This window comes from Chenopodium album, chromosome 10 (genome assembly GCF_948465745.1).
Source record: "Chenopodium album chromosome 10, dcCheAlbu1.1, whole genome shotgun sequence".
NCBI lineage: Eukaryota > Viridiplantae > Streptophyta > Magnoliopsida > Caryophyllales > Amaranthaceae > Chenopodium > Chenopodium album.
In genome coordinates, this window is record NC_137843.1 from 61,756,604 (window position 1) to 61,898,348 (window position 141,745).

The 141,745-nt window shown below is 35.1% G+C and overlaps 18 protein-coding genes and 1 pseudogene across 19 annotated transcripts; 11 read left to right on the top strand and 8 right to left on the bottom strand.

Moving 5' to 3' along the window:
• Nucleotides 1-10,206: 10,206 nt before the first annotated feature.
• On the bottom strand, nt 10,207-14,530 carry LOC145565668 (putative disease resistance protein RGA1; annotated as a pseudogene). The gene is made up of 2 exons (XR_014095076.1): nt 11,346-14,530; nt 10,207-10,550 (listed from the first exon to the last, which is right to left on the bottom strand). The product of XR_014095076.1 is annotated as a putative disease resistance protein RGA1 (transcript).
• A 10,534-nt stretch (nt 14,531-25,064) lies between these two features.
• On the bottom strand, nt 25,065-27,272 carry LOC145565669 (uncharacterized). Its single transcript, XM_081625596.1, has one exon. The coding sequence runs from the start codon at nt 27,270-27,272 to the stop codon at nt 25,065-25,067; it is 2,208 nt and encodes a 735-aa protein (XP_081481722.1).
• A 1,492-nt stretch (nt 27,273-28,764) lies between these two features.
• Nucleotides 28,765-30,639, top strand: LOC145565670 (uncharacterized). Its single transcript, XM_081625597.1, has one exon. It carries the CDS (start codon nt 28,765-28,767, stop codon nt 30,637-30,639), a length of 1,875 nt encoding a protein of 624 aa, XP_081481723.1.
• A 489-nt stretch (nt 30,640-31,128) lies between these two features.
• On the bottom strand, nt 31,129-33,875 carry LOC145562837 (uncharacterized). Its single transcript, XM_081623245.1, has 3 exons — nt 31,918-33,875; nt 31,738-31,802; nt 31,129-31,592 (listed from the first exon to the last, which is right to left on the bottom strand). Exon 1 carries the CDS (start codon nt 33,869-33,871, stop codon nt 31,919-31,921), a length of 1,953 nt encoding a protein of 650 aa, XP_081479371.1. The 5' UTR covers nt 33,872-33,875; the 3' UTR covers nt 31,129-31,592; nt 31,738-31,802; nt 31,918.
• LOC145565672 (putative disease resistance protein RGA3) lies at nt 33,873-35,398 on the bottom strand. Its single transcript, XM_081625598.1, has 2 exons — nt 33,987-35,398; nt 33,873-33,879 (listed from the first exon to the last, which is right to left on the bottom strand). Exons 1-2 carry the CDS (start codon nt 35,396-35,398, stop codon nt 33,873-33,875), a joined length of 1,419 nt encoding a protein of 472 aa, XP_081481724.1.
• Nucleotides 35,399-37,822: 2,424 nt separating this feature from the next.
• LOC145562839 (uncharacterized) lies at nt 37,823-39,315 on the top strand. The gene is made up of 2 exons (XM_081623247.1): nt 37,823-38,755; nt 39,036-39,315. Exons 1-2 carry the CDS (start codon nt 37,931-37,933, stop codon nt 39,138-39,140), a joined length of 930 nt encoding a protein of 309 aa, XP_081479373.1. The 5' UTR covers nt 37,823-37,930; the 3' UTR covers nt 39,141-39,315.
• On the bottom strand, nt 38,746-42,792 carry LOC145562838 (putative aminotransferase ACS12). Its single transcript, XM_081623246.1, has 4 exons — nt 42,299-42,792; nt 42,091-42,219; nt 40,431-40,588; nt 38,746-40,273 (listed from the first exon to the last, which is right to left on the bottom strand). Exons 1-4 carry the CDS (start codon nt 42,689-42,691, stop codon nt 39,421-39,423), a joined length of 1,533 nt encoding a protein of 510 aa, XP_081479372.1. The 5' UTR covers nt 42,692-42,792; the 3' UTR covers nt 38,746-39,420.
• A 2,237-nt stretch (nt 42,793-45,029) lies between these two features.
• On the top strand, nt 45,030-49,667 carry LOC145562841 (putative beta-D-xylosidase 7). Its single transcript, XM_081623249.1, has 6 exons — nt 45,030-45,522; nt 46,667-46,966; nt 47,068-47,237; nt 47,374-47,471; nt 47,774-48,541; nt 48,916-49,667. The coding sequence occupies exons 1-6, from the start codon at nt 45,052-45,054 to the stop codon at nt 49,506-49,508; spliced, it is 2,400 nt and encodes a 799-aa protein (XP_081479375.1). The 5' UTR covers nt 45,030-45,051; the 3' UTR covers nt 49,509-49,667.
• A 487-nt stretch (nt 49,668-50,154) lies between these two features.
• Nucleotides 50,155-59,945, bottom strand: LOC145562840 (ATP-dependent Clp protease ATP-binding subunit CLPT1, chloroplastic-like). The gene is made up of 6 exons (XM_081623248.1): nt 59,618-59,945; nt 59,481-59,516; nt 53,052-53,161; nt 51,394-51,573; nt 50,678-50,805; nt 50,155-50,582 (listed from the first exon to the last, which is right to left on the bottom strand). Exons 1-6 carry the CDS (start codon nt 59,839-59,841, stop codon nt 50,547-50,549), a joined length of 714 nt encoding a protein of 237 aa, XP_081479374.1. The 5' UTR covers nt 59,842-59,945; the 3' UTR covers nt 50,155-50,546.
• A 1,149-nt stretch (nt 59,946-61,094) lies between these two features.
• Nucleotides 61,095-62,622, bottom strand: LOC145564508 (pathogenesis-related protein STH-21-like). Its single transcript, XM_081624800.1, has 2 exons — nt 62,331-62,622; nt 61,095-61,525 (listed from the first exon to the last, which is right to left on the bottom strand). Exons 1-2 carry the CDS (start codon nt 62,518-62,520, stop codon nt 61,230-61,232), a joined length of 486 nt encoding a protein of 161 aa, XP_081480926.1. The 5' UTR covers nt 62,521-62,622; the 3' UTR covers nt 61,095-61,229.
• A 3,825-nt stretch (nt 62,623-66,447) lies between these two features.
• LOC145564509 (protein YLS7-like) lies at nt 66,448-70,172 on the top strand. Its single transcript, XM_081624801.1, has 3 exons — nt 66,448-67,391; nt 68,235-68,509; nt 69,050-70,172. The coding sequence occupies exons 1-3, from the start codon at nt 66,683-66,685 to the stop codon at nt 69,860-69,862; spliced, it is 1,797 nt and encodes a 598-aa protein (XP_081480927.1). The 5' UTR covers nt 66,448-66,682; the 3' UTR covers nt 69,863-70,172.
• Nucleotides 70,173-70,203: 31 nt separating this feature from the next.
• LOC145564510 (protein YLS7-like) lies at nt 70,204-72,965 on the top strand. Its single transcript, XM_081624802.1, has 3 exons — nt 70,204-70,772; nt 71,660-71,934; nt 72,027-72,965. Exons 1-3 carry the CDS (start codon nt 70,433-70,435, stop codon nt 72,834-72,836), a joined length of 1,425 nt encoding a protein of 474 aa, XP_081480928.1. The 5' UTR covers nt 70,204-70,432; the 3' UTR covers nt 72,837-72,965.
• Nucleotides 72,966-73,483: 518 nt separating this feature from the next.
• Nucleotides 73,484-80,189, top strand: LOC145564511 (65-kDa microtubule-associated protein 9-like). Its single transcript, XM_081624803.1, has 13 exons — nt 73,484-73,937; nt 74,894-75,000; nt 75,102-75,308; nt 75,654-75,905; nt 76,036-76,245; nt 76,346-76,501; nt 76,615-76,774; nt 77,744-77,895; nt 77,978-78,065; nt 78,523-78,596; nt 78,676-78,750; nt 78,980-79,220; nt 79,669-80,189. Exons 2-13 carry the CDS (start codon nt 74,929-74,931, stop codon nt 80,115-80,117), a joined length of 2,136 nt encoding a protein of 711 aa, XP_081480929.1. The 5' UTR covers nt 73,484-73,937; nt 74,894-74,928; the 3' UTR covers nt 80,118-80,189.
• A 1,613-nt stretch (nt 80,190-81,802) lies between these two features.
• LOC145564513 (AT-hook motif nuclear-localized protein 7-like) lies at nt 81,803-87,001 on the top strand. Its single transcript, XM_081624804.1, has 5 exons — nt 81,803-82,990; nt 84,568-84,635; nt 85,243-85,374; nt 86,055-86,216; nt 86,383-87,001. Exons 1-5 carry the CDS (start codon nt 82,630-82,632, stop codon nt 86,692-86,694), a joined length of 1,035 nt encoding a protein of 344 aa, XP_081480930.1. The 5' UTR covers nt 81,803-82,629; the 3' UTR covers nt 86,695-87,001.
• A 16,334-nt stretch (nt 87,002-103,335) lies between these two features.
• Nucleotides 103,336-108,094, top strand: LOC145564514 (peptidyl-prolyl cis-trans isomerase FKBP53-like). Its single transcript, XM_081624805.1, has 10 exons — nt 103,336-103,459; nt 103,579-103,652; nt 104,506-104,729; nt 104,859-104,995; nt 105,226-105,571; nt 105,729-105,993; nt 107,102-107,189; nt 107,267-107,308; nt 107,391-107,439; nt 107,739-108,094. Exons 1-10 carry the CDS (start codon nt 103,447-103,449, stop codon nt 107,818-107,820), a joined length of 1,320 nt encoding a protein of 439 aa, XP_081480931.1. The 5' UTR covers nt 103,336-103,446; the 3' UTR covers nt 107,821-108,094.
• A 999-nt stretch (nt 108,095-109,093) lies between these two features.
• LOC145564515 (hypersensitive-induced response protein 4-like) lies at nt 109,094-113,030 on the top strand. The gene is made up of 5 exons (XM_081624806.1): nt 109,094-109,424; nt 110,540-110,660; nt 110,837-110,928; nt 111,790-111,886; nt 112,458-113,030. The coding sequence occupies exons 1-5, from the start codon at nt 109,230-109,232 to the stop codon at nt 112,826-112,828; spliced, it is 876 nt and encodes a 291-aa protein (XP_081480932.1). The 5' UTR covers nt 109,094-109,229; the 3' UTR covers nt 112,829-113,030.
• Nucleotides 113,031-116,986: 3,956 nt separating this feature from the next.
• LOC145564516 (uncharacterized) lies at nt 116,987-118,038 on the top strand. The gene is made up of 2 exons (XM_081624807.1): nt 116,987-117,139; nt 117,262-118,038. Exons 1-2 carry the CDS (start codon nt 117,083-117,085, stop codon nt 117,880-117,882), a joined length of 678 nt encoding a protein of 225 aa, XP_081480933.1. The 5' UTR covers nt 116,987-117,082; the 3' UTR covers nt 117,883-118,038.
• Nucleotides 118,039-122,305: 4,267 nt separating this feature from the next.
• LOC145564517 (uncharacterized) lies at nt 122,306-123,447 on the top strand. Its single transcript, XM_081624808.1, has 2 exons — nt 122,306-122,439; nt 122,566-123,447. The coding sequence occupies exons 1-2, from the start codon at nt 122,371-122,373 to the stop codon at nt 123,187-123,189; spliced, it is 693 nt and encodes a 230-aa protein (XP_081480934.1). The 5' UTR covers nt 122,306-122,370; the 3' UTR covers nt 123,190-123,447.
• Nucleotides 123,448-126,976: 3,529 nt separating this feature from the next.
• Nucleotides 126,977-130,441, bottom strand: LOC145564518 (uncharacterized). Its single transcript, XM_081624809.1, has 4 exons — nt 129,726-130,441; nt 128,761-129,021; nt 127,750-128,637; nt 126,977-127,571 (listed from the first exon to the last, which is right to left on the bottom strand). Exons 1-4 carry the CDS (start codon nt 130,147-130,149, stop codon nt 127,081-127,083), a joined length of 2,064 nt encoding a protein of 687 aa, XP_081480935.1. The 5' UTR covers nt 130,150-130,441; the 3' UTR covers nt 126,977-127,080.
• Nucleotides 130,442-141,745: the final 11,304 nt, after the last annotated feature.

The window sequence follows — 141,745 nt, forward strand, 5'->3', positions numbered from 1 at the left end:
ATTTCGTAAACTCAAGACTACCACGGACATTTATGACAACATATAATGATTATATATGGTTTCAAACGGCATTATATGACCCCGAGATGTATCCATTGGGGTCTCAAGGCTTTTCGCCACCAGGCCCCGAAACTCAAAATTTTCTCAAAAAGCGTGTATTATAGCCTTCAATTTTGTAATTTTGGACCTTTTCGCCCGAAAATAAAAATTGCCGAGATGTTTACCATAACCCCTAATACCCTCCAGGAGTCCAATTGGGTCGGTGGAACCACCCAATATGCAATTAAACGGTAATTTTACCCATTCACAACATGTAGTGATTTCGTAAACTAAAGCCTACCACGAACATTTATGACAACATATAATTGGTCATATATGGTTTCAAACGGCATTATATGATCCCGAGATGTATCCCTTAGGGTCTCAAAGCTTTTCGTCACCGAAGATCGAAACCTCAAAATTTACTCAAAAAGCGTGGATTATAACCTTCAATTTTGTAATTTTTTGACCTTTTTTTGCCCGGAAATAAAAATTGCCGAGATGTTTACCATGGTCCTTAACACCCTCCAGGAGTCCAATTGGGTCGGTGGAACCATCCAATATGGATTTAAACGGTCATTTTACCCGTTCACAAGTTGTAGCGATTTCGTTAACTCAAGACTACCACGGACATTGCTTACAACATATAATGATTATATATGGTTTCAAATGACATTATATGACCCCAAGATGTATCCATTGGGGTCTCAAGGCTTTTCGCCACTGGACCCTGAAACCTCAAAATTTTCTCAAAAAGCGTGGATTATAGCCTTTAAATTTGTAATTTTGGACCTATTTTTCCCGAAAATAAAAATTGCCGAGATGTTTACCATAGTCCGTAATACCCTCCATGAGTCCAACTGGGTCGGTAGAACCACCCAATATGAAATTAAACGGTAATTTTACCCGTTCACAACATGTAGTGATTTTGTAAATTAAACGGTAATTATAAAATTGTAATACTATGTACATGTTTAATTGGTTATTTTTATACGAGTAGTAGCAATAACTGCTGAAATGAAATATTCTACGGTCTACACTATTTTATGGTATTACTCGTATATCTCTCCTTACATGGTACTCCGAATTAGTCCTAAGATCCCTAACCCAATCACATTTTCTTAATATTTCTCTTCTCACATCTCTTACTTGTACATAAACTATTTACCCATCATTTTTTTTTTACTCCGTATAATTTTATAACTCTCTAACAAACCTAACTTACACAATATTTTTACAAATTCAACGGTTCGTGCCGGTCAAACTTATATTACAATGCATTAAGTTCACAAAAAATTACCTAGTAACTTTCTAATGCAGAGATTTCCCTTATCTGAAAGTCTGAAACTCAGATTTTAGACAAAAATGTCAAACAACTTGTGCTAGCTGACTAGCTCAAAAGTTTTAGGAACACCATATATCAGTAGGCAACCTACGCCAAGTTCATGTAATTATTACAAGTAACTCATGTAACCAACCTTCCTTGTAAAATGTGATCCACAAACCCATGACAAAAACATAACCAGCTGCAAGGCCCAAATGGATTATATGATTATATCACATGAGATGAATTATTTGCTGGCCCATGATCATACAAAGGAGCCCATAAAGGATCGCCTTTTTCAGTCTAATTTAATCTACCACAGAACATCCTGTAGTATCAGCTAAATGCCTAAAGTACATTTGCACCAACTTATACAGAATTTCTAAAAATTAGAACCATCTGAAGAATCCTTTTACCATTATATTTAGTTATTACCTAGATATATTTAGTAAAGAGATCATACATGTCACGACTCATGAAAGTGAATCTAGCAATTTGTAGTTCACCGGAGATTCAGATTTCAATTCGTCGCCTTATTCAGTTGTTGTGATGCATCAATTTTGTTATGGTCAATTCCATTTGACAGCAATACAGTCAGGTCAGTCCAATTCTTACTCAAATATTTTAAGTTCATCAGCATTCAGAAAATTTCTCCAGAACTTTGAAGATACACAGAATTTGTACTTGGTCATAATAGAAATGGAAAGTAGGATATAACTTGCATCCTCTAAAATCACTTCAATTTTCTTAATTGTTCATACATACAATTACCACCAATACAGTTGGTCCTCCAACAGAATGTCTCAAGCAAAAGTTCATGTATATATATATACAAAAAAATACTTCAAAGACGAAATTGAAGTATATATATAAAAAAAAAAAAAAAAAAAAAAAAGAGCATTTTCTACACAGGTAGGAATTCAATTACACATTTATGCAAGTGTTTGTCAAGAACAGACCATCCTAAGCTGCTTTTCAAAATCAAAATGGAAAAAAAATAAATAAAAAAATGTAGTGTTTACATTGGCATTTGGCCAGAGAGGTTCCACGGTTCCACCATAAGGAAGAGTAGCTCATCTTTCTGTCACTCATTGCTGCCCATTCACAGTTCAGTATTGAGTCTGGACACTTCTCAAGAGGACAATGGCCTGCATCCATTATTTCATGAGCACCATGACTAAGTGCAGGTAATAATCAGAAGTTCATAGTAAATCATTTGAGTGGATTTAGAAAAGATAATTTAATGAATTTTACATGCATTAAGTTCACAAAACTTAACGTACTAAATTTCTAGTGCAGAAATTTACCTTATTTGAAACTGTCAGACAAAAACGTTGCATTAAGAGCAGAAATCAGCTTTGTTTAAAGGCTTTTTCGATTCAAATGCAGTCAGGCAGGTTCCACCAGGAGCCCAAAACTTCGGAGGATTTAACACTTGTAGCTCCTTGCCTTGAAAATTAGGAGGCAGGAATTCCAGCAGTGCTCATTAGAGTAATGGACTTCACAGTAGACGGCAAAAAATCAAAATCAACTAGTGCTACCTCAAAGGTTTTAAAGAACCATATCAGTTATCAGGTCGAGTAGGCATGCAAAATGCACCAAGTTCTGGAATTCTGCATGATAATGAGCAAACAAATTAACATACGAGTTCAAGAGCCTCAAATAAACAGAATCCAAAAGACATAAAAGAGGAAGAATAGAGTACTAATAAATTTATTACAAGACAAAATAGCATGCCCGTATTATATATTGTGTTTAGATGTTTATATTATTGAGAACTTGGATATAATTACCATTAATACAGTAAGTTATTAATTACCATTAAACAGACATCTACCATCTTATTTATCTTGCCTTAACCTACCACACAATATCTTAATTATCTGCTCAAGTACATTTGCACCAGCTGATACAGAAATTCTAAACACTACATAGAACCATCTGCAGACTGCAGGTCAAGTTCGCTTATCAAGTTATCAGTATATCACTACTACTATATTAGTCCCTTAAAATTGCATTTTTATCTCAAGTACTGTTCCAGATGCACATATATTTATACAGCATAGTAGAAGTGCGCACCTGCCTGTTCATCTGAAACTACAAGGCTAGATTCCTGAATGTACAACAATTAATCAGAAACTTGATTGAAAAACAATAATGACTTAAAATTCATAGCTGACAAGCTTAGTTGAGAGGTGAGAACCTTGATTCCTCCAGCTAAGATAATTTGAAGTACATGCTCCTTTTGGATGTATCCAAGGCAAATTATGGTATTGCAGCTGTCATGCATGAACGTGGTTGAGAATTTTAGGACAAGCCGGACAAACAAGTTTGTTCCCTTCTTTTGCAACATTCAAACCCGAAATTCAAACTTCACCCAGAAAATTCCTACAATCATTTCTTATTAACTACATTCTTTGTGAGAGAGTCAGATATTGAGAAAGGAGAATTCAAAATTAGGTTTTTTTGTACGTTTATATATGAAAGGGGAAAGTGGTTGGATAATTTGAAAAAGAAAATGGGCTTAAAGTATTAGGTCGAAATTCGGTTTGTAATTTGGTTATTGGTTTTTTTAAACCCAAAACAGAATCCAATATGTAATCCATATTTTTTAATTTTTCCAATCCGAATTAAAAAAAAAAAAATTGATTCAAAATGAATTACTAATTTGGTTTGGTTTTCGGTTTTAATCCGAATTACTTTCATCCCTACCGTTAGTCATAAAGATTAAATCATGTCACGTGTCATGATATGATTGATTATATTCATTTTAAGCATTTATTTTTATTAATAAAAAAATTTCTCGATTTTTGTGATGAAAATGATCGAGTAATTACGATATAGACATACAAAACGGAGCATTTACGTTATATTTTGGCCAATTTTGAGCTTATTTTGAATCATAAAAAGATCAAATGATCACCAAAACCTTACCCGATTAAAAAATAATAATACGCTAATTGATATATTTTTGGGCACATAAAACAAGGTTAAAGGCCCAATGACACATAGTGTAGGTTTTTATATAATTCACAAGGATTAAGTTATGCAATTAGTCTAAGGTGCACCCTTGTGCATAGAGATGTATGACAATGGATTGGATTTGGATCGGGTGGAGCTTCACCCGCATCCATCCATTATCCTAATTGCTCCATCCACATCCATTCGTCATCCGCTTCACCCATCATCCATATATATCCGTCCGTCCATCATCCGCGGATGAAACGGGTGGAGCGGATAACAAATGGATGAGTATTAGAAGAAAAAAAACTCACCTTTAATTTTCGGTTATTTATATAATATTTTTTTTAATTTATGAATAAAAAAGAAATAATAACAACATATTGTTTGAAAAATTAATTTGCAACAAAAAAAAAGACAAGTAATTTTCTTGCACATTCTATATTTTATTAGTAAAATTCTTTGATAAAAAATTTAATATATGTTAAACGGATGGGTGGATAGTTAGCGGGTGAAAAAAATATCATCCACATCCGATCCGATCCATCATCCGCTTCATCCGTCACCCGCTTCTCATCCATTTAATTCGGGTTTTCGTCCATTTATTTTAAGCGTGGAACGAGTTAGCGGATATCCACTTAATATTGCCATCCCTACTTGTGCACCTTAGATAGGTGTAACAACGCAGCCCAGAAATCTAATTAGACATAACCCTATTAAAAAAAGCCCTAAAACCAAAAAACACGAAAACTGCAATATACCCATCCACACCCAATACACCCACCCATACCCAATAAATGTAACGTCACCTCCAAACTCAAAACTCTTCTTCTTCTATATGATTTTCTCTCTCCTCTTTTTCACTTTCTCTCTCCTCTATTTCATTTTCTCTCACTAAAAAACTGCAAAAACATCAATGGACATTAGAGAAGAGATGCAAAACCAAAAGGATCCTCCCTAAAAAAAGGTAATTTTATGTAAATTTCACTTAATTTTGTTTGAATTTATATGATTATCACTTAATTTTGTTTGAATATTGTTCGATAAACTATTGTTCGAAATTTTTATTGGAATTGTCAAAAAAATTAGTGAAATCAAACGGATACCTTATGTTCACATTCCGAAATGCATATGTTCATATTTTGAATTCTTATGTTCATATTTTGAATCCTTTTGTAAACTTTCCGAAATGCTTATATTCACTTTCTAAATCCATATGTTCATATTTTTGTATGTATATGTTCACCTTCTCAAATGCTTAATTATGTTCATACGCATTCAAAAATGAACCAATGCATGTGTTCATATTTTGAATGCATATGTTCATATTTTTAATACTTATGATGCATATGTTCATATTTTTAATACTTATGATGCATGTGTTTCATAATCATATTATTTTTTATTTCTTCAATTTTTTATGTTCATAATTAAATGTCTTATATTCATAATAATATTTTATATGTTAATAATGTAAATTTTAATAGTAAATATTTGTTGTTCAATTCATAAATATTCTCATTAAGCCTGTTTATGCATATGTTCTTTTTCTTAAATGCATATGTTCATATTTTTTTTACACATATGTTCACCTTTTAAATGGTTATATTCACTTTAAGGAAACCAATGCTTACGTTCATATTTGAATTGTTATGTTTACTTTTTGAAATGCATATGTTCATATGTTTTATGCCTATGTTCAATTTCTGAAAAGCTAATGTTCACATTTAAGGGAACCTATGCATATGTTCATATTTTGCATGATTATGCACAAGTTCCTTGAATTTGATGAAAGTCAAATGCATTCAAACAAACATTTTTAAATTTAATGAAAGTCAAATGTATTTAACAAAGCTAATTGAATCAAATGAATAAATGTCAAACACCTATCAAACAAAGTTATTTTAATCAAATGAAAATGAAATTCATTAAACAAAGCTAATTGAATCAAATGAATTTCAAACACCTATCAAACAAAGGTATTTGAATCAAATGAAAATGAAATTCATTCAACAAAGTTAATTGAATCAAATGAGCTATTGTGCACAAGTTCCTTGAATTTGATGAAAGTAAAATGCATGCAAACATTTAAATTAAATGAAAGTCAAATGTACTCAACATATCTAGTTTAATCAAATGAATGTCAAATGTATTCAACAAAGCTAGTTGAATCAAATGAATGTCAAACACCTATCAAACAAAGCTAGTTGAATCAAATGAATGTCAAACACCTATCAAACAAAGTTATTTGAATTAAATGAAAATGAAATTCATTAAACAAAGCTAATTGAATCAAATGAATGTCAAACACCTATCAAACAAAGTTATTTAAATCAAATGAAAATGAAATTCATTCAACAGAATCAAATGAGCTATTGTGCACAAGTTCCTTGAATTTGATGAAAGTAAAATGCATTCAAACAAACATTTTTAAATTAAATGAAAGTCAAATGTATTCAACAAAGCTAGTTGAATCAAATGAATGTCAGACACCTATCAAACAAAGCTAGTTGAATCAAATGAAAGTGAACACTATCAAATATATTTTTATTTATGAATGTTTTGATACAAAATAATTCTCAAAGTTATTTGGAAAAAATAACATAATGTCATTAGCGAAAGGGGGGGGGGGGGGGGGCTAAGGAGGAATCGAACCCTTGACCATTATGCTTAGAAGTATGTTGAGAGTTGTGAAGTATGTGGATCATTGGGACAGTGCTAGCACCGTGTTATATATAATTGTCCAAAGAAATTTATTTATACTTGTTCCCACATGTATTTGGAAATGGGGACACGTATGTAATATATTTTTAATAAGTACAAGTATCCCTACTTTATAAAAAGTAGAATCTTGCTCTTATAAACAGTGTTGTGACAATAATAACCCCAAAAATGTGTCTTTACGCATTTGCCCCGATTTAATATTACAAGATTTTTTTAATACGATATATCTTCTCTCTCTGTTATTACATACTTTTTCATCCTCCCATTCAATCGGTTGAATTATTGGTTTCAAGTTTCAACCACAAAGTCACTGACAATCTTCAAAGGTATTTTTCAATTTTAATTTCAACTATTTTATAAGGTTTTGATTGATTTTAGATTTTAAGGTATTATCCTTTTTTAATTTTAGGGTATGGGTATTCATCTATTTTCCCTAAATTTGATAGGATTTTGAAAGAAAAACATAGTAGATAATTGAAGTGATTGGAGAACCAGAAACACTATAAGCGAGGGAAATATACCAACTTCCGAGCACTACCCCATGGAAGCCTCTCATGTCTCTTTCTATTCTTTCAATTTGATCATTTTATGAATATTTGTCAGTGACTTTGTGGTTTGTCCAGTTAAGCACTACCACAAATCCGATTAAAAGTTACTTTAATTTTTTCCTTATACGATTTCTTAGGATTTTTATTTATTATGATCTTTAGATTGTACTTTGGTTTTGATTTGGGGATTGTAGAATTTTACAAAGGTCGCTTTCAACATTGCTATTAGATTCGTTGTTATGAGATGCAAAGGACATCTAAATTTCGATTACAATTTTAGGATTAAGAGCGTAAAATGAAAGTCCACAACTTTAAAAGATGCAAATTTTCAAGGTACATGTTTTTTAAAGGGAGTGGAATGCCTTTGTGCTTAGGCTCTAGATGTATATTCTATATTTGAAGGAAAGGAGGTGTGAGTAGTTCTCTTATCAATCCTAATCTACCTTAAAGGCTTATTGTTACTTGTTAGAAGAGAAGATACCACTTTTCTGGTGAGATTCTAATATAATGCATCATAATAATATTATATGCTCTGCATCTAATGAGTATCAGCTTAATGATTTATTGTATTTCTTTGTATTGTTGAGTTGAATTAAGCTGAGCTCAAGCTTGCCTGCATTGGATAACTCAGCTCTTCTTACATTGGTTTTAATTATAGAGTATTAAAAAATAAAGCCCCTGGCCCAATATACAAAGAGGAAAAAAAAAAGAAGCTAGCTACTCCGTATTTTTTTATATTATTTTGGATTTTTACATTGGGTTCAAGCTACCAAACTTTATATTAGATGATCACATTAGACTTAACAGCAATACTAAGTATAAATGTACGTTGCATTGGACTTGAGCAAAATCCAAACTCAAAACTAAAATTTAACACCTAAGAGTCCTAACTACTCATAGGGTACCCAAGAACAAATTGATGCAAAATTTCATTATTCCTCTATTTGTTTCTCTTTGTTTTTCAGCTTGTAATATGTATCAAAATTTTATTCTAAAGAATCATCTGGACTCTATAAGAAAAGCATGTAAATGCTATTATTTAAACTTTAAAATACATAAGAAAAGGTTAAGGATATATGATTTTGAACTTAATAGTCGATTATTACTCTTTCTAAAGGTTCATTGTATTAAATCTTACCAGTTTCAAGGTATTTAAATATTGCATAAGACATTTTACGTGCAAAATGCTTACTAATCATAACTATGTATGTACAAGCTATTGATAACTTCTCCGCATTGGCTAGCCATGTCGTGCGCATTGCGCGCGTTGGCCACCCTAGTATTATCAAAAGTTATTACATATTTTGCACAATTTGCATCAGCAGCTGTCTCGTCTCTCACACGCTTATCTATGGCCTTCACATACTTTTGAGGAAATTCAAATAGTTTGGTTTTTCGACTCATATAACCGTTAAAGAAACTGTTTATACCCTCAACCCGCTGAGTTGTCTTCATCCCAGCCCAAAAATAGTCCTTCATGAATGCCGGAACCCACATATGTCGCTACTATTCAAATATATATTTAAAAAATAAACGACAGAGATATATGCTTCGAATATCTAAACATTTCACTTTTACATTCTATGTAAATGTAGACAAACTCTCTACTTTTGAATTATAAAACACACACACAAAAAAAAAAAAAAAAAAAAAAAAAAAAAAAAAAAAAAAAAAAAAAAAAAAACAATTCTCATCACTTTACTTTAGAAAAATTAATGAGGAAAGATAAAAGGGGGTAAATATAACAGGTTGTATTTTTGAAATTTAGCTGGCAATTGCCAAATTGGACCACACCAACTAAACACGTTTGGCTTCTAAATCATATGGCAAAATTCTCTCATTCATCTTACATCAATAGATTGAATACAAATTTTCCTTTCTGAATTTGTAAACTTTGCTAATTTAATACTCATTATTTGCATGTTTTCACGCTAAAATTTCTTTATACTCCGTATAAGGAGTTTAAATAACCATAAACTTAAATTACAACCAAGATTCAAAGTAATACAAATTAAACCAGATTACAATAAAAGATCAAGCAACAAGAATTTAAGATGCTCAAAACAACCAAGAAAACAGGTCTTAGAATCCAAACAAAGTAGCAAAACATATAAACACAAGAATGATAGAGAAGTAAATGTACAACAATTTACAAAAAATATTCAATAATCTCCTAAATAGCATTAGTATTCAAAATTTTATCTAATATAGCAATATTTACGTAAATCTGACCAAATTAACCTAAAATCAATAACCATAGTTAGCTAAATTTCCCTCCTAAACTGTAAACACAATTTCCCTCCTAATATATTGGGTTATGTGAAGTTTATTGAAAATTCTGTCCAAGATCTATAATTTCCCACATAACTTCACAGGAAAATCTTTTGAAAAGTCATTAAAAAAAATGGGTAGCTAAGCAACGAATAATTACAAAGTTTTCGGAGCTCCATATACACCTGTTATTTAAAGTGAAATTATAAACCTCCGTTGATAGCTATAATTAAAGAAACACAGACACATAATTCATAAGTTAAAAATTGAAGAACAAGACATATCATATAAGCCAGTGTTGAAATTAAGATTACATCCTATTTCACTTTGATTTACATTCTAAAGAGCAGATTTGCACAATAAATCATGATATTAATTGATTAAAAAACAAGTTTAGTATAGGTTTTTTATTCATTGACCATTGCCACACATATTACAAACTTTATCGAACTCAATTTCTCAATATTGTCCATTTTAATTATAATCAAGAAATGTTGCTTGGTTGGGAAGAAAAATGAGTCAAAGAGCTTTATTTCCATGGTCAATATACAATTAATGCATCTAATGACTAAGCAAAAAAATAAAGTGACGGAGCCGTTCATCTAAGTGTCTTCTTCTTCCTGTGACTGGGCTGCTGACTTGACTGCTGACTGGGCTCCCTCAAAGCCAACACGCTGACGTGGCTGCAAAGATTGACAAAAAACGTTAATCATGAAGATTAACTGGGCAGCCCTCTTTTGGATGTATCCAAGGCAAATTATGGTATTGCAGCTGTCATGCATGAACGTGGTTGAGAATTTTAAGATATGTTCTTGATCGATATAAATCAAAAGCAGCTAAAGAGAATCAAATGACAGCAACTTCACTCATTGGATTATCATCAGAGCATTCAATACTACCTAGTCAAGTGTCTATAATCAATCATCCAAAATTCATTACTGAAATTTAATCAGCCTTTAATTGTTGAACAAGAAGAATTACATCAAATCAGAAAAATAAATAGGATTACAGGGAAGAAGGGCACATCTAGATCAAAAAAAAAACAAGGGGGGTACAGCAGTACAGTGAATAAATAATTAAACAAAATCGTTAATTTCTTCAAATCAAGTAATATAATACGGGGTTTTAAAAACTCAGTTAAATTTTAATAACTTCAAAACTAAATTTAAATAATGAAGCAAGATTAAAGATTTACAATTTACAATTTCGAAATTGCAATTTAAACCCATAATTTTTGTAAATAATGAACATTCAGGGTTATATTGCAGTTTCAATGTTGCAATATATTGTTTGAACATAAAAAATAACTAATATAATGTTTTTTTTTTTTTTTTTTGGAACTAATTCAATGTTGCAATTTAATGTTTGAACATAGCCCTCGATTAATTAGATAAATCTGGGAAGGAAAGAAAGAAAGCATTATATTCCATGAATTTGATTAATTTAGTAAAATCACAAAGCGGAAGAGATAGACACACCACGTAATTTAATGTTGGGGATGTGTTGAATGTAGGGCCAGTCCTCTCCAGGTGGATCCTTTTGGCATCTTCTCTTTACGCTTTCTGAACACTTCCAAAGGCGAAGTGATTTGAGTGAAGTGAGTTTGGGCATCCACTTTGGGATTTCTTTGCAGCCGTAAATTGTTAGGCTTTGGAGGGCGGGCAAGAACTGCATCCAATTGGGCATATCCACCTCCTTCTCGACCTTCGATACACCCATGCTAATAACACGATGAAGATACTCTGACGGCAGCGAATTTGGCCATGCGATGTTGTCAATTTCAAGATTTCTTAATTTGTGATTTACAATCTCATAACCGGTTGTAGATGCGGAGGACGATGCTGGAGCAACTTCATCTCTTTTCTTATTCATTATTTGCAGCCCTTTGTTAAAAGATTTTAAAGCTAGTATTGTCAAACCGGGACATGACGGCATACGTGTCAGCTCCGGGCATTTGTATATTCTCAATATACGCAATTGGGAAAGACATGGTAGTAATTGCTGTGATTGTAGGTTGTTGCCACTGTTGCTGTCGTCCACTCGGTCTACTACCCCTCTCATCCATCCTTTCAACTTTGGCAGATCGAATAAAATAACTTTTTCAAGGGAGGGAAAGAATGATAGTTCCTTGTCACAGCTTGGCATCGTGGTACTGGAATTTGCCCATAAAGAGTCATCTACTCCTATGTACTCCAATTTTGTTAAATTACTAAGGTTAATATTTTTCAATTGACGCAAGTGTCCCAGGCATGGCAGGTACTCCAACTCCCCACAATCATAAAGCCCAAGACTAACCATATTTTGAACAAGGGTTAACCAACCTGGCATTTTTACACCATTGTAACCCACCACATTTAAATGCTCTAGATTAGAATGTGGCTGCATATCTTCCATCAAACTTAACTCTTCATCCTTTCCTCCATCATCTCCCTCCTCATGTTCGAAATCAAAGCTTATTCTATTCAGATGTTCTTTATTCCTCATGTATAATCCACCATCTTCCTTGACAATATTCCTATCCTTTTTAGGGCACCTGATGCTAATGTCAAGACTACTTTTGAGCTTATTAAGAGCCTTCAGGTCTTCCAGGCTATCAAACCATTGTTTCCAACTTGAACTACTCCCTCCTCCACCCACCTTAAAATCACTTAGCCAATGAAGGCAACTCAACTTACCTATGCCCTTAGGCATATACCTCAGACTTTTACAATCCTTTACATCCAAGAGCCTGATGTTAACTAGTCTACTCAAATCTTTTGGCAACTTTCTCAAACTCTTACAGCCCCTTAACTTTAAGGTTTGCAGATTATACAGTTTTGTGAATGACTTGGGAAGCATTTGCAAACCTCGATTACATGAGAGATCTAAATACCTCAAATGCAACAATTCACCTATGCTGTCCGGCAAACTTTTGATTCCTAACAAGCTCAAATCTAATGCCCTTAGGAACCTATAATTTGTTACTATTGCATCCACCGGAAACTGGGTATCTTCTTTAATATAAGTATGAATATGAAAATAAGAACGAATACGAGACTTACCAAACAAAGAGTAATTGCCACGTTCCCTCATAGTCCAAATTATCACAACTAATAGATGGCGAACTTTTTTGTCTAGGTTGCCACCAGTGGTATTTGTTGCACAGAAAATCTCCTTCCCCGAGACATCTAGAGCAATATCATGCATGAGATCATGTATCTTACATGAGGTGATCTCACCATAACAATCTTTCTCAATATCCTGGAAAAAGCATCTTCTTAACAAAATCGAAAAATATTCCTCACAAGCATCTTCTATACTTTGACCTTCATCCAATGGAACAACATAGCCTTGTGCCATCCAAAGGCTTTTCAACATCTTTTTGTCCATTTCAAAATCCTTTGGAAACAGTGCGCAATAAGCGAAGCAACTCTTCAATGGAGCTTGAAGATGATGAAAGCTCAACTTCAATATGGGTAGAATGTCATTGTCGCTCTGCCTAATGTTGGCCAATCCCGTGTCTTGAACTAACTCCCACTTGCCCCTGTCTTGACCATACAAGAAACTCCCTACCACTTTTATAGCAAGCGGAACTCCAGCACATTTGTCAACAATCTTTCTGCCAATCTTGACGAGCTCGTCAGGAGGATTTGATGTAAAAGCTGATTGTTGAAACAAGCTCCATGAATTTTCCTCGGATAAGCCTTGTAGCTTATGCACTTCACCACCTACAACTTCTGCAGTTTTATGTGAGCGTGTAGTCACCACGATCCAGCTTCCCTTTTGACCTCCACTCAAGTATGTTACCAATTCACGCCATTGAATTTGCTTCTCAGTCCATACATCATCTAAAACAAGCAAGTATCTCTCGCCTGCTAGTTTCTTTCGAAGTTGGCTTTGCGCCTGCTCCAAGGTGGAACCTTCGCGTTCAAGAATCTTGCAAAGCACTTGTTTTACATCAAACTCTTTCTGATCTTGATCAGCAACACAAGTCCAATTCCTCCATGAAAATGCACTTGTAACCCTTGGATCGTTAAACACAAGTTGAGCAAGAGCGGTTTTTCCCAACCCTCCAAGACCCACAACAGAAAGGAAGGACACGTTGTGACGTTGATCATCAGAAGGTTGAAGCAACATTCCAAGGATCTTCTCCAAGTCATCCTCTCTTCCAACGATATCGACTTGATTCACATAAGAACAGGTATCAGGCCTTCTGTTCCTGATAGGCTGAGAATCATGCTTAAAGCTAATTAAACTGCTTGTTGGTAGCAATAGCATCCAACTTCTTCTTGATCTTCTTAACCTGGTGACTCATTTCCTTTGAAACTATAAGTGGGTTGCTGGAAAGCGAAAAGAAGCTCCGAATTTTTTCAGAGACACTTCCATCATCCTTCAGAAGTTGCTTCTGCTGCGCAAGAGTGACAATCTTATCGAACAGATCATCAGCTTCATAGACAGCATCCTTAATCTTTTCGATTTGATCCTTTTCTTGATGGGTGAAGAGCTCCTCCTTGATCTCAGCAGCATCCCTGAGCACAGACTCGAGGGTTTCGACAGTGCCTTGGAGGTCATCAAGTTGGGATTTGTATTCAACGATTGAGCGGATATTACCGAGTTGCGGACATTGCAGGGCTGCTAAAAGAGTTTGAACAGCAGAGAGAGCTAAACCTGCAACCTCCAGCATTGTTTGGTGTTGTAAATTGTAAGAGATAGAATGAAGGAGAGTGAAAGGAGTAGTAGCAATAGTGTTTGGCAAGTAAAAAAAATGAATGAGCAGCAACCTGGTTTTCTATAAATAAAGTTGTGTGGTTGATGTTTACTGATCCATACACGACAAAACATTCAATAAAATTTATGTAGAGTAGTTAAACGTTATTTTCTTGGAATTTGCTTCTACCTTTCTTAAATCTTGATATTTTTCTCAGCACATGTTAATCATAGCATTTTTATTTTTAACATCACTTCAATTAAAAAGAGTGGGTTTAGCATTTCATGATATACTTACACTACCATTTAAGGGCTAATCTTATGATTAACAAAGGATTGATATAGTTCGTGCATTAGGATTTAAGGTCTAATTAAGTATTAAAAACTTGTTAGAATAGTGGAAGGTAAGTTGTTAGTATCCACGGGAAGAAAGTTATGTAGCTAAGGTAACATTAATAACACAATATCTTGTTTTACGTTTCTAATAATTCAAAAATTTACGTACATAGTACAATAATTTCATTTGTACCGTACCCAAAATTGTGTGGTTGATATATCCAACTTTCTGATGTACTTGTTAAAACCATTAATAATGCAGGTAGAAAACATGCAAAGAATAGTCAAAAGTTATTTTAGTGGAACTTGCTTTTATCTTTCTTGATAATTTCCTCAGCTAGTCAATCATTGCATTGTTTGTTAAGTGATCAAAACATTACTTATAAAGTAGAGTAGATTTAGTCATCATAACATTACTTTTCAAAGATTTAAGCACTAATCTTATGATTAACGAGGGAATAATACAGCACATACATTAAGATTTAAGGACTAATCAACCACCTATTTTATTTTAACTTAGTACTCTGTTCAATTGATTAAGGCAAGTCATTAGTATCAATGGAAAAACATAGCTATTTGCCGGACTTTGATCCACATATATTAGAATGTTGATTAATTAATGAAAGACTAGTACCTCCTTGTCCTCCTACTTCCTAGCTAGGCAAATTCATGTAAATTTTTCATGCTGAAGGTCCATTATTCATAAATCATAACGCGTTTTTGTAGACTTTTAAACTGTACTGTCTTAAAAAAAATATCTCGTGAAATTTTGATAGCTATTATGTGTTTGTCTTCCACCTTTGCTAATGGATTCTTCATGTGCAGTTTGGGCCAGTCAATTATTGTACTCTTATAGTCTTATCAAGTATTTTTGGTTATATCTACTTTACATTGTAACTAAGGCCCTGTTCTCTTCACCTTACAAAAATAATATTAAGTAAAAATAATTTCAGTTCAGTAAAAATAAGTTCAGTTTAGTAAAATTAATTTCAGTTCAGTAAAAATAATTTCAGTTCAGTAAAATTCAGTTTTCTTAAAGAAGAATTATAATAGAAAATCAGTAAAAATAATTTAAGTTCAGTAAAAATAATTCCAGTTCAGTAAAATTAAGTTCAGTTCAGTAAAAATAAGTTCAGTTCAGTAAAAATAATTTAAGTTCAGCAAAATTAAGGTGAATCAAACAGGGCCTAAGAGTATGTAACTATTGTAGCTGCCCTGATTCACAAATGTCATTCAACAAGAGTATTTTTTGGTTTTATCTACTTTACAATTATTTGCAGCAAAAATTTTGGTTAGTTGATTATTAAGTAAATTTGCTAGTTAAGTGTTTAAAACCAACAATGAAATAAGATAATACGAAGTACTAGAAAACTCAATTAAATGAACTTAAGTATTCAAGCAAAATGTGTTTTTGTGATTCAAAGACATTCATATTCAGGCTTATATCATTTCACAATTTCGACATTGCAATTTAAAGCCACAATATTCTTATAATAATTAATCAAATAAGCAAAAAAATCAGGGTTAAATTTCCAATATGATGGAATTACTGATGATGAATAGTGAAAATTAAGGCATAAATGAAGAAACATACAAATGACAAATGGAATTTGCCCGTGAAGGATAATCTACTCCTGTGTACAGTACACCAGCTTTGCTAAATTAAAAAAGATGAATGAATTTCAATTCACGCAAGTTTCCCTGGCATGCCAAGTACTCCAATTCCGAACAACTAATTAGTTTAAGATGTACGATATTTGGGATAAGGGTTAACCAACCAGCCATTTTTACACCATCCTAACTCCTCAAGAATAAATACTTCAGATTAAAATGTGCCCACAAACCACCTTCAATCAAATTTAGGGGTCATTAAGTTGGACCATTTGAAATGGATTTTAAGAATGGATTAAAATGGAGTTAGAATCCATTTCATCAAATTTTTTTATTTGGTTGAGGTTCTAGTAATGAAATCTCGTATCAAGGGATTATAACTTCCCCTCATAGCTCATACCCACCCCTCTCCCTAACGATTCACAATCCATTCTGTTAATGAAGGATAGAATCTACTAATCTAGAGGTGATCAAAAATCAGGCCGGGTCAGACCTTAACACAATTTTTCATGTCCAAACCCGCAAAAACTTAGCGGGCTTGTCGATCCAAAACGGGCTTTTAGGGTTTTTCGGGATGGGTTTGGGCTTTTTAACTAAAAACGCGTTTTAAATTTTTATGTTTGCCCAAACCCGCCCTATTTCGAGCCGGACTAGCGGGCCAAGCCAATAATTATCACCTCTAATAGAATCCATTCCAACTTGTTGAACTAAACACCCCCCTTTTTTTTTTTGAAAAAGAAGAAAGGATTAAGGACCATGGTAAACATGAACTAAACACCCCCAATTGTACTCCCGGAGGGTATTAGGGACCATGGTAAACAATTCGGTAAATTTTATTTCCGGGCGAAAAGAGGTAAAAAGTTTACAAAATTGAAGGCTATAATCCACGCGTTTTGAGGAAATTTTGAGGTTTCGGGGCCCGGTGGCGAAAATCCTTGAAACCCCAATGGATACATCTCGGGGTCATATAATGCCGTTTGAAACCATATATAATCATTATATGTTGTCATAAATGTCCGTGGTAGTCTTGAGTTTACGAAATCACTACAACTTGTGAACTTTAAAGCCATGTTGGATGGTTCCACGACCCAACTGGACTCCTGGAGGGTGTTAGAGACCATGGTAAACATCTCGGCAATTTTTTTTTCAGGCGAAAAAGGTCAAAAAATTACAAAATTGAAGGCTATAATCCACGATTTTTGAGTAAATTTTGAGGTTTCGGGCTCCGGTGACGAAAAGCTTTGAGACCCTAAGCGATACATCTGGGGATCATATAATGCCATTTGAAACCATATATAATCATTATATATTGTCAAAAACGTTCGTGGTAGTCTTCAGTTTACGAAATCGCTACAACTTGTGAACGAATAAAATGACCGTTTAAGGCCATATTGGATGGTTCCACCGACCCAATTGGACTCCTGGAGGGTGTTAGGGACCATGGTAAATATCTCGGCAATTTTTATTTGGGGGCGAAAAAAGGTCAAAAAATTACAAAATTGAAGGCTATAATCCACACTTTTTGAGTAAATTTTGAGATTTCGGGGCCCGATGGCGAAAAGTTTTGAGACACTAGGGGTTATATTACAGGGTCATATATTGCTATTTGAAACCATACATGATCATTAAATGTTGTCATAAATGTCCGTGGTAGGCTTGAATTTACGAAATCACTACATGTTGTGAACGGGTAAAATTATCGTTTAATTTCATATTGGGTGATTCCACCGACCCAATTGAACTCCTGGAGGGTATTAGGGACCATGGTAAACATCTCGGCAATTTTTATTTTCGAGCGAAAAAGGTCCAAAATTACAAAATTTAAGGCTATAATCCACGCTTTTTGAGAATATTTTGAGGTTTCGGGGCCCAGTGGCGAAAAGCCTTGAGACCCCAATGGATACATCTCGGGGTCATATAATGCCGTTTGAAACCGTATATAATCATTATATGTTGTCATAAATGTCCGTGGTAGTCTTGAGTTAACGAAATCGCTACAACTTGTGAACGGGTAAAATGACCGTTTAAGGCCATATTGGATGGTTCCATTGACCCAATTGGACTCCTGGAGGGTTTTAGGGACCATGGTAAACATCTCATAAATTTTTATTTTCGGGCGAAAAATGGTAAAAAAATTACAAAATTGAAGGCTATACTTTACGCCTTTTGAGTAAATTTTGAGGTTTCAGGCCCAGTGACGAAAAGTTTTGAGACCCTAAGTGATACATCTCAGGGTCATATTATGTCGTTTAAAACCATATTTGATCATTATATGTTGTCATAAATGTCCATGGTAGGCATGAGTTTATGAAATCACTACATGTTGTGAACACCTAAAAATACCGTTTAATTGCATATTGGGTGGTTCCTCCGACCCAATTGGACTCCTGGATGGTATTAGAGACCATGGTAAACATCTCAGCAATTTTTATTTTCAAGCTAAAAAAGATCCAAAATTACAAAATTAAAGGTTATAATCCACGCTTTTTGAGAAAATTTTGAGGTTTTGGGGCCCGGTGGCGAAAAGCCTTGAGATCGTAATGGATACATCTTGGGGTCATAAAATGCAATTTGAAACCATATATAATCATTATATGTTGTCATAAACGTCCGTAGTAGTCTTGAGTTTACGAAATCGCTACAACTTGTAAACGGGTAAAATGACCGTTTAAGTCCATATTGGATGGTTCCATTGACCCAATTAGACTCCAGGAGGATGTTAGGGACCATGGTAAACATCTCGGCTATTTTTATTTCTGGGCGAAAAAAGGTCAAAAATTACAAAATTGAAGGCTATAATCCATGCTTTTTGAGTAATTTTTGAAGATTCGGGCCCCGGTGACGAAAAGCTTTGAGACCCAAAAGGATACATCTCGGGGTCATATAATGTCGTTTGAAACCATATATGATCATTATATGTTGCCATAAATGTCCATGGTAGCCTTGAGTTTATGAAATCACTACATGTTGTGAACGGGTAAAATTACCGTTTAATTGCATATTGGGTGGTTCCACCGACCCAATTGGACTCCTGGAGGGTATTAGGGACCATGGTAAACATCTCAGCAATTTTAATTTTTGAGCGAAAAAAGGTTCAAAATTACAAAATTGAAGGCTATAATCCACGCTTTTGTAGAAAATTTTGATGATTCGGGCCCCGTGGCGAAAAGCCTTGAGACCCCAATGGATACATCTCGGGGTCATATAATGCCGTTTGAAACCATATATAATCATTATATATTGTCATAAACGTCCGTAGTAGTCTTGAGTTTACGAAATCGCTACAACTTGGGAACGGGTAAAATGACCGTTCAAGGCCATATTGGATGGTTCCACCGACCCAATTGGACTCCTGGAGGGTGTTAGGGACCATAGTAAACATCTCGACAATTTTTATTTCCGAGCGAAAAAAGGTCAAAAAATTACAAAATTGAAGGCTATAATCCACGCTTTTTGAGTAAATTTTGAGGTTTCGGGCTCCGGTGACGAAAAGCTTTGAGACCCTAAGAAATACATCTCGGGATCATATAATGTCGTTTGAAACCATATATGATCATTATATGTTGTCATAAATGTCCGTGGTAGGCTTGAATTTACGAAATCATTACATGTTGTGAACGGGTAAAATTACCATTTAGTTTTATATTGGGTGATTCCACCGACCCATTTGGACTCCTGGAGGGTATTAGGGATCATGGTAAACATCTCGGAAATTTTTATTTTCGAGCGAAAAAGGTCCAAAATTACAAAATTTAAGGCTATAATCCACGCCTTTTAAGAATATTTTGAGGTTTCGGGGCTCGGTGGCGAAAAGCCTTGTGACCCCAATGGATCTCGGGGTCATATAATGGCGTTTGAAACCATATATAATCATTATATGTTGTCATAAATGTCCGTGGTAGTCTTGAGTTAACGAAATTGCTACACTTTGTGAACGGGTAAAATGACCGTTTAAGGCCATATTGGATGGTTCCACCGACCTAATTGGACTCCTGGAGGGTGTTAGGGACCATGGTAAACATCTCATAAATTTTTATTTCCGGGCGAAAAAAGGTCAAAAAATTACAAAATTGAAGGCTATAATCCACGCTTTTTGAGTAAATTTTGAGGTTTCGGACTCCGTTGACGAAAAGCTTTGAGACCCTAAGGGATACATCTCGGGATCATATAATGTCATTTAAAACCATATATGATCATTATATTTCATCATAAATGTCCGTGGTAGGATTGAATTTACGAAATCACTACATGTTGTGAATGGGTAAAATTACCGTTTAATTTAATATTGGGTGGTTCTAGAGACCCAGTTGGAATCCTGGAGGGTATTACAGACCATGGTAAACATCTCGGCTATTTATATTTTTGGGAGAAAAAGGTCCAAAATTAAAAATTTGAAGGCTATAATCCATGCTTTTTGAGAAAATTTTGAGGTTTCTGGGCCCGGTGGCGAAAAGTCTTGAGACCCCAATGGATACATCTTGGGGTCATATAATGCAAGTTGAAACCATATATAATCATTTTATGTTGTCATAAATGTCAGTGGTAGTCTTGAGTTAACAAAATCGCAACAACTTGTGAACGGGTAAAATGACCGTTCAAGTCCATATTGGATGGTTCCACCGACCGAATTGGACTCCTGGAGGGTGTTAAGGACCATGATAAACATCTCAACAATTTTTTATTTTCGGGCGAAAAAACGTCCAAAATTAAAAAATTGAAGGCCTATAATCCACTCGTTTTGAGGAAATTTTGAGGTTTCGGGACCCGGTGGCAAAAGGCCTTGAAACCCCAATGGATACATCTCGGGGTCATATGATGCTCTTGAAACCATATATAATCATTATATGTTGTCATAAATGTCCGTGGTAGTCTTGAGTTAACGAAGTCGTTAGAACTTGTGAACAGGTAAAATGATCGTTTAAGGCCATATTGGATGGTTCCACCGACCCAATTAGATTCCTGGAGGGTGTTAGAGACCATGGTAAACATCTCGGCAATTTTTATTTCCGGGCGAAAAAAGGTCAAAAAATTACAAAATTGAAGGCTATAATCCACGCTTTTTAAGTAAATTTTGATGTTTTGGGCCCCGATGACGAAAAGCTTTGAGACCCTAATTAAGGGATAAATCTCAGGGTCATATTATGTCGTTTGAAACCATATATGATCATATATGTTGTCATAAATGTCCATGGTAGGTATGAGTTTACGAAATCAATACATGTTGTGAATGGGTAAAAATACCATTTAATTGCATATTGGGTGGTTCCTCCGACCCAATTGGACTCCTGGAGGGTATTAGAGACCATGGTAAACATCTCGGCAATTTTTTTTTCAAGCGAAAAAAGGTCCAAAATTACAAAATTGAAGGTTATAATCAACGCTTTTTGAGAAAATTTTGAGGTTTCGGGGCCCCAGGGCAAAAGGCTTGAGACCCCAATGGATACATATCGAGGTCATATAATGCCTTTTTAAACCATATATAATCATTATATGTTTTCATAAACGTCCGTGGTAGTCTTGAGTTTACTAAATCACTACAACATGTGAATGGGTAAAATGACCGTTTAAGGCCTTATTTGATGGTTCCACCGACCAAATTGGACTCCTGGAGGGTGTTAGGGACCATAGTAAATATCTCGATAATTTTTATTTCCAGGCGAAAAAAGGTCAAAAAATTACAAAATTGAATGCTATAATCCGCGCTTTTTGAGAAATTTTGAGGTTTCGGGCTCCGGTGACGAAAAGCTTTGAGACCCTAAGGGATACATCTCAGGATCATATAATGTTGTTTGAAACCATATATGATCATTATATGTTGTCATAAATGGTCGTGGTAGGCTTGACTTTAAGAAATCACTACATGTTGTGAACGGGTAAAATTGCTGTTTAATTGCATATTGGGTGGTTCCACCGATCCAATTGGAATCCTGGAGGGTATTAGGGACCATGGTAAACATCTCGGCAATTTTTATTTTCGGGCAAAAAAAGGTCCAAAATTTCAAAATTGAAGGCTATAATCCACGCTCTTTGAGAAAATTTTGAGGTTTCGGGGCTCGGTGGCGAAAAGCCTTGAGACCCCAATGGATACATCTCGGGGTCATATAATGGCGTTTGAAACCATATATAATCATTATATGTTGTCATAAATGTCCGTGGTAGTCTTGAGTTTACGAAATTACTACAACTTGTGAACGGGTAAAATGATCGTTTAAGGCCATGTTGGATGGTTCCACCGACCGAATTGGACTCCTGAAGGTTGTTACAGACCATGGTAAACATCTCGGCAATTTTTATTTTTGGGCGAAAAAAGGTCAAAAAATTACAAAATTGAAGGTTATAATGTAACACCCTAGAAATTCCTTTCCTTTAAATACCCGTTCTACTCTTTTAAAAATACGATTTAGGAATAACTAAGACATTACTGCCACCGTGAAAACGGCTAAGGCAATTATCAAAGATACACAGCGGAAGACTCAAAATTAAAAACCGATTAAACAAGTCAACCCAAAGTCAACCAAACGAAAATAAAGTTTAAAACCAAACGAATAAGTCAAATAAAATCAAACTACAACTTGGAACCATTAAAGGCCCTTATTCAAAAACCGTTCCCAAAACCAAACCTTTATGTTAGTCCACACAAAATATATCATAAATAAATAAAGCATAAAACACCTTGTAACCTAATGCAAACTAGTAGGATTCACTCTTCACTCATGCCCCATCATGATCATGCTTCAATACCTGAAAAGTTTATCTCTACTTGTTTCCACTACTCTCCATTAAAAATGGGTCATCATAGGGCCAAGATAAAGACATGGCCAAATACACAAACACACACACAATCAGCAAAGCTGAGTACATAAACGTAAATTAGTCAATATGATAATTATATTTTGTCACAAACGTACGTGGTATGCTTGAGTTTACGAAATCACTGCAAGTTGTGAACGGGTAAAATGACTGTTTAACGGCATATTGGACGGTTCCACCGACCCAATATGACTCCCGGATGATATTAGGAACTATGGTAACATCTCGGCAATTTTTATTTTCGGGCGTAAAAATTAAAGGTCAAAAAATTAAAAAATTGAAGGCTATAATCCACGCTTTTTATGTAATTTTTGAGGTTTCGGAGCCCGGTGGCGAAAAGCCTTGAGACCCTTGGGATACATCTTGGGGTCATATAATGTCGTTTGAAACCATATATGATCAATATATGTTGTCATAAACGTCCGTGGTAGGCTTGAGTTTACGAAATCACTACAAGTTGTGAACGGGTAAAATGACCATTTCAAGGCATATTGGATGGTTCCACCGACTCAATTGGAGTCTCCGAGGGTATTAGGTACCATGGTAAAAAGCTAGGCAATTTTTATTTCCGGGCGAAAAAGGCCAAATAATTACAAAATTGAAGACTATCATTCGCGTTTTTTGAGGAAATTTTGAGGTTTCGGGGCTCGGTGGCGAAAAGTTTTGAGACCCTTGGGGATATATCTCGGGGTTATATGATGCCGTTTGAAACCATATATGATCATTATATGTTGTCATAAACGTACGTGGTAGGCTTGAGTTTACAAAATCACTACAAGTTGTGAACGGGTAAAATGACCATTTAAGGGCATATTGGATGGTTTTACCGACCCAATTGGACTCCCGGAGAGTATTAGGGACCATGATAAACATCTCAGTAATTTTTAGTTCTGGGTGAAAAGAGGTTAAAAAATTACAAAATTGAAGGCTATTATCCATATTTTTTAAGGAAATTTTGAGGTTTAGGGCCAGGTGGAGAAAAGCCTTGAGACCCAATGGGATACATCTGTGGGTTATATAATGTCATTTGAAACCATATTTGATCATTATTTGTCATACACGTCCGTGGCAGGCTTGAGTTTACGAAATCACTACCAGTTGTGAACGGTTTTAAAGAACGTTTAAGGGCATATTAGATGGCTCCATCGACCCAATTGAACTCCCGGAGGGTACAAATAAATTGTGCTAAGATTAGTAGTGAAAGATCGAGTAGCAAAGAGACTGAAATAAATGCAGATTTGTGTGAACTTTCCATGCTGAAGGTCCGTTTATAACGCGTTTTGTAGAATAAATCAAAATGAACTTATCCTAAATTCATGCCCTTGTGGGATTGAAGCTCACTATTTCAATTTTGAACCTTTAGGAACTTTTAACTAAATGAAGGATGATTGAGTTCTAAGATGTTAGTTTTATCAGCAGGTTCATTCCATTTATCATAGAAAAACATAATCAGTAGTCATACTAAAAGTATTTAGGACAATAGAAAAGGTTTCATTATTATATACTCATAAGAGCATGTAACCTTGAGATTACTGAATTCAAATCATATCAGCATATACAATGAGTTATAACTGAGTCATAGTATTCTCGACAGTCGAATACTCAAAATAAAAATCAACAGATGCCATAACATACGGGTTGGCAAGTGTTTAAGTAGCATAGACTAAACTAAAACTAACAAATAAAATGACATTTGAAGCTCTGCATTTCATTCTTGCATAAACAGATCACACAACACAATTAAGCAAACAGTATCATTTGTGAATAATGAGTTTAGTCCATCCAAACCCCTGATTTTGCAGGAAGCGCTCCCCTAAGCCAAGATGAGTCATTAACAGCCACACTAACGTTATGAGCTCTCCACCTTTGCATAGTCGTGCAATATGCGATCTTGGTGAGCAGCGAACAGCAGCATAACACAACAGTTCCACCCAAACCATACTGGTTATCTCCCACTGCTTTTCTCCAAACAATTCCAATTGCTTGGCAAGACGACATGCATCAAAGAGTACTGATTTACTTTTATCACCCTTAGCTTTTATAGGCTGAACATCTGCCCTTACTTCAAGCACCTTCTTACTGAACTCCTTGAAGAATTCTGCTTCTGCTTGTTCTGATGGACTCTTGTCTTCACTTGACGCGAACATGAACCTCTTAACCTTCCACCAGGGATCTGCAAGCCAACTGATGCTGATGCACTTATTATTCATGAACTTCTTAACCTCTGCACAAGTATCTTCAAACCGAGTCTCTGACATACCCACTTGTGCAGACACCATCTTCTGCTGCCTGAGTAAAACATATGCCATGTAATCTGCCAGTGCCTTGCTGAATCTACGATCTTTTGATTCTGAATCAGCACCATTACCATCACTTGTAGTAGTCCAGTAGCAGATATCAGTAGCGAGGTGCCAAATCAACAGACTTTCATCATAATCAACATCTACGGTCCAAGGGCTTAAGCACTCTGAAGCGAGGTAATAATCATTCTGCAGAACCAAATTCCCTCTAGCAGAACATACCTCCTTTGCTACCGCCATCTCATTTGCTTTTTTAGCTTTGGACTGCAGCCCTTCGATTACAGACTTGATGTACTGCTCCTCAAACTTCTCCCCTTCGACATAGAGGAACCCAACTAAAACATCCCTGATTTCCTTTATTTTAAACAAGTACAGTAGGTTGAAAAATGCAGGGGGTTTTCTGAAGCAACGTTTTAGTAAATTGTATTTTGAGATGGAACTAGACCATCTTTTATGATTGCGTGGTCTAGCCCATTTTGACCATCTAAGGATCATCAACATGAACGATTGTAGGCAGTTTTTGCTCGCATAATCTTTATAGCATAAAATAACCCACCAATCTGACAACACGAAGATAAGAGCAGTCGATAGATCCAAGGCAATAGCACCACCAAGCAATATGAAAGTTACTACTACATCAACCTTATTATGGTATTTGCTTCTGTCTTCAAAATAGAAAATTAAGAAGGATACAAGAGCCAAATAAAAGCAGAAAACTCGAGCAAATGCTCTTTTATTTTGAAACAGGCACAACTTAGTATAGAAGATATCATAGATAAGGTTGAGCTCAATCTGTATGATCCTAAACACATACTCATAAGGCTTATCTAAGAAATCTTTGCGACTTTCATCGCGATCTTTTAAGCTCAAAAAGCCATCTGTTAAGAGGGGTTTAGACATCTCATAAAACCGGTAAGCTTCTTTGACCATATCAGTTTCTTCCTTCACCTCATCACCTCCTGTTCCTGAATTACCATCCATTGTAGAAGAAGATTGCGAATCTTGACCATCTTTTCGTACCTCTAATAGCTTTGATACCCCTTCTATGTCTTTACCTTCGAATTCAGTGGGAATATGAGCACTCTTAGCTGAAAAATACTCTTCCATAAGCCTAGCATAGTTAGGCCCGGGTTCAGGTTTAGACACAAGGGAGTCTCTAAAACTATCAGAGCTAGCGAAAAATAGAGCACAAGTACGCTCAAAGTACTTGATAAATCCATTAGTGAACATAAGCAACGTTGGCACTAACAGATCATTATGACGAAATGATTGAACAAACACATATACAGTGATGATTACCTGAGTGACCAGCTGAAGAGCATGTCGATGCCACAGCTCGTTGTCCTCAAGAGCTAAGGCGGTGATTGTGTCCGGACCACCAAGATGTAAAAGAAGAAAAGGTGCCCAAAACGCGAGTAGCTCAGGATTATGGGGACCATTGTTGTTGGATATCAACCCAATGATGAGTACAGCAATAGCATCAGCGGATAAATAGAGAATCCAAATAAGAAACATAAGAAAACTGCTCGAACTACGCTTTCGAACAGGTGCTAGTGTTGTGAGTAAAATTTGGATAATGAGACTAATGAGTATCAAGGCACGGATATCCCATGTCTTCCATAAATCTTTCACAATCTTAGCTAATTGTGAACTTTTTTTCATTGAAATTATGTATTATTTCTTTCCAATCAAAGGAATAAAGCTAATTTAATCAGGTTAGTTTTAAGAGTGGATTGTTTTATATGAGTATAATAATATCACGTTTTAACTTGTTTATTGAACAGAATATTCAATCAAGGGATTATATGCTGCAAGGTTCAACAACAATGCAAGGATAAAAACTTTATACTATTAATGATTAATCATTAGTTAATTAGTGCCGACAATATTATGGAGTATAATAAACAAATTAAAAGAGAGTTTGATTTGTGCAAACAGAACCATGCACCTTCATGCTGTGCATGGTAAGACTGAAGCAAATTACATAAACCTTTTAGCTAGTACTCCCTTCGTTTTTTTAAAAGTTCCCATTTTGACTACACTATTCGATCATATTTAACTCTTTGACTAATGTTTAGTTTATAAATAAGATTAAACATATTCATGTGAGCATTTGTTAGAATCATTTCGATACATAGTTTTAAAAAATAATTTAATAATGCAATGTTGTGTGAGTGAGATTGTATGTCGGTTAAAATGAAAAACTTAATACCGTCAAATTTGACACATATGTCAATGAACTAGTTTGACTTTAAATATATATAGTTAAAATCAAAAATATAAAAAGTCGATATTAAGAACTTTACTAGTACCTTCATAAGAAAAATGTATTATGATAAATTTATTTTAATACGATAATTATAATATTTGTGGTTAAAGTTAATACTTGTAAATAAAGAGTGAAATAAAGTGTTTTGGACAGAGGGAGTATTTTGCATTACTCAATTTTTGGGGAGAAAAAAAAGTCCCAAAGTAATTCGCTAAAAAGAGACTCAATGTTTATTTTTGCTTTAATTATTATTTCTTCACTTTAACATGTCTAAATAATCTCTCTCTCTCTCTTTTTTTTTTTTTCTTCTTTTGCTTTGATTGATTTTTACTTTTTCTGCTTTTTACAGTAGATAAAAGTGAAAATGTGGGTATGAGAATAAAATAAAGTAGTGGTTTCAAGACTACGAGTGGGACAAGAGAAGGTGTAAGGAAGAATTTACCAAAAGAGAAATAAAGAAATAACTGAGAATAAACAGTAAAAAGATCCAACTTGTTGACCACAATGTAAGACCACTTTTATTGTATTGTAATTCTTGTGTAAATTACTATTATAATATTCATAAGACCATTTCATGGTCCGATAAGCATATAACTACATAAGATACCTTTGTTTCTTATTATGTGCAACAAAGGAATATTTTATGTCTCACAAATAATACCCCTTTGTTGCACATAATAAGAAACGGAGGTAGTAAGAGTAGTGGACATGGTAGGGACGGTCTTATATTAAAAATTTATAATTCCTTTCAAGCGATTACACTTTGTTTGCTTGATTCTATTGTAGTATTCATTTAGCAGGATTAACTAGTACTGAGTGTAGAATACCAGTTAACCTGAATTAAGAGCATTTGCAACAACAAACCACCATACTACTTTTTCCTCCATGACTTCTCTAATTAATTCCCTCATCAATCATGGTAAAAGTTTAGCTATCCTGCTTGATGAGGCTAAAAACCAATCCAACAAAGAAAACATTCATAAAAATGTAAGAAAAGAGGTTGAAGAATTACTTAAAAAGCTCGAGAATCCTCAACTTCCACCCTCTTTCCCTGAAACTATCATACCCAAAATTATCGAAAAAATCCAAGTTACTGTCCAAAATTTCAACAAGCTTGACAGTGACAATGCCACAAAATACGAAGACCTCGCTAAGAAAATCAATGAATGGAAATCCAAGAAGCAATCTTTTTCAGAAACTAGTCTGCCCGAGCAGCCTTGCGAGTCGCCAACTGGTGATTCAACTCAACATGTAACTTCCACTTTTGATGATCATCAGTTTGAGCGGCTCACTGATAAACAGAAGATGTGTCTAATCTGTTGGAGTTTGTTTTCTGCTGGGATGGAAATAAAGAAAAGAGAGCTGATTTTATGGTGGATTGCGTTGGATTTAATTGATGGTCCACACAAGTGTGATGAAAATCTGGCCGAGTTTGTGGAGAAAGGATTCATCGAGCGTACCATTACTGGAAACAAAAAGCTCTGTAACAGCTACAAGATGAATAATAATGTTCACTCTAAAGTCAGTCAAAAGATTAGCAGCTTTGGGAAAATTGAAACAGATGAGCGTAGCGTTTGGTCTGCAATGAACCTGCAGCCGCAACAGCAACAGCCACACCAACCAGCAAAGCCCAAGAGAGGACTAACAAAATCGATGTCATTGCCTAAGCTGACAAAACTCGATGACACGAATGTGCCATCATCATTGGTGATCAACAAAGAGGAGAACAGCCTCAGTGCACAGACTTTGGAATGGGTAAATAAAAAGAAAAATGTTAAAGTACTACACTTGGGTAGTTGGGATCATAATCCTAAAAGGTATATCCTAGTTGAAGATATTGAAGTTCTAAAGGGTTTGAGAAATATGGGGCATTTAACTTGTTTAAGCTTACAAGGGATATCAGGAATCGTAGAGCTACCGGAATCAGTATACAAGCTCGACAGTCTGAAGATTTTGGATCTGCGAGCATGTCCCAACTTGGAGTCCCTCTCAGAAGGGATCGAGTCATTGAATCAGCTTACGCACTTGGATTTGTCTGAGTGCTACTTACTTGATCACATCCCTCGGGGAATTGCTTCATTGACTAAGCTTCAAGTGCTCAAGGGCTTTGTAATCAATCCAGAAGATCTAAATCAAGTGGGAGTTGATGGAAATGAGAAGAAAAATAAGAAAAACGCGCCTAAAATGGCATTGTTTAGTGACTTATCAAAACTTAAGGAGCTAATGAAGCTGACTATCCGCACTAGAAGAATGAATTTTCCTACTATCCAAGATTTTGAAACTCTGTTTGCAATGGAGAAACTCACAGCTCTACGAATCCTTTGGGTGCGGAGTTCTGCTGCTGTTCCATGTGCAACTGCTGCAACCAGATTTCCAAAGAGTCTCAAGAAATTGCAGCTTCAGGCGGCCCCAAAGAACACATTGCCATTTCTTCTATGGAGCATTAGTAAAGACACAGGGAGTTCCTTGGAGAAACTCTACATCAGAGGAGGCCAACGTTCGGACCTGGACCTGGACCCGGAGCAGCATTATTTTCGCAATGTACATACCGTACGTCTCAGATACTTACCGGAGCTAACCATCCACTGGGATGAATTTAGGAAGTTTTTTCCTAAACTAACTCGATTAGAAATATTGAGTTGTCCTAATCTCATCTTTTTCCCGTGTGACGAGAATGGTTTGTGGGTAAAGACAGACACAGACACAAACACAAACACAGACACAAACACAGACACTACAGTGTATGTTGAATTACATTAAACTAGTATGTTTTTTTTTTTAGCTTGTTGAACCTCTTATTTGTGTTGTTTTTTTTATTATGAAGGATTGATATTATATCAATTGGAGTGTTGTAACTTTATTTTTAATTTTTTTTTTTTAAAGGAGTATTGTAAACCAGGATTTGAATTATTTTCCTGTTTCTCCAGATGAGCATATAAATGAAGCATCCATAATTTCATAACAGTTCACAGGCACTTAAGAAACCCATAACCAATCTTTAAGCTCCAAACATTGCAAATTGCTCCATACAAGACATTATCGGTATATCGTATTCTCTGTATTATAGATCACTAGCTAATTTAACTACCTCTAATAGCAGCATACTAAGCTAGTATGTATGTCATTAGAGGATTGCAATAGTGACTCCTAAGAGATATTGCGGCGAGCCATAATAGTTATATCAAGTAAGACTGTTACACGGCCAACGTTTAATATCATCCTAAACCTTTCAATCAGAAACAAGAGAAATACGCAAAGGCTCAAATTTTTATTTAGCATCCTGCTATAAATATTGAAGTGGGAGGAAACTGAGTAGATAACAGATAAATCACAATTACAGGAAATGTTTGCAATAAGTAAATGAAATAGACAAGCTCTTGCTACTAAAGTGCAGCAGTTTTCTAATTTCTCACAACAGTTAGACCTCACCAGGAGGACCTGGGTATTCATCGGGCTAAAGCCACAAAGACAACTGGACAGTACACTTAAAAATAGTTTAATACCTGGTACAACAAAGGGGGCTCATTCTGACATATTGGTGCTATGCTCTACTCGCCTTCTCTCTTGCTAAGGCACCGACTTTAGCATTGGAGGAGGCTTCCTTGATCAACCCCCAGCCCACAGGATTGGGTAACATGTTTTCTACAGCTCTTAAAAAAGGGACTCACTAATATCTCCATTAGTTTTCACCTTGGAGCAACATCCATATCGAACTGTTCAATCACAAATTATAAATGAATCAAAACAAAATTCTAATTCTAATGTAATGACTGATGAACAGGCAACAAGAAGTAATTACTTGTAGGTAAATACGATAGTAAATGTAAGTGTACATTAAAAAACACAGAGAATGCTTACATAAAAGCAAGGAGAGACACATCTTGAGTAGCCAGGGTAAGTGAATACAGGGAGAGCAGCAAAATCTGCACAATCAACAGTTATGTGTTATTATTAATTATTATATGATTATGAGAGAAAGTTGAAAAACTGGAGTGTGATGTTAGGAAAGGGGATAAATTTATATTTATTCCTGCATACCTTAGTAAAAACATTCTTGAAATTGGATGTTTTTGATGTGTTTAATGTAAGGCCAGTCCTTCCCTGGGGGGTCTCTTTGGCATCCTCTCTCCAGGCTTTTTGAGCACCCAGACACTGTAAGATGAGTGAGAGATTGGAGATTGGGCATCCAATTTGGCATTGACTTGAGTCGATTGCAAAATGAGATTTCAAGAGATTTAAGGGCGGGCAGGAACTGCATCCAGTTGGGTAGATTCACCAGCTGTGGGAGACCATGAAATGTCAATGTGCGGAGGGAATGATGGTGGAAAGGCAACGGCAGGATGTCGTTTATGGCGATGCCAATACACTTCACACCCTCCTCTTCGTGTTCTTCTGATATCCTGAGGTTATCACAATTCCTTATCTCTAGCTTCTCTAAGGCAGTGAGATGCTCCAATCCTCCAGGCACAACACTCCGCAAAGTACAGCAATTGCTAATCATCAAGCATCTCAGGGAAGACGAGCAGCCACGGAAAACATTTTCAGCTTCTCCCAGGCTCCCCAGTTCCTTGTCACCCCATATTTCTAGGCTTTCAACAAACTGAAAAGCCTCTACAGGAACTGAATTAAGCCATGACACATTGGATATAGTCACCTTCTTAATTGCAATCGAATTTTCAGGGTAAGGTAACCACGACGAAGAAGATGCAAAGGGAATGACCACTTCTAAGTTCACATCCCTTTCACAGCATATAATCATTTGCATTCTGCTATTAAAATTAAGTAATGTCAGGTATTCCATCTTGGGACAAGACGGAAAGCAGGTCAGCTCCGGACAGTTCCATATGAACAAAGATTTCAGGTCAGAAAAACATGTTAGCAATAGCAATTCTGCCTTATTGCTGCTGTTGCTGTTGCTACCATCATTGAGGAACTGATGATCATCTTCCACTCCTCTCATCCATCCTTTCAATTTTGGCAGATTGCTCATCTCAAGTGTTTCAAGGGGTGGTAGATATGACATAAATACACTCCAAATACACTCCAAATTAGCCAACATTATAAGTCTGAGAACTTTCAAACAAATCAATTTTCCAAGGCAAGGCAGGTATGTAAGCTCCCTACAATCTGTAAGATGAAGCTCTACAAGATTCGAAAGAAGAGTTACCCAAACAGGCATTCTCAGACCATGGTATTTCTTCACCTCTAAATACTTCAAATTATGATGTGGTTGTAGCTTCTCAATCAATCTGTTTGCGTCCTCAGTACCCACGCTTCCATCAGCCTCGTCATGAATGAAATCAAACAAAATAGCATTGAGATGCTCCGTATTCCCCAAGCATAATCCATCCCGTTCACTGTCTTCCTTAACATCATATTTGACATTTTTGGGCCACCTGATGTGGATGTTAAGACAGCCTCTAAGGTTGTGAAGAGGCTTTAGGTCATCCAACCCATCAAACAACTGATTCCAATGTTCACCGCCCACTATGTAATCACTTAGATTGTGAAGGTAAGTCAGCGCACCCATGCCCCTAGGCATGCAAGTCAAACTGAAGCAATACCCGATATCCAACAACCTGAGATTATCCAACCTGCTCAGTTCTGCTGGCAACTCTCTCAGTGTGTGGCACCGCCTTAGGATTAAGGTTTGTAGATTACGTAGTTCGGTAATTGACTTTGGGAGAAATTTCATCTCTGTATTCCCAGAGATATTTAAATACCGTAACTGTATCAATCTACAAACCGAGTCTGGCAAGCTTTCAAAAATTAACCCACTCAGGTCTAATGCCTTCAGGTTCAGGCAATTTGCTACCAAGGACTCCAGGTATGACTTGTTCACCTTGCAAACTTGAATACCATCATAATCTAAATGAAGATATGAATGAATATGTGTTTTACCCAAAGTGTATTCATCAAAATTCTCCTTGATAACTGATAGATGGCGCACATCTTTATCAAGCCTGCCAGAAATGGTATTTCTTACACACATTTCATTCCCTGCGACATGTTGAGAAATATCATACATGATTTCATCGATCTTACAGGACACGATCTGACCATATCTATCATATTTTATGTCTTGGAAAATTAATCTGTTCAATAACATCGAAAAATATTCCTCACATGCATCTTCTATACTTTGATCTTCATGTAGTGGAACTATATAGCCTTGTGCCATCCAAAGGCTTTTCAACTTCTCTTTCTCTATCTCAAAATCCTTGGGAAACAAGTAACAATAACTGAAGCAACTCTTTAATGGAGATTCAAGATGACGATAATGGTCCACGGCCATGATGACATCCATGCTCTCCTTGATAGCGGCTGATCCAATTTCCTCTACTGATTGCAGCTTACTCTTGTCTTGATCACCCAAAAGACCTGCTACTACGCTTATTGCAAGAGGGAGTCCAGCGCAGTTATTAACAATCTTTTGTCGAACCCCAACCAAATTATCGGGAGTGTTGATCTCACTTCCAAAGGCTAACGTTTTTAACAAGCGCCATGAATCTTCTTCTGACAACCTTTGCAGCATATGCGTATGATCAGCCTCTATAATTTCTGCAGTTTGTTTTGAACGTGTAGTCACCAAGACACAACTTCCCCTTTGACCTCCACCCAAGTGTTTTACCAAATCACACCATTGATCACGATTCTCAATCCATACGTAATCTAAAATAAGCAAGTACCTGTGGCGGGCTAGCTGTGCTCGAAGTTGGCTTTTCACCTGATCCATGGTGGAACCCTCGTGATTTTGGCGAGTGGCACCCTCGTGATTTTGGCGAGTGGCTGATGCCAGAATCTTTTGCAGAATCCCATCAATGTCCAACTGTTTCTGATCTTTAGTAGTGAAACAAATCCACATCTTCAATGAAAATACATCGGTGACCCTAGGATTGTTGTACACAAGTCGGGCAAGAATAGTTTTGCCCAAGCCTCCAATACCCACAATAGAAACGAAAGATACATCACGTTGATCATTGGAAGGATCAAGCAGCATACCAACAACTTCCTCCTCATCTTTCTCTCTTCCAATGTGATAGGAGTCCTCACACGTGTATGAACACATCTGAGGCTCTCTTATCGGCTTATTAGGAGCAATACCACAAGTATTAGTGAGAATACGATCAAACTTGTACCTGAGTTTCCGAACCTCACGAGAAATGGAGTAAGCAACGCAGTGAGGATTGAGACGGGCGTAGAGGAGACGCACCTTTTTTGAGAGACCGCCTCCAACCATCCCAGGTTGAATCCTATCAGCACGACTGACAACATTATCGAGCAGCCTATTTGCATCAGAGACAGCATCCTCGAGCTTCTTGATGCATGAACGTTGTGATTCAGAGAGCTCCTGTGCATCAGCAACTCGGAGGAACACATCTTTCACATTGGAAACAGCAGCTAATAGTCTATCAATCTGGGATTTGCATTCATGCAAGGATAGAAACTCTTTGCCCAGTAGATGATTCAGTTTTGCACTCAGAGAATCAACACTAGATACAGCTGTTCCTATCTCCATTTTCTGAAATATTGATTACTTGATTTTAGAGAAAATTTTATTAACCAAGTTGATTTTCCTTAGTCGATAAAACTATATGATTGGTCCTTTGTTTATGAAAGGATTTACGAGTATCCAAAATAATGAATGAATTATTCTTAGGGAAAATTTGTCTAAATTAAATTTCCATGATGAAGGTCCCATTTGTATTCCTTGATTTCCTTGCAAGATAAAAAAATAAAAGTTCCCATATCATATGTAACGTGTTTTTGTGGGCTTTCATTTATGCAAAGTGTATTTTGGGTAGTGTATTTTGGGCAAAATGGTAGTTATATCAGTTATTCAGTTGGTAGTTTATGACAGAATATCCAATTACAAAATCATAAGAGAATCCTCAACCCAAATTACCTCTAGTGGGGTTTGATCCGACAACCTTTTGATTGTGAGATGACAAACCTTGCTTGGTATATTCTATATTATATTAGTATTAGCATTATATTAATAGTATGAATATTATTCATAATGTTTTTTTTTAATCTAATACATTGTTTAATATCATCCTTTTTGGACAATTACCATAATAGAAGATGTGAAACAACATTTACTAGATGAATGTATATGAATGAAACACAATAAATAATTAGGTGTACTGATATGCATCAAAAAATAAAAAAATAATAAAAATAAAAAATAAAAAAGATGTACTTATATAAGATGAGTAAATTTAGTATTATTCTAAGGTCCCATTCCACTCTTTTGTATTACTTGATTTCCTTCCAAGAAATAAAAAAAGTAATGTGATTTTGTAGGCTTTATTTATGCCAAGATGCTAAGTGTATTGTTCATTTGTCCTTAAAAAGACCTCGTGGAATCTTTGTCCAGCTTCATAAATCTTTAATCTTATAACAGTGCTAGAGAGCTTCATAGATAATACTTTCTCCGTTTCTATTTAGTTCTCGCGTTTGATTTAGGCACATATATTAAGGAGAGAAGATAGAGTGAGAGAGAATGAAAAAGCAAGTGGAGTAGGTTGTAATTGCAAAGTAAAAAAGTTACCCCAAAAGAAAATGTGTCAACTAAAAAAAAAACTTTCTAAAAAGGAATATGTGTCAACTAAAAAGAATCGGAGGTAGTATTTGATGGGGAAGTTGAGACTTGAGAAACAATCAAGGGAATTCACTTGAACAAGTGGACCAATCTTTTGTAAATCAAAAGCAGAGGAAGGCATGGGTTTTTGCATTACATTTTCAACAAAATTCATTTAAGAATTTTTTTTTTATTATTTTTTTTTTTTTTTTAATATCTGGATAAGTCGGATTGGATTTGGATTAGCATTTTTACCAAACCAGTTTGTGCTATTAACAACGATAAAAAAACACACACACATAATCATCACCCTCTAGATATATTGACTATTGTAGACACTATACAATTTTATTCAATTAAGATAATTTATTTTTCAAAAAACAATAAATAGGTAATTTAAATTATTAAGTAATGGGAGTAGATCATAATACCTAAATGAGATGAAAAGAATAAAAAATATAACAACCTCACCATTGACTTTCTTAGGTCAAAATTAATTTATGATACTTTTAATTTGTAGGTAAGGTAAGCCTTTGGTTCTTCTGGTTAGGTTTTTGTAGGGTAAACTACTGAAGCAGTGGTCTTTGGGGTCAAATGAAATTCTATAATAATCCAAAAGTAAAATAAATCATTTAATTAAGTCACAATAAAATCCTCTTAATAGGTACCTAATACAACCTGCCCCTCAAATTAAGGGTCTAAATTCATATTGAAATTCCCTTCATTGCTCTTCCATCAAACACACCACTGTTGGACCATAAATCAATGTAAGGTTCTTTGAATATCTTTTTGATTTTAATCCCTTTTTTTTCTTGTTACGCCCTTCATTCAAAATTATGCTTAGCTCTTGGAGTTAAAATGTGTAAATTCCTGACATAAAATCTTTATATTTATAATAAAAACAATGAATGATCAAATATAAAATTGCATATCCAAGAAAACATTTTTCTTTAAAAAGGAACGGAGTAAGAAAGATCCTAATCAGACCTCAAGACCAAAGCACCCTTACTTTGTAAGATTTTAACCTCGACCCTCTAAAATATGGAGTGTAGGAGAAGAGTCTTACCAAGCAAGTCCATACCTTAACGATACAATTGCATAAAATTTTGTAACTTATAATTCCCATTATCAAGAGAGAAGCTATTAGCATGATTGAAGACTGGAAGTGCACCAACCTTTTTATCCAAGTGTCAAAGACTTCTGAAAGAGAAGATTTGGGAAGTAAGATAGCATTAACTAAGTGGAGGGCAGAATTCAGTAGACCAAACCCAATTTGGCAAAATCCCAACCAAGAGAAATTTAAGTTGATGGTACAGTTAATCAAAAAGATTATTTTAACTTTGAATTCCCCACTAATTTCTAACCCACTAACTATATTTCAACTTCACTATAAAAAGAAACTCAACATACCACGATAACACCAGGCACTAGATTCATCCATTCATACTCTTATTTTCCCTTCCTACAATGGAAGATAAGGAAAACCATGAGCAAAATGAGTGCGGAAAGAAAATCAAGCAACAAATTACGGTACCCTTTATTTGGGAAGATAAACCGGGAGCACCCAAAAAGGATTGGATGCCAAAGCGCGAGCTTACTACTCCTATTCCCCTCCCAGTGAAGTATGTTGCTTCAATCCCCTTCAAATGGGAGGAGAAACCAGGGACTCCACTTCGGAGTTTTGCTCAGGAATCAACAGAACAAAAGAATCAAGAAACAATACCGGAAAATAGGAGCTTACCCTTACCTCCTGCATACTTTACTAAGTATGAGGATGAGACCGATGAAGAAGATAGCTCCTATGGTGATGATTATGAAGACCGAGATTGGATGTCAGAGTTGGATTTTGAGGCAATGAGTGTCCAATCAGAAGATTCCTTTTGCTCTGCTCCATCTCTCCTAGCAAATCGCCTCACACCCCTCCGAAACCCTTATATAGAACATCAGGGTAACGGGTGTATGGAAGCTCCTTTTTCACCAGAAAGCAGCAGTATTCCAAATAGTTGTACAACTAGAGATATAAGCTTGAGGGGTTCTGCTTTCTTGGCACACTTCTTTCCTTTATATCCACCCAAATCTGGATTTCTAGAAAAAAGAAAGACCCCTGAAGAGAAAATTAGGCTTCCTGAGAAGAAACCTCCTACTTTGGTAGCACATAAAAAACTCGGTGGTGATGGCAGACAAAGTGGCGTGATTAGAAGGCCATGCACCCTGGGAGAGCTGATAATGCAGAGTCGTAGAAGAAGTTGTCGCCGAAAGGCAGTTAATATGAAGAAACAATATCAGCAAAAGGTAATCTAATCCATAATATTACAGAAATTTGCATAAAACTATGCATGTCAAAAACAGTACAATTGCAATCTACTAGGGAATAACCTTCTAGATTGATCAAAACAAATGGCTATTTAGCAACCAATGCTTTTTAAAAACTGAGAAAGGAAAAAAAAAAATCCCAAGTTATATACTTCCTCATATTCTACAGATGGACAAAATTGGCCAAATGGTCTTTAATATTTCCTCCATATATACAAAAACTATTCGCTAATTTACTTGCCTGGTGGGAAAATGGCAGGACTTCACAAAGAAGAAACCTCAAGGATGCTTCAACATTGTGGCCAGTGGAGGAGGACTAGTGAAAATGCTGAGGGAGGACTTCCTGGCATTAAGAATTTCTTAGGAAAGCACTTCATGGATATTCTTTTGTGTAGAAACCATTTTCTCATATTTGTAGGAGTGAATTATTCAGTGTCTCCATATATCTTCTCTTCTAGACATGTTTCATATAAAAACTATCAAAGATCTTTCTGTGTTGTATTGGCTAATAATATGATATCTGTACATTTTCTCCATTTATCTCCCTTCTTCAACGACCTTTCCACTAGGTGATGTTTATTTGACGAATTTGCTAGACAATTGATTATTCACAGGAAGTCAAAAATACTGAAACTCACAGCACGTTAGCGGGGTGATTTGCAGCTTTCGCAAACTTTCCTAATCCGTGCCATAATCAAAGGGATTTCTCTGTCAGCTACCGCAGTGAAACAACACCTAAACCACCCAGGTTCAATGCAATGAAAGGATGACCCTGGAGTTAAATTTACTTTGCCTACAGTCAGCAGCTTCTCCCATAAGTCGAGCTCTCCTTTTTCGTTGTAGGGCTTGATTAGCCCACTAAAATTAGCCCAGCAGTATAATCCTCCATCACTCCTTGCACAAGGTATTCCAAGCTGATCTAAACCAGCAACAAAGGAGTCATGCACCCTCTTTAGCCTCTTTTCGTTTATTTCCATATATTCTTCAATGAACCTTTTATCTGACAGCATTGATACTACTAAGCGCTGTGTAGGAGCAGAAATAGAAGAAAACCTGGCAAGCTTTTTTGCAGCAGCTAATACGTTCTCATTAAAGGTATAGATGGCCCCAACTCTAAAACCTGGAAGAGAAAGATCTTTGGACAGTCCATAAATAATATGAACCCTATTCTTCTCAAAGTCTTCTGCTTCAACAATCTTTGCCATGCTCACAAATTCTGTATCCCCATAGGTTGACCCCGCAAATATTTCATCAGATATAATGTGAATGTTTTTGTCCCTGGCAAAGTCTAAAATGGTATATAGTGTATCATTTGAGAGTATATTGCCCACAGGATTGGAAGGGTTTGAGAAGAGTATCCCACGAACTTTTAGCCCTCGTTTTCTAGCATTATTATAAGCTTGGTCGAGGGCAGTACTACTTAATGTGAAGTTGTCAGAACTACGACAATGTATAGGTATTAGTTCCACTCCAGTACGCACCAAGTCCCTGTCAAAACTGTAGACTTCCATGTTAGTCGTTGCCATTTCATCTAATTGTTCGTGTATTTTGATATTTTTTATGTAAATGGACAAGGACAATATAACTGGTTTTGATAAATGTAGGAAAAATAATGTTCTTTAACTCATAAGATAAGACAGGAATAGATAAGTACCCAGCATAATATGGTGCAGGAATCAGAAAGGCATTCCCATGGTCTGCCAGGCAGAAGCATAGTATCTCCACTGCAGGAGTAGCACCAGACGTCAATACTAGTTGTGACGGATCAAAGAAGACATCCCCCATGACCCTAGACATGAAATCTGCCATTGCCTACAATTGAACAAGATACCTATCACTTTCAAAATTTTCAAGAAAATAGAATTGCACACCTGAATTGTGACAAATTGACAATCACATGGAATTAGTCATAAGTTTGTTCATGAATAGAGAGCCAGGTTAAGGAAGGGGAGATGCATAGAGGAGCACATCACTTGAGTAATTAACAATTTAGCATGACTTTGTAATAATTACATGCAATTCAATTTAAGAAGGCCTCTAACAAGGAAATACGGAGCAATAAAAATAAGATAAAATTAAATAAAAATAAAAAAGATGGGACATCTATGTGCATTTAGAAGTGTTTGTTGACCAAAACACACAGCATAAAATGATTTATTGAAAGCCTAAATTCCAGAACATGCAAGAATAGTAGAAAGACAACATGCCAAATGTTCGTAATTCAACTTTTTACAATGCAGCCCTAGTTTTCAGATACAATTTAGCGGAATAAATCAGGCTAATCTTCAATCCTAGTTCCTGGCTCCCTAGGTGATTTAAGAGCAAGATTTAGAAACGATCTCTCTGAGTTTAGAAAGTACAAAAAGAATAATTCCAAAATTTGAACTGTCTTTTCACTTAACTATGAAGAATCCTCTCCACAATAGGACCAATTTCGTTCACTGAATAAACATTTAAAGACTAAATTGATTACAATATGAGAAATTTTGGGGGGAAGAGGTGAGTTACTTGTGCAAAGTAGATTATCATTACAATCATCATTGGTATATGCATCCTTCAAAATTCATGATCCAGCAATTGACTTAGAAAAAAAAGATGTCACGACCTGTTACATCCTAGACAGCTAGCTCAGAAACAAATATAACCTTTAGTGGAGTAAACAGATAGCCTAAATTCAGGAATCGGGTCATTTGCTTTAGTAAATCACCTTGACAAGGAAATTATCCTTGCCAACTCTTCATTCAATATCAATTCCAGTTTCAATATAAGCTAGTTTAGATCAACTTCCCTGTTCTTTCCCTGACTAAGAATATACTCTATTATATCCTAGCATAACTTCTTACAAAACTCTCTCAAGTGCTTGTTGTGTTGATCCATCAAAATATTACATCTTTCTTAAACTATTACTATTAGTCTCTAATGTCACACCAATCTTTTTCAGCTATTGACAATTTCAACTAATCCAAATCATTCTACTACATCAAACCAACCCAATTTGCCAACTTTTGCCCAAATGCAATTGATTCCAATTTCCAAATCATTCAGCACAAAAAGTTCTCAAACAATAGCCCCTAATAGCTAAACTTTCCATTTTTAGTGTAATTATTAATGAACTATGCATCATTAATCACAAAGGCTTACCTACATTGCAAAATAGCAATAATGACTGGGGTTATCTAATACAAAATCATCATCAAAAGCAGCAATTTTTTTTTTTTTTTTTTTTTTTTTTGACAGGAAAAACAACATTCTACTTTAACCAATAATAAATACATAAAAATAACATAAATTCAAAAAAATAAAAAATAATTTACCATTTTCAAGTCCATTAACCCATCAAATGGCTGGTAAGTAGCAATCCCATTAATCCCCAATTCACCACCATTCAACATCGAACCGTCCCAATTCTCTGCTACCCATTTCTCAATCAAATCCAACGACAACTAAAAATCCACAAAAACAAAAAACAATTAACACCCAATCAAAATCAAAAATACCCAACAAGAAATAAAGTAAACCCACCAAATTCTCAGCCAAACCAAGCTGAATAACCCCATTGGGATTATCAATTTCATGATAAGCATCTTTCCTGGCCCTATCAAGGCCCAAATAGTAAGCAGAATCATTGGGCCCGGCAAGCACAGAAGCCCGAGAAGAAAGACGAGCAGGCCCAATAGAACAACGAGAAGAAGATAGACTTGGGCGAGAAGAAGATCGATGAAGCTCGACATTGGAGGAGGTAGGAGAGAGAGTTGGAGGAGATGAAGAAGAAGGAGGAGGTTGATTGTTGTTGTTGTTGCGATTCTTCTTAAGGTAAAGTTGGAAGAAGTAGAAAAGAGCACAAGGGATAATTGAGCCTAAAATAAGGCCACCCCTACCTTGAACAACCCCTTGTAATGGCACAATTAGCCTCATTGCAGGGGGTTTTGGGGTACCTGGGAAATTGGGGTCTTTATTGTTGATGATGTTCTGGGTTTTTTTCTGGGTTTTGGTGTTGGAGGAGAGAGAGTGGAGTGAGGTCATGTAAAGATGGAAGATTTGAGATTGAGGATTTGTGAGGTGGGAGAATAACTTGTCAAGAGATTTTAGGGGGATATTACTTGTATTTGTGTGGAATCTTTTTGAGTTGTTTTTCTAATTTTTGTTTTATGTACTTTTTCATGTTATTTCTAGTTACCTGAACATGTGAGAAGGAGTCGATTTTTTTTTAACGTGTTGATTCTAAAAGAAAAATACTCTGTATATAATCATGTAATTACTTGTTGAAATCATCTCAATAAATAATTTTTGGATTTTATGGAGTAGGTTTTTTTTTTTTTTTTGTTATTTATACTAATTGATAATTTCACATTTTATTGGTTAAAGTTTTATATTGGCATACTTCATAGGTATCCAATTAAAATAGAATACTTAAACAAAAATAAGGGGAGTATTGTATTTTGTTAATACAGGGAATATACTTGCTAAGAAAAAGAATGTTGGAAGTAAATCCTTTTTAAAGTTGAAAATTAATATTGAATTTTGAATTAGGTTTATTGGTTTGAATTTGAAGTGACTCACTTTTTGGTGGGTAGGGTTTTAATTTGAAGGATTTGGAATGGTTTTTTTGTTTTTTTGTGTCTTTATGGGATATATTTGATTATTGAAATTTTGATTTGGTTGAACTACATGGTAATATTGGTGTACATGGATTCTTGATGACATTGGCACTGTTTGTTTATTTTGTAATGTTGATACGAGTATTTTAGTACTCTTTTCGTTTTTAAATACTTGCCACACTTTTCTTTTTTGGCCGTTTTTAAATACTTGTTTCATTTCCTTATTTGGAAATTCTTTACAATACTTAATTCATTTATCTCACTTTATAGACCCAACATAAATCATATTTTTTCTTCTCCAATTCTCTCAACTACTTTTGCTTTTTACAATTTTTTATTCTTCTCCCTAACCCATTACCTCCATACATTAAAACTTTTTCTAAATTCTCCTAAAACCGACACATGGAGAAATTGAAGTATTTTAAAACGGAGGGTGTATAGTGCATTTGTTAGTTGGTTATCTATTATGGTAAATGGGTGGATCGTAGAGAGGAGCAAACAAAAGCGGATCATATTCAATCGGCTTAAGCAAGGCCCATCACCCATACTTTTGTGATCCGAAATACAAGGAAAAGGGTCTTGTCTCCAATTCAAACGTATTATGGTGAACTTGCACAACACTACAACTTCACTTTCTTTTTTCCAGGCTGCATACCACCTTAATGCTCCATCAAACATCGTCATCACTATCTATCTTTATATCTTGAACAACCTTTCTTTAATTTTTATTGTCCTAGTCCTATGTTCCTAACGGTGCTTCCATGCCGATACATGCACAAGGTACCACATACATGTAAAAGTGTGTAATCTTTTTTCCGTATATATAAATTGACATGCGGAAGACAAAAACTACAAATGATATTTTTAAATGAAATTGGAGGCCATGAACTAAAATTTACTTGTAATATGAACACTTGAATAAGAAGAAAATTTTCAATTATGAATACAATAGAATATAGGATTAATTACTAATGATGTAAATAAAGGATTACTTCAATCATAAATTCTTAAATTATCAATTTAAATCCCCCCAAATTATAAAGTACAAGGCCAAGAAGACGGATTAATGGTAAAGAGGACAATTGGTTTTTCAAGTAGTTTAATAAAAATCACTCATTAGGTTACAATATTGACATACATAAGAGGAGATTAAATTAGTTAAAGAATAGTAATGCACCATAATATAGATGTCTTAACACTCTCAACTCCCTTTTAGTTTGTCTCATCTGACTTGTTACAATCACCAAAATCAGTTCAAAACTTAAATATTTTCAAATTCGTTACACTAAAAAAAAAGTATATGATATTATAAAAGTTGACAATTAAAATAAATCCAATACCACACAATACATTAAAACCACATTTACTCAGTAAATATTTATACTCCACAAAGGTCATGCAATGACACAATCAAATAGGTATAGGGGAAAACTAGTATACTCTACAAGTGAAATATGTCAATTCGAGTCACTGAGTCGGGTTCGATTGGGCTCATCGAGACGAATTTAGTTAGAACTTGAGTCATACAAATCATTATACCCATATAAGTCAAAATTTGTTTTAAGTTACTTTCAAATCAAATCAAATCGAATCGAATTAGGTTGGTTCAGATTTTCACACCTCTCTATATAAGTATCTCACTCCTTAGCATCAGTTAGCACCCACTAAGCAACAACCATGAGCGGCCAAAGAAGTGAAGCAACCACTCACCTCCCCACTATCACATACCTTTTCATTATCACAACACTCCTTCAACTCGCCCTAGTCAACTCAGTCCCACCTCCTCCCCTCTTCGCTTGTGACCCATCAAACCCATCAACAAAATCCTACCCATTTTGCAACACCAAATTACCCATCAATCAACGAGTCAAGGACCTTGTGAGTCGACTCAGTTTAGACGAGAAGATAGCCCAACTAACCAACTCGGTCCCACCGATTCCACGACTCGGTATCCCTGTTTACGAGTGGTGGTCCGAGTCACTTCATGGGGTGTCAAGACACGGCCGTGGGTACCGGTTCAATGGTACGTTTGCTAGAAATGGAACTATTTTTAATGGAACTGCTACTATTAAAGCGGCAACTATGTTTCCTCAAATTATTCTTACCGCTTCTTCTTTTGATGCTCAACTTTGGTATCGTATTGCACGGGTGAGTTACGTTATCATCATTTATCTACTACTCCCGTTATGTGCAATGATTTGACATAAAGTAGAGAGTTAAAATGTCTAATCGTTGAACATAACCTGTAACTGAGATAGTATTTTTTTTATAATATTGAATCTTTAATACTTCGTATTAAAGGTAAAAAGGAATGTTTTATTTTTTTACAGACTAGTAATCTAGCTAATGTTATATAGACCTGACTAAACATATCCGACTAACGTTACTTGACCCATATTTGGAATTGGCTTGAATTGGAATTGAAATAGAAAATATCCAAAGGATATCTAATCTAAATCCAAACTAGAAAGATTCCTCTGAATATAACTTGACCCATACAATTGTGCACTTAGAATAATACAATTGTCACCTCTAATATTATGTATGAGAACACAAACTTCTAAAGAAGAAAATTACTCAAATGAGTCAAAGTTTAATGGGTTATAAAAAACTAAATAATAGTCTAATTTATTTTGGGTAAGTGTTCATGATAATATAAATCTATATCATCCATATTTCTTGAGTGGTAATGAGAATAAATGAAATGTTGAAGTTGTAGTTCCATTACTATAGGAAACACATCAAGGTAATTTAGACTATAAACAAAGCCACAAACTCCTTAGCATCAACACAATCTATGACTATTGTGCAAATTGGTGTTATTGTCTACAAGAAAGCTATCTAATGCAGAGTCTTGGGGAGCTATACCAAAATCTAGGTATGAATGTCTGTGTGCTTCCTTATGTATCTAAACAAAAAAAAAAGGGTTGTCAATCATCAGGAACAAGTTCGTCTCTTGTGCCCCGCAATCGAAAAATGTACAATCTGGTTGTTCAAAATTATTTGTCACTAATCTAGTTTAAATTGCACCATCAACATAGTTTAAACATATAGCTAAATTTTCTATTGCCAGTAACTAGAATTCTAAACTATTCCTTCAAGAAAAGGAAATCAAGGTCATACATGATGAACTGTATGCTAAAAGCTGGGTGATCTTAAACAACTCAGAGCTCAACTAACTAACACGTTTATAAATAGGCTTGTTGTTGTGGTCCTATTACGCTTAGTTTAAATGATCATCACACTTCTGTGTAAAATGTAAGTGAATTTTGAAATTTTCGTATGAATGAAGGCAATTGCAACTGAAGCAAGGGCGATGTTCAATGTAGGACAAGGCAAAGGCTTGACATTTTGGGCACCAAACATAAACATATTTAGGGATCCAAGGTGGGGAAGAGGACAGGAAACCCCTGGAGAAGACCCTTTGCTGACTTCTATATATGGAGTGTCCTATGTGAGAGGGCTGCAAGGGTATACCTTCCAAGGGGATAAGATATCAAAGCATCTTCAAGCTTCTGCTTGCTGTAAGCACTTCGCAGCTCATGACTTGGATAATTGGCACGGGATCACTCGATATACCTTCAATGCAGAGGTAAAAAGATACAATCATTGACTCTTGTTTCCTTTATGTATGTTTGTATTACCCTTGGCCAAGTATTTTACTCTTTGTATCTGCCTATGTGGGTTTTGAAGGTGTCTAAGCAAGATTTGGCAGACACATTCCAACCCCCGTTCCAGAGTTGTGTTGAACAAGGTCAAGCCAGCTCGATTATGTGTGCGTATAATCGTGTGAATGGAATCCCTAGTTGTGCTCATCATGATTTCCTAACAGACACAGCTAGAGGACAATGGCATTTTGATGGGTAGCTTGCATGTATATATCATTTATTTTGTATTCTAAATGGCTGTTTTTTTTTTTTTTGTTTTTTTTTTTTTAACTACTCTAAATGGTGGCTCCATCTTTTGACAGTTTTTGGAAATCCTTATATTGATTCTTAGGTACATAGTCTCAGACTGTAATGCAGTTCCAATAATTTTTGAGCAACAGAAATATGCTAAAACACCAGAAGATGCAGTTGCTGCTGTTCTAAGTGCAGGTATATCTAAAGTGATGCTTTGTTTTCGGAGTAAATATAAGTTCAGATAGGAGCTACCTTAGTTCAATATTATCAAAATATTTGAAGATAGTAAGCATTTATACAGTGAAAACAAGCAATTTATTATTATGATTGAAAACAACCAACCAAAAATATGCAGTCTGATAATTCATGTATTCCTCTAATTGTGTTGTGTTTGAGCCTTTCCTTTCATTAATCTACTGAGATTTGAAAGAGAATAGATAACAGCTGAAAAGTAAGAAATATTTACCATTTTCTGCGGTGTGTTGTTGGGATTACAGGGATGGATGTGGAATGTGGATCTTACACATCACGGTATTCCAAATCAGCAATCACTCAGAAAAAAGTTGCAGAAGAAGAAATAGATCAAGCCCTCAACAACCTGTTTTCTGTTCGAATGAGATTAGGCCTTTTCGATGGAGATCCAAGGATAGATGGATCTTTCGGGAAGATTGGTCCAGAACAAGTTTGCTCAGAAGAGCATCAGAATCTTGCACTTGAAGCTGCCCAAAACAGCATAGTACTCCTTAAAAATGACAACAATCTCCTTCCGCTGCCAAAAGCCAAAACCAATTCATTTGCTGTAATAGGCCCCAATGCTAATTCCCCTGAAGTTCTTCTTGGTAACTATGAAGGTTTTCCTTGCAAAACTACAACAATTCTCGAAGCATTGCAAAGTTATGTTGAGAATATAAAGTATCATTCAGGGTGCAATGCAGTTGAATGTTCATCTGCTGAAGTTGAACAAGCAGTGGAGCTAGCTAAAGAGGTTGATTATGTTGTTATGGTGATGGGTTTGGATCAAACACAGGAGAGGGAGAAACTAGATCGTGTTGATCTTGTTCTTCCTGGTAAGCAGCAAAGTCTTATAGCAAGTGTTGCAGAAGCTGCTAAGACACCGATTGTGCTAGTGCTTCTTTGTGGTGGCCCGGTTGATATCTCTCTCACTAGGGATGACACAAAAGTTGGAAGCATTTTATGGGCTGGTTATCCTGGTGAATCCGGGGGACTTGCCCTTGCAGAAATCATCTTTGGTGATCATAATCCAGGTGACTATATAGCTAACCACTTTTTGCTTAGTCTCTTCAATGATTAGGGACCCTGTCACAAAAAATAAAAAATAAAATAAAAATAAGTAAATAAATAAAAACTTCTTAGTTAATTTTTTATTTAAAGGCTTAAATCAAGATTCAGAAATCATTAGTCACATTTATAGTTTTTATTGCCATATCTGAGAGGATAAATGCAATACAATATCAAGTAAGATTTTGAATTATTTGTTTTTATAGTTTAACAGGGTTGAAAAAAAAGGAGTTTGGACTAGCAAATGTATTAAAAAAAAAATAAAAAATAAAAAATAAAAACAAACAAACAAACTTGCAAAACTACCTATGAAGGTCCTTATACTTTTGGTTAATTGCAGGTGGGAGACTTCCAGTGACATGGTATCCACAAGATTTTGTTCAAGTACCAATGACAGATATGAGGATGAGGCCAGACAAATCTTCTGGCTATCCAGGGCGGACATACCGTTTTTACCAAGGCAAGAAGGTTTATGAATTCGGGTATGGGCTGAGCTACTCAAACTATTCTTATGAGTTCACGACAGTTACTCGAGATAAAATTAACTTGAATCAGGAACCACATACTAACCAGTTTCTCAAGAGTTCAAACATCACCTGGCCCATATTGGTTTCACAGCTGGGTGTACAATTCTGTGAGACACTGAAGTTTTCAGCTTTTGTCAGAGTGAAAAATACTGGGAAAATGGCAGGAAGACATCCTGTTTTACTTTTTGTGAGGACAAGTGAACAGAATGATGACAGCCCCATAAAACAATTAACTGGGTTTAAGAGAGTGAACTTGAATGGGGGACAGGAAAGCGAAATAGAGTTTTCTGTGAGTCCGTGCAAGCACCTAAGTAAGGCTAACAAGGAGGGGCAGATGGCAATGGACAAAGGCGTATATTTCCTGGTTGTAGGAGAGGCAACTTACAAGATCACTACCATTGCATGAGCTCATTGAAACACTGCTTGGGAGCTGCAAAGTTAATCAGAGATTTTCCTAGTTTTGACAGTTTGACTGTATTAATTAGTTCAGTGTAATACTACAGATATCAGAACAATAAGCTTTTGTCAAGACTCAAGAGGCTGATATCATGGTTCCATGGGTTTATCTGTCTTCTTCACCCTACATTCCCAAATCTCAATTAAGAACCTCCTTTGAACATAGTTGTGATGGTTTGGGATCATGCCCCATGTATAATTTGTGTCTCACGTCGAGTCTAATTCCCCCCTTTGATACAAGACTATCGATATCATTTTGAGACTAAGGCTGTGTTGTTGTTGAAGACTATCGATATCATTTTGAGACTAAGGCTGTGTTGTTGTTGAAGACTATCGATGAATGCAGATGATGTAACAAAATCATAGACAACCAATGTACTGGCCTACTGGGGATGGCATTGGGCAGGCAGGTGGAGAGGCACAGAAATGACCTCAAGACATAATTGGGTACAAAATGAGACGAGGAATGCCAGCCAAGTTTCATTAATTTGCTAGCTAAATGAGGTGTGCTACTCAGTAGCATTTACTAGTGTTTCAGCTAGTCTGCAGACTAGTGGTAAGGCAAAAGATTTTTATATCAAGCATGAGAAAATCAATTTAATTTTCTACTCCAAAAACCCATATTACTGAATCGAATTGATAAAATACAATGATTCTACCAACCAGTTTGCACCAAACCTCTATTTCCCAGGAACAAACCTATATCTTGATATGGGAATACAATAAAAGGTAAGTATAAATGCGGATGTAAGGAGTAACTAACAAAGCATATTATTGACATTTCTCCATGGAACTCTTCTGTCTACAGCTAACTAATTGCTCAAAGATCTGCAACTTCAGTTTGCTAAAATCCGAATTGATCAAATGGAAAGATGCATTTAGCTTCAAAGCTCCTCTCCAGCATGAGACATGTACTTCCAAAAAGCGTTGCCAAGAGTCAAGAGTTTGCAGGGTAGCAGTAGAGGGTGATCTCAATTTCTGAAACAGCCTAGTTATGATGAGCCAACACAATGTCTTTATCCATCTGTGCAGAGCAATATAATAAAAATACACATAAATAAGATCACTAAGATGTAAAAGAAAAGGGAGTAATAATTCAGAAAACTGTCAAGGACTCACAAATTTCGAAAGCTCTTTTACTTTCTCATCATTGAAACCAAGATCTGCCATTATCTGGTGAGCAGCAGACTCCTTTTGCTCCCAGAGTCCGAGAAGCAAATAAGTCACAGTAACTTCTCCATCTTCACCTGCATTGCCAATGAAGAGATTTAGCCATTTAGGAACTTGATTTTGCTCAGATAGCTAATGCTGATCTGGCTCTGTTGAATACAACTACAGAAGGAATTGCCATAGCACATATTTTCACTGACACACAACCACCATCACCTCCATGACAAAGGAGCAAAACAGAATAAGTACAGGGTTTTACATAGACAGAGCAACGCCAATCAGAAAATTTGAAAGGTTAGAGAAAGCTACGACTATTTTCTGTTAATGGGATGACGTAAGGAGAAGATTCTGTTATCCAAAACAATAAGAACTCTGTTGCAGTAGCATTAGAGAAAGAATAAGCTAATACTACATAGAAGCATAAAGGTAGATAGATACATTTCTGGTTATGTTAGATGTTATAGAAGAGCTAGCTTCGAATGTATGGTATTTGAATAAAGAAAAAGTAATAGCTCTACTTGCTACGGAAAGCCAACAATACCCTGAGCATTGAAAGGCTGTAAGCCTGTAACCTAGATACAGCATCATATCATTCACATGGTCTAATACACATAAATTGGTATTAAATTATAAACACTCGTGATAAATGAAATAAAAGTAACCACCTGACTTTAGTTTCTGATCAACAGCCCAATCGAGAGCCTTCTGAGCTGGTTCAGTCAATGGAGGATGCTCAGGACTGAAGTAGTACATGTCAGATTTTCCAAGCAACTTGACAGTTTCATCTCGCACCTTAAAAAGGGTGATGCCGTTAGCCCTCAAAAATTTTGCAGCATGACTTGTTCCTAGGCACATAAAGTAAGATACTATGTTAGCTGGTGACATAATACAGATCAGCCTTAAAGAGAAAACAAAACCGCAGGTGTTGGGGGTCCAAGTAAACAATCCTTTAAAAACTGTGAACGTAATAGAAATTTTACAAGGTATAAACTAAACTAAGAGGATAACTAGCTGGTGGTCAAGTAAGAGTTTCTTTAAATCAATGCTCCAGGTGAAACTACATCTATGTCGTGGATAGGGGGGGGGGGGGGGGGGTGGAAAGAGTTTCCAATCATGTATGACACATGCCATACATTAAATTGAACACAAACTGGGCATCCACGCCAAAAGTGCATCTATAGTTATTATTTAATCCATCTGCTTGCATAATTAGTCTCGGATTTGGACCTTATTATTGCAATTTGCATGATTGTCCTCTCTAAGAAAATGACACTTACTGTACGTATTCAATGTGGGATACAACATACAAGATACAACTCTCACATGTCTCATCACCCTCCAAGATTACAAATTCTCCTATTGGGTAATATTCGTTCTTAAATGTCTTCCATTGGTTACTTTCCCACACAATCATTGTCAACCCCATCCAACCAAATCCAATTTTTTAATCTATCAAACTAATTTCATCACAAGAGAGCAACAATCATGTTCAAGTACTTCACAAAAAATTGAGGTTTAATTCACCGAGGCTTCAAATGCTTGATAAACCACAATATAATTCTTTTTTCTCTCATTGTATAACGCAAAATCCTAACTAAAATATAATTTCTAAATATATTTACCTTATAAACCAGGCATCATTACAAAAAGTAAAAATTTCCCAGTAAGCCTCTCCACAATGACAAAAGTCAGACATTACTTTCTAACCCTTCTTTTCTAAGAACATAGCTTCAATCCAATAAGGTCCAATGTGAATGACTTGGTTGAACAATTCTTCTCCAAGAATGACAATTTTCTAATTCAATTAAAAAATTAAAAATAAATAAATAAATAAAAACCAGTACATTTAGCACTACCAAATTATACACTTAAATTTCTAAGTCATCTCAATAAACCAAAATGATTGATTTAGCTCAAGGCTGCACTGGAGTCAAAGAACACTAAAAGGTATTTTGGGCAAGTTGATCTGCCTAGTCACCCCCCCCCTGGCATCTTTAAACTTCTTGCCAAAGGCTACCAAGATTATCGCACAAAGCGATGTGATTGAATACCTAAGGATAACCAAATTCTTATACTACCTCCGGTTCGTATTATATGCAACTTTGGAATTTTTTATATCTCACAAATAATACGCCAAAGTTGCATATAATACGAAAGGGAGGTAGTAGTAAACATTATTAAGAAAGACTGATCACTTCATATACAACCCAGCAATTCAACTAATGTCAATTTTAAAGTTCTATCAAATATCATGTGAAGGAAGAATAGTTTTATATATTGAACTAGAAAACATAAAAGAGCAAAATTTCTCAACCATACGAACCCTCAACCAAGATCCCCATCAGAAGCGCTTCAGTCCCTGTGTTTGGATATTTTAGTTTTCTTGCTTCCAGTTCAGCCATAGCGTATGACTTTATAGCCCTTGCAGACCATCTGCTTCAAGCTTGGAAACAAAACAATAATTAAGCAAGCATTTCAAAGTCTATAGACAACAGATGAGCTTACATAACAGGCACGAAAACAACCCTTTCCAAATGCAACATGAAGACATAAAAACTAAATCAGGATGCTCCTTATATACAAAGTAAAAGGGGCATATCAACAAACACAAACCCATATAATACTGAAATAAATATAGATTATCACGGCAACTTCCAAATTTCTTACAAAACCTAAAATGAAAGAAGCCTTCAATCTTTGAACTCAAACAGATATAGCAAAATTCGATGATGTTCATACTATACATAAGCACGATTTAAGGAAATGAATTTGTAAGAAGCACAACATCATACTAGCAATTGGCAATTCCTATCTGTTTGGGCTAAGTCCATTGTCCTAAGCCCATTGACCAGGAATTACGAAAATACCCCTCCATTATCCAGCCCATCATTAGTCAGTACCAAGTACGGATTTACCCCTAATCTATCCAACTAAGTACAACTTCTGCCACCTAAAAGTACATCTATAAATAGCTCTCCAATCATTAGCAATGGTAACTTTTTCTAATTCTCTAATTCTCCCTCTACTTTCTCTCTCTACTTTCTCTCTCTAAAGTACGATCGCTGACTTAAGCATCGGAGGGGCTTTCCCGGGTCACACCCCCGGGGCAGTTAACCTTCTCTCTCTTTTGCAGGCCTAGCTCTCGGACAGCAAGGCATAGAGGAGGGAAATTCGGACACTATTAGGACTTTTGCCTTAAGACATCTTGACATTATTACCGTAACCCCGAGGAATACTCTAAGACTCCCAGGAGCAACTCTGTTTTCCAGAAACAGGTGGCGCCGTCTGTGGGGATAACAAACAAAAAGTCATGGTGAACACTAGGCGTCCCCGCAGCACCTATCAAGATGTTACTAGACAAGCTCCGATTTTCTTGACTAGACATGCTCATGTAGTCGAGGAGATATTACCCCAAGCTCGCAGCGACCCCGCTGGGGAGGTGAACAACCCTCTGGTAGTCACTCGCCGAGACTTGGATAAGCTGGCAGCCTAGATCAACAAAAACATTGAGGAACGCCTAAGGGCACTTGTCAACCCAAGAGGAGAGCCAAGTAGGCTGGGGAACGCTCCACAGCTTAATCCTCAACCTCACTTGTCCCAGCTCCATCAAGCTTCCTCTCGGCCTCAACGCCAAGACTCTCGTCGTTCGCAACCACATCAAACTCCCAACTCCCAGCAAGAGTCAAGAATTCCCCCTCGGCTTGCCAGGATACCCCCTCGACGTGCCTGGTTACCCCTTCGGCCTGCCAGCATACCCCCTCGGCCTGCCAGGATACCCCCTCGGCGTGCCTGGTTACCTCTTCGGCCTGCCAGCATACCCCCTCGGCCTGCCAGGATACCCCCTCGGTCTGCTAGCATATCCCCTCGGCTTGCCTGGGTACCCCCTCAGCATGCTTAGCCGGGGGCTATGCTTCTATCAATCGTCTCGGCATGCCTAGCCAAGGGCTATGCCTCTTATCATCTCCTCGGCATGCCTAGCCGGGGACCAAGCTTCTATCAATACCTCGGCATGCCTAGCCAGGGACTATGCATCTATTAATCGCCTCGGCATGCCTAGCCGGGGGCTATGCCTCCATCAAACCTTTGACATGCCTAGCCAAGGACCATGCTTCTATCAACACCTCAGGCCGAGGACTATGCTTCTATCAACCGTCTCGGCATTCTTAGCCGAGAGCTAAGCCTCTACCATCTCCTCGACATGCGTAGCCGAGGGCTATGTTTCTATCATCTCCTTGACAAGCTTCTATCATATCCTCATCATGCCTAGCCGAGGGATATGCATATAACAACCCCAAATCATGCCTAGTCGAGGGATATGAACCTATCATCTCCTCGGCATGCCTAGCCGAGGGATATGCTTCTACCAATCCCTTGGCGTGCCTAGCTAAGAGCTATGCTAAGATGAAAGCACCCTTTTTCAATATGAACTTTACTAGATCATGGAGGTTATTCACTCGAGGGTCTTCCACTCACAAGTTCCAAATTGCAAGGTCCTAAGCTATCCTTCCCCATCTATCATGAATATCTACAAGGTGGAGTCTGCAACCGATATGCTTGGAATGCGGACTTAAGACGGTGTTGTATCTGAGCAACTTCTCAAATGATAATGATGCCCTAGGGGCAATAAGAACTTATACTAGAAGTTATTTCTTTTAATAGTGCATCATTTTCATTTTTCGGGATGGTTATCTACATAGCTGCCTAAAGCTTTAAAATCTCGGGTTTTTATTATCTTCTCAAAAAGCACCGGTCCTTCTTTCGTACAAGACACCATGGGTCGCTAACTAAGGTTATCAATAACAAGTTTGTTCCAATGTTTGGGGCAAAATGCTAGCCTATACTCAATGTTTGAGATAGTGTCCTGGCGAATCGTTAAAATAACAAAAGGCTCGTTTAGCCCTCGGCCTATCCCAAAAGTTGGGATAGCGTACCCCTCATATATTTATAACTTGGGGCTCGTTTAGCCCTCGGCCTATCCTAAAAGTTGGGATAGCCTACCTCTCATACATATATAACAAGGGGCTCGTTTAGCCCTCAACTTATCTTAAGATTTGAGATAACGTACTTCTCCTCGGCCTATCCTAAAAGTTGGGATAGCCTAGCTCTCATACATATATAATAAGGGGCTCGTTTAGCCCTCAACCTATCTCAAGATTTGGGATAACGTACTTCCCTTCAGCCTATCCCAAAAGTTGGGATGAACTACCTCTCATACATCTATAACAAGGTTCTCGTTTTTCCCCTAGCCTATCTCAAGGTTCGGGAGAGCGTACCTCACTTATAACAATAACATAGGGCTCGTTTAGCCCCCAACCTATCCCTATGATGGGAATAGCATACCTCTCATCTATTTTTATTAGGAGGCTTACTTCGGCCGGAAGATCTCTTCAATACAAGTCAAGCGCACCCCGGGGACTAGCCTCTACAACATCAACAAAATTTAAAAGTTAGAGATAGTCATCAAGCTTCAATTAGGAGAAAAATAATTATCTTGGGTTTGTGACAAACTCAAAACAAGGCATACCCCAGGCTCTCAGCGTCGCTATCTAAGGCTTAGCTCCCGGCTTATCTATATCACCCCTCAACCTTGGGTAATTTTTAGCAAAGATAATGCATGCCGACTCTTGGCTAATACACCCAGCTCGAGCAAGCTCTTGGTACTTGAAGCCAGGCCCTCAGCCTAGAGGAGGCCTCAACATGACAAGTCAAGCCCATCAGCATCTTTCAGCATAGAGTATTCTCTTTACTCCTTCCGCTTGGCCTATTAAATCACCTTCTTAGCTTGGCCTATTTTATCATTCTCTCAACTTGGCCTCCCTCCGCTCGGCCTATTCAATCACTCTCTCAACTTGGCCTCTCTCCGCTCGGCCTATTCAATCACTCTCTCAGCCTCCCTCCGCTCGGGGTATGAAGCTTCTTGGTTTATTTCTCAAGATACCTCGGCTTGGGGTATAAAGCTTCTTGGTTTATTTCTCAAGATACCTCGGCTTGGGGTATAAAACACTTGGTTTATTTCTCAAAGTACCTCCGTCTGGGGGTATAAGTCACTTGGTTTATTTTTTTTCAAGTACCTCTGATTAGAGCTATAAAGCTTCTTGGGTTATTCTCAAAGTGCCTCGGCCCGGGGTATAAAGCTCTCGGATTTATTTCTTAAAGTACTCCCACTTGGGGGTATAAGTCACTTGGTTTATTTCTCAAAGTAACTTCGCCCGGGGGTATAAGTCACTTGATTTTATTTCTCAAACTACCTTAACACCCCGGATAGCATGTCCTCTTCTCACTCTCATTCAATGCTCCTTCACCCCGGGGTATAGCTCCAACACCCCGGAGAGCATGCCCTCTTCTCACTCTCACTCTTGACCCGGGGTATAGCTCCCTCACCCTGGGGTATAGCTCCCTCACCCCGAAGAGCATGCCCTCTTCTCACTCTCACTCAATACTCCTTCACCCGGGTATAGCTCCCTCACCCCGGGGGTTAGCTTCCTCACCCCGGAGAGCATGCCCTCTTCTCACTCTCACTCAATGCTCCCTCACCCCGGGGTATGACTCCCTCACCCCGGGGTAGCGCACCTCACCCTTCCTCTCAAAAAATTCTAAGTAAAAGCCAAATGTTCTCACCTCACCGATCCCTCACCCCGGGGGTAAAATTCAAACCTCTCTATCTCTCTCGGGGTTGTCGCGCACCAAGGCCCGCCAGGCACCCCCTGGGCATCCCCGGTCTGACACTCGGCTCGACTAGCAAGGCCTTCGGCCATCGCCTTTCCTCTCAGCTATCCAACCGCAAAGCTATCCTCTCATCTCAAATTTTTCTAAGTAAATGCCCTATCTCTTTAAACATAAGTCTCAGCTATGCATAGCTCACCCTCTCCTAGGGGTAATAGACCGAGTGCACCACTCAAGGAAAACCCCTCGGATCCCTCGGCCTGCTCCGCACACTCACCCCCTCGGTATACGCTGCTACCCTCTCAGCGTCTCCCTCAACTCGGGTTTTCACACCCCTGCGACACCTAGCAGCCCTTCAACACTCTAACTAAATACCCCCAGAAAATTCGAAAAATATCACTCACTTTCTCGGCATTCGCACTAGCTACCCCCTTAGCCTAGGCACATCCCTCGGCCTAGACACCTGCTCTCACGCTCACATCTCTCACTCTCTCGGCGTTCGCATCATAACCCCCTCGACAGCACCGAGCAACCTTTCAGCAAAAGCCGAGCATTCGACTTGGCTCCCCCCTCAACTCTCCTCACCTCAGCCTACCCGAGAATTAAAAAAAAAAAAAAAAAATATATATATATATATATATATATATATATATATATATATATATATATATACAAAGTCCGATTCAGGCATCATGACTTACATCATTCGAAATTCAAACACAAAACCGAAAATTCCCGCAAAACCGAACACACCCAGCAAGAATTCGCATTCACACTCAAAATTCAAAAACTCAGAAAAATTATCAAAGTCAAACCCAAATTCCAATATTCCCAGGCAAATGCAAGTACGGTGGGAGTTCATATGTTTCAAGCTAAGAAGATGGCAACTCATCAAAACCATGGTTCAACTGGGCCTAAAGTAATACTTGAGCCCAGAATATCACCATTGAGGGATTAAAGCTTTATTACAAACTTAATTAGCATTGAATCATCGCCAGCTTATCTCAAAAAGCCCCAAGGCTAGGGGAAATGGAGACAAGACATGCCTTCAGCAAAATACATGGAGCTCAACCTGAAGAAAAATATTCTAAAAAGGGAAAAATCATCAGTTGTGCCTAAGCCCTCATCAGACTTAGCCCCCCAAACTGCTCAATCATCAGAATGAAAATACTCTCAATGCATTGCTTGGGGCAGGTTTTCACCCTTGCAAGTCGCTTGGGGCTCTTTTTAGCCCTCAGATGCACTTGGGGCTTGTTTTAGCCCTCGGGTATACCTCGGGATTCTCTCCGGTATATCAGACAACTCTTCTCTTATCTTTACTCCGCGTGATATCCGAACTTCATGCGATCTCGTTCCCACATCACGCGTGGGGCTAAATGTTTGGGCTAAGTCCATTGTCCTAAGCCCATTGACCTGGAATTACGAAAATACCCCTCCATTATCCAGCCCATCATTAGTCAGTACCAAGTACGGATTTACCCCTAATTTATCCAACTAAGTACAACTTCTGCCACCTAAAAGTACATCTATAAATAGCTCTCCAATCATTAGCAATGGTAACTTTTTCCTAATTCTCTAATTCTCCCTCTACTTTCTCTCTCTACTTTCTCTCTCTAAAGTACGATCGCTGACTTAAGCATCGGAGGGGCTTTCCCGGGTCACACCCCCGGGGCAGTTAACCTTCTCTCTCTTTTGCAGGCCTAGCTCTCGGACAGCAAGGCATAGAGGAGGGAAATTCGGACACTATTAGGACTTTTGCCTTAAGACATCTTGACATTATTACCGTAACCCCGAGGAATACTCTAAGACTCCCAGGAGCAACTCTGTTTTCCAGAAACACTATCCACATTCAAAGAATCACTTCAAACAAGCATTTAAATCCTAAAATAAGCCACATTATCCAAAATATCACAAGAAATCCACATTTCACTCCTCAAACAAATAGGAAATCAAAACAATTCCTGAGAAAAACATGCAAAAATAAGGTTCATTCTAAAGATTGAATCCAATTTCACTCAATCTTTATGATTTAATCATTTGAAACGACAAATCAACACAAAATTAAACACGAAAATTTAAGAAAACTTACTTTGGCGATTTCTCAGCAGGAACTCCCTCCGGCCTACTGCAATTACGATAATCAAGCTTCAAAAGTCAGAAGAAAAAAATACATAATTAACAAATTAAAATAAAAAGAAAAAGAAAAATTGAATTCCAGAAACTTGCCTAGTTGGTAAGCTGAAAGAAACTGTCATATTCGTGGATTGTCGCTTCAAGACGAAACGATTAGGGTTAGGTTTCCGAATTGCGAGGTGATTTCCGATGAAAGAGGTGCCTAAACTGCTTGAATTAGCAGATTGAAGAAAGAAATTACAGCCATTGATTTTCCGAAGCTTGGACGAAGAAGCAATGGAGGAGAGAGAAGATGAGGTGAGAGTATGAGCCGCCATTTTTGTTTCTTCAAAATGGAGAGAGTAGTTTTTCAGCGGCGTGTTTTGGAAGAAATAGTTTCCAATGTAGAGTAGTGTTTCTGGGTTACTGATGTTGAAGTATTTGGAGGAGGGATTGAAAGGGAAACAAAGAAATGGCTCACTTTATCTTTTGGAAGACCATCCTGTATTCGTTACCATCTTTGTTACGGAGTAAATTGTTACTTTACAATATTTACTTTTACATTTTTACCATTCCAAATAAGCTACTCTTGCTCTTCTAATCTGATCTAAATTTATCCCTACATAAGTCATGTTGAAAGAAGGGAATCGACCCCAAGTCTTAAATATCACCCAAATTTAACCGATTATAAATTACTAGTGGTTTAGACTGCGGGCATGAAACATTTCACTATTTATAATTTGTCTTAGTGGTTAAGAACTTAAAACTGCGGGCATATAACATGTCACACAACTATAATTAAATATAAAAACTACTCATATTAAATTGTTTAGGTTTCATTTTTCACATAAATAAATCTCTCAAGATTCAACATGGGACAAACATTTTATTTTCTTATTTGATACAATCGTCTTAGCTTGCTGCCTTTCTTTGGTTTTGAGTTTTGACTATTAAAAGAATAAATACATTTGTTAAAGTAACCTTATTTTTCTCAATTGCAATAACCCCTTATTGGTCAAGATTATTCCATTTGATGATAACATTCATTAGAGTACATGTGAAAGTGATCACACGATCAACACCCACACATTCACCCCCCCACTTCAAGTAAAATGACATTTGCAATTCTATCTACATATCATCATAATCTATTAAATATACTTGGAATGAGTCTTTCGATGACTTTGAGGTCAATTGTTTCAATCAATTACGAGTAGTAATTTGAATACTATATACTTCGCATAAAATTCAAGCCAATTTTGAATATAACAATACTATACTCCATATAACAGACTAATAGTCAAAGATTGTTTTGATATGTATAGATTATATTAGTAATCATCTTATCTAATAATATTATGCAGGTTTGATGTTTGTATTATACTATTATTCATATACTAACTTTAACCTTAATTTTTATACTAATATATAATAACACAGTTTTAATTACAATATTGTATTAAAAACTGTGAGGAAAAACAAATTAAATACTTCTTAGGTTAACTTTATAAGAAATCAAAGAGATCGTAGCAATCAACAATCTTCATCAACTCAAACAATTGTGTTTTATTATATCATTTTAAAGTCAACGAACAAACCATTGGTACACACCTTTATTATATTAAGCACAACAAAAGATAAAATTACAATGCAAATACAAATTTCATTCGTCTCACACATTATTGAAAGAGGAAATAACTAGAAATTGGTCGAGTAATATGTATGTTTAAGTACAAGCTTGAGGGTTGTTGCAAAGATACTCTTCGATGGCTTTGTAGGACATTTGCATGCTTTGAAGGCCAGTTTCAGCATCATCCTTGCTAAGAACAGCATCTCCTTTTGCATGAAAATGAGCAGTCAATTTGTAGTGACTTCCTGAACCATTTGGTTCGATTTTGGCTTCGTAAACAACACAATCTAATACATCCCCAAGAACATCGCCCTCGAAAGTCGTGTACTTGACGTAGTAATTTTCTACATCAAGCTCGTTCACCTTGCTTTTCAAGTATTTGTATGGAACCCCTGCACAATTTATCAATCACATGTATAATTATTAGCTTAGGAAGTATAGAGTATCATATATATGCACTGAAGTTTACTACAGTATAGAGTATACATAATTAATAATGTTACAGTATAGTGAACATTGATTAAATTGATTACTTTGACCATGTCTGATGGTTGGTTGTCACTTATTTGATTTAGTAGTATCATTAGTTGTTTATAATAATACGTTTATTGGTAAATCAATTACATATTATAATAATTATACATTCTTAATTATAATATAATTATTGATCAAATAACAAATAAATAAATCAAAATTTCAAGTCTAAAAATAATTAATTATTACGAAGTATATATCAATCATCAGGAGCAAATTAGAACACAATAAATTAAAAGCAGGATTAGAGTGGTTCTTTGGATGATAAAAACTCAAAAGCCAATTTTTTCCAAAAAAAATTTGACTTGCAAAAATCTGACTACTTCATTACCTAGTATCTCTAAATTGGCCTAGTTTGGCTAGTTAATTAGTGATTAAGGCAAAGCTTACGTACGTAAATTATCGATTGCATGCAATACTTAATCTGCATCTCAATATACTTTAATTTCATTCATTGGACCGTATACCAATATTATGCGTTATTCATTTTTCATTATATTACTTCCTATATTATTTTCATTATGTAGCCTTGAAAACCCTTATGATTATACCAACATATATAATAGATTATTCGTACTAAAATTCCGTCTTAAAATAACCAAAAATGATGATTATTAGAGTAGATTGAAAATTTGAAATGATAAGAAACTTAAACTAACAAACCTTCGGCAAAGTTAAATTGCTTGACACATCCAACAACAGTAGAGTCACCCTCAACAAAATCAATACTTTTGATGACTTGGGGTGTAACCGTGGGGAAAACATTGTGGTTGTCAAGGCACAAAGCCTTGAACAACCGAGCTGGGGCGACCGAGCTGGCTTCGTCGACAACGGTGTAGGTAGAGACACCCATTACTAGCTTTTGTGATGATGATATTATTATATCAAGATTATAAGTAATTAAAGGATGACTTAAGAGAAAATGATACTAGAGCTTAAGGTTTTGGATGATAAAAGAATGTGGATTTTCTTTGGTATTTATTGAGTTAGAGTTGAGGGTAGTTAGAGGTGAGAAAGCAACATTTTGTTATTTATTTTATTGGTCTTCTCTTGCTGATGATCCAAGCTTTGAATTTCTTCACCTCTTCCTGAAAAAACGAACATAAAATAAGCGGAACCTCTTGTATTTTAGTAGAGTTAAGAGTTAGGTAGTAGCTCTCTAATATTTATGTTTTGGTTGTCTTAACTCGTTCCATATTTATTTCATACAAGTATATAGTTATTTTATTTTGTTACATCTTAGAATAATTAGCCAATTTTTGAATTTTATTGCCTAATATATTGATCACTTGGTAGGGTGAAATGAAATACTCCGTATTATATTCTCGTTATTCATATAATCATATGGCCTCGTGTACTATGTATTTTTACTTTAATATTAGTTCAAATAGTTTGTCTAGAATTTGAGAGTTAAATAAAAAATATATATATTCAGTACTTATTTAAGTAAAATCAAGAGGCTAGAAAATGATTTCAAATTAATAAATTTTTCAATAATGTCTTTACAATAATGATACTTTCTAGAATGTTTACTTTGCTACTTAGATACTCTCATTTAGTTTTCACCAAAAAAAAAAAAAAAAAAAAAAAAAAAAAAAAAAAAAATCATTTAGATAGATAATAGATAATGGAAGTTTACTTCTATTTTATTGATTTCTGGTCTTCTCTTCTAGTTTGCTAGCTATACTAGTCAAATTTGGCTTGAATTAATTAAATAATTGAAGGCTTGATCATGATAACTATAAGCACAAATTGCGACTTTAAAACAGAGGTTGAAAGCGGCCCAAATAAATTATTCTCTTCGTATATCCCTTGCAAAGAAAGATAATACTCCCTTCGACCCTATAAGTTATTCTTATTTCTCTTTTGACACTTTTATTAATGCATATTTAAAATCGTTAATATCTCTAATATTATAATAACATGTTAGTATAAAATTAAACTCTATAAAAGTTTATTTGATATCTTACAAGTACTTGACAAGATGAATCAAATAAGGCTCCACTAATCGATCAATAATTATCTCTAAGTAATGGAAAATAAATTGTTATTATGCAATATATGTATGTTGTTAATTTGTTGCCTCTTTGGATTAGTCTTAATGTATAGTTTTCCATAAATTATCTAGTATAGGAATGAGGAAAAAAAAAAGTATAAAATATTACATATAGATATCATCTAGCTAATTTTATACTTTTTTTTTATACTTTATACTTTTTTATACTTTATACTTTTTTTTATACTTTATACTTTTTTTTATACTTTATACTTTATAGATATCCAGTGTTTAGAAAGTCACAAGAGCGGATAATGATTATCAATCACAATATTTGAATTGAGAGAGAAGCTCTAACTAACTGAGCTATCGCTCACAACTCACAAAAAGTTATAAAAGAATTGATATTAAAAAATAATAATCCCGCAAAATTGTATTTCTAAAATACGAAGTACTCCGTATTTTGTACTCATATTAGTTAGAATTCGATATTCATGGTCATTTATTTTGGATGATTTTTCAAGCATAAATGTGAAATATGGAACGTATATGACTTAATCCAATTATCAACAACGGTATGCCACTTTGAAAAAAAAAACGGTATGCCAAATTCGGTGAACCCATAAATCAGTCCTCAATCCATCGTGTTTGAACGTGGAGTGGGACCTTCAATTCCTTTGTTTTTCGCATTATTATTGCATTTGATTACTAACATAATTAGTGGTTTCTTAACGGTGCACGCAAAAGCACCCATTTCACTATTTCAGTACATACAGATTACAGACTACTGTATTCATAGTCCATAATTACTAAATTAGTTACATACATAAATGACATAATACGGAGTATTTGTATAGTTGTACTTTAGGATCAAACTGAACGAATTCATATTAATAACATGAATCTTACCGTTTTCGGATTGACGAACGATGAGCCATGATCTAATTAGCCACGTTAAATCTTCACTAAGCTCAACCATGTGATATTAGAGAATTCATACAAGTTTTATGAGATTCCATCGATCCTAACTAACGTTCAGTAAACATCCTATAAAAGAAACAAATCTAAAAGTATATATATGTACTTTGTACAATGTAATGTACGAATCATAAGTATATCTGTTATGCTTGAAAAACTGAAATAATTCTCCACATCCGAACAAAAAATATGCTGAGTTTTATACCTTGCGTTTGTAATACCTTAAATTATCACGTACGGTGTATAAAACATTTTTTTCCGAGGAGAAAGGTGTATAAATTTTTTAAATGCACAATTGACTATTAACTTAATTGAAATTTGAGTTGAAAATTGTTTATCTCTTTGATAAACATTCAATTGAATGTATACATACATATACAACAACATAAATTCGTTCCATTGACTATATGAGGTACGGAGTATATTTTACCATTAATAGGAAAATACATGGTATAGTTTGTATAAACATTCAATTGATTGTATACATACATATACAACAGCATAAATTCATTTTATCGTCTATATGAACTATGAAGTGCGAACTACTTCCTTTGTTCTTTTTTACTAGACATGCTTTGACTTTTACACTGTTCAATACCCCTCCTTTAACCGTTTTTTTTATGAGCAATATGCAAGGAAAAATATATCAATGTGTGATCTTTTTGAATTCATCTTTAAAATAAGGGTCTGTTCATATTTACTGAACTGAAATGATGAACTGATTGGAGCTGAACTCAACTGAACTAAGCTAAATGAATATTTTATGAGAGAGGGAAATTGGAGCTGTACCAAACTGAACTAATTGGAGTTGTACCAAATTGAACTAATTGGAGCTGAAATGAACTGAAATTAAGTAAATGTAAACAGGCCGTAAGTATTACGGAGTATCATAATACTACCTATGTTTCATATTATTTGCAACGATTTGACATAAGGTAGAGTATAATAAATGTCTAATTATTGCAAATAATATGAAAATGAGGTATTATATAATTTTTACATTTGGAAAATTAAAATTATTAATCTTTAAAGTTTTATATTTATAATTGTAATAAATAGAACCGATTCAAGTAAAAAAGAACGAGAAGGGCGAGAAACTTGCAAATTAAATATCGAAACCCGAAAATAAAATACCGGCTCGGAAACTCACTACCTTTGTCTGGAATTTTAGAACTACTCCGTAGGATTTTCAATTCCTCCAACCTTTTCTCTCCCTCGATCATTTGTGCAAAAACCCAGCAATAGAAATCCCTTTAAGCCTTTAATCAATAAAAAAATACGAGTAATATTTAAAATAATAGTCGTACCAAAAATTTCAACTAAACAAATCTCTAGTTGATCTTAGATCTTGTACCTGCCACTACCACGGTACCACCATTACATACACACTACTCCTAATTTTCTACTACGAATTTTATTTCTGGCCTTCTTCTTCTTCTCTCTGTTTTGACGATTTACATTGCATCTGGGTTTTTGATTCAATTTCTGGTTAGTTTTTCTCCTTCATTTTATTATATTTGATTATTTTTCGTGGGTTTTCTTCTAAATGAAGGAAAGGATTTTATTTTTGTGCTTATATTTAGATTTGTGTTAATTTTGTACGGAGTATTGATTAATTATGCTTTGTTGAATGCTTTAGTTGGTTGTTATTGGAAAAAGTTTGCCATAATTACAGTGAATTTGATTAATTTATCAGTAATTATGATGGGATAATTATGGGGGTCTATTCATTTTGAAATGATTGTTGTTAAATTGTTGATTTTAAGGATAAATGCTCATGTATTGAATATTGGGCTGTCTAATTTGCAGGAAAATATTGATTTAATGTTCTTCACAAGTGGTTGAAGGTGATATTCTGCTATTATTTGGGTATTTATATTGATTTTGGTGGGTTGATTGAAACCCTATCTAGAGCTTTATATTTGTGCTCTAATAGGGTGTTATTGCAAAAATTGGCAATTGCAATTATTATTGAAAGTTTCATTTTTGGTGCAATCTGTAAATGGTTGATTTAGTGTAGAGAAGATACTAGATAGCAGGAATGGCTTTAGCTTCACACAAAGACTATGGTTCGGCATCTAATTATCCACGCGCATTGTCGTCTATAATAATCTCAGTTGGGTTACTGGCTGTATTCATTACATTGGCTTCTTGGATCTTGTTGTCATTCCCAGTTGGGACTGTTGTTCGGAGCTATTTTTATGGGGTTGATCAGACGAGTGATTTGGGTCTGTCTATATCATTGGGAGGTTTAAATGGGAGTCAAGTTCGCGGTGAGGACAAGACAGATTTTAGTGACATAGATTTGGCTAAGTCTGAGGGTACAACTGAAAAAGATCAAAATCAAAAACAAAATGATGAAGGTAGCAAAAATCAACCTGGTGAAGATAATCAAAATCAAAATGCTGAAATCAGCAAAGATCAACGTGTTGAAGATATCCAAAATAAAAATGTTGAAGGCAGTCAAAATCAAAATGCTGAAGGTAGCCAGAAAGAGGTGCCTTCTGGTGATGATACTATGCCCAGGGAACAAGCTACTAATAACACTTTACCTACTGAAATTCCTGTAGAGCAAGCTACTAATAACACTCAACCTATGGAAATTCCTAGGGAAAAAGCTACCAACAACCCTCTACCTATGGATGATAGAGATTCGCCGAAAGATGAATTGATCAATGATGCCTCAGCTGATTTGCTTAAATCAGAGACTTCACCTGGCAATACTGATAGCAAAGAATCAGTTGATTCAGGTTAGCCTTTGTGCCCTGAGTCACTGTTGGTTTAATTTTTCTTTCACTATTAATGCTCTTTGGTTGCGGATCTACTGTGTTTTTCCATGCTGCTTGTAGTACTTAGCTTGCTGATGCCTTTTTAATTTTTTTGATTTTTCTGAATTAAATTCCTTTCTATGATTATAATTAATGCATTCATTTTCATGCTTTTGTGAGGTCTTTTAATTACTTCTTGAATCTTGACACTTTTTAACATTGGCTTGAGAGACTGGCAAATATAGGATGTTCAATCTGCTGTTGATACATGAAAATAAACTAATGAAAGTGATATATTCATCACATCATCTCATAAGAGTCATAACCCTATTTTTCACCAACGTTCTAAATTTGTTGTGCTACATCTTTAGTACATTTATTCTTTGAATCTTGAAGTCCTTGTCCTGTCAATTAAGAGTTTATGCTTTAGTTTCTATCATCAGATGCATTGAATGAACTAGAAAAAATTGAATTGGTCAGTATAGAAGGAAGCATCTGGAACGCAGTGGATCCTGATACGTGCAAAATGAGTTTGTAATTTTAAAATAAATTATTCTGTTGTTCTTTGTTGAGTTATGTGCACTGAAGCATATACTGTAGAAAATTAGAAACTATCCCTTTGGAGTTGGCTACTGGCTAGTTTGCAAATGGAGATTGTAAGTATTGGTTTAACCTACCAACATGTGCTTTGAGTTTCTGACTTGAAGCATTGTAATCTGATTCTATCAATAATACTATATACATGCTAGCATTATAATTCACTTGAATACTGTTTTGGCCAGCTTTCTGATTTTTTAATTGAATTTTCTTTGAAATTCTCTTCAGAGTGTGATTTGTATCATGGTGAATGGTTCTATGATTCCGCTGGGCCTCTGTACACAAACAATTCATGCCCTGTTATCACTCAAATGCAAAATTGTCAAGGTAATGGGAGGCCTGACAAGGAATATGAGAGCTGGAGATGGAAGCCAGCACAGTGTGAGCTTCCAAGATTTAATGCAACCAAATTTTTAGAGTTGATGAAGGGGAAAACTCTGGCTTTTGTTGGCGATTCAGTTGCAAGAAACCAGATGGAATCTCTTATGTGCCTATTGTGGCAGGTAAATAGCATATGTTCATGTAGTTTCTATTCCTCCCTAAACATTCCTACTGTCCTTTTTTTTGTTCCCCTTAATTTGTTTGGCGATAGGCAAGAGTAAGGATGTAGTATATTGTTTGTCAAAAAGATATTGCATTACTGAATCCCTTAAACTTATGAATTTATAAGTGTAACACCTAAGATTTCCTTATACTTCGTTTTTTTATATTTTTTTTTATTTTTCCCCTATCAACCAGTTATTCTTTTTATTAGGATTTTCTGTATTAGGTTAGAGCTGATCATGGGCTTAGCTGTTGCGAAAAAAATTGGTCCACTCAAACCAGTCTAAACCAGAGTTTGCCCAGTTCGGCCTCTGCCAAAATCCAGTAAAATTGGAACAGGTCTAGTGGAAAAGAGCCTAATTAAACAATCTGGGTTGGATCTGCTAGTTTTAACCAGCTTTATTAGTGAGAATTTTGAAAACTGTGAGTCTCTTTATTTCATAATATGTTAGGTATCGTGGTTCAGTTATGCTTAGCTCTTTATTTCATTGTTGTTTTAGGTTGAAACTCCAAAGAATCGAGGAAACCGTCATATGCAACGGTGGTTTTTCAAATCAAAGTCAGTTATGATAGTTCGCATTTGGTCTTCATGGCTTGTCCATCAAACATCTGAAGTTTCTGGTGATCTTCCATCAGGAGTTGCCAAACTGCACCTTGATGTCCCAGATGAAGTTTTCATGCAAAATATCCCAAACTTTGATGTGGTTGTACTTTCTTCTGGTCATTGGTTTGCAAAGCAATCAGTCTACATGTTGAATAACCAGATGGTTGGAACCCAGTTGTGGTCCCCACCAAAGAAGCAGCAGCCGCTGAATATTAATAATGTTGACGCATTTGGAATTTCTGTTGAGACAAGCTTGACTGCCATGGCTACACATCCTAATTTTACTGGACTGACCATTCTTCGGGCTTACTCACCTGATCATTACGAGGGCGGTGCGTGGAACACTGGTGGATCATGTACAGGAAAAGTGAGGCCCATATTGCCGGGTCAGTTGGTGAAAAACGACTTCACGAATATCATGCACGAGAAACAAGTGAATGGATTTTATGAGGCTGTTAAAAAGCAGACAAACCGTTCGAAATTGAAGCTGTTGGACATCACTGAACCCTTCTCATATCGGCATGATGGTCATCCAGGCCCATATAGGAGCCCTGACCCGAATAAAATCACAAAGCGAGGCCCAGATGGAAAGCCACCACCGCAAGATTGCCTCCATTGGTGTATGCCAGGCCCAGTTGATACCTGGAATGAGCTTGTGCTTGAAGTTATAAGACGAGAGTTTGAGGGTAACCAAAACCCTACCGTCTAACTGACGATATATATTTATCAATAGCTAGGTAGCCTCTGATACTTTGCTATCTTATCATTGTTACAAATACTTGTAAAGTATTTATTGTCGAAGCAGAAATTTACACTGTAGGTGTTTCTTGTTTGAGGGGTCTGATTTAACGGAAAATAGCAGATAAATTTTTGCCATTGAATCAGGTTTTATTTTAACCTGGTTGTGGATGGAATACGCCAGAAAGCTTCTTGTAGATGTTTTGGGTTCTACACTGTAATTTTAACTTATTTAATTATTATTATGTCGTTATTCTATTATTAATGTCTTTCTTATGTCATTAGGCTGCGTGATACATATTACTGGTATTTATTTAATCCAAGCTGTTCACATATTCGCTATCAATCAGCATCGATTTTTCTTTGTCTAGTTGCCATATTTAGCTGTCCGGATTAGCACAAGCCGACGCAATTTTGGCATAATGGAATGGAAGCATAATTTCCATGTGCTAAGAAAGAAGGCAGGGTGCTTATTGTTATATTAGTTGAAGAAGTGAAGTATTAATAGTTGGTCTAGTTCAGAAAACACAAGTTTGTAGCTATGACTTCGGCTTATTCTAGAGACTATTCTAGGTCCTCTAACTATCGAAGAGTAGCCTCTTCGATTGCAATTTTAGGTGTGCTACTTACAATATTTGTAACCTGGGATTCTTGGTTCATATTGTCGCGGCCCAACAGGTTGGTCTCTACAAACTATATTTATGGGGCTAATCTTGCAGAAGATTCAGATTCTGTTGTTTCCCAGGAAGGTGGGCATGTAGCCAAACCTGACCATGATGATGAGTCAGAAGTAGAGATGGAATTGGAGGTGGATGCGTCTACAGGAGAAACTGAACCTGTTCGGAGTCAAACTGAAAGCAGTGAAGGCTCAGATAGTTCAGGTTAGGCTTTGTAACTTGCCTTGATGTGAGCCTTATCTGCTTATGCTTGTGTTTTCCTTAAATTTGGTTCAAGCCACTATTTTTTTTTTTAATCTGTAAATCAGCTAACCTATTTGTGAAGCATGTTTAAATAGTTTAAAGAAAAGGATGCTTAATAACAGCATTATTTTGGAATTTGTACGTTGTGTGTTATTTGTTTTAAGTATTGTCCAACAAATTGTTTTTATCGATGAGTGACTGGAAGAACATAAGCTTTCTACTTAGATCATCTTTAATTGCATTATATAATCAAATTGCTCCTGAGGACAGGTATGTTACTGAGTATCCCAGCACAAGCAGTCAGATTTCATATACATTACATTTGGTTTCCAAAGGAGTTTGAGTGCATCAATAGCCAATCTATGTTGACTTTTCAGCTTACATGATTTTCTTCAACTTCCTCGCTTTCAACTTGCACGTATTGTATACTGCAAGTTGATCATGGGCAGGGCCGAGCTAATAGAAGGTCTATGCATTAGGCCAAAACAGCTTCCCAAGCCCTTTAGAATTTGGTTAGACTGAGCAGGTGATTATTTCTATTTGTATAAAACACATTTCTGGCTAGATAATAATGGCCAAAACTGCTAAACCGGCTTGTATGGGTTTGGGTCGGGTTAGTTTGGTTACAAACTTATGAATGTCTCTAAATTGTGATTCTTGATTGCAATTATTTGCGATTGTGATTGCTTGTTTATGTGTAGTTTTCCTACTTCTCTGTTCACTTGATCATAATTTCTGTAGTTGTTTATGAATGCAAGTTGCTGTATTATACAGAAGTCAAGATGGTATCAGATCAAATTTCAATTTAGTATGAATATAAATTCCTTTTTTCATTGTCAAACTTGTAGATTGTGACCTGTACGATGGGCAATGGTACTATGACCCTGAAGGGCCTTTGTACACAAACAATACATGTCCTATCCTTAGTCAGAATCAAAATTGCCAAGGAAATGGTAGGCCGGACAAAGAGTACGAGAACTGGAGATGGAAACCATCACAGTGTGAACTCCCAAGATTTAACGCAACCAAATTTTTGGAGCTGATGAGTGGAAAAACCATAACTTTTGTCGGCGACTCTGTTGCTCGCAACCAGATGGAGTCTCTTTTGTGCATACTTTGGCAGGTAATTCCAGAGTATTCTTTTGACACTTAGTTGTTTCACTTGCATTCTTGTATTGCCAAGACTGAACAAAATATATTCTTTATGGTTGTTAGGTTGAAGTTCCACGAAATCGAGGGAACCGTCGTATGCAGCGCTGGTTTTTCAAATCAAAGTCTGTAACAATAATTCGTTTTTGGTCTGCATGGCTTGTACATCATACAACAGAACCTTTCAGCTATGTTCCAGATGGAATCACGAAGATCCACCTCGATGTTCCTGATGAAACCTTCATGGAACTCACACCAAAATCTGATGTTGTAGTCTTTTCCAACGGCCACTGGTTTCCTAAGCGATCAGTCTATTTGTTAAACAACGAGATTGTTGGAACACAGTTGTGGAACTCACCAGAAAATCTGCCAATGAACATAACCAGCACTGAAGCATATGAAATATCTACTGAGACTAGCTTGACTGCTCTGGCTACTCATTCCAACTACTCGGGACTAACAATAGTCACGTCTTATTCGCCTGATCACTATGAGAATGGTGCATGGAACACTGGTGGATCGTGCACAGGTAAAGATAGACCTTTATTTCCCGGTCAAGTGGTGGAGCACGAGTACACGAATATCATGCACGATAAACAGACTGCAGGCTTCCACCAGGCTGTTAAGAAACGGACTAATGAATCAAAATTGAAGTTGATGGATATTACAGAAGCTTTCAAGTATCGTCATGATGGTCATCCAGGTCCATACCGGAGCCTTGACCCGAATAAGATCACAAAGAGGGGTCCGAATGGGCGTCCACCTCCACAAGATTGCTTGCATTGGTGTATGCCTGGTCCTGTTGATACATGGAATGAGCTTATGCTTGAACTCATCAGGCGAGAGTTTGAAGGCAACCAAAATTCTGCCTTCTAGTTTTTGTAGTATTCTTTCATGAGACAGTTCATTAACCTGTCTGTGATCATTCATTGTTCTCATTGTGAAAATTAATTGTTAAATATTGTGTGCTTAACATGTTTTTATAGATTCAAATTTATAACCAAACTTCCTATTGGGGATTTTTCCGTTGCTTCTAATATGAAGTTTGAGTAACTTGATAATCAATTGGGAAAGCCATAGGTGTAGTGGTATATTGTTGAATGATCTAATTCAGTAATTTGAGAATCCTTGGTATATTTCTATTAGCATAAGATTGAAAACTATAAAGCTCGTCACGAGCAGATATAAGAAAAAGGTGGATAAAGTAAGAAAGGACAAGCGCAAAAAATGTTATTATGAGACAAGAAAAATAAGATAATAAAAGTGGTATAGATTGAAGTAGAATAAAGTATATATATGTTAAAATCATAATGAAATAGATAGAAATGAAATATGATAATAAGTTTTTTTTTTTTATTATTATTATTATTTTTGATAAAATTATACAATAGAAATAGTATAAATCGGAGTATAAAATAATGATATTAGACTCATTTTCTTTACTTAATGATCTTACATATATAAATCAAGATAAATGTAAAACCAAATTGTAATATGCAAATACTTGTGACTTGGCTATTCTCTCAAATTATATATGCAACCTAAGAATCAAATTAAATCAACATATTAAAAACCCACAATCAAATCATACACACACGCTATTCTAGCCCCGCCCGGCCGCCCTTTACCTAATCTAAGCAACTCCATTACAATATCAACCTCCTCAACTTCTTAACACTCTCCACAATTTCCTCATCTCCTTATTTTTAGGCATTGTACAATAATACTTAAAAATGCCTTAAAAAAAAAATACACTTATGAAAAATAAACAAATAGAAAATCTCTCCCATTTTCATATTAATTATTCAGCGCTCCTACCTCCTCTGGTAACGGTCGAATTTCTTCATAATCCTTGTCTCCCTCACCCCATACCTCATTACTTCTGCATCATCATCTTCATTCTTCTCAATCTCATTTTCTCTCTCCTAAATTTCATAATTTGCCGACATTTTTCCTTAATCTGTTTCTTTGTTCAAGGTTAGTGTTCTTACAATTTCTCTCTCCTCCCGATTTATTAGCTTTCTGTCGGTCTATATTTACTTCTAAATTTACTATTTTTAGCTTGTTTTTCTACCTAACTTATAATTGACTGACCATTAATTATTCAATCCACCTAAATTTGATCCTCCTAAGCCCTAATTCTACCTGTTGTTTTCCATTAATTGGGTTTTTTTCATTTTTGATTTTGGTTAACTTTTGTTTATAATTTGGCAAATGTGAGTGTCTTAATCGAATGTTTATGCAATTTGATTTACAGATGTTTGATCCGAATTTGATAACTTGCCTAATTTGCAATTTTCAATGCCGAAATTAGGGTTTGCTTATTGTAAATTCGTTGATTAATAAATTTGTTGCTTTGCATTTTTCATTGGATTGTTGTTTTTTGTATGTTTGATTTTGGGTTTTGCTGATGATGAAAGTTACTCCGTACAATTAATAAATGATTATTGATTACAATTGATAAAACCCTTTAGCTAATTAATTGTACATGGTAGTTCATAGATTATGTCATTAATGCCATTGTTTGAGCAGCTTGATGTGTACATTAACTGGATTATATTCCTTTCATGGGTACAGGTTTATATTATTGTAAAACTTATTTGTATTTTTCTTTATTGTTTGTGGTGTCGTGGTGCGAAATTAGTGGATCGTTAGGTCAAATTAGAGCTCTTCATAGCAATCACAGTTTAGTAATCAAAGCTTATTGAGTCAAAATTAATTCTATGTAATTTCTCTGAAGGAATTCGGTGTAGTTATTGTCGGTTTGTTTGCATTGTGTAGTGTATGCATCGCTATATAGTGGTGCTCGTGCATTTTGCACCTAGGTGCACCATATTAGACTTTAGTTTTGGTTCAATATCAAAGTGCAGTCCTTTTTTTTTAACTTAATTTGTTTCTGTTTTTGCTTATCTCTCTCAATAACCCTTCTCCAGGTTAATACATTTGGTGGTTATAGATATCTATTAATATGGGTGACATTCACAATGATCCTCGTTCACAAGCAGAAACTACATGTGGGTCTCTTTTGTATGAACTTCAGGTATGGTACAAGTTAGCAGCATTTCAAGGATAGTACCTTATACTTAAGTGTGTTTTCATCAGTGATTGACTTTGTTCTTTTTTGTCTATTGTTTTCTTTAGATAATATGGGATGAGGTGGGTGAGTCTGAAACAGCAAGGGATAAGATGCTACTTGAGCTTGAACAAGAATGCCTTGAAGTATACAGGAGAAAAGTTGATGTGGCTAACCGCTCTAGAGCTCAGCTACGACAGTCTATTGCTGATTCAGAGGCAGAACTTGCAGCCATCTGTTCTGCGATTGGAGAACTTCCGGTACATATCAGACAGGTAATTGTTGAAATAATTGATTTGTGAATTTGGTAGGATTAGTATCCTTTTACTTCTTTTTAGAATGCTTGAGCAGGATATTTAATTTTGTAATGCTGTGTAATTCCTCTGACATGTGATGTATCTAAGCTACATTTCTTTCCAAAACGACTTGCATGCTACTTTTGTCAGTTGCCACTTACTAGTTAGAAAAAATCAAATTGATCCATGATTCCGTGTTTAATCTTTGTTGATTAATATTGTGATTAAGAAGACATATTCAGATTAACTTCTTTGATCAGTTTCTAATAACGTTTGTTTATGCCAATTAATGAGGAATAATAAACTAAGCTATATATAATTCAGACTGAGCAAAAGTCTGGAAGTTTAAAGGAGGAACTCAATGCCATTCTTTCACAACTAGAAGAGATGCGGAAAAGAAAAGCAGACAGGAAGAATCAGTTTCTTGAGCTCATTGAACAGATTCAAAATGTATCAATAGCAATACATGGATCAGCTGGATATGATAGCTCGACGGAATCTGTGGATGACAATGACTTGACTCTAAGAAGGCTTGAAGAATTGCAAAAACAACTGCAATCCTTGCAAATGGAGAAGGTGCGCTTGTTTCTGATTAATAACGCCTCTTTCTCTTCAATTCAAGGCTTCAGACTGTGCTGATTTCTCTAGCAGCAAAAATTTTAGTCTATAAATATTTATTTAATCCTATCCGGTCATCAACTTGCAGAGTGATCGCCTGAAGCAAGTCCTGGAGAACCTAAGTGCATTGAGTTTATTGTGCTCTGTCCTTGGATTGGACTATAAGGAAACTGTAAAAGAACTTCATCCCAGTTTAGTTGAATCCGAAGGAAATTATAGTATAAGCTCTCATACGCTTCAACAACTGGAGTCTTCCGTAAAGAGTTTGCGAGAGCTTAAGCTTCAGAGGAGACAGAGGGTACAGAAATGTGGTCTTTTGGATTAGTTTCTTGTTTGCTTTCTTCTAAGTTAAATTTCTTATTGGCTAAACTTGTGTGCTCTTTTAAAATCTTGTGCAGCTCCAAGACCTTGCTACCATGTTGCTGGAGCTCTGGAATCTGATGGATACACCAGTTGAAGAACAACAACCGTTTCAACATGTCACATGTAATATTGCTGCTTCAGAAGATGAGATAACCGGCCCCAACATGCTTTCAGCAGATTTTATTCAATACGTGAGAAGCATTCCTCTTATCTGTATATTTTTTTTTCCTGAAATCTCTAACAAATATATTGGTGGTTTAGGAATTGTTGATCTCATCGAAAATAAATACATGCGATTGTGCAGGTTGAGGCAGAAGTTTCCAGGCTAGAAGAGCTTAAATCAAGTAAGATGAAAGAGCTTGTCTTGAAGAAGAGGGCAGAGTTAGATGAAATTTGTCGGAAGACACATATGATTCCTGCATTAGATGATGAAACAGAACATCTTATTGAGGCAATAGAATCAGGTAACTTGCTTTCAGCATTTTATTGTAATTTTGTTAGGGGTCGTTTGGTTGGGGGTAATAATCAAAGGGAAAGGGAATGAACATGCCCCATTCCCTTTGTTGTTGTTTGTTTGTTACTATCAATCATTCCCTTTACCCTCTTTCATTATTGACTTTACCTATTTTTCCTCTAAAGTGATTCCCCACTCCCCCCTAGACTTTTCCATTCCCTTTCCCTAGCCACCATACCCACCCTAGCTAGCAACCTTCTATAGCAGAACCACCACCCAGCCACCACGCCGCCCCTCCGTCGGCAAGCGCTGCACCTCCCACACCCTTCGCCGGAACACGGCGCACCTCCCCCACCCACCCCTTCCCCCCGGAAACATCTCCCCTCCTCGAAAAAACGTCCCCCCACCCTCAAATAACCCTAACAAACCCTCCCCCTCCCCTTAAAACCGTCGGCCGCCCCTCCCCCCACCCTCGAAACCCTAGCGGGGAAGGTTTTTAAGGGTTATATGTTGGTGGGGGGGTAAGTTTTCTGGGTAAATGAAGGTTAGAGAACGGAGGGTGAGGGGCAGCGAGGTCGGAGGAAGGAGGGTGAGGGGCGGCGAGGTCGGAGGAAGGAGGTTGAGGGGCGGCAAGGTGGTGGTTGAACTGTAGGGTGGCTGGGAATTGAAGAAAAAGAGTGTTGCTATGGTGGATGTGGTGGTGCTATGGTGGAGGTGATTCCCTTGTATTTTTTATAAAACAAACAATATGCTAAATGGAAAGGGATTCATTCCATTCTCTTTGATACCCTTTCGCCATTCCATTCCGATTCCACTGTGCGAACCAAACGGCCCCTTATTGTGTGGTGATTGAGGCAATAGAATCAGGGGTTTAAAAAAAAAGGGGGGGCAACAGAATCAGATTACTTGCTTTTGGCATTTTATTGTTAATTTTGTTATTTTGTGCTTATTTTCACAATGTTCAATCCTCTTTATTTAGGAGCATTGGACCCTGCTTCTGTCCTCGAACAAATGGAACTAGAAGTTTCCAAGGTCAAAGAAGAAGCTTTTAGCCGCAAAGATATTCTGGAAAAAGTTGAGAAGTGGTTATCTGCCTGTGAGGAGGAGGAGTGGCTTGAACAGTATAATATGGTAGTTCTTGGTTTGCCCATAATTTGCTACTTTCTCGTATTATCTTTGTAAGGTGTTGACAGATGCCTCACTTCTATGTCAGGATGAAAATAGATACAATGCCGGAAGAGGTTCTCATCTCATCCTCAAACGTGCAGAGAAAGCACGAACAATAGTTAATAAGCTTCCAGGTAAACATCACAACATCACGCTGTACCCCAACTCCCAAGATGATGTAACAGCCAGAATCTGGGAGCAGTTTTATATTATAGGCTTCACAGCAGCATGCGATGGGAATTGATTTAGCACTTCCTTTGCTTATATCCTCACTTCCCCTTTTTAATGGAGTGCCTGTTCTCACAATATTAAATTGTGATAAAATTTAGAGGGTTAGAAGGAGTTCCCAATCGTAATGGTCGGATTATGAAACCTTCATGCAGTATGTACTTTCCGAAAAACTGTTTTATGAATGTATTTCACAAATATTTGCTAGTCAGCATAATATCTAGAGATGTTGAGATATGATTCTCATTAAGTCTTCAACCTTGTCAAAATGTTTGTTACCTTTGCAAGTATCTATATTATATTAACTGGCTGGTCCGGTTTATCTTTGGCTGGCTGATTTTGATTGTTCTCAATGCTATGCAGGGATGGTTGAGGCTTTGGCTGCAAAAACTCAACATTGGGAGGAAGAAAGAGGTCTCGAGTTCTTGTATGATGGTGTAAGTATATACATCTCTGCCGAGAAAGTATTAATTGTTGTATTTGCCTTCTTCTAATCTGTCTAGATGTATCAATCAGGTTCGTCTTCTTTCCATGCTCGAGGAGTATATTACATTACGGCAAGACAAGGAACAAGAAAAGAAACGACAGCGGGTGTGTAAAGCATTGAATCCTTTACTTTTGATAGTTTTTGTTTTGTCTGACTAATACCTCCATACTCAAATAAATTATTGCGTTTTCCTTTTGTTGCTGCATGTTGTCATATACAAATCAGAAACAGTATTATCATTTCTTGGGGGATAGAAAAAGCAAACTAAACATTTGTTTGAGTATATTTGAAAAGGATGTTTTATTAATCATGCATACTCATATCTAACTTTAGGAACAAAAGAAACTTCAAGGACAACTGATGGCAGAACAAGAGGTACTTTTTGGCTCTAAACCTAGCCCAATGAAGTCTGCAAAGAAAAGTTCTAGAGTATCTGCGGGAGGAGGAAACGGTAGAAGGGTTTCTGTTGGAGGAAATGCAATTCAAACACCTCGCCCTGACTCATCTCATTCAGCCAGAGGAACACCAAATTTGCGCCCTTCTAAGAGAGATGACAACATGGGATCACAAACTGGTAAGTTTTTTGGACACTGCCATATTTCTGAGGCAGAAAGTTTGGCACTTGCATCTGATGGTGTGCCTTTTCAGTTCCTGTGGTATGCACTCGTGTTTTATGGCAGTTCCTGTGGTATGCACTCATATAGTGCAAAAAAGTACAGAATTGTCCTTTTATTATTGGGGAAAAAAAACCATGGAGTTAATCCTAGATTAACTTTTTTGGTTACACTTTACATTTTTCTGTTGAGCCAGCAACTTCAGGTTGGGATCATGTCCTGTTTTTACATCTTAACTTATATCTAACCACCTCCTAATTATATGACATGTCATCAACTTTAATAATACTCTAATGCTATTGGTAAATATGGATGATGAGTGTTGATCGGAGATTATGTAACATAAGATGAGAGAGGATTCCTACGCAGCAAGTTAATCCCACTTATGATATTGCTTTGCTATTGTAGTGCAAAGAGTTTTGGACAAGAACTTCACGTTCAACGGTCGTGAAACAGAACCAGCTGTGGTACGAAGACCTTTCTCTCCCATTTCTTCCACGGCATCAACAAGAGCACATGAAGATTTCTATGATGATGATAACAATGCCATGCAACAGCAAACAGCCTTCCAGAAAGAGACATCCCAACAAATATTTACTACACCCTCAAAGAATATTCCTGCTGAAGATGAAGAAAACTGGACACCAAAAATGCATATTCCTGAACCTGCAACACCTTCAACAGCTTCAGCTCCAATGCACACATCTATGACACCTGCGCCTCTTCATCAACCTGATTTTCATGATGGTGATAAATTAGTGGAAGAAACTGATGAAGAGGTTGAATACTCATTTGAGGAAAGAAGAGCAGGTTTTGTATTGCCTAATACTCATCTTAAAAGAGTGATACAAGTGTGACTGTGTTAGGCTATAGAAAAACCTTGGAAGTTAGAATATTAGAGGAATCCTTTTTCTGAAAACATAATATTCGTCAGGGTTTTGTGGTCACGTTGTTCAAATTACATGACTATAAATTCTTGATTGGGCGGAGTACATAGTTACTTTAGTTGATGGATGAGCCAAATTATTTCTATTGGCTTCTTCATCTTTCTACACTTGTATATTACTACACTGTGCTTGAACTTGTCAATTGTATGCTTGTGAAATACTCATATTTCTTTATTCAATTGGAAATAATTACGTTCTCCTTTGACCATTCATAATCTTTGTCATGTTACTTTGACCACTGATGGGGGGTTTCTCCCTCTTCTTATTATTATTAAATTTTTTTTTTCGGTTTTACCTTGGAGATTTATTGTCTTTGTTATTTTTTATTTTAGTTTTTACCTTAGACATTTTTGTAATATTAGGAGGATTAATTGGAAACTCCACCAAATAGGTAGGTGGTCATCACATGGCTTATACTTTATTGGTAATTTTTCACTATTTGCTTTGTTTGGCGTATACTTTACTCCATAAAATGATGTCACCTTAGATAAAATGAAAATAAATTAGTGTTTTTCTAAGTGATGAACACTAATTAATGATTATGACACTCCTTTAAAAGGCAGATTAAACAAATATTACTAGAAGATATTGTTTGATTGAGTGGCCTAGATTATGGATTATTGTTTTAGGAAATTTCTTGGAACATCTTTGCCATGAATAATGTTTTTTATATAAATTTTTTTGGACATAATTACTTTCAAATTCTACTTGACTTTCCCACAACATTATTATTGGGAGGTAGTATAATTGCATTTTGAGTATTTTTGTAAAATTATTTTGACATTCAAATGAATATATTAATGTAGCAGGAATGAAAATAACTATTGTGCATGATTTATGCGAAACAATCCATGTATACAATATTTGTATTTTATAATAAAAATTTTATTCACATTTTTTTTTTTGGAAAAAATTGGTTGTTTGTGATTAATGTGAAATTTTCATGCTTTTTATGAAGCAAAGAAATTCTCATAACATTTGTCCAAAAAACAACAAAAAAATTTACTGTACTAACAAGTCCTTATTATCTGCATTTATCACTTGTCACATTTGTAATGTAAAAATTCTCAATGAAAATTTAGCAAGGTACAAAATGAAAACAAAACCCCTAAAAATGCAATTATTGCAAAACTTTTACAAAGCTAGGGAAAAAAAACAAAAAACTTGTCATCAAATATTTTTTTTACCCATTATAATTAAGAGGGGGACAAAAAAGATAAATGCTCAAAATTTCTCAATTTTTTTTTTTTTTTAATTTTTTTTTTTTTGGGTGTGGTGATCAAGATAGATCCTTAAACTAGTCCAAAGGCATAGTACAACTGTACAAGAAAGCCCTAGCCGCAAAGGTTGAACATTTGAACATGATGAAGATTCAAATGGATATTTTCGAAGTGGCAATTAACGGTAAATTATGATTCAAAATAAGGGTAATATTTTATTTATTATTGTAATGATCAACCGTTTAAATTTTTAATTTTAACCCCCAAAAACAAAGCAACAAGGCTAGTAGTAGTAGTTTGGAAAATTGGCATGCTCTCTCTTACCTTAACTTTACAGCCTTTAATTTATTATTTTGCACCCTTTTTTTAAATAATGAAAAAACATAAAAGGAAATTGTTTTTATTATATTTCCTATTTTTTTCTTTTAATTAATTTTGAAAATTTTATAACTTTTTGGTATACTCATACCTGCTTTATTAAATTCCCTAGACGGACTTGAACCATTTTCTTAACCATAATTAATTCTTCGTATTTTGTAATTTAGATGGGTCTAATATTTAATTAAAGTTTCAAATTTTTTATTATCTTCTGTATTTGTTAATATTTTATTTTTTCAATTTGTAGAATTTTTTTATTTTTGCTCCTTTTTCTTCTCTTTTTCTGCAAAAACCCAGTTTCCAGAAAATAAAACTAGTTGGTGGTTTTCAGACACTAAGGAATAGGTTGAGGGTATGTATTTTCTTTTAAGTTAAGCTAAAAAAATTTACAGTACTAATTTTGTTATTATTTTTCTATATTTTGTTGAAATGGTGAATATAATTTAGAAAAAAAATTCTGATTTTTAGATTGAAAGAAAAGATCTTTAGGTTTTTTATTTAAATTTGTGGGTGTTTTATGAAATTTCCAGTTTTAATTTTTCATAAAAAAATTATTGCCAGTAAGTGAGTTGAAATTTTTTGATTTTGTTTTGTTCTTGATTGACCTGTTTTTGGGCTTTTTCAAAGGATTCTGGTTTTTGGGTATATGATCATTTTTCATATTGGTTGGCTGTAAATGCAACTTTTCAGTTCAATATATGATTTTCTACAATTTTTTTAAGGTAGTTTAGTAAATTTTTCTGGGTTTATTGTAATTTGTAAAATCTTAGGGTTTTAGGCTGTCTGAAAGGGTTTATTGTGTTGAAAGTTTGAACCTTTAATGCATGGAGGCTAGTAAAGAGGAAATAAGTAGTTCTGGGGTAGCAGTGAAAGGTGATGAAGGGAGTCAGGGTTTCTGTTTGGCAGCAAGGGGTGAAAACCCTTTGAGCCAACCAGGAGCTCCTAATATGGCAGCTGCCTCTTCACCTGTTAATTTGGCAGGAGTACCGCCTTCTTCCGATTCCAGGAAGAAGAGAGGTAGGCCTAGGAAGTATGGCTCTGATGGGGCTGCTGCAGCCGCATTGTCACCAATGCCAATTTCGGCTTCAATTCCTCTGAGTGGAGATTTTTCAGGTTGGAAACAACCTAGGGCAAGGCCTTTACAGTCAATTAAGAAGGCACAAAAAGTGGAGTTTGAGAGTTTAGGTACTTTTGCACCTCACTTAAAGAAATGTATATATAGGTTATGTTTTTATGGTACTGCAATTGGTTTTATTTTTACTGCAATTTGTGTTGTTTTTTCTGCATATTTCAGTTGATGTTTAGTAGTAATATGTGGGATGGACATTCCTTTCTTGCTCTGTCTTGGTCCCCGAAAGGATCATTTCAAAGTTGTAACTGAAGTTGCTTCATATGAATGAAATTGACAGCCTTACCAAATTCATGTACTGATGTACTGGTTAATTTTACAAGATGTGTGAATGCAATATGATATTGTTCAAATAGGGAGATTAAATTACAATGTTTAATTTGGTTGTGTCCATATATGGAATCAAGGTACTTAATATTTGTTCAAGATCATCTGGCATAAGATAGCAGCAGTATGAGGTGTTTGGTTCCTTCAAATGCTCTCCTAATTGCAGTATGGCACTATCATATGCTTTGAGTATAAAGTATTCTCTGGTAATATAATATGTAGCTGAATATTTTTGGGGTTTAAAATGTATTTGGGTCTGAAATCATTATAAATCTAAGTCTGCCTAAAACTAGTACTGGTAATTTGAAAAGTTATGTAGTCAAGTCTCATTTGTGATACTTTTATAACATCATCGAGAATGATTTAATTATACGGAGTATTAGCTAATAAATTTTAAAGGGAGCTATATGAAGGGAAGTTGCCCTTTAAAAAAAACATTATTATTTGAAGAGGAAAATGCATTGCTGCCACTGCTGCGAAAATTGATTTGAAAGAAGTATTAAATCTGATATATGCTATTGATGTTGTTGTTATATGTTGTCATCTTTCTGCAATTGCCATTTAATTATGTTTTTACCTACTGTATTGTGTTAGTTTGATCCTTAGTCTTTTTTATTTTAATGATCTCCATAGTGAAACAAAATTCCTGATCATAATTCAATCTGGTAGACATGTTGAAGATATACTAGTGGATTTGGCTAAATTAATAGGCGAGCTCCATGTATGGAACCTTTGGCCCTTCCACTGACAAGATTTCAGGGCCTAGATTTGTGCAGCCTTATCCCTAACCACTTAGTAGACAGGGTGCTAAGTTCTTATTCAATTCATATATAATATGGATTCGAGAATTGACTATGCTTTTATTACGGCTGAAATAATCTAGAGCCAAGGTAATCTTATCCAATGAAGTTATTTATCTAACTCTGACCCACCCGCTTGCTTCCTAATACTCTTGAATTCTTACAGACTTCACATATCTCTTAAAGATATACATTATAGATATATCTTGGAATGATGTCAAAGATATGATGTTTGATGTGGTCAATGAGTCTCATTAGCATCCTTACTATGCCTCCTTGCTGAGATATCATTAGAGGAACTTAACTGGAGAGTTCTAGGAATATGCTATTGCTGGAAATTGACAGATGCTGACTCCTTTTCCTGCCATGTATATTGTGCCTAAATTTCATGTGCTTCTACTTTGTATTTTGTATCCTATCTGCCTTTAGCTTATAGTTTAATTTGTTCCTGTGAATAAATTTTATCTGATATTGGTTGACGATTGCTAATATATGAAGCTATTCAGGTGATCGACTTGCGTATTTCGTTGGTGCAAATTTCACGCCTCATGTGATCACTGTAAATGCTGGGGAGGTATGTATTAATATCTTCAGTCAAATATTCTTGTTAATCAATATTCCCTAAATTTTACTGATAGCTGTTCATCGAAAGATCTTCAGCTATTTCAGTATACTGACTGCAACCAAAGCTTAAAGAAACTTGTCTCTGCTGGATCTAGTCTAGGATACGTAATTCTCAAAACTGTTTTCCTGATGTTTACATAATGGCAATACAACACATTCATTGTTATGCTGCTGAAATGAATATCTCTATTTTGAAGTGCCCTGGATTGGTTGTATTGTTTTACTTTTACACCCATTCTTCAGTTGAGAATTGCAAAATCACTGACAGATAATCTTGATAATGACCAAAAAAGTGTTCTTTCTATGAAGATAATGTGACTAACACGAGTAACACCCCACATTCCCAAAACCTTCAAATTCCACATATTGTATGTTTTACTCTAAATAGTTTTTGAAACATGCTTATCTGGGGATATTCTATATATTGCTAAAGTTCCCAAGATAGTATATATTACTCGGTCTTATATTTTCCATGCTTACACGTATATTCAGCCTACTCGAATGAACAAACACTTGTCTCTGATCATGTACTGATTCTGTTCTTTTCCTGCCATCAGGATGTCGCGATGAAGGTTCTATCGTTTTCTCAGCAGGAATCCCGTGCTATATGCGTTCTTTCTGCAAGCGGTTCAATATCAAATGTCACCCTTCGTCAACCTAATTCTTCTGGTGGCACTTTAACATATGAAGTATGCCTTCTTCTCCTTACTTATGATGAGGTTCCTTAATTGTTGGTAGGAAGACTTCTATTGGGGGGATGGAAAAGGGAACGGAAAGTGAAGTTGCATTATCTAGTGGTGGCTTAATCTGACCTCTAGAAAATTCAACTTCACTATAAGCTCTTTGGTACAATACTGTGAACTGTAAATGAGGGTTTTTTTAAATGCGGGTGAAGCTAATCATGAACAACTTCTGTGATGGATGATTGTCTTTTCTAGGAAGGATGGGAAGGAGGAGTGGGGGGGGGGGGGGTGAATGGACATACTAGGAGCTCTTTGGTATAATAAGGCAGTTTCCATTCATCCTTGTTTAGCAAATTACGGTGACATTGTGGACATCTGGTGTGTCATTCTCAATATAAGTGCAATTGCATACATGTGTAAGATAGACCTGTTTGCTTCTTTGAGATGTTTCAATCTTGGATCTGATCTAGCTTGCACTTTTTAGGAATCCATAGATATGCACTTTTCAAAATTTAGGAGCCTGTGCATTGAGTGACAAAATGCACAAGTCTATTTAAAGAGTGATATCTTGTGACTGTGAGCTTGTCATATTTTGATCCTCATTGTGTTCAGTACTTGGGTTTTCTCGCCGCTTTCAATATGTCTGATTATACAGATTTTAATCTAGTTCTTTATTGATCCTGTAGGGTCGTTTTGAGATACTTTCCTTGTCTGGATCATTTATGCCTACTGACAACGGAATTATGAAGAGCAGATCAGGAGGCATGAGTGTCTCACTAGCAGGTCCTGATGGGCGAGTCTTAGGTGGTGGACTTGCTGGTCTTCTCGTTGCTGCTAGCCCCGTTCAGGTAAGATAATAATAAACTATTTTCCCTTTCTTGCTTAAATGGTAAAGTAGTGTTGCCAGCCTATGCATCATTTTATACTCAATACAGCAAACCTGTTCACTGTCCTTATAAACTCCAATGTTTTACTGTGGCTTATGCTAATTGTCTCAACTGAATGAATTATCAGGTGGTGTTAGGGAGTTTCTTACCGGGCCATCATCAAGAGCACAAGCCCAAGAAGCAGAGAGCTGAACCCGCAACCACCGCTGCCATTCCAGCTATCATCAACAACCAAGTCCCTGAAGGAGGTTACGGGGGACAGAAGGTAAACTTCACATCCCCACCCCCCTCATTCCATACCGACAATTTGCCTTCTATGAACTCTATGCAAATGGACCCGATGGACCTCGAAGCTGACATTAACGAATCAACCCCTGAAGGGGGTTCTGATGATTTCGATGATGACGACAGTCCTTCAAATCTGGAGATTTCTGGCTGATAATCTGACATTAGTTTTTCTCATATCTGTATTTGTATTTTCAAATTTTAGTGGTCCACAGATTTACCTAGGCTCTGCTCTTCTCACTCAGGAAATCACAGTATGTATCGTTACAATTAGGTTTTTAGCTTCACATTAGCTTCGGATTTTTAACACAGGATTTGCCGGTTTATTAGGAGTAGTCAGGATTTTTAGTTTAGTTAGTGCAGCTGATGGCGCTGTTAATTATCTGGGTGTTTTGTCCCTCTTCTTGGGTTTCTTTAGAAACTACAGATGTATGACATGTATTCCTCATTCTTCTGTTCAACTTTTGAATTAAAATTATGCTTTCATACCAAGACTTTATGCTGAAATTTGAATTGGAGAAACATGACACGTTCCCGCCTTCCAAACTGCTTGGAACTTTCAGAAAAGCTTCCAAGGCATCTATTTCTTTGATCCCTTCATTTCAATCAGTCCCCCACCCAAAAGAAAAAGCAATTATACTGATCATTTTGTAGGACATAAGGTCAACATTCTTCTGTTCCTTTATTTTAACTTATTGTAGCATAAAATTTGACAACTAAACTACCTGATAGTGGCTGATTCATGTGTTAACTAGTTTAATTACTCTTAATCCTTGTTTCGTAATGTTTGCTGTGTAGTAGCCTAAGTGGTATAGTTACGTTGGGTGGTGGTACTCAAGACTCGGGGTTGAATTTCCGTCTGGAATGATAACTGAATGTCCTTTCTAGCATCCTTGCTCGTAAATTTTTACTCTCAGCCTCTCTGCCCGCCAATTTCTGTGAATCTTGTTAATGAAGTCCTCAATACGTGCATTTAGCTCATGATCATCAGCTGCCACTTCTTCTTGTTCTAGTTCTTCTTGTTCTTGTTCTTCTTGAGTGTCATTATCTACATGTTTCGCTGCTTTTGTTTGCGCTTCAGAGGCTGCTGCTGCTGCTACTTGAGGGTCATCATCTACATGTTTCGGTGCTTCTGTTTGTACTTCAGAGGCTGATCCTTCTTTCATATAATCATCCTCTACTACTTTGGCATCATTCTCATAGTCATTTCTTGATGTATTTTGATCTAAAACAATCTGAAAAGCATCAATGCTGCTTGGAGTGTGATTCATGTCGCTTTTTGAGCGATCAATGAGAAGAAAAACTATGATAATATTGCAAAAACAGAAAATAAAATGAAAGTTTGAAGTAGCTTGAGCTACCAATTCAATTGTGGAACCTAACATTTTTATGATAAGAAACTAAAATAACAAGTTCGAGCTAGACACACGCACACGCGCGCACACACACTGAGCGAAAAGAGGATAGTGAGAGTGAGTGTGGGTAAGAGAAGTGTTGTGTTTAGTTGAAGTAGAAAGAATAACAAAAATGAGGCATTATATATGTAATGGGTGAGAAATGAGAAGTGTGTTGAGGAAGCTCATTGTTGAGAAAGCTAAAGGAAAAAGGAGAAAGTGTGGTGTGAAAGCTACATGTGTATTAAATTTGTTTAATGATTGAATGAATGTACTTGGGTTTGGATATTCCTTGTCACATTTATTTATTTTTTGGAAGAATATAGTATATTAGAATTAAAAGTCCACATGGCAACACCAAGTCAACAAGTCTTTATGTCCCAAGAGCTGGTCTACATGGATAGTTTTTTTTTTCTTTTCTTTTTTTTTTTTCTTTTTTTTTTTTTTTTGAATGTTCAACAACTGTAATAACAGCATTATGTGAAGACTGACCAAGTCAACATGTATAGTTAAGTGTGTAATACTTGTGTATACAATTGGAAAATCTAGATAATCTTGATTAGGATGTAGTTTAACTTTTTAAGGGCTGTTGTTAGAACTTATCATAAACTTTAGCTTAATTTAAGTGTATTTTGATGCGGTAAATCTAATAAACTTAAATAGTCTTTATGGAGTACTTACTTTGTCTTAACTATACAATCTTTTACTCTAAAATTGATGAAGCTACCTCATAAGTGTCATAACTTTGTTTAGTACTCGTATATTATAATCGGCCTCAACATATAGTTCAGGGTAGAGATGGATTAGGCATATGGGTCGTGATACGCTCGTATCGTGCATCTATTATGTTGATATTTTCAAAATGTCATTATGCTCACGTGTCACTGTGTTAAATTATTGTGGTGTGATTACATATAAAACTAAAATTCAATAATTTTACAGACTAGTATGCCCCGACAACTTGCAACTTCACAAAGAAATAGAAATAATAAAGACAAATTAATTAGATATGCTGTCTAAAGGGAGGATTTAGATAACAAAAGTCAACTTACTGTATAACAGTATAAGAATTAATATAATTTATGAATTATGATGTCATTTTACTCAATCATTAAGCTCCACGACCATAATAATACATGCACATCAAGTTCTATTAAAGTTATAGCAATATTATATGGATTTCCATAATATATAAGAACTGTTATTTAAAAAGTTTTTAAATAAGAAACTTGATAACTATATGTCAACATGCACCTTAATTAAAAATTATAGGTTTACCATCAAACATTTTATATGTTAAGTCACAATTGTTACATTGCCTAAAGCAGAAAACATTCAAATTTAAAACTTTTTATGATTTAACCCTTTTTTTTTCTTTATCATTTTCCATTTTAAACTAAATGGAATAAAATGGAAAAAATAAATAAAACAACCATTGACATTGACTTGCATAATTATGAATAGGTGGACTCTTAGAAAAGTTTGAGCAAAGGCTAAATAAATAAGGCTCAATAATTTTTCTTGTCACCTAACTTTGCCTGTTTGCCAACTACATATACATATAGAAGTAGCCATATACCAACCATTCAATCATTATTGAGTTTTTTTTTTTTTTTTTTTTTTTTGCTCAAATTTAATTGGTAAACTATCCATGTGTTTGTTGGGTGCTTTTACTTTTTACATATTGACATAAATTGCAAATTTTTCGAATGAAAAATTCCAAGTTTTGCTTATTTTCTACTTATAATTAGGTATTTGAAACTAGAATATATTTTAGACTTAAATTTGCTTAGTCCTATTTCTTCTTTTATACTGTACCAAATTTTGCTCCACTTCACCAAATATGCAAAAACGTAATAATGATTTTAAGGTTAAACCACCATGTTGTAAAGACTTAATTATAAGGCAATCTATGAAACTATGTACCTCATGATTGTCATGAACAGGAAATCTCTTATACATATTGAATAGTTTAAGTGAGGTAAAGGCTACACATACAATTGTTATATGTGGTCCCTACATACAACCATAATTTGTCATGTTTTTATTGGCTAAAATTATGGGTCCAAGTTCCATTTGAATTTAATTTATATTTGACTCTTAGTTTTCTTCCCTTTTTTATAATGTGTCAAATTTCTAATGGTATTGTATGTAGGGACCACATACAATGATTGTATGTGTATAAGCTCTCGTTTAAGTGAACACTTACTAGTGAATGTAGTGATTTTCAATCTATGTATTTACCTTTAACTTTATGATTAATTTAGACAATTGTTGAGTTAGTTGATTGTAAATACTCAAGTATCTCATTTCACTCTTTTGTTCATTAGAACTAACAATTTTGCTCGAGTTTCATAATTAATGACCTAGTATGGTTTCACCCTATTATTAGTAACGTACAGTTTTTTTCGTTGTTAGGATTTATCTCGTTTTTAAACTCTCAAGTTACTAAAGTTCTCCTAAGCCAAAACATGTTCCAACCCTAGTCGGATCAAAATCAAACCATGTTACAATCACCCTATCTCCTCGATAACGACTCGTAAAAGTTGATCAAGACTTGATCCCAAATGGTAAGATATTTCTTATATTAACACCGACATTATAAGATTTGAAAGTCTTAGTACCATAAATGTCACGTTTGTTCCTATGGAAGAACAGAGTAGGTAATCAAAAATTAATTTTTTTGATACAGTACATAAAAACTTTTTTCCAAGCTAGGAAGTTACCCAGTATACACCATAATCATAATCATAATCGTAATCTTAATCTTAATCTTAATCATACAACCAACCTAAGCTAATGCATCAACTTTGCCTCAAAATTTTCTAAATAATAACACTCATACAACAATATAGGAGTATTACTCTGGAATTATTGTACTCCTAAATTTTATATACATAGAATTATGTCCTAATCTTCTTATGATCTCTCCATACTTAGTTGACCTTTCATCTTTTTTATGAACTCTTCAATCTTCATTCTAAGTTCATCTTCTTCATCTTCGTTAATCATTTCAACTTCACTGGTCGTGTCATCTACATACCGTGATTCTTCTTCTACTACTTCAGCAACCGCTTCTCCTTCTTCATCCTTAGTATCTTGATTCGAATGCTTGTTGTCAATATTATTATCCTTTACGAATGTAGTAGTAGTGTTAGCCGATTTGACATCCCCAGAAGAACTCAAGGATACATATCTCGACTCAAATTCCCAGGAGCTCGAGCTCGATTTCGAACTCCCATAAACAAGGCAAATTATGATCAAATTACAAAAACAGAACAAAATATGATAATTTGAAGAAGCTTGTGCTATCAACTCAACCGTAGTGTACAAGTCGTACAACATTTTGTGCGAATAATGATAAAACACTCTCAAGGATCAAACTTCTTATTTCAATCTCACACCAATTTATTAAATAAAAAATTTCGGTGTATAAAGGAGTAATTAAGATTTTCCTAACTCAATAAAAAGGCGGTTTTTTTCGAAATAAATAAGATGAACCAACTACAAGGTACAAAGTTGTTATAGAAAAGCTTAGGATAATAAATTTATTAAAACAAAGTAAAGTTTTGTTTGAATTTGGCAAAATTGGAAGGTTAAGGGAGTGTATATATAGAGGGAGAATGGAAATACAAAAGTGTAAGTTTACAAGAAAGTGTGGAGTGGAATCTTTAGTTGGGTAACAATTAGATAATAATGAAAGTGTGATGTGAAAGCTTTGCAACAGACAACTAACACCTTTGAATTATTCAATTGTTTAAGTTATTTTAAAGCATTTTTGGTAAAGTTTTGAAGATGTTGCTTTCTGTCCAAGGGTATGTTGTTGTGTAATTTCTGAGCAAATTCTATGGGATTTTACAAGAAATTTCATATGGTAAATTTTGCCCTATTTTTTATTTAAAAAAAAATACTTTTAATGGTTTTTTGGTACCTTGTACTACGAGTATTTTTAATGCAGTTATTCCTCTGCTATTTTATTTCAATTTTACTAGTAAAGCATGAAAATTAAGGTGGTTGATTAGGTCAATGTTAAATAGTTATGTAAAAAAAGTCTTGTGTTATAAATTTATAATACATGGTAAGAGGTTGGGTGGTTGGGTCAATGGCCTCACTGCTCAAGTACAAGTAATACTAAACAATTCTAGTGTCTTTTTTACTTAAAAAAAAATAATAATAATAAATATAAAAATACATACTCCTATTACATACAGAAGTGTAGATCCAAACTAGATAAATTGAATATGACATGCACGGATCGAAATGGAGATGACTTAGGTTAATTTTCAAATCTTGATACTTATCATCACTTCAATTGATATATGAAGAATTGTATAAACTCACAGCTTAATCTTTCATTAATTGGGGCAAAATATATATACAATGCTAATTCCTAGATTTACCTTAATTAGGTTACTAGAAAATAGGAAACAATATAAAAGATAATAACAAATATTCCCCAAAAATATATCCTACCAAAATATTCTCAATACCCCCCCTCAAGTTGGAGCACTAGAATCATAAGTGCCCAACTTGGATAAAACATGGTCAAACTGCGACTTTCCAAGGGCCTTCGTGAAAATGTCGGCCAATTGAGTAGTAGTAGGCACATAAGAAGGAGAAATCAAACCATCAATAATCGCATCTCGAACAAAGTGACAGTCGACTTCAATATGTTTGGTCCTTTCATGAAAGACCGGATTCTTTGCAATGTGCAAGGCAGATTGACTATCACAGAACAACTTGATTGCCTTAGGGTGATGAACACCTAAACTCAACAACTAACCCTTAAGCCACTTGAGCTCACAAGTGGTTGCATACATGGCCCTGTACTCGGCATCACAAGAAGATGTCGCCACAGTTGGTTGCTTTTTGGTCTTCCAAGAGATAGGAGAATGTCCTAAAAACACCAACCAACCTGTGACAGAGCGACGAGTTAGTGGACAAGCCGCCCAATCCGAATCACACCAACCTTCTAAAGTGAGATCACTAGTAGCACTCAACAAGATACCCTGACCCGGAGTACCTTTCAAATAACGAACAACACGAAGAGCTGCTTCCCAATGCTCAATGCGTGGAGCTTGCATGAACTGAGACAAAATATGAACAGAATATGCAAGATCCGGTCTAGTTACCCCTAGGTAAATCAAACGACCAACCAATCTACGATATGTTTCCGGATCCGCAAGAAACTCACCCGTGGCACGACCAAGTTTGTGGTTTTGCTCCATGGGAAAACCACTTGGCTTAGCCCCTAACAATCCTGCTTCGGAAATGATATCCAACGTATATTTCCGTTGACATAAAAATAAACCGGAAGCACTACGAGCCACCTCTATACCCAAAAAATATTTTAAAGGACCTAGATCCTTCATCTTGAAACAATCATTGAGATAAGCCTTGAAACCCACAAGTGCAGCGGAATGATTACCAGAAATGATAAGATTATCAACATATACTAAGACATTAATCTGTATCGTCCCTTTAGTGTATGTGAAAAGAGAATAATCAGAATAAGATTGAATGAAGCCGTACCCTTTCAAAGCCGTAGTTAGCTTTGCAAACCAACACCTCGGTGCTTGCTTCAACCCATACAAGGACTTGTTCAATCAGCACACTAATGTAGGATCTTCACTTTCAAACCCGGGAGGTAATTTCATGTACACCTCTTCAGCAAGATCACCATGCAAGAAAGCATTATGCACATCCATTTGATGAAGTTCCCAGTGCTTTGATGCTGCAATTGCAAGGAAAGCCCGAACTGTTGTCATCTTTGCAACTGGAGCAAAGGTTTCTCCATAATCTATGCCTTCCTGCTGATGATTACCAAAAACAACCAACCGAGATTTAAGTCGTTCAATATCACCATTAGACAAATATTTTGTCTTAAACACCCACTGACTCCCTAGAACACGTTTACCAGGGGGAAGGTGCTCTAAGGTCCATGTACCGTTATCTTCCAAAGCCCTTATTTCTTCTTGCATAGATTTCCTCCAACCTTCATGTTTCATGGCCTCTTTAAATGATTTCGGATCATGTCCACCAACAATAGCTGCCAGAAACTTACAATAATTCACAGAAAATTTGTCACAATTTATATAATGTGCTAAAGGATAGGGAGTACCTGAAGGAGTGTTGGAGGACGGAGCAGAGGAAGACGGATTGTTAGCAAAAACGGAGTGAGTTACATAATCCCGATGGCGCACATTTGGGATTTTTTCTCGAAAACCACGCCCCAACGCCGGAGGAGCTGCTGCCCCTGCACTACTGTTGTCGTCACTGCCGTAAGGAGGCAGCATCTCTGCTCGAGGGCTGGCAGCAGGCTCGGCCACTGGCAGAGTTGGTGTACCCGCGCCCGCGGGCTGAACCTGCGGGTAGGCAGTGGCCTGCTGCTGTGTACCCGCGCCCGCGGGCTGAACCTGCGGGTAGGCAGTGGCCTGCTGCTGTTTACCTGCTGGCGACCCCGCGCCCGCGGGCTGTACCTGCGGGGAGGCAGTTTCGGACCTCATGCCACCCTCAAATACAACCTCTTGCTCATTATTCACCGCATCAATACAAGGATCCTCAAACTCAATAAAATCATCATGCACATCATACCCCGAATAAAAAACATGAGGCTCTATGTTAACATCTTCCGGAGTAGCAAAAGGAAACACATCTTCAATGAACTTGACATCCCGAGACACAAAAAACACCTTAGAGTCAAGATCATACAAACGCCACCCTTTCTTCCCAAAAGGATAGCCCACAAAAACACACTTCCGACTTCTACTAGCAAACTTATCCCCATTAGTTTTCTGATTATGTGCAAAGCATAGACAACCAAAAGTACGAATAGCATCAAACATAGGGGGTCTATCAAAGAGGATTTCAAATGGGGTTTTATTTTGGAGCAACGGGGTAGGAGTACGGTTAATTAGATGAGCCGCGGCAAGGACACACTCACCCCCAAAAAAAATAGGTAATTTGGCTTGGAATCTCAAAGCTCTCCCAACTGACAAAATATGTTTATGTTTTCTCTCAACCCTCCCGTTTTGTTGCGGAGTACCCACACAAGAGGTTTGAAAAATAATACCCGTACTACCAAAAAATTCACGCAAACAATTAAACTCCGTACCATTATCACTTTGCACAATTTTTATGGTTTGGGAAAATTGTCGGTCTACCATAGCAACAAACATCAAAAACATACGAAAAACCTCTGTCTTATCATTCATTAAATAAATCCACACGGCTCTAGAATAATCATCAACTATTGTCAAAAAATAACGAGCCCCGCAAGACGAAACATGTCTATACGGACCCCACAAATCACAATGAACTTTTTCAAAAATTCTAGAAGCTTTATTGGCACTCAAAGGAAAACTATCTCTAGGATGCTTAGCACGCATACATACTTCACATCCTTTATCTAAACAAGCTTTATTACTAACTGTGGGAAGCAACTTAACCACTCTTTCGGAAGGATGACCAATACGACGATGCCACAACTCCAACTCTGAATTTGCCACGCTCACATGGTGCACCAAATCCGTTTTGCTAAAGTAATACAATCCGTCTCTCCTAGTTCCCGTTCCAATCAGCTCCTTCGCTTGGTCCTGTATAGCACAAATATAAGAGTTAAATTGGACAGTACAATTAAGGTCATCATTGAGTTGCGAAACAGAAATCAAGTTACAACTCAAATTAGGGACATAGAGTACTCCAGAGAGATTAATCTTGTCCGATAAGCAAACAGAGCCAATAAGAGATGTCGACACCGTGTCTCCATTAGGCAAACCAACCGGGCATTCGAAGCTTTTTATGTCAAATAGCCAATGTTTTTCACCTGTTACGTGATGCGTAGCTCCTGTATCAATAATCCAAGAGGTATCATCGAACTTACCACTCAAACGATTATCTGAAATTGTAGCATTACCCATCAATCCCGTAATCGCCTTCCATTGTTCACTAGAAAACAAACGACCCGAAGCAAAGGAACTTGTGTCATCCGAGTTCGAGCCACCACCCGTAACCGCATTTGCCTTTACTGGACCCCCACAACCCCGACCAGCCGAAGATTGCCCCCCCTGACTGCCGGCAGTCCCTTCCGGCCACCCATATTTATCGTAGCACCGATTTTCTTCGTGGCCTCGCTTTTTACAATAAGCGCATATCTTATCAGACCAACACTTGGAGGTTTCATGTCCGACCTTTTTACACTTATCACACACCGGTGGCTGCCGGTCAGAACCACCACTGCGCCCCCTCCCTGCGCCTGTACGGACAGCGAAGCCCAGAGCAGGGGAAGGGTCGTCTTTCTGACGAGAGAAACCTCGAACTTTCTCGTCCTGTGAGACCTGCTGGTACGCCCTGTTCAAAGACGGCAATGGATCTTGCGAGAGGAGGGCTGATCGAAGGGGAGCATAATAATCAGAATATAACCCAAGCAAAAATTGCTGGAGTCTATCACTATCACGCCTATCAGCATGTTGTCGACCCACATTACACGAGCACTTTCCACATTTACAAGCAATTAAGGGTTCAAGCTTGTCTAATTCATCCCACAAAACAGCCAATTTACTATAATATACGACCGCATTCATATTTTTTGTTTGCTCACAACGATTAATGTCAGATTTAATCTGCTGAATTCTAGGGCCATTAACAAGACAAAAACGCTCATGTAAATCGTCCCATAATTTTTTAGCATCATCATAATGTGAAAGCATAGACTTTACCTCGGGATCGATTGTGTTCATGAGCCACGAAACCAACATACAATGAATTGTAACCCAATCATCCTTCGTACACGGTGGTTCAAAGTAGGTGATACTACCATCAAGAAAACCAAACTTCCGGCGAGAACACAAGGCAATTCGCACGGCATGAGACCAATCATGAAAATTATCTAATTTGAGACGTTGTGAGGTAATGAAATCCCCGGGCCGATCTTGCGGTCCAAGGTAGAAAGGAGAATTTGTTTCAATTTTTGTAGGTGGCGGTGGTGGAGAGGAGTCATCACCGGCCATTGTTGATTAAAAAAAAAAAATTCAAGGCTCCGATACCGTGAAGAATTGTATAAACTCACAGCTTAATCTTTCATTAATTGGGGCAAAATATATATACAATGCTAATTCCTAGATTTACCTTAATTAAGTTACTAGAAAATAGGAAACAATATAAAAGATAATAACAAATATTCCCCAAAAATATATCCTACCAAAATATCCTCAATAATATATTACTCATATATTAATATAAAGTAGAAGCCATTAGACGATTAAATTGTTTTATTCTACTGCAACGCATCATCAAATCAACGCATATACTGTATGTATGATGAAGCAAATCAACACATATATGTATGTTTTATTCTACTGCGACGCATATATGTATGATGAAGCAAATCAACACAAGATTATCATCTTATGTAACTTATTTATTACTTCATACCATACTTTTTTTTTTTAATGTTCAAATATTTGTTTAATCTATGTTGATATTTTGTTTAAATGAAATATCATACTCTTTTTTTTTTCAGGGTTTTAGTAAACTATGCCCCTTAATCAGTAAGTTGAGTTTCTAAGGTATGTCCATATCTTTTCAATTTTGTAAGCTATGCCCTTTTATTCACTATCATTAATTAATTGTACCCTCCTTGGACGTTATAAATTAACTAAGGTTAGCTTTAAATTTTAAATAAAGAAAAGAAAAGGCAAGGAGAGGAGAGAAAAAAAAAAAAAAACCCCCTAATTACCAAATCCTAACCACCGAAACTCAAGTCACGAATTGAAACACCAACCTCAATTAACTTGTAAACACCCAAAGAGTGAGAATCGTACATACATTTAATTACTAATAACACTAAGTTGAGGGACATGGCTTAAAATTTTGAAAAGCCTTGTCCACACCTTAGAAACTTGATTACTTGAGGGACATAACTTAGAACAACCATTATTTTTTCACATTCAAATATGTGTTTTAATCTATGTTGATATTATGTTTAAACTATCAAATCTTTCTCCAAAAATAAAATAAAATAAGTTGCTTATCTTTAAATAGATGTAACCTCATCACTAGACTACATCTATAAAAGAAAAGATAACCTTTTTTTTTTATCTTAAAAGCATAAGTATATCACATGGTAACTATATTACTCCAATGTCATACTCATAGATATAAACAATAAGGCAATATAATTAAAATTAGGGGCAAAGCCGAAAGAAATAAGGAGCCTCCAAATTAAAATGATTGTGCCTGTCATGAGCTCTAAGCCGTCGAAGTATTTCTCACCCTTGATAGAGTTTTGACAGCTTGCATTTTTGTACGTAAATTATGTAATTAATTTATGCAACTAACTAAAGTTGTTATTCTTTATTTTAGTCCGTAGTTGGATAAGATTAGATATTCAAAACTAATTTTTGTGTACAATTGGGTTGAATTTCATGTAAAAAATTGTATCAATTGGATTGATATAATCTTATCCATGCATTTATAATATGGGCGCTAATGTTTTGGCATGCGTAATCGTGATGAGTTTGCAACCCACCTTGAAGTGCACACATATCTTATTTTATTTTTTTTCTTTTTTTGTTAAGAATTATATACAACAGACTTAATCACCTTAAATCACAATCAATTCATCCTTTTCAAATATTAGAATCTACTGTAATTGATTTGAGACGACTAAATAATTTTTTTTTCCCCCAATATTATATAACTAATCATACATTAAATACTTAGTTGTTCCTACATGATTAACTAGAATAAATATATTTCCGAACGACTTGAACACAAACATGGAGTATACAACTCCCATAATCCCATTAACTAATCAAGAGTTGCATTTAGAGCTGTCAATTCGGGTAAACGGGTCGGGTTTAGGTCAGGTAAGAGTGGGTCGGGCCAACTCGCGGGTCTAGTCAATTCGGATTAATTCTATAACCTATGCAGGTCCGGTTTGAGTAGGGTCATGCTTGAGTCGAGTCACATCGGGTCATACTTCTTATCGGGTTTTGGTCGGGTTAATAACATGTTGGGTTACAAACATGTCGGGTGAACAATAAGTCGGGTTTAATTCGGGTTAAAACGGGTAAGAGTAATTCTCGGGTTCGAGTCGGGTTCGGTTCAAGTCAATAATTTGCGGGTTAGAATCAGGTCGGGTCATTCTCGGGTTTATGTCGGGTTAAGTTCAAGTCAATAATTTGCGGGTTAGAATCAGGTTGGGTCATTTTCAAGTCGGGTCATGCACGGGTTCAAGTCGGGTTTGGTTCAAGTCAATAATTTGTGGGTTATAATCAGGTTGGGTCATTCTCAGATTCAAGTCGGGTTATATTCAAGTCAATAATTTGCAGGTTACAATTAGGTCGAGTTATCCAAGCTTTTTCAGAAATTTTGTAGGTTTCAGGGCCCGGTGTCAAAAAGACTTGAGATTTTAGGGGATACATCTCGGGGTCATATAATTTCGTTTAGAACCATATATGATCATTATATGTTTTCATAAATGTACTGTTTGTGGTAGGCTTGATTTAATGAAATCGAGACAATTATTAAACCGGGGTAAATTGGCCGTTTAAAGAAAAATTGGATGGTTACACGGCTTACACCCACCCAATTGGACCCCCAGAGGGTATTAGGAACCATGGTAAACATTTCAGCAAAATTTTATATTCGCGGGAAAAAAATTCAAAAAAATCCAAAATTGAAGGCTAAGATCCATGCTTTTTTAGAAATTTTGGAGGTTTCGAGGCCTGGTGCCGAAAAGCCTGAAATTGTAGGGGATACATCTCGGGGTCATATAACGCCGTTTGGAACCATATATGATCATTATATGATGTCATAAATGTTCGTGGTATGCTTGATTTAATGAAATCGGTACAAGTTGTAAACCGGTAAATTGGACGTTTAAAGGCAAATTGGATGGTTACACCCACCCAATTGGACTCCCGGAGGATATTAGGGACCATGGTAAACATTTCGGTAATTTTTATTTTCGGGCGAAAAAAAAAGTCAAAAAATTTCTAAACTGAAGGCTATTATCCACCTATTTGAGAAATTTTGGAGTCTTCATAGCTCGGTGTCAAAAAGTCTTGAAATTCTAGGGAATACATCTTGGGGTCATATAAAGTCGTTTGAAACCATATGTAATCATTTTTTGTCGTCATAAATGTTCGTGGTACGCTTGAGTTAATGAATCGGTGTAAGTTGTAAATCGGTAAATTGGTCGTTTAAAGGCAAATTGGATGGTTCCACCCAACCAATTGGACTCCCGCAGGATAATAAGGACCATGGTAAACATTTCATCAATTTTTATTTCCGATTAAAAAAAAATCCAAAATTGAAGACTAATATCCACGTTTTTTGAAAATTTTTAGAGGTTTTGGGACCCAGTGTCGAAAATACTTAAGATTTTAGGGAATACATCTCGGGGTCATATAATGTCGTTTGGAACCATATATGATTATTATTTGTTGTCATAAATGTTCGTGGTAGGCTTGATTTAATGAAATCGTTGTAAGTTGTAAACCGATAAATTGGCCGTTTAAATGCAAATTGGATGGTTCCACCCACCCAATTGGACTACCGGAGGGTATTAGGGACCATGGTAAACATTTCGGCAATTATTATTTTAGACCAAAAAAATTCAAAAAATTCCAAAATTGACGGTTAATATTCACACTTTTTGAGAAAATTTTGAGGTTTCGCGGCCCGATGTCGAAAAGCTTTGAGATTTTAGGGGATACATCTCGGAGTCACATAATACTATTTTAAAACCATAAATGATCATTATATGTTGTCATAAATGTTCATGGTAGGCTTAAGTTAATGAAATCGGTGCAAGTTATAAACCGTTCAATTCTCCATTTAAAGGCAAATTGGATGGTTGCACCCACCTAATTAGACTCCCGGAGGGTATTAGGGAGCATGGTAAACATTTCGACAATTTTAATTTACTGCCGAAAAAAAGTCAAAAAATTCTTAAATTGAAGACTAATATCTACACATTTTGCGAAAATTTGAAGGTTTCGGGGCTCGGTGTCGAAAAGTCTTGAAATTCAGGGATTACATCTTGGTGTCATATAATGCTAGTTAACCATATATGATCATAATTTGTTGTCATAAATGTTTGTGGTAGGCTTGAGTTAATGAAATCGGTGCAAATTGTAAAATCAGTAATTTTTTCGTTTAAAGGCAAACTGGATGGTTTCACCCACCCAATGGGACTCTCGAAGGGTATTAGGGACTATGGTAAACATTTCAACAATTTTTATTTCCGGATTTTTTGAAAATTTTTGGAGGTTTTGGAGCCCGTTATCAAAAAGCCTTAAGATTATAGGGGATACATCTCGGGGTCATATAATGCCGTTTTGAACCATATATGATCATTATATGTTGTTTTAAATGTTCGTGATATGCCTGAATTAATGAAATCGGTGTAAGTTATAAATCGGTAAATTGGTCGTCTCAAGGCAAATTGGATGGTTTCACCTACCCAATTGGAATCCGGGAGGGTATTAGGGACCATGGTAAACATTTCGATGCACAATTTTTATTTCCGCATGAAAAAAGGCAAAAATTAAAAAATTGAAGGCTAATATCCACGCCTTTTGAGAAATTTTGGAGTCGTCTAGGGCCCGGTGTCTAAAAGTCTTGAAATTCTAGGGAATATATCTCGAAGTCATATAATGTCGTTTGGAACCTTATTTGATCATAATTTGTTGTCATAAATGTTCGTGGTAGGCTTGAGTTAATTAAATCGAATCGGTGCAAGTTGTAAATCTGTAAATTGACCGTTTAAAGGTAAGTTGGATAGTTACACCCACCCAATTGGACTCCCGGAGGGTATTAGGGGCCATGGTAAAAATTTCGGCAATTTTTATTTCTGGGCGAAAAAAGTAAAAAAATTCCAAAATTGAAGGCTAATATCCACGCTTTTTGAGAAATTTTGGAGGTTTCGGTGCCCGTTGTCGAAAAGGCTTGAGATTTTAGGGGATGCATCTCGGGGTCATATAATGCCGTTTGGAACCATATATGATCATTATATGTTGTCATAAATGTTCGTGGTAGACTTGAGTTAATGAAATCGGTGCAAGTTGTAAACTGGTAAATTGGCCGTTTATAGGCAAGTTGGATGGTTCCACCCACCCAATTGTACTCCCAGAGGGTATTAGGGACCATGGTAAACATTTTGGCAATTTTTATTTCAGGCGAAAAAAAGTCAAAAATTTCCAAAATTAAAAGTTAATATCCATGCATGCTTTTTGAGAAATTTTGGAGGTTTCGGGGTCCGATGTCGAAAAGGCTTGAGATTTTAGGGGATACATCTCGGGGTCATATAATGTTGTTTGGAACCATATATGATCATTATATGTTGTCATAAATGTTCGTGGTAAGCTCGAGTTAATGAAATCGGTGTAAGTTGTAAACCGGTAAATTGGTCGTTTAAAGGCAAATTTAATGGTTCCACCCAACCAATTGAACTCTCAGAGGGTATTAGGGACCTTGGTAAACATTTCGGCAATTTTTATTTTTGGGCGAAAAAAGTCCAAAATTCCAAAATTGAAGGCCTTTTCGAGAATTTTTGGAGGTTTCGGTGCTTGGTGTCGAAAAGTCTTGAAATTTTAGGGATATATCTCGGGGTCATATAATGCCGTTTCACTGGGATTATCTATATTTCGATACTTTAAGTGTTGCATTATTTGCATATCATTACCACATTCAATATGTAAAGTAATAAAACATATTTAACAATCAGCCTAAAAGTGCTTAATTAAAGGTCAAATAACCTAAACTAACAGCAAAATAAAATTACTAAAACTTAAAGTTAGAACAATGTCAACCCATAAAGGCATAAACTGTATAACTTGATCACAACCAAATCCCTACCAGGCCAACATTTCATCCATAATAATAGCATAATTATAGTAGAGGGGGATATTTTAGACTGATTAAAAAACTCATAATCTAACCAAATAATCAAGATTAAAGAGTTAGCTTATATTTTATATACTTGATTATCTTTAAAAATAAACTCAAAAACACTAACTTGTTATGACACAAATGATCTAATCTACTACACAAATCATTCCTATTAGGTCGGAGCTTGCATACTTACTCGACGAGCAAGTCAACTGCCCTTGTGCTCCTACTATCATACGTTCGAATGTTTCAAGTCGTATCATGCTAGGCTCGTGCCGTTTATGGATTATATGTCTTTCGTGTCATGTTGGGCTAGTTTAATACTGGGCCACGAACACGATTTTTCAAATGCCGGATCGGACCATAATACTGGGCCATAAATCTCCAAAGGACTGAATGTAAGGCTCATGTCATAAGATGATAAGCATGCATAAAAAAACCCGGATTATTCTAGAATGTTAACGTTAACTTTACAATTTTATTTTTTTTTGGTTGCAATAAAAAAACACTAGTTAAGCAAGAGGTTCTACTAGGGTTTTAGGCATTGCGCTTCCAACCGTGAACGGTCTCTCTTCTTCCCTCATTTTCGATTTTCTCTGGAAATTCAACACAATATGACTTTCTGGGGTTAGTACTATTCCTGAATCATATGTTTAATCTCAATTTGTAATGGAAAAAAAGGGTTAGTTTTAATTAATTTGTTCTGAAATTTATTCTTACATTTTTCTGGGTTCTTTGAATTTCAGGGGCTGAAGTAAAACCAGGCAAACCCTTAACTTTTAATGCCGAAGATTTGGATGGAAAGCTGGTTTTAACTCAGGTATGACTCTCAATTTTATGCCACGTTGATCTTTGGGTTTTTCTCATTTGGGTTTTTTCCCTTCCATTTAGTATGCGTTAATCTTTAATATTAATAAATCTGTTTTTTGTTTGAATTTTGATTTGATATCTGGGTTATATGAGTAGTAATTAAGGGTAGACAAAAAGAAGGGAGAAGAGGGAAAAAAAAAAAAAAAAGAAGTAAAATTCGCTGTCTTAAAATTGTATGTTCTTTGGGAGAATATGGAATGTGAATTTAATATAGTGGGTGTGAATATGTGATTGCCCTTGCCTTGCTTGCTGATCGGATGCAGCATCTTAAGTTGTGTCGTCTTTGTTGACATGTATACTTGAGTATTGGAGTGATTAACTGGTGGCATTACAGAAACATTTGCTTTCATATCACTGATATATGTAAGTGACCCTCGATAGGTGCCTTGTCGCCTGTCGTGGTATTTATACCATGAAGTGATAAAATAGAAGAATTGCACTTCACCATTGTTATTGTAGTGTTTTTAATTGCTGTATGTCCTTTAGATTATACTTGCACCTTATGTTGTAATATTGTCATGAATTCATGATATTCTAGGATCTAAACATGTGTAGTGACTAGTGACTATAAAATATATTTCTAAAGCTGTCTGGTATTTGATTTCAACAGCATGTTTATTGTGGGAGCTAGTTTTGTCACTTGGTATCTTATATGAATGTGGCAGAATGGTTATAATCACATGCGGAATGTCAAGTTGAAAACTATAGAGCTAGATGTTTTAATTGGTTTCAATTGAACCTAAGTTTCTTGAACTTTTTCTATGTGAATTGATTATAAGTGGTATTGATGTTTCGAAAAACAGGCCACATTGGGAATTGGTTCATCAACGAAGAAGAGCATCCTTCAGGTCAATGTAGGAGATAAGAGTCCAGTCTTTCTCTGCACTTTGTTGCCTGACAAGATAGAATCTTGTTCGTTGACTCTTGAATTTGATGAGGAGGATGATGTGAAATTTTCTGTTGTTGGGCCAACTAGTATTCACTTGTCTGGCTTTGTTCAGAGCAATCTTGAAAATGAATATGATTCGTATCCTTCAAAGACAATTAATAGTTTCATGCATTTTATACTTGCTGTTATTAGCTACTTTGGCATCCCTAGTGTAATTCCTTTTACCCAATGATAAGTTTAGTATTTCCTTGATTGAGGATACTTCAGTGATTCATATGGGGAAGATATTGCTGAGTCTGATTCAGAGAGCAGTGACTATGATTCTGAAGATGTTTCAGAGGATGAATTTCTTGATGTCGATGATGATACCATGTTCCCACCTTCGCCTGTACGAAAAAGTGGAGGTATAGTTTTTTTGCTTTCAAGACCTTTTGCTCATCAATGCATGCACATATGTTGCTGTGTTTCGATCCCACGCCCTTTCCATTATTTCTTGGGTTGTATCATTTGGCACTTTTCTAGACCGCTTACCTTACTTTTATTGGTAGTCTTTTCTTTCCTCTCTAATTGTGGTGATGGAGGGGATGAAGCATTTTTCTCTGATCATTCTGATATTTTCCTTTGGTAACTATAGTTGTTATCGAGGAGATAGTGGATGAGGAAAAGACTGCAACTGAAAATGGTGGAACCAAAAAAGGAAAAAAGAAGAAGCAGTTGGCTGATACTGACAATGACAAAAAAGCTGAACAACAAATTGTACTCAAGGAAAATAATGGTGCCTCAGTTTTGGAGAGTGAAGATGAAGATGGCTTTCCAGTTTCTTCATCACACAAAAGTGAAAATTTAGAAGCTAACACAACCACCAAAGTTGTGGAAGAGAAGAAAAAGAATAAGAAGGATGAAGCAAAAGATAATGTTGAATCTGAAAAAAATTTAAAAAGGAAGGTTGATGCCATCAAATCTGGTCAAGAACAAAAAAGGTACACCTTTGCAATATTATTTTCTATCTTTGATCTCTTGATTGATGTTCATACTGTGTAAGCTGCTTGTGTGTGTAATTGCCATTTGCTGCTTTTTGTCAATTATTAAATTCTATGTTGACATGAAACTATGAATGTAATTTGAGGGACTTTCCAGCGATGCTATTGAAAATGGAGAAGCATCTGAGAACATGAAAAAAAAACAGAAGAAGAAAAAGAAAGGAAAGACAGAGAAGAGTGAAGAGGTTTCAAAAATAGAGCAAGATGCAAATGCAGAACCTAAGCAGATAAGCAAAACTGATAAAGTAGTCAAGCAATCTAAGGAGAAGCCTGCCAGAGTTAAAACCTTTCCTAATGGACTGGTCATAGAAGATGTAGCAATGGGAAAACCTGATGGTAAAAGAGCTTCTCGTGGTAGCAAGGTAAGCTTGTGTTTTTGGCTCAATGATCCTTTCTTAGCCCAAAGGGGAATAAAAATGTGATTATATTTTTTGTTGTGTTTGATTCAATATTCTTCTGTAAAATGTTTTGATTATTTTCAGTGGGTTCATTTGTTGGTGTTCATGGCTGTAGTGAGTTTGTACATTTCATGCAGAGTTTTTTTTTTTTTTTTTTTTTTTTTTTTTTTAATTATTTATTATTTTTAAGTTTTATTTATGTGTGGACTGGAGAAGGTGGATGGAATATAGGTATTAAAACATATGGCTGCTGCCACAATAATAAGCAGCATATGCTGCATTGCTTAAGCTCTTATTTGAGTAGAGCATAATGATTCTTGGACCAAGTGCTGACAGAGATTTGAAGCAGAATATTTGATAACTTAATTCAGTGGTTTGGTGCTAGAGTTCTTTTTTCTTGTAGTGACAGATTTAAGAATAAAAGGCCAAGGACTAGTGTTTATACTGCCAGAAATAACCTGAACACCATGGTTTGTACAAGCACCTTGGGACTGCCAATCATTCTATTCAAAGAGTTCGAAGAAAAGACTTGTTTACTTTCATTGTGGCCCCATCACAAGATCTAATCAAACAGATTTGAAGGTCTTGAGTGCATTGACTGCTTATTAGTTAGTACCCAAAATGCTGACTTATTCTAGAAGGAATACTGGGGGTAACAGGGGAAATGCATAGAGCTGGTTACTGTCGGTAAGGAAAGTCAGATTTGTGATTTGCAAGGGAAGTCAGCTACTCGATTGAGGATGGGTATAATGAGAGAGAGGAGGAGGGGGGTACTCTTAATGGTGTTTCTTGCTGGGTACTTGATTGACCCTGTTAACACACCATTACTTTATCCTTCAATTGTTGTGTTTGCCCTGAGGTTGAGAGTGGTTTGGTACTGTTTTAATTTTAATTGACTTGGAGAAAATAGGTGGATTGTATATCCACCATCTGAGATTAATGATCCAGGACTTGAATATTTAAGCTTTTAGTATGAGAACTTGGTTGATTGATTATTGTTTTAATCTATTCCTGGTTGATAAAGGATTGTAGACCACCTCCTTGTAGCTTCTGACATCTCTTAAAATTCCAGGTTAGTGTTTACTATATTGGGAAGTTGCAGAAGAATGGCAAACGCTTTGACTCTAACACTAGCGGAAAACCCTTCAAATTTCGTCTAGGTAAACACTGGCATTTTAAGTTTACAAATTTGTTGTGCTGTGGGATTGTCAACTTATTCTATTGCTTCATGTAACAGGTATTGGTCAAGTTATCAAGGGTTGGGATGTTGGTGTTGAAGGTAGAAATAAAATTCAAAAATATATGAATTCTTTGCTTGTTTTATCGAGTTTTAATTACTGATTTGTGATATTTGATGTTAGGCATGCGTGTTGGTGACAAAAGAAGGCTTACAATTCCACCTTCAATGGGGTAAGGATCTTATTCACAAAGCTTGCATATAAATGATAGAGTTAAGCTGATGTACAATGGAATATAAGTTAAATCTTTAAATTTTGTGAATATATTGAGGATCTTACCCTCATATAGCTCTATCAAGTCAAGGTGATTACACAAAATGCAACCTACAAGTCTCATGGAATACCTTTCTCTTCTTGTCGATGTACAATTTACAATGTCTTTGTTACCTTCTTTTATAAGGAAAAAATCTGTCTCACAGTTCTCTGCTTTTAGTGAGATAAAATCTGATAACAAAATATTTGATGGTGCAGTTATGGTGCCTCTGGTGCTCCTCCTCAGATTCCCCCCAATGCATGGCTAGTCTTTGATGTTGAATTGGTTGATGTCGCTTGATAATCTTGCTTTCAATGGAATTTCCATTTCTGTAGACATTTCGATAAATCTCAATTTTGGCGAAAGCAAGCAGTATGAGCATGGACAAGCAAATTTTGTTTCTTTTACCTTATAGTGAATTTTGTGAGAGTAGTGTAAAGTTTTGCTGAACGATACTGTTTTACATTATTCCAAGGCCTAATGATATTTGATTGAATAATATTGCACAATTTAGCTTTGTCTACTCTGCATAATTTTGATTCAGACTGATTTAATATATTTTTTTTCTAATTTATTGGCCAATTAAGCTAATGGCATCCTCTACTAGCAAGAGCAACAAGCCCATTGCAGGTAGTTTGGTGGTATGAGGAACCTTACATTATAAATGATATAAGATCTAATCTTGTGGTATTTATACTTATATTTGACATTTTCGATTGTTAATGACAAAACTTGGAGGATTGTGAAAGAAAACTCTGAATTCATATGTTTTTGGTAGTCTCTTTATATACACAAGGTTGGCCAATGGCCATGTGTTGATTTGAGCCATTTGGTAGTCTCTTTATATACACTAGCTATTCCATGAAGTACGAATTAGGGCCTGTTCTCTTACGTTGAAATTCAGCTCAGTTCAGCTCAGCTTCTAATTTCATTCTCTTATAAAATATTCAATTCAGCTCAGTTCAGTTCAGTTCAGTCAATGAGAACAGGCCCTTACTGATATAGATATCTTGAGTAAAGCAAAATTACAAGCATGTCTATTTATTACAAGCATTTATTTTTAAAAGAGAATATTTTGTATTTTTATCAAAAAGTAAAATAATTTATACGAGTATTAATGATTATGCTGTATTATTAGTAAAACTTTCTAAAATAAGTACTCCATCTGTTTCTTTATTAGATTTCTATTTCTAGCATTTATTCCTCACATTAGAGCAACAATCAATAATTGCTCATTTTAGGTGGACATGAAGAGAGAGAGTAATAAAAAAATTGATGACCATTCGACTTTTTTACAAACTTCGTGTAAATTTATTTTGTCAATATACTTTTACTTTTTTTTTTTACTACGTATTTAATTTTCTTAATACCCGTGAAATAGGCGTAAAAGAGTAAAAGAATCTTCTTGCGGGGACGAAGGGAGTAGTATTTTTGGGTTGCGATTTGCAAAAAAATTTCTCAAATAGGTGCAATTTGTAAAATTCAAACTTTAAAAGACTGTAATCGGCAAAATATAAGAATTTGCTATTCCGTGCATCGTTTATATGCGATCTTTTAGTTCCTTACCCGCGTTCTTCCAAGTCCCACGTCTCTCATTCAAAGCCAAGGTTTTGACACTTTGTTTGTGACCTTCATCTCTTCTCTCTAATTCCCTGATCACAATTCACAACATTTTGAATTCTCAATTATTCTGAATTGATCTTCAAAAAATGGGGAATACAGTTTGTTTATTTGGTGGGTGTATTGATCAAGCTAGCGTAGGAGTGATTGAAAAATGGGGTCGATTCGAAAAGCTTGCAGAACCAGGTCTTCACTTCTTCAACCCCTTCGCCGGTCAAATGCTTGCTGGTGTTCTCTCTACTCGTATCAATTCTCTGGACGTCAAAATTGAGACCAAAACTAAGGTTTTTTCTTGTAATTTGATAATTATCTTTCTTGAAATTGAATGATTCATACAATTCTGGGTGTTTTTGATTGTGGGTATTTGATTTTAGGTCTTAATTTTGTGTGAATTTCATGTATTGTATCTGGGACTCTGGATTTGATCAACTTGAAAAACCCTTATTTCCAAAATTGAGATTTTGATGGTGTATTCTTACAATTTTATGTGATTGATTTTTTATTGGGGTTTTTATATCATATATCTTTATTGTGATTTGGTTTTCTTGCCCTGCTAGGATCGGTTACTATTAGGGTTTAGGAGGTTTTATTTTTTATTTTTATGCATATACATTTCTGTGGTTAATGTTGATCATTTACTTATGATGATACACTTGTGATTGACTTTCTGTTGAATTGGGGGAGGTTTTGATCTAAATGTTGAGGCTGTTAGCTTAGATGGATGGTGCAATTATCTGAATTCGGATTAATAACTTTGATTTTTCTTGTTGAATACTTGCTGCACGAAATTTTGATGATTCTAGGAGCAGCGGTCCTAGGTTTCCTTATATGAGGTCAATCTAGTGAGGAACTTTTCTACAGATTGTTCGTGTGACTTTTTAGTGGTTTTGGCTCTGTATTTAATTTAGTTTTGCGTCGGTATAAGATAGATTGCTGATTACTAAAAACGAACGATTTGTCAAGAAAGCATGGCGCAGGCTCTGAGGTACAGTGGAATTTTGCTAGTTGCATTTTTTGTGGGTGTGTATAGCGTGGGGTGGATATAACATTGCTTGTGAGTTGTTATAAGACATGATATATGGTTTTGAGTAAATTAATAATGTAAAAAGAATCATTCTTGAGGCAATCTAAACTAGATTTAACAATGGCATCATTCTCTTTAATAATTGATACATTGGCAAAGTATTGTCAATAACTACATCAACTTGTGCTTTTTTCATGGCTTATTAGTTCTTCTCTGTGGCATTTTATTTTCTTCAAGATGCTTATAGGTCATATAATTGCAAAATTACTAGTGCAATGGTCTCTATGGTTTCCCCTTATGCATTGCATATTACAAAAGCTTCATTATCTAATACTGGATCCTTATCTTGCATATCTAAATAATGCTATCTTGCAGGATAATGTCTTTGTGCAAATGTTATGCTCAATTCAATACCGTGTGGTTAAACAAAATGCTGATGATGCATTTTACGAACTGCAAAATCCTAGAGAGCAGATTCAAGCCTATGTTTTTGATGGTAATATTACCAGTTTTTTTCTTTCTGCTTGCATTGTGTACAAAAGCGAATTCATTTCTCATTTTGTTATGTATGATAATCTCTTCCTCTCCTCTTGTGTAGTTGTGGCTCACTGTTATTTCTTTTCCTCTCCCAGTTACTAACATAGTAATATTTTAATATTTGTGATATTGTAGTTGTTCGTGCTGTTGTCCCAAAGATGAATTTAGATGAGCTGTTTGAACAAAAAGGCGAGGTTGCTAAACATGTACTAGAGGAACTTGCAAAGGTAATTGTTTCTAATAAACAAACTATCTCTGTTTCTTCATTTCTTGTCTGTTCTTTGGCAAACTCAGATCTGATTTGCTTTCCTTATTCTTAGAAGAAGTAGCTTTCTTCTCCTATGCATACCAAACTATGTTTGTGTAATGAACTGATGTTTACTGCTTACTTACTCATGCAAATAACAGTAAAACTATAGAGAAAAATCGATTCTTTGAGTCATGTAGATAATCTGATTTTTGTAAGTTGCAAGAATACGAAAGATGGAAGCTTTACTAACAAATGATAATGGTAAAAGGGTTACAAACGATACGTTAATAGCTTAAGGCTATCAATCTTCGAAAGTGAGTTTAGCTCACAATTTTCCAAAATGGCTTTAGGCCATAACTCTCCAAAAGGTTCATACCAAATTTCTGCCTCCCTATTCTTTCTCTTCCTTCTCTATTTATACTAAGAGATTACTCCGTATTAACCTAGCAAACTAATATTACTAAACTACCCATACTACCCCCCTTAGGCTAGTCTATTACAGTTCTGTCTTAGCTCCTTTGTCATAGATGTTTCTTTCCATTGCTCCTAGGGTGTTGGCCTCCTAACATAATAAGATCTCATAGTTGTGTATATAAGCCTCTCCTAGCAATAATGAATGATGTACAATTGTTAACCCATGATGTGATCACTGAAGTATGGAGTGTTCATTGCGGCTGTGAAGAAAATTAAATGAGCTTACTTGGTTCATACTTCTTAGCTCATTCCTACTTGATCAGTAGTTTTTTAATCATTAAGTCAGATGGGAACTTGTGGGGGAGTTATCCGTGTTTCATGTTTGATCTCTTCAAATTATGATAAACTGTGAAACCTTGAACAGGTAATGGGAGAATATGGATACAGCATAGAGCACATTCTGATGGTTGATATTATACCTGATCCAGCAGTTCGCAAAGCAATGAATGAGATTAATGCAGGTTATGATCTTATTCCATTTGATGTTATAAATGTACTATTTGTTCCTTTGCAAATAGAAAATTTAGCATATTGGAGTGCAATATTACGACATTCAAAGTGACCTTTATCTTTTTAAATCAATTCCTATGGTCTTTGTTTTTCAAGTTCTAATGTTGGAAACCTAACCAGAAACCACCCAAGGTGTAGCTGTTCTACTGAAATTAATTAATACCTGCTCTAATTTCCTCAGAAAACTACCAATACCAATCCTAGAGGAAAATGTATTAGGAAAAGTACTACAAACCTTATGTGATGTCTTCATATAGATTATTACTTTAGTTGGAGTTACAAAGAATAGTACCCCCTAACCGTGACTATTAATTGACAAATTAATGTTTATGGGTGGCTGTTGTGATGCGACTAAAGTGAGGGGTGGTTTTAGATATTAAGTTTTTAGTTAGGGTTTTAAGCTTTTTTTTCCCCCCAGAGTGCGGGGCCTTGGGTTCTGAATATCACACTTTAAAAGGCGATATTTTTGACAGTTTTCTTTTAATATTTGATTTTTATAACCTTAATTGTATTTATGTACAGCCCAAAGGCTTCAGCTAGCTAGCGTGTATAAAGGAGAAGCAGAAAAAATTCTGCAAGTGAAGAAGGCTGAGGCTGAAGCAGAATCCAAGTATTTGGGCGGGGTTGGAGTGGCAAGGCAAAGGCAGGCAATCACAGACGGTTTGAGAGAGAATATATTGAACTTCTCAAACAAGGTTGAAGGAACATCCTCTAAAGAAATCATGGATCTTATCATGGTCACTCAATACTTTGATACAATCAGGGATCTTGGTAGTCAATCAAATAATACCACTGTTTTCATTCCCCATGGCCCTGGTCATGTCAGAGACATCAGTGACCAGTTACGAAACGGGCTCATGGAGGCAAAAAGTGCAAATCTAGATGGTAATTAGTGTCTTCTATTTCAGATACAATGCTGCTGTTATTACTGAACCTCTTTGTGCTGTATTACAAATTTACAAGTCTATAAACTGTGTTTATACAATAAACTTTAGACTTGGTAAAGAAATGACAATGTGGAGAAAAACGATGATAGGCAATAGCTGTAAACTATATGAGTTTTTATTGTGAATGAAATACAATTTACATTGGCTATTTTCGAAGTCCATGACTTTGGGTATGTTTCTATGAAATTTTCTGGAATATACTCAATTATTCCATATTGTAGTTTTATGTGTTTATAATCTAGCCATGAATCATATTTCTTCAATTTCAGCTCAAGATTAATAGTTGTCTTTGTTTCGATCAGATGCATTAGGAAGCCTAATATAAATCATTATGGAGTACTATGTTTAGGTAACAACAATTTTAAAATACACATAAGATTTACAAGAATGGAGGGAGTATTTGATGCCTACTTAAGGGTATCACTTGTTGGAGATTTGGAAAAACTTAGATTGCCTCTATTCTTCTTTAACACCCAAATTGAGGGGAAGTAAGGGAAATTCCCAACCTTAGTGGTCGTATTGGGGTTTGAAGCTCTAAGGTTAGAAGGCTCTAGAAGCATCTTAAATAGTGAGTGAGCTACAAGATCAACATCATATTTTCAAGCTACAACGATTTTAGGCTACTTGTTCTACTATGACTTCTATCAACAATTAAATATAATTTGAAACATTTTTTTTCTTAATGATCAAACCATAGTTATAAACTTTATAAATATTGCAAGCAGGTCCTTAAAAAGTATAAACTAGAAATATGGTTGTAAACCTTAAAGTCTTAAACCAAACATTTTGTCCAAGCAATCTTCTTATAATTGGTACTTTATCTATTAATAATTAACTAATGAAGCCATATCACTTCTCAATCAATCAATTTGCAAATTCTTACACAACCCCTCCAAAAATAGTTATACTTTCGTATTAGTTTTAACATTTGTGGAACCAAAGCTTAAAGCCACTAAAAATAAAATAATCAAAGTCACTTTTTTTTAATTTTATTTTCACATATTGTACGGATGAGGCATACATACCCCCATACAATGAATAATGGGACAATAACAAAGTAATAAGAACCTTGAGAAATTATATAATTGGGGCTCTCCAATTGCAAGCATCAAACACTGCTCTTAATTCCTTTGTTTATGTTTTTCACAACATTGAACATAATTCCAATCAACTCAATGTATCCTTTGTTTCCCATTTGTCTAGGAATCATTTACATAATTTTCACTAGTAATCTTTATTCTAGTACCTTAATATTGGTCCATTCTCAACTTTATAATATACTAGATATGTTGTTTTGAAGATCTTTATTTCATTAAATTCTGAAATTTCTAATCAAGTTTTGTTAATCTTATAATTATTTCATTGATTCACTGGGCCGGGCACGGGACAATCTTCGGGTAGGGCCGTAAGATGGCCAAGGCACGGTCTAATCGGGTCCTTACGACAAGCCGGGCCTAAAGTGGGCTTTATGCCATGTGACCCATGCTGATATGTTTCCCCTAACTGTAGGCCCATAACTTACCAAGGTCCATAGACCCACAAGTTATTGATGTGATGATAGCACTGTAAACATTAAGATTTTGAGGACATTCCCTGATTAAAAATAAGCAGTTTTGTAGTTAAAATATTTTCGTTATAGAGAGATTATTACAACAGACAATGATATTTACGAGATTTGATCATTTCACATTTAAGATTTCAATCTCAATACTGTCTTAACCAGTTAACCAACTAAGCTAATTAACATGTAGAGATACGACAAATATAATGATTATACATAGTCACGTCCGGTATTTGCTTGCTTCATTGGATTAAAAGGATAGGTTAAAATCTTATTTAATACAGAGTAAATCAATAATACATGCAAAGATTCCTTCCTTTGATTTCCAAACAGCTGGTACAATTATAGTACCTTGTATTTTACTATTCTCTAATTTAACGTATTTCTCTTATAGCATAATTTGTGTTGACAATGGACCTTAAAATAAAATTGTATATTAATTTATATGAATTGATGCACATGAACGTATTGTCCTTTTGCTCGGTCTTCAACTAATGAATTTAATGATTTGTCTTTCAGCCAATAATTAATTAAATAAATAATTAAATGATTTGTCGATCCATTTGGCATTGAATCTTATAAATGCCCCCCCAAAAATTAGACATTACAACCATGATTTCTTTTATTTTCTTATTTACTGAAGATCCTCTATGATTTAAAGTGTATTTTTATATTAGAAGAAAGATCCAGGAAGCTAATCCTCAGAAGAATTATTATTGCCTAGATTATACTTCAAAATATTTTCAATAGTTTTGTTTAATTTCACTCATTATTGATAAAGTTCTTTTTGAAAATTTATATTGTACTCTCGGAATAGACCAAAACCTACTTATATTATATATACGCTGTCAAAGTTCCTGATACATGCATTAGTGTGCATAACCTTTTCTCGTAAGTGCACCACTTGCAATAGGTCATGGACCCATCGATCAACTAGTGTGGTGCATTGCACTTGCTTGTGCACATGGGTCGACGTCCCAAGAATATGTATAGTCACTTCGATACATAACCCAGACTAATAGCATAGGTCAAATTCATTTTGTTTAAGTGAGTTTATTTTTTAAATGCGTTGTACCTAATGCCCTGTCTATTACCAGTCCACGTCAATTAGGATTTGTTCAACTAAATTTTGACATTTTGTCCTTAAATATTTATCTAATTTTTCAGAATAATGAAGTGATAATTATTAAGGTCTTGTCCTCATCACATAATTTTTTTAGTGAATCATAACTTCTTCTTTTTTAACAATTAGTGATACTTATAAATTATCACTATTTTCCTAAAGAAATAAGTTAAAGATTCATCTAATATATATATAGGGAGTACTTAAATAGCAATTTAATTTTCCGAAGCTTAATTAATAATTTAAACCTTCTTAATTGGAACTAAATATCTTACTCTCACCAAAGTAGTACACTAGTACATATGTACACAACTTGGGCTTAAGTATTGGTGCACCACATGCAATGGATCCTCACCGGACCCATTCAAAAAGTGCTATGAGTTCCACTATTAGCAAATAAACATGATCAATGTCCCAAAGGCATGTTATAGGCTATAATAATTTATCAAAACTAACACATGCATATGTTAATTAGGCATTGATTTATTGAATTAAATGTATTTGGATTAAGTTATATGTGCAATTAATCCATAATTGATTGAATTAATTGTACAAAAATCTATACCTAAAACTTCCAACTTAGTACAATTTGTGTACTCTCTCAACATCTATATATATCTATAAATGAAAGTCTTATTTCTAATTTGGGTGGGTTGAGTGACTCGAGTCTACTCTTGAGTGCATCCTTTAACCCTTTTTTTTTACATAATTTCACTGACTATACTGACAATACTGTATACTATTTTCACTTCTTCCTTTATAAATATATATATTATCATCTTTTTCTTTAAAACTATGGAGTAATAAATTAAACTACGTAATTAATTCAATTTTAATTGATATTTCCATCTCCACTTTAAGATATCCGTGCTCATGGGAATGAGATCTATAGTTAGGGGTATAGAAGTGGTTATTCGATGAATCATATGTGGTTTAGAACTCAATCTTGATCAATCTACAATACTTTTAATCCTAATCTAATAACTTTCTATAAGTGATAAATAAAAACTCATCACAAAAGCAAACATTAAACCAATTTTTTTTTTCATTTAACTTAAACTATTGATGAATAATGGTAACATAGAATACAAAATAATGGTAGTAAAAGGACATGACATACTTTTTTGTTACAAATTATTATTGAAGTCCCAAATTTTAATAGTTTGGTAGGATATGCACAAAAGTACAAGAGATTTTATCAATCTGAGTTAGGCTAACAAAATCCACATATTCCCATTTCATATAACTCTTTATTATTTTTTTTTAAAAAATCAGTAATTTTAAGATATTATTAATTTAATATCATCTACCCAGACAAGCCAGCTGTTATGACTCTAACTTGTCCCATAAACTATACTTTAAGCCCTTTGTATATGTATGTATGTATATATATATATATATAGTTGTAGCATGGACATACTATCAACTAACTCTTCAATTCATTCTTCATACAAGTATCAAATTTAAACCCAATTATTATTTTCTGAAGAAAATTAAATTCAAGAAAAAAAAAAAAATGGCTTGTTGGTCACCTGAAAATGCTACCAAGGCATACATTAGAACTCTTAAAATGGTAAGCATTTGATAATTTTTTTTACTATATTTTTTCTTAAGAAAATATAATTTGTTTCATGTAATGTAAAATCGAGTTTTTTTTTTAACAGTATCTCATGTGTTTGATTTATTTGTTTACAGGAAACAAAAGAAAAGGAACCAAATGCGGGCGAATTCATCTCAGCCCTAGCAGCAGGGAACAATGCACAAGTAATGGTTGCAGCATGTGCCCAAAAAATGGTCACACCAAATTTGTTAGCCTTAGTTTCTGCAGCACATCAAACAGGAGGTCATGTAACCTGCATTGTCCCTGGACGCGAAGAATTACTGTCATCTAAACGCGCTCTTAAGTCTGATGCAAAATATGTTAATTTTGTTGTTGGTGATGCTAAAGATTTGTTGCTTAATGAGTACAAAGACGCGGATTTTTTCCTTGTTGATTGTAATCTTAAGGACTATGAGGGTGTCATGAGAGGGATGCACGTGATGAGAAGAGAGAAAAGTGGTGTGATTTTGGGTTATAACGCGTTTTGTAAGGGATCTTCGTGGCAATGGAGTGGTCTAAGGACACATTTGTTGCCTATTGGTGATGGTTTGTTGGTTACAAGATTTGATGGAAACAATGGAAGGGATGTTATGTGTGAGAAAAGTGTAAAGAAGAGTAATTGGATTGTTAAGGTTGATAAATGTACTGGTGAAGAACATGTATTTAGAGTAAGATCACCTCAAAGAAAACTAGAAATTGCTGCTGGTGGTTTATAGGCTTAAAATTAATTAATATCATTATTAGGTTAAAAGTTTTGATTGATTTTGAAAGTGGTTGAATTCCATTTTTATTATCTCATGTGTAGACTTTGCAAGTGTAAATATGTAATGTAAGTAATTTTAAGCCAAGATTTGAACCAATTTTTCGAGCAATTGAGTTTAATTTACTAATCTTACAAGTTACAACTATCATATACTACATTTAGATTCGGATTAATTTAGTTCAAGCTAAGTCATATTCAAGTGATGAGTCAAACAGTTTAATTCAATTTGAAGTCCATTTGGATCATAATAATATACAAATTGATTCTACTATAATGTGAATTTATCAATATTCTCATATCAATTTTGGACAGATAAATAAGTTTGGATTGGAGTAATATCAATCCAAATCTATTCTGATATGAAGTATTAATTTTGAGCTAGATTAATTTGTTCGAACAAGATTAATATCAATACGAATCAAAATCAAATCATATAATTTTGGTTAAAACTCGTGTAATTAGGCGTATGTCAACTTTGTCACATCAATCAAAAGTGTTAATAATGAAGAAAAAGAAAGTGTTGTTGATGAAAATATCATAATTTGTACATATGAATAATTGAGCTTAGTAGCTAGTACATGTTACTTTCCTTGACATTATTATTTGGAGTACTTTCCTAAGCCTTGAAAGCATTCTTAGCTAATTTGTACTTGTTCATTCAATAACTTTGAGGATATACAGTATAATATATCTAGTAGATCTATTAAGCACTAAACAAAAGGACTAATTAATCAAATTGTAATGTCTTTTGCCTTTTTGTTCCAATTTACAGCTAACTTACCTCTTCAATTTCTTTTTAATTGGTTTAAGATCAAGCAAAGGTTAAGAAGTAAACTTTACTAATTAACAAAAAAACTAAATTAAAGGTCGGTACATACATCAATAAGCCACTAGCTCAAAGCTTGGCAAGTAGGCTTGTTAATTAATTAACCTTTGATTATGTAGTTAGAGTTGCATTTCGATTCCTATCGATCTTCATTTAAAAAAAAAATAAATAAAAAAAATAAAAAATAAAAAATAAAAAACTGAAGGTTCTCTGTAATTTGTTTTCTCAAATTTTATACCCTATAACTTCGTAATAAATAAACCTAATTAAAGATTGAAAAATGAAGTACATTTTGTGTTGAACTATTTCATAGAAATTTGTTTTCCTGTTAATCAATAGACGGTCATTGCATAGCGTTACCCAATCCCAGTTCATCTTCATGATGAACAAAAAACGTTTATCTAGTGGCAATTCCGTAAATAAATCAATATAAAATCCCAGTCATCATGACGTTTCCGTAAATAAATCAACATTATTAGGGTCCACATTTGACAAAATTTTTTAATTTATTTACAAAAATGTCACTAGATAAACGTTTTTATGTTTATCATGAAGTATTTTCTCTTTATTTGGCCTTCAATTTCACGATCTTATGCGCGCGCTAATCTATAATTCGTTACGAAATCTATATTACAGGTTCGTTTAACGAACCCATTTTCCTAGACACCTTGTTACCAGAGAAATGTTTGGCTGGATATACAATTTGAAAATTCACAACTCCAAAGATAAACCAAACAGATAGTAATAACTAATAAGTTAACATTCACCCTACTCTCCAATGCCAGCTTGTAATAGACAGTATACATGTTGCATATACTGATATAAAATCTCTGACATATTTCAGAGTTTCAAGATCTGACTTTAATTTTTAGACTTACATGTTATATTAAAAACTATGATAATTTACATTCTAATTGCTCTGTATTAGTACTTAACCAAAGAGCAAAAGGCACAAACCACATTATATAGCTTAGTTTCATGTGATTACTGACTAATTAACAACAAAAGCGAGTTCCTGCAGTACTTAATCAAAGAGCCAAAAGGCACAAAATACATTCTGTTTTCATGTGACTACTGACTGATTAACAAAAATAACAACATAAACAAGTTGCATTGGTGATTATAATGATGTAATCGCGCTAACATAAATGCTTCGATATCATATGATCGTGTGCTGGATGTAGCTAACTGCAAGCAAGTAATAACACCAAATCGAATTATGGAAGAGAATCTAAAAATACAGTAAGATGCACGAGTGCAAGGCGTAGGACCACATTATTATTTTGTTCAATGAATAGGTAAGCTGCATTAATTTTAATTTTCTGCTGTATGTATGTACCAAATGGTGGCCTGGCCTTAAGGAAATCTTATCTGTAAATTATATGCAACACTTTTGAAATTTTCCGATATTGACAATATAATATCCGATGCATCTCATCGAGTGGCACGAATTCATTAAAGGCAGGGGTGAAGAATCTCAAGAGATGTAGGAAGCAACACAACAAGTGAAGGAAGCAACTACAAAGAAAATAATAATAATCATGTTTCAGTAAGGTCTAAGTCGTACAAAATATTGAATCTCTTTTATTTTAGACCGCGAGACCAGCAATTATTAATGTGTTATCGAGGGAAGGGGGCAATGCAAGCAGGGACAGATCTATGTGCAGTGTTTAGGAGGCAGCGCGAAGACCATAATTCTGCCAAGGGAACCCTTATATTTAGGTAAGAAAAAAATAATGGTATGGGAAAGTGGTTGGAAGATAAGGGAAAAGAAATGTGATTATTTTGACATTATCTTGGGAGTAAGGTTACAATAGCAGGAATGGCTGTGGAGCATCAGCGCGATAATTCTGTCAGAAATCATAAATATTCAGATGGGTTATTAGGGAGGGAAGGGGGGAGGTAACTAGAAGATGCATTGTAAGATAATAAAGGAACAAACAAAGTATGGGATAATGCATGGGAGTGGCAAAAATTCACATCTGATATTAACTTGTTGCCTTGGTTGTTTTATAACAGTTAACATGGCAGGGATTGCAGGAGTTATATCTGTGTATATCCATGTCGATTGAACAAATGAAATCTATGGGTGAAGTCAATCGTACGTCGATTTATTGTACAAACAACATGCAATGATCTAGATCAGAAACACAGGATGGATTAATGAGTAGTAGTCATAATAATAAGTTCATCATTTCTCTGACATTACTTACTGGTTGATGAATTTGAAGGTTCCAGAGCAGGCTAAATGCTGTGTTTTTATCTGATGTACTGATAGAATTACCAGTTTTCTGAAAAAATTGTGTAATGTAGTTTCTGAATATTGAAAGCATTTTGTTGTGTGAAACTTCCTTTGGATAACGTTACGATTTACATTACATATCCAGCCCAAATTGTGGTAAAATGTTCATTATTTTGGTCTTCATGAATTGCGCAAATTGCATTACATTTTATTTGTTATTATGAGTCCAATTTTGGACTCAAAAATTTCACATTTATTTCAATTCACCAGATCATTCAATGTTTATATTAGTAATGTACCAAATAATGAGGGGATCTATTGGTTGATCCCGAGTATTTGGTAAATTTTGTTTATCTCAACCACCACGCAAATTTTAAGTTATTAGAGTTACCATCACAACTATTCAAGGTGCCAGACCAGTAGAATACCTTGCAACAATCTACAATGCTATCATATACAATCGTACACAGTTTAAAATTATTGAGCCTCAATATCTATGAACTTTGCTTAATTAATAAACTGTAATTAGTATTTTTGAACTAAACAATTACCTTATTAAGTGAAAATCACACAATGATGCCGTGTCGAATTCTCCTCTCTGAAGCAAACCGTACAGTTGAGTACATACATTTATGGAATTTAGTACATACAGTTTAGTTTAGGATAACAATTAGTACAATTAACTACAATACTAAAACAACAAACCCTCTAACATTATCAAGATTATTTCATAAAAAAAACTCGTTTTAATGAAAGATTTAATTAAACTTGGCCATTACAATGTCTGTCTCCCAGGTCAAATCTAAGCAACAAGAAGATTTATAATATATTCAAGTAGCTAAGTCTCTGATTATAGCAGTTTATATTTTCAAAAATGTCCAACAATAGAACAACATTACAGCTAATATTGGTTACTTAACATTGGAAAATGGCACAAACGTCAGAAATCGTCGTGCGTGTATAAGATAGGAATCAAATCCAATTGTTCATTGTTTAACCTTATAATATTAGGTTAATACAATCGTAATCAATGCACGTATTTCATTAATTTCTATTGGAGAATGTTAAGCTTGATCGTCGAAGGTGAACATTAATCCTAATCCGTAGGTTTATTTGGGTACAAATTTGTCACTAGTATTGTTAACGTACGTGTTAGTGTACTTATATGTTACTTTGTAAATAACATCGTTACGAGTATGTCACTGTTACAAACGATGATCAATAAACAAAAATGCCAGTTGGCATGTCAGTGTTTCTTGCAACAACTCGCCTTAATTTTCTTGCTCTGCCTCCTATATATACACTTAACAATTTTTGTAAGAAATCTAAGGGAAATGCATGTAAGATAGGAAGCAATAACACAAACTACAAAAATGGAAGGAAAATTCACTAACTGGTCAGCTGAAAACGCAACCAAAGCCTTCCTCGAAACCTTAAAATTGGTAAGTAAATGTACATTTTAAGTTTTCAGTGTCACCATATCGTGTTATCTTTAACTTTTTATTTATTTCCGTCATTTTTTCCCTAGGGAGTAAGTTTGTTTATCCTTTGATTATTATGTAATGCAGGGAATTAAGAAGCCTAGTGATGAGCCGGATGTATCGGAATTCATCTCAGCTATAGCAGCAGGAAATGATGCACAACTTATGGTTGTTACGTGTGGTGAGGACACGAGCCTAACTACGTTACTAGCCCTAGTGGCCGCGGCTCATCAAACAGGAGGCCGTGTTGTTTGCATAATTCGCGGTGTAGAGGAATTTCAATCAACCATGCAAGCCCTTGGACAAGACACCACAAACCTAATCGAGTTTGTTATAGGTGATGCTGAGAGGCTAATCCTTGAAGAGTTTAAGGACGCGGATTTTGTACTAAATGATTGTAAGCTCATGAATCACGAAGCAATTCTTCGAGCAGTGCAAGTAAATAGTGGTAGGAAGTGTAAGGGGGCTATAGTTTTGGGGTGTAACGCATTTTGTTCGAGTTCATGGGAATGGGCCGGGGTTAGGACTCAATTGTTGCCTATAGGAGAAGGTTTGTTAGTGACTAGAATCGCGGGTGCTAATGAGATGAGAGAACGAGGGAAGGATGGTCGTCGTGGTAGCTTTGGAAGGAAGAGTAAATGGGTTGTTAAAGTAGATCATCATACAGGAGAAGAACATGTATTTAGAGTTTCATGCCCTAATGAGGATTAAGAAAGAGATGGGTGATTAAGGGATGGATAATTACCTTGTTTAATGCTATGAAATAAGCAAAAGTATTGTTTTCATAGCATTATTATTGGTTCATGGCATGAGTATAATCTGTGGTATGTAATTGTATTATTATTAGATTCTTTGAAAGTAAAGATAAGGAATTGTAGATAAAGTTAATGGTGTAAGAGTTTTTAGTATGTAATGTAATACTCATATCATGCATGCCTTATTGCAAAGAAAATGAACTCGATTTCCCCTTGATTAGCCTAATTCTTTCTCCCAAAGAAGACATTATTTAAGTTATACTACCTCCATTACATTATTCCAAGACCATGTTATAATCATGTGATTATATATAATGGTGTACCTTACATAATAGTTCAGTCGAATCTATTTATCAAATTTCAATCAGTTAGGTTACTTAAGTCATGACTATTTTAGAAAATATAAAAGTTTAATCTGATCTTGCTAAAATGATATTATGTATATGACCTACACAAAGAAAAATTTGCTAAGAAGGTATTGTATGGTTCCAAAATGGTACTCATTTCCTTGGTAAATTGTACTGTAACAATTAGTTCTTATGATAATTGATAACCACCCTTTGGTGTAACAATTAGTTCTTATGATAATTGCTCATCTCAATAAAATGGATTATGCAAGTGACCAATATTCCAATATTGGATTCATACCAACCCAAAATTATTGGATTTATAAATGTATACGAATCATATGGTTGTGCGAGTTGGCCTATGTACATGAAGGTTCCATCCAATTTCAAGCCCAATCATCTCAAAGGCCCAGTAGTTCCCAGCTCATCAACTGTAGGTTCAAAACTAAAAATGAATATTAAGTTTAGAATTCCTTCAAATGCTTGATAATGATTTTTTTTTCTTGGCTTACTTATCTACGAAGTATTTTTCAAATAGTTAAACATCTAAATACTAGTATTTTTTTGAACAAAACTTAGGGCATGCTCTCTTACGTTGAAATTCAATTCAGTTCAGTTCAGTTTAGCTCAGCTCAGTTCAGTTCAGCTCAGCTCCTAATTTCCTTCTCTTATAAAATATTCATTTCAGTTCAGTTCAATTTAGTTCAGTCAATGAGAACAGGCCCTTAGTATGGAACTTTGAAGTCAAAGTATAATTCCAATTCCTTTAGTTTTGGATATAAAAGGTCACTTTTTACCTATATCACCTTTTAAATTTAACACTCCATAAGTTATACCAGTAATAATTAGTTTTGAAAAATATTCAAGAAAATACGAAGAAATCAATATAATAAGATAATTTACTCCAATCTAAAAACGGGAGATAATCAATCAATCCTCCTTTTTCCTCCTTTCTCTCTCCAAAACCCTAGCCTTCATTGTTGAATTTTGAAGGGGCTTCCATCGATTTTAATCGGTGGAAAGCCCCAATCCTTGTTTCTTTATTGCTTTTTTAGGTTTATAATAATGCTTCCTCCTTTTGGGAGGAACTTTTCTCCCTCGAAAGAAAGGGTTTCTGATCTCCTTCGAAAGACAAGGGTTTTTCGACCTCCTTCGAAAGACAAGGTTTATCTCCTCTTTTCGAGGGAGAAATTTCTTAGTTTTGAATTGAATCCATGGTAGCAGATCTGATGGATCGTCGTGAAATTATTTCGTTGGTGAAAAAGTTATCAAGTTTTCGAATACGAACAGATGAATCAGAAGGAAATCATCCTCACGGCTACAAACAAAGGATCGTTAGATTGTCTCTCCAACAAGGCTGTAATTTTCAGCGATATAAGCGGGAGATGCTCCACAGTGCAAGATCTACTCGACGATCGTAGTTTTTATGAAGGAAAATTCTATTTGATTCAATATCTAATGTATTTGTTAACGTCGAATCTCTATTGTAGATGTCGTATGACTTTTAATTAATGAAATATTTTTGTTATTAAAAAAAAAAAAAGATAATTTACTCCATATTTCAAAAAACAAAAAAAAAAAAAAAAAAAAAAAAAAAAAAAAAAAAAAATTTACTCTAGTATAACCAATAATTATATTGATTTCTCTTATCAAAAACAATAAATTATATTGATATCACCAATAATTATATATTGATTATTTCTCTTATCAAAAACAATAATTATACATCCCTCTCCACTTTGTACCCCTAAGGTCAAGGATCAAACGTTTTGGACTCATTTAAGGGATTTTCCTTATCTCTCCCCCTTCAGTGAATAGCAAAATGCCATTCGTTTGTTCTATTTTTATTTTTTTGTTCTCACCTGCAAATAGCCAAATGTCATCAACAAATGAATTGAAAGTTATTCGGTACACATAACATAGAAAATCCAAAATAAAATCATCCAATTCAAAAAACCAGCTTGCAACTTCTATAAGAATTTGTCTCCATCAAAACCTCTCCTCTACACCATCACCCATGAAAAAAGGTATTGAAAATGTGTTAGCAAGAATGCCAAATAGAAGAAGTTAAGAAGAGGAAAGACAAAGAGTAAGACAACTAAAATATACAAGTACTTTTAATGTGATTGTCACATGATTTCCTAAAACTTGTTTGGTGTGCTAGTGTGCTACTACTTGTTTATAAGCTCTTTTCAAAAGAATTGCCCTATATGTTTGTCTTTCTTCTTTGTGTTTTCTCTATCTTTTTTGTTGTTATTTTTCTATTGCATAAAACAATGTGCCTACTTATTTGTGTGCAACAATCTTTAAATATAATACTAATTTATCTCCATTTTGGGAACTTAAAAACTTTCTTGGCCTTAACATACAAATATAAACGTCAAGGTACAGTGGTCCAAGAACTTGGCATTTTTTAATTTTTGAAATGAGATTGTTTTATTATTATTAGCAAAATAAAAGCAAAAAATAAAAGATTAGTGATAGTAATTTATATTGGACCATTCTACTATATATGACAAAAATAAGGAAATTATAGTTATGAAAAAGACTTTTGCCTAAGCAGGAAAAAACAGCAATTTGAATGTGTGATGATGATGCCATTAGAGACAAAAAAATAAAGATTAATGTCATCTTAATGTGAAGTTGATTTTAAAGATAAAGCCACAAAAAATAATTGATTTCCTATAATGAGTTCAGGGAATTTTAAGACTTTTGCTTCAATGTGAAGTTATTAGTTCAATAAAATTCCATATTGATAGGACATTTCAATTAATTACTCAACAAATTTGTTCACATAATTTTTTAAGGTTTGAATTAGTGATAAGTCATACTATAATGGTATAACCATATGATGGATATTTTGGATAAACAAGAAAGAAATATGATATACTACTACCTCCGATTTTTTTTAGTTGCAACTTTGGAATATTTTATATCTCTCAATAATACCCCAAATTGCAACTAAAAAAAAATCGAAGGTAGTATATGACCCTTAAGGTTCGTTGCATGTAAAAAATAAAATATATAGTACTGTACATTAGTTAAAACAAACATTAATCACCAAAAGATTTTTATCACGTATTCTTAAATTGCTACCATTTGGTCAAGTACTCATAGGATGTGTGGTAAAGTTTGCTAGCACTATGTTTTAGTACTTAAAAATATTAACAAACTTGGCTTGTGGTAAATGAAAATTATTCATTGTTTCATTTTCGTTTTAATATTAACTTATAAAGACAGTAAATGATTCTTCCTACATGAAATTAATAAATTACCATGCAAAAGAATATGAATTTGAAAGAAGAATCAAAGTACTACTAAGAACAGAAGATCACATTTTTCTCATTGCATTTCCCAGAAAACACTTCAGTTAATGACACCTAGTACCTACAGTCTACAAATCACAATTGACTCCAGGAAACAAATACTTGATTTAGTCCTGAAGACAAGAAAATTCTAAACAGATAATGACACATAATTAGCACCAATTAGTCCTGAAGTCATGGAGATCGATAACAATTAGTACAGCTACCCAAGTCTAGGATGATTGTATCCATCGAAGGCCTTTCGTTAGGCAATTCATGAGTACAACTCAAAGCTATTTTCGCAAGCTTAGCTGCCTCAAACTCTGAGAACTTTCCATGAAGGTTTGAATCCACGTATTCTTGAGATCGCAGTGATTCAGCACCAGCACGAATGGAATTGCTTATTTTCCTCCTCCCTGAGATGATTTGAAACACAAGCATGCCAAAAGCATAGACATCACTCTTCTCAGTGAACTTGCCAGTTGTGGTATACTCAGGAGCCAGGTATCCCATTGCTGCACTCGCTTTGAGTGCTGAGAACACGGTGTCATTGGTAAGGAGCTTGTAGAGGCCACAGTCAGCGAGCACAGGGTTGAATCCTTTGTCTATCAGAACCTTCTCGGCTGAAATGTTCTGGTGAATTAGCGCTGGCTTGCTGGTTTTGGAGGTGTGCATATATTGTATTCCTGCAGATAGGAAAACAGCCAAAAATCATGTTAATTTAGGTGCAGGACAGTAAAGTATCTGACAATCATGAATTAAGTAAGATGCTCATCTGAAACCACCCAACAATTTAGAGTAATCAGTTGCTTAATTATTTGAAAAACCACTAAAATATGAAGAGGCAGAGGAAACAGAACTAACCTTTGGCGATGCCATGAATGATCCAGACACGAGTAGACCATTCGAGGACATTTGCATCACCATCTTTCAGGTCAAGGTACTTGAGTAAAATCCCATTAGGAACAAAGTCATAGACCAAAAAGCATTCACCCCTTCCCCTTGAACAACAAAAGCCTCTCAATTTAACCAGATTTTCGTGCCTCAAAGAGGGCAAAACATTCAAACCCTTCAGAAACTCGGACTCCTCAGACTTGCAACTACTCTTACTGATCCTCTTGACAGCAACAACTGAACCATCTCTTAATACTCCTCTAAACACAGCCGACATACCACTCTTACCCAACAAGTTAGATGGTGAGAAGTGCTGAGTAGCACATTCTACTTCCTCCAAATTAAACCGAAACCCTTGAATCACATCATTTGAAAACCCATTGAAACTCCTAACATCAGATAAAGGATCCCATCCATTAGGATACTCAAGACTAATCAAAGGAGACCCATTTTTCCTACAGAAATCCCTAGGCTGATCAATACTAAGACGAGTGTCAGATAACTCCAATGAACTTCCGAGTTTCTGCTTTGTACGGCGATATTTGGCAAAGATGAAAACACTAACAAGTGACAATGCAAGGATCACAACAACAACTCCTACAGCAACAGAAGCATGAGAACTTTTTCGAGTGGTTTTCGAGCATTCAGTTTGGCTACAATTAGGAAGCTTAACATTAGCTGTTTCGGGGATTTCTTTCCTAGGTAACCCATTCGATGTTGCAGCCCCTCCTCCATAAGGTTCAGGCCTGATTTGACCAAGGTGGTCAGAATCAGGACAACTTCTCAAAGTAAGAAAACCAACTCCACATAATCCTGGATTGTTTGCATACTTAAACCCTTCATTTAATCTCAGCAAAGCTGCAAAAATATCAAGTAGTACAAAATAAACATCAATCAATCTAGCATTTTGTTTCTATAAATGCAGTCTAAACCGATTAGAAGTAAGATTGTGTACATCTAAACCTCCTCGACTATACTCACCAGGGGAAACATTGCCAGAAAGAGTGTTGTTTCGAATGTCAAGGGATTCGAGCAACGGAGCTTCTGCAATGGGTGTTGGGATTGAACCAAAGAGATGATTGAAGCTCAAATCAAGCCTGAGTAGGGTTTCTATGTGTCCTAAACTTGCAGGAATTGCACCTGTTAGGTGATTAGACTGCAATGCAAGAACACTTAGCTTCTTCAAAGATCCCAGTTGTGTTGGTATGCTTCCTGTTAATTGATTGTAGCCTAATTGCAGAACTGGAAAAAAAAAATAAAAAAAATAAAAAAAAAATTAGGAAAATTGGGAAAAAAAAATAAAAAAATAAAAAAATAAAAATTGAAATGATGTAAGCAAAAGAGAACATACATTCTGCATTTTGAAAGTACAACTAAACAAGAGAAACAAGTTTGAATTTTAGAAATTAATGCTACTTACCTAACACCACTTTGCTATCTTAAATAAACTGTTTGCACAGAAAAAAAATTCAAAAAAAAAAAAACATTAAATGTTCATATAATTTGCTGTTTTTGTTGTACCTCTTATGAACATGCAAGTATACAAGGAGACAGGAGTAGATTGTACAAAAAACCAGGGACATTACTAAATTTAGTTCATGAAGTTTATGTTAGTATCCATATAGATCAATCTTGTACACATAAATCATAAACACTAAACCACTAACTTAAAAATAATAATAAAATAAAATTAAAAAAAAAAAAAAAAAAAAAAAACACCAAGTTCACAGTTTTAACACTTGGAAAAAGTAAAAATAAAAAAGCATGAACAAGTAAAAAAGAATCTCTCCTGAAAACAAAAGAAATTAAATAAATTAAATCACTTTTTGAAACAACAAAACTAACAATTTTTTCATCAAGTTCAAAACTTTTACACCAAAGACAGATTCTTTTTCTTTTTTGGTTCAAATTTAAAGAAACTCAACTACAAGAAGAAGAAAACTAACCTTGAAGATTATCGATGTGAGATATCTGAGGAGGAATAACCCCAGAAAGATTATTAACATCAAGATAAAGATCAACCAACTCAGACAAAGAACCAATCTCCTTAGGAATCTCACCACTTAGAGAATTATAATGCAAGTAAATTCCAGTCAAATGTTTAAGCCCAGAAATTGCAGGAGAAAGCTGACCATTTAACCCTTTTCCTTGCAATGAAATGTTAGCCACTTGACCATTATGGTTGCAACCCACACCATCAAAGGTCCCACCACATGGGTCACCATTCTTGGACCATGATGAAAGGTGTAAGCTTGATGGGTCAAGTGATGATTTTAGGGTCAAAAGTGATTCAAGTTCTGGGTTTGATGTTGAAAAAACAGGGGAACCGAAACAGAGGAGGTTGAAGATGAACAAGATCGGTAATAACATGATTAATTTGATTAATTAATCTAGGGTTTTTTGGGAAGGTTTAAGGGTGATTAAAGGGGTTAATTTGGTTTTTGTAATGTTTTTTTGGTTGGGTTTTTTTTGTTACTCGATAATCACCAAGTTGGTTTGTGTTTATGTTGTTGGCATTGTAGTTTGTTTGTTGTTTATGGTTTTGTGTTTTTGGGATTTTTGAGGTTTTGGGTTTTGGATTAAAAAGCACAAATTTAATTAGTTTTGGTATCCAATCAAAAGATTTGTTTGGAATGAATATTTGTGCTTTAATTAAAAATAAAAAAAGGTCAGTGCTCAGTGGAGTACTGGAGTGTGAAATTCTCTCTCTAAAATTGACTCTTTCTCTCTCTAACCTAACTTACCCTATTGAGTGTTTGAAGTGGACAAGCAGAAATGAGTCCCAGCAGTCTCTAAAAATGATGGATGTTTGGGTTTTTCCTTTTTTTTTTTTTTAAGACCAAGAAAGGCAAGATAACTAGGAGGTACAGTTGGTGTGCAATTTACCACATATTAATAAAGAAAAAAAAAATGCATGCATAGGGTTAGGCCTTGATAATTTACTTTAACAATGATTAAGACTTGTAAATTGTAATTGACTCATGTCTAGATGTAACAAGGATCCTCAAGTATTAGTCCAATTCATTAAAGTGGAAAAATAGTACTATTAGAAGATTAATTTCATCAAGTATACTTTAATTTAGCCTATTTAGGTGTATATCTAAGAGATTTTTTTTATTTTTTAGGAAAATATCTAAGAGAATTTTATTTTTTTTTGAAAAAAGTTCTAAAGGACACTAAATTTCATTAATATAAGCCATACGGCATCTACAATTGACAATGAACGACAATGAAAACGAATTTAACAAAATCAAACAAGAATTAATTGGGGAAAGGCTAAGAATCCAAATACATAAATATAACAATTCGGCATATTCTCGATTCGTTGTCTCATACAACTTTTTGAGTGGATTCGTCGTCTCTTCGCAATTTTGTGAGAAAGTTAATTCTTGTGCTGATACCGTAACCCGAATCCAAGCCACAATCAATAGTAGCCCCGCACAACCGGAGACCAAATTAAGCACAAAAAAGGAGTACGAAAAACCTTGTCTTTCGAAGGAGATCGAAAAAACCTTGTATTTCGAAGGAGATAAACCCTTTCTTTCGAGGGTTTCTTTCGAAGGAGATAAACCCTTTAAAATTGACAATGGATACTAGGTTTAGGAGAGAGAAGAGAGAAAATGAGGCTAGGGTTTTTTCTCTATGCGTTCCGTATGCATTTATATATCTAAGATAATTTTATTATCTGTTTATCTCTTTTAAAAAAAATTAAAAATACATTTATTACCTGAATTTTCATTTGTATAATTACCTAAATACTGGTATCCGTTTATACCCTTTTAACTAGTTTAAATCCTTCTTTCTTTGTTCACAACTTCACAAGGTCTTTATTACCTTCTTACAAAAATTGAAGATACCAAGCTTACAAAAGAAATGGTTAGGATTAATCTTAATCGTAGCAAAGTCTCATCTTTTTTAACTTAGGTTTTGTTCTCTTCAGCTTAATTTAAGTTTAGTTCAGTTTTGTACAACTTTTAATTTCCTTCACTCATAAACAATTCATTTCAGCTCTATTCAGTTTATTTTAGCTCCAATCAATCCAGTTCAGTTCAGCTCAGTTCAGTAAATCAGATAAAGGGCCTGTTCTGATTGACAAAAATGAGTTGAACTAAACTTAACTGAACTTATTAGAGCTGAATTGTACTGAACTTATTATTAGAGCTGAATTGAACTAAATTGAACTAAACTGAATATTTTATAAGAGAAGGAAATTAAGAGCTAAACTGAACTAAACTTAACTTAGTAGAGTTAAATTGAACCGAACTGAAAATAATCGTATCAGAACAGGCCCTAAACCCTTATTTTAGACAAAATAGGTATAAAAGCTTTTAACATGCATATAAATTATTCTCACGACTTAATAAAAATTAATAAGTTGAATCGAACATAATTGAAAATGCATCTAATTTTGTCTTCATCAATGAACAACAGTTGCATGACAGTTAATCTTTATAGTAAACAATTTCAATCAAATTATAAAACCAAGTTAAAATTAGCCAAAATCGTATGTAATTACTGTTCTTGCCAAATTTACTCTTTTTGGATTGAATTGTGTTTGTTGGCACCTGAAAAAAATTATACAAGTAGAAATGTAGTTATCTTCTTAAGTGCATGGTAGGATTAGAAATACGGAGTATTTGAAATTGGAGTACAAAAAAATAAAAAATCAAAAATAACAAAGGGAAATTATCAATGGTACACCCAAGGTTCGGGCTTTTATCAATGGTACACCAACTTAGTTTTTGTTTATCAGCGGTACACCCAAGGTTTAATACACTCATCTACAGTAACCCTAACGTTAATTAAAGATTAATTTTAGGTTAATCCACTTAAACCGAAATGACTAATTTGCCCCCCTACTCCAAATACATTAAATCGCTCCTTTCAAACCACAACTACCTATATTAAAAACTCCTAAGTCAGAAGATCGTTCATCTTCTTCTTCCTTCTCACTCTCTCCCCTGTTTTTGCTGTTGTGAGGTTCCATAATCGACGGGCGAATTGAACAAAATTCTAGCAAATTCTGCACTTCATTGTTGATCGCTTAAGGTAAGTTTTCATCTGAGTCTTTGATTTTCCAACTTTCGCTTAGTTTTGGTAGTATATGAATTTTTTGTTTAAATGGTTGAATTTTGGTTTCCATGTACAATTGTTAGCGAATTATGGTTTAAATTATGCACAATGTGCTTGTGATTATTATTTGTTGCTTTAATGTTGTATTTTTTGCACAAATAATTCGAATTGGGTGTGTTTTAGTAGATATATGTATGTTTGTGTGTGAAAAGGGAAAATCAGAAAGGAGGGAAACTATATATAGAGGAAGAGGGGGTGGGTAGGGTAGAGTACATAAAGGAGGGGAAATGAAGAGGGGAAAAAAAGGGAGGGAATTTTTTAAGTTTAAAAAATCGAATTAAACCCCAATTTAACCTTTACTTAACGTTTGTTTAACGTTAAGTGTATAGTTGATAATCGTGTGAAACCTTGGGTGTACCGCTGATAAACAAAAACTAAGTTGGTGTACCATTGATAAAAGCCCGAACCTTGTACCATTGATAATTTCCCAATAACAAAAATAAATACGGAGTACAAAAAAATAAAAAATAAAAAATAAAAAATAAAAAATAGGAGTAGAATTTAGCGCACGCGTTTAATGCTGGCGAGTGGTTCAATGTGAGAATTTAATGAAGTTTCCAATAAAATCAGAAATTCAAATTCAAAAAAATAAAAAAGAAAGCAAAAGATATACTGTTAATGATAATTTGTTTAATTGTTTACCAAATATAATTGCAGACAAGAGAGAATATATTGGTCTGGCCTAAATAGTGTTGTTAATGACGAATTACTATTTGACCAACAGTACTAAGAATAAGAAGAAGTTTCTGTTTAAACTATTTTGCATTTTTTGTGAAAATTTTTACTGTAGAATATAGTTTGAATATATTGTGGTTCATTGATGAATGGCCGATACAATGCTGACTGACAATAAAGATCAATGACTACTGACCCAAGTCTGTATTTTTGGAGACTTTGACAGTTGCCCCTCTTCCTCATCGATCTTCTTTACTTTAATTAAATATTTAAATGATGTACCCAATTTTTAAAAGACCGGTGCTCCGTAAGGTTTATGGAGGACCCGGAATCTCTAACATGGTAGCTCGGTTTGATAGGTTATTCGGTCCAGAGTTACTTGATAGGTTACTCAGTCAAAAGTTATTTGAGGGATTACTCGGTCAGGTTTAACTCGAGTAACCCCTGATCGAGTAACTCGAGTAATCCTGATCATACAGAAAAATCCTTCACTTTCATAATACCAATTTTTTTAATAATAATTATAATTGAAAATTAACAATATCAATAGTCAAAATTGTGAATTGACGTGTATATCGATCAAAATGATGTATTTGTTCAAATACAAAGTACAATTCACAACTAATCAAATAACGCTAAGATAAGTTTAAGTAAATTCCATTAGATTCAAACCAAGTAAAATTTATGTAAATAATTGGAGTCAAGAGTATAAAATTGTACTCAGATTTGTCCATCTTGTTGGCAACCATAATGTTATCCAAACATGCCCGCGTGAGTTGGTTAGGGACCGTGATTGTGTTAGTTGTAATGAATATTCAATTTGATTTTAAAACACATTATAAACTGACAAATTGGAGCTAATTATTATTCGATGATACAACGCTTAACGCTATATACTCGACTCAACCTTTGAAAAACACTAACAGCTCAATCTGGCAAAGACCCCACATAACAAATATTCTTAACCATAAAATACACTGCTAAACAATTTGGATTAATGGAATAAATCTGACCAATTTCATTAATTTATTGAAGCAAACTCTTATCCTGTCCATCGACTTGACCGTTAGTTAGGGCTTAACTACTACTCGTATAATTAATTAGTCTAGCTCTAAGCTAATCAAGCCAGCAAGCCTAACTAATGCTTGTTATGTGAGCCCGTGAATGAGAGATACTTCACCCTCAGCTCTATGATACATAACATGCACATTATATATACTGTAGATCAAGACTTAGGAATGTGTGCAGTCCTGATCATATGAAGTACTCCTTGTATAAACTAACACCAACCTATCCATCAAAGATAGGACCTTGATTGTTGTTTAATTGACAATTTAATCCATGAGTAGTCTAAGCTAGTTTATGAGCATATCAAACAATCACTGGACTTATGAAACGTGTGAAGTCTATTGTGTATAACGAAACTTTGTTAATTAAAGGCATATTCTCTTCAGCTTAATTTCAGTTAAATTCAGTTCAGCTCCTATCAGTTCAATTCCTAATTTCAGTTCAGTTCATTTCAAGCTTCAATCAGTTCAATTCCTAATTTTCTTCTCTAATAAACAATTTAGTTCAGTTCAGTTAGTTCAGCCCAATTCAATAAATCAGTACAAGCCCTAACATACTAATAGCGTGTACTCTATTAGTCGGCAATTAGTAACTTGTAAATTATTACACGAGTTTTATTAGCTATATTACTAATAAAAAGAGTATAAGAAGCTAAGGGACACAAACACTCATCCCCTTTCGGCAGACATAGCACCAAAGATTCTAAAGAATATAGTGAACTTTGTACTCAAATTTAAGAACTTTGATAGCTCCAAAATTAATTAAGAACTTCGATACAACATCGATTATATGATATGCATGGATTAACTTATTATCAGTATAGTCTACACTGCTTTGATCTCTGGCCCCTAAGGTCATAGTTTAAATTCAAACACCTCCATATATTTTAAATACTACTTGATGTTAATTAAATGCCTGACAATTCATTATCAATATAAGACTCCGATTACTTGTTCTCAAAAAAAAATTAAATGCCTGACAAACGACAAGAAAATCATAGTAGGGTTACCACAAAAATTAACAAAGCAAACAGATTCTTTCTTTCACACACATTTTGAGATATTAAAATGCCACAACTTAAGTATGTTATGTACCATTCTTATTATAAGTAGTTTAGTTGTAAATCAAGACGCGAATTAAGCATCATTACCATTCGTATTATAAGTATGTTGTGTACCATTCCTAATATAACCAGTATCTTCTTTTATCTCTCTCTCTTTTTAAGGTTTTTTCCTTTATACTTGAATTAGTAAATCCAATTACACACACAAAAATAAGTGCTCTATTTCTAAATATTAGTATTGTGTCACATTTTATTAAGTGGGCCTCTTTATTAGAACTCATTGTACTCATTTAGTCATTTGTGATTGTTCAATATTGGAAAATAAATTAGAGAAGAGAGATGATTTCACTGGAGTTACTCATACTATCATCAAAATTGACTCTTGTATGGAAACTCCTTAAGTCTTAAATTATGGTTAAAGTTTAATCCGATCATTCTATAAGAATAAACTAGAGATGGTTAAAACTCCTTACTTCGGGCCTGTTCTCATTGATTGAACTGAGCTGAACTGAATATTTTATAAGAGAAGGAAATTAGGAGCTGAACTGAACTGAACTGAGTTGAACTGAACTGAACTGAATTTTAACGTATGAGAACATGCCCTTCATGTAATTAATGATCAACAAATTTGCAAATCCAAAATTTAATCAATCATGTATAGGCATAGTTTGCTTTTCTAGTCACTTTTACAGTTTTACTGCTGTCAATTGCAATGTTGCAATCAAAAAACGAAGTTTGAGGCAAAGGCATGGATAATAGTAACCGCTACAGGGCAGACACTAAAAGTGGTAAAAGAGCAAGCTTATGGCAAGCATTTTTTACACATAAATTCATGCTCATAACGTGTTGCTAATTTATTAATCATCTATAGCACAAATTCTAATTTTTGTGGCAAATCATGATCTTAATTAATCTTTTAATTGACGTTAATCTAAAATGATTTGGAGTTCCGAGCTACTGTTATGCATATATATGTAATTATGTATGTAGCTAGCTAGGTTCTATAAGTAATGATCTATTCGAGAAAGAATGGTAAATAGTTTATTTACTAATGTAACTGTCATTTTATTGGATAAGAAATAAGAAATTTTAATTACAATTCTACAAATCCGGTATAAGACGGTGTTACATTAATATATTACAAGTGAACTTTTTTGTAAGGTCGACTTGTACATAATTAGGTCTTGATAAACTAATTTTCATTAGTACATTTTTTGTAGTAAATGAGTAAAACTAACATGTAGTGATGGAATAAATTAATATTTTTTTTATTTGGGAAAAAAGAAAAACAAAATTTACCATCTCCCATATATTTAAAAGTCTATATAGCACTAATACAAGGATTTTTATTTTATTTTATAAAGTTATATTAAATGGTCTTATACTCAATTCGTACTTGGTGAGTTTTATACGTAGTATATACTAATAATATACTTCATACAAAGTACTAATTATTGATAGTTTGGTTATAGAATTTGGGGTATGTAATTATTAGCCTTTTTAGTTATGGTCATAATTAGTCTCTTTACTTGAAGAATATTATTGAACACTAATGACGATTTTATGCTTTAGAAGAAAGTTAACATTCAACGCTAATTGCTAGAGTGCTACTCGTAGTTAGGAAAGCCTTTCTTTATTATAAGCATTTTATTTATCTTTAATTTGTGTCAATTGTAGTCTTTTGATAAGCCTTTTCTCTCTTCCTAGAGAAGATCTTACTTTATGTAAATGTTCAAGAATCATGCTAATGTGCTTAGTCAATCTTATACTATACAATCTTTGATTAATTATTACTAAAAAGTTTAGCTTTTTTGTATAACTGGAAGATGACATGCATGTGTTCCAACATGGTTAGGGATTCAAGCTCTACATATACAGACATACAGCAGTTGCTTTTCCTATAGTTATGTTTCAACTCGTGAGGTTGAGTGCTTCTGTGCTTAGCCTAAGCTAATACTCGGGTAATATAATTGGGGTCCAAATTTCCACTTTAAGTTGTGCAACAATTTTTAACTTAAATTGCTATAGAAGAAGAAAGATGATATACAAGATGTTAGACGTGAAGGTTGGAATTATTATTAGTTTGGTAGTTCAAACCATATCAGGAAGCAACATTATTGACACGTTATATACTTCGTAATTTGGCTTGTATCCAATTTCTAATCAATTTGTGTTGGAATGTGTCCAAGTCTTTTGGAAAGATAATTTTGTACTACAAATCAATCCGTGGTGATACTAGTTGTATGCTTGTATCTATCTATAGGCAAACTTATCTGAGTCTAGCCAATGTCAATTAATAAACGGTTTAGACTAATGTTATGTTAGCTAGGTGCAAATTAAATTAACCTCATCACATAATAATAAGTGAAATTTTCAATCACTATACGTCTATACTATTTACGCAATATATGCATGTACGGATTCAAGAAGATCAACCCAGCCTTCAAGCTAGGGTTGTTTGGGAGCTGACGTGAACTTTAGTTTGACCATGCACGCATATAAGATTGAATTGGTAAAACTTAAAAAGCAAAGTTTTAGACTTGATTAGAAAATTAACATATCATAATTAAAAATTTGGAGAATAATATTGGATAGAATTTAGGACTATAAGGGCCAGGCCCCAAATATAGGAACAAGTATTTTGGTGAGCAAGGCTTCAGGAAACAGGAAGTCCGATCTCTTAATGAATGGTGGAGTTGTCAGCAGAGCATGCATAGCATAAGGTTAAGTAATGCTTCGTAGAAGGGCATCTTTCTTGATAAAGGAATTCTTGATGAAAACAGCATAATTAAAATACTAGACTAGTAATTAAAGTTTACTACTATTCATAAAGTTTGCATCTCAAGCACAGCAGTGCATGCAACAATTGTGCTACTCCAAACCCTTGCTGATTTTTTTTTTAAAAAAAAAAAATACTATGACAAAATTTGCAAATAGTGAAATGACGGATATTAGTACGGTACTAACGTGTTATTACTCCGTATAATTCTACGTGCTTTAAGTTTTATAATCTTCAAAATACATCTCTGACCACAAATATATATCTGAAACCGAATATAATAAAATCTCATAATTTCATTTTACTGTAACTTTTATAGTTTGTAATGATAAATCAACCAAACAACCATATACCAATTTATACCTATTGTACGAAATATTAATAAAAAAAATCTTATTCCTTATAATATATGAAAATCTTAACTTTACCTAAGTTCATATCCAAACAAGAATTTATCTGACCAATTTATTCCCATTTGTCCCTAATACTAAATGATGAGTAAAATCCATTGAAATTATTACCTTAACTTAGATATTATTAGAATGAATCTGGTGTGTCTTGATTAATGTGAATATAATCATAAACTAAGCAATCATTTTAATGATAAAGATGACAATTAGATGCCTCAAAAAATTAATTACGGTAATTACTAGCTAACATCATGTAAAAAGCTACAAGAATCTAAAAAAAGAAGCAAAATATGAATAGGGGGATGCATGCATGCTCACCCCACCAAATTAAAGTTATAGACTATGAATAATTAAATATGATGCATATAATTTTTTAATTTTCACTCACTTCCATGAAAACTTTACAAGAAAAGAAAGAGCATTTGAATAAATTAAATTAAACAATTTTTATTTTTTGTCTTGGCTATTTCCTTAGCTTATCTTTAATGACTTTATTTACTTTTTATAGATGCTTTGATATTTTATTTCATTTGAGATCATATGGTCCAACAAATTAAAAGGTAAAAAAAAGAAAGAGAATAAAATGATCAAAAATAACAGTTTATTTTTAGTGTGCTAATAAATTGTCCTAACTGCTGTGAAAAATATAATGGACCATGTCTTTTGAGTTTTGACATATAATTAACTCCATGATTTTACATTTGTCAAAAAATTAGATCAATTTTTTAATAAATGTGAATGTTTTTATAGCTATACCTTTTTAACTTTTAAATGTTCTTCTGGACACGAATTGATTCGTGAGCATCTGATAGATTCTTCCTATCATGAACCCAAAGTGTAGAACAGTAGAAGATAAGAATATTTGCTAATTCATACTTGTATTATGTAATACTAGACATATAGTGTACGGGAAAATTTAATTGAATGAATTGATTACTCCGTACTAGATATGACTTCACATTGGATCGATGATTCATTACAAATTTTATTGCCATAATCGGGAATTAGCTAGTATGAATTAAAACTGTCAAAAGTTGACTCGATCCGAAATACCGACTCAAACTCGATTATTAACCGACTCATCTGAACCCGAAAAAATAGTGACCCAAACCCGACTAAAACCAACCTTAGACCCGAGTACGTGAGACCCGAACCCGAACATGAACTGACCTGGAGATGACCCGACCCGAATGTAACCCGTAGATTATTGACCTGAACCGAACCCGACTTGAACCGAAATTGATCCAAACCCGTTTTAACCCGTCAAAACCCGAATTTAACCCGACTTGTTACTAACCAGGCCTGAATTCAACCCGACCCGTTCCTAACCTGACCCGAATTTAACCCAACCCGTTACAAACCTGACCCGAAATCAACCCGACTTGTTATTAACCTGACCCAAATTCAACCCGACTTATTATTGACCCGACCCGAATTTTACCAGAGCTATTACTAACCCGATCTGTTACTAACCCGACTCGAAATCAACACGACTTGTTAACCCAACCTAAATTCAACCCAAATTGTTCCTGACCCGATTTCAAATCACCTTAAATGCAATTTAAACCACTTTATTATTGTTGATCAAAGCATTTTGTCTAGGGAGACCAAGTCGGTCCAAGCCAGCAAAAGAAAGGAGCATCATCGTCAAATTTAAGAGTTAAATATAGTATATATTTTTTGTATGGTCAAAGGAGATAATTATCTTCCTTTATGTCAAAAAAAAAAAGAGATAATTATCTTCCTAAATTATAAACTATAGTTCCCTATTATATTGCCATATATATTATAGTTAAAGGAAATAATTAGCTTCATAAAAATGATAATTATCTGTTTATAGTTAGTTGAACCCGAATATGACATGACTTGAAAATGACCCAACCTGACTGTAACCTGAAAATTATTGACTTGAACAAAACCCGACTTGACTCCGAGAATGACACGACTTGGAAATGACCCAACCAGTTTATAACCCGCAAATTTGACTTGAACCGAACCTGACTTGACCCGAGAATGACCTGACTTGAAAACGACCTGACCTGATTATAACTCGTAAATTATTGACTTGAATTGAACCCGACTCAAACCCGAGAATGACCCGACCTGATTCTAACCCGCAAATTATCGACTTAAACAGAACCCGACTTGAACCCGAGAATTACCCTAACCAGTTTTAACCCGAATTAAACCCGACCTATTGTTCACCCGACCCGAATGTAACCCGACCTGTTATTAACCTGACCTAAACCTGATAAGACGTATGACCCGATGTGACCCGACTCAAGCATGACCGACCCCAAACCTGACCCGCATAGGCTATGGAATTAATCCGAATTGACCCGACCCGTTAACCCGAATTGAAGCTCTACCCGAAACCTCCAAAAATTCTCAAATAGCATGGATATTAGTCTTCAATTTTGGAATTTTTTGACTTTTTTTCACCCAGAAATAAAATTGGCGAATTTTTTAACATGATCTCTAATACCCTTCGCGAGTCCAAATGGGAGGGTGGAACCACCCAAGTTGCCTTTAAACAACTAATTTATAGGTTTACAACTTGCACCGATTTCATTAACTCAAGCTTATCACGAACATTTATGACAACATTTAATTATCATATATGGATCCAAACGGCATTATATGACCCCGAGATGTATCCCCTAAAATCTCAATGCTTTTCGACAACGGGCCCCAAAACATTCGAAATTTCTCAAAAAGCGTGGATATTAATGCCTTCAATTTTGGAATATTTTGACTTTTTTCGCCCAAATATAAAAATGCCGAAATATTTGCCATGGTCTCAAATATCTTTCAGAAGACCAATTGGGTGGGTAAAAC

What these genes read in the sequence shown, in the direction of transcription:
- LOC145562839 (XM_081623247.1), top strand. Translation starts at nt 37,931, where the DNA reads ATGGAAGATAAGGAAAACCATGAGCAAAATGAGTGCGGAAAGAAAATC. An exon ending in AGAAACAATATCAGCAAAAG is followed by an intron (nt 38,756 to 39,035) that starts GTAATCTAATCC and finishes GGAAAATGGCAG; the next exon opens with GACTTCACAAAGAAGAAACC.
- LOC145564514 (XM_081624805.1), top strand. An exon ending in TTGGGATGTTGGTGTTGAAG is followed by an intron (nt 107,309 to 107,390) that starts GTAGAAATAAAA and finishes ATTTGATGTTAG; the next exon opens with GCATGCGTGTTGGTGACAAA. An exon ending in ACAATTCCACCTTCAATGGG is followed by an intron (nt 107,440 to 107,738) that starts GTAAGGATCTTA and finishes TTGATGGTGCAG; the next exon opens with TTATGGTGCCTCTGGTGCTC.
- LOC145564508 (XM_081624800.1), bottom strand. Translation starts at nt 62,520, where the DNA reads ATGGGTGTCTCTACCTACACCGTTGTCGACGAAGCCAGCTCGGTCGCC. An exon ending in GCAATTTAACTTTGCCGAAG is followed by an intron (nt 61,526 to 62,330) that starts GTTTGTTAGTTT and finishes TAAATTGTGCAG; the next exon opens with GGGTTCCATACAAATACTTG.
- LOC145565669 (XM_081625596.1), bottom strand. Translation starts at nt 27,272, where the DNA reads ATGAAAAAAAGTTCACAATTAGCTAAGATTGTGAAAGATTTATGGAAG.
- LOC145564509 (XM_081624801.1), top strand. Translation starts at nt 66,683, where the DNA reads ATGGCTTTAGCTTCACACAAAGACTATGGTTCGGCATCTAATTATCCA. An exon ending in CAAAGAATCAGTTGATTCAG is followed by an intron (nt 67,392 to 68,234) that starts GTTAGCCTTTGT and finishes AATTCTCTTCAG; the next exon opens with AGTGTGATTTGTATCATGGT. An exon ending in TTATGTGCCTATTGTGGCAG is followed by an intron (nt 68,510 to 69,049) that starts GTAAATAGCATA and finishes TTGTTGTTTTAG; the next exon opens with GTTGAAACTCCAAAGAATCG.
- LOC145564517 (XM_081624808.1), top strand. Translation starts at nt 122,371, where the DNA reads ATGGAAGGAAAATTCACTAACTGGTCAGCTGAAAACGCAACCAAAGCC. An exon ending in TCCTCGAAACCTTAAAATTG is followed by an intron (nt 122,440 to 122,565) that starts GTAAGTAAATGT and finishes TATGTAATGCAG; the next exon opens with GGAATTAAGAAGCCTAGTGA.
- LOC145562838 (XM_081623246.1), bottom strand. Translation starts at nt 42,691, where the DNA reads ATGAGGCTAATTGTGCCATTACAAGGGGTTGTTCAAGGTAGGGGTGGC. An exon ending in TTGGTTTGGCTGAGAATTTG is followed by an intron (nt 42,220 to 42,298) that starts GTGGGTTTACTT and finishes GTGGATTTTTAG; the next exon opens with TTGTCGTTGGATTTGATTGA. An exon ending in GGTTAATGGACTTGAAAATG is followed by an intron (nt 40,589 to 42,090) that starts GTAAATTATTTT and finishes GTTCAATTGTAG; the next exon opens with GCAATGGCAGATTTCATGTC.
- LOC145564513 (XM_081624804.1), top strand. Translation starts at nt 82,630, where the DNA reads ATGGAGGCTAGTAAAGAGGAAATAAGTAGTTCTGGGGTAGCAGTGAAA. An exon ending in AGTGGAGTTTGAGAGTTTAG is followed by an intron (nt 82,991 to 84,567) that starts GTACTTTTGCAC and finishes GAAGCTATTCAG; the next exon opens with GTGATCGACTTGCGTATTTC. An exon ending in TTGCTGCTAGCCCCGTTCAG is followed by an intron (nt 86,217 to 86,382) that starts GTAAGATAATAA and finishes ATGAATTATCAG; the next exon opens with GTGGTGTTAGGGAGTTTCTT.
- LOC145564516 (XM_081624807.1), top strand. Translation starts at nt 117,083, where the DNA reads ATGGCTTGTTGGTCACCTGAAAATGCTACCAAGGCATACATTAGAACT. An exon ending in ACATTAGAACTCTTAAAATG is followed by an intron (nt 117,140 to 117,261) that starts GTAAGCATTTGA and finishes ATTTGTTTACAG; the next exon opens with GAAACAAAAGAAAAGGAACC.
- LOC145562840 (XM_081623248.1), bottom strand. Translation starts at nt 59,841, where the DNA reads ATGGCGGCTCATACTCTCACCTCATCTTCTCTCTCCTCCATTGCTTCT. An exon ending in TCTTTCAGCTTACCAACTAG is followed by an intron (nt 59,517 to 59,617) that starts GCAAGTTTCTGG and finishes TCGTAATTGCAG; the next exon opens with TAGGCCGGAGGGAGTTCCTG. An exon ending in GATGGGGATCTTGGTTGAGG is followed by an intron (nt 51,574 to 53,051) that starts GTTCGTATGGTT and finishes TTATGTGCCTAG; the next exon opens with GAACAAGTCATGCTGCAAAA.
- LOC145564510 (XM_081624802.1), top strand. Translation starts at nt 70,433, where the DNA reads ATGACTTCGGCTTATTCTAGAGACTATTCTAGGTCCTCTAACTATCGA. An exon ending in TGAAGGCTCAGATAGTTCAG is followed by an intron (nt 70,773 to 71,659) that starts GTTAGGCTTTGT and finishes TCAAACTTGTAG; the next exon opens with ATTGTGACCTGTACGATGGG. An exon ending in TTTTGTGCATACTTTGGCAG is followed by an intron (nt 71,935 to 72,026) that starts GTAATTCCAGAG and finishes TATGGTTGTTAG; the next exon opens with GTTGAAGTTCCACGAAATCG.
- LOC145565670 (XM_081625597.1), top strand. Translation starts at nt 28,765, where the DNA reads ATGACTTCTCTAATTAATTCCCTCATCAATCATGGTAAAAGTTTAGCT.
- LOC145564511 (XM_081624803.1), top strand. Translation starts at nt 74,929, where the DNA reads ATGGGTGACATTCACAATGATCCTCGTTCACAAGCAGAAACTACATGT. An exon ending in TTCCGGTACATATCAGACAG is followed by an intron (nt 75,309 to 75,653) that starts GTAATTGTTGAA and finishes TATATAATTCAG; the next exon opens with ACTGAGCAAAAGTCTGGAAG. An exon ending in TCGAGTTCTTGTATGATGGT is followed by an intron (nt 78,597 to 78,675) that starts GTAAGTATATAC and finishes TGTATCAATCAG; the next exon opens with GTTCGTCTTCTTTCCATGCT.
- LOC145562841 (XM_081623249.1), top strand. Translation starts at nt 45,052, where the DNA reads ATGAGCGGCCAAAGAAGTGAAGCAACCACTCACCTCCCCACTATCACA. An exon ending in TGCTGCTGTTCTAAGTGCAG is followed by an intron (nt 47,472 to 47,773) that starts GTATATCTAAAG and finishes TTGGGATTACAG; the next exon opens with GGATGGATGTGGAATGTGGA. An exon ending in CTTTGGTGATCATAATCCAG is followed by an intron (nt 48,542 to 48,915) that starts GTGACTATATAG and finishes GGTTAATTGCAG; the next exon opens with GTGGGAGACTTCCAGTGACA.
- LOC145564518 (XM_081624809.1), bottom strand. Translation starts at nt 130,149, where the DNA reads ATGTTATTACCGATCTTGTTCATCTTCAACCTCCTCTGTTTCGGTTCC. An exon ending in TCACATCGATAATCTTCAAG is followed by an intron (nt 129,022 to 129,725) that starts GTTAGTTTTCTT and finishes TTTTTTTTCCAG; the next exon opens with TTCTGCAATTAGGCTACAAT. An exon ending in CATTCATGGCATCGCCAAAG is followed by an intron (nt 127,572 to 127,749) that starts GTTAGTTCTGTT and finishes TCCTATCTGCAG; the next exon opens with GAATACAATATATGCACACC.
- LOC145562837 (XM_081623245.1), bottom strand. Translation starts at nt 33,871, where the DNA reads ATGTGTGTAAGAAATACCATTTCTGGCAGGCTTGATAAAGATGTGCGC.
- LOC145565672 (XM_081625598.1), bottom strand. Translation starts at nt 35,398, where the DNA reads ATGGAGATAGGAACAGCTGTATCTAGTGTTGATTCTCTGAGTGCAAAA.
- LOC145564515 (XM_081624806.1), top strand. Translation starts at nt 109,230, where the DNA reads ATGGGGAATACAGTTTGTTTATTTGGTGGGTGTATTGATCAAGCTAGC. An exon ending in AAATTGAGACCAAAACTAAG is followed by an intron (nt 109,425 to 110,539) that starts GTTTTTTCTTGT and finishes GCTATCTTGCAG; the next exon opens with GATAATGTCTTTGTGCAAAT. An exon ending in TACTAGAGGAACTTGCAAAG is followed by an intron (nt 110,929 to 111,789) that starts GTAATTGTTTCT and finishes AACCTTGAACAG; the next exon opens with GTAATGGGAGAATATGGATA.